At 43.2% G+C, this 126718-nt stretch overlaps 1 protein-coding gene across 1 annotated transcript; it reads right to left on the reverse strand.

Moving 5' to 3' along the window:
- Positions 1-61445: 61445 nt before the first annotated feature.
- SAMD5 (sterile alpha motif domain containing 5) lies at positions 61446-112540 on the reverse strand. The gene is made up of 2 exons (XM_047101483.1): positions 112085-112540; positions 61446-61508 (listed from the first exon to the last, which is right to left on the reverse strand). The coding sequence occupies exons 1-2, from the start codon at positions 112538-112540 to the stop codon at positions 61446-61448; spliced, it is 519 nt and encodes a 172-aa protein (XP_046957439.1).
- Between the last annotated feature and the right edge of the window lie 14178 nt (positions 112541-126718).

The raw sequence follows: 126718 nt of genomic DNA on the forward strand, positions 1-126718 counted from the left end.
ATTTCATACTCATTCAGTTTATTACACCAAACCCTTTCTCTCAGTCTCCCTTTCACACCTTCACTACGTAGACTGCACTCTGGCAAAGCTTGAAAGATGCCAAACTTCTTTTTCCTACATTTACTTCTACTTAGCGTCCATTCACTACTATCAAACTTGTATTATGTTGCAGAAGACAAGTCTAGTAAGGAAAGAAATCCATCTCCTCCAAATGCTTACAACCCAATGGGTGAGATAAAACTTCGATGCCTCCCTTCCCCGCCCGCGCCCTCTCTCTCTCTCTCAAAAAAATAAACACGGAAAAAATTTACAAAGACTTCAGTGCCTCAAGAAAATGAAAGAACGCAGATGTGGTGTTTTTTCTCTCTCTCAAAAAAAATAAACACTGAAAAAATTTACAAAGACTTCAGTGCCTCAAGAAAATGAAAGAAGGCAAATAGTCCACACAATGGAATATTATTCAGCTATAAAAAGGAGTGAAATACCGATTCCAGCTACAACGCGGGTAGACCCTTGAAAACATTATGCCAAATGAAAGGCCATCATAAAAGACCATCTATTGATCTGAAAGACCATATCCAGGATTCCCTTTGTAGTAAATGTTCAAAGGAGGCAAATCTTATATCGAGAGAAATATTAGTAGTTGCTGAGCACTGGCAGGGATGGGAGTTGGGGATCGATGGGGGGGTGACTGCTAATGGATACAGGGTTTATTTATGAGGTGATAAAAATATGCTGAAAGTGATTGTGGTGATGGTTACACAACTCTGAATATACTAAAAATTGCCGAGGTATATAGTTTAAATATGCGAGTTGTATGGTATGGATTACAACTCAATACAACTATTTTCCAAAAGGGGGAAGTAGACACAGTTTTTCATGCGTGCACACACACACACACACACACACGAGAAAAAGCATGAAAGAAAGAAAAGGAGGAGGAATTAGAAGAAAAAGCAGATCTTGCTGAGATGCTATAAAAAAAATCATTACCTGAAATGTTTAAATTATCTATAAATTGCCAGATCACGTTCAGTGCTCTGCATAGAGGCGGTGTGCGTTAGCCTCCAGAGGAAAGGATTTCCACACCAATACCCATACTTTCCTTGGAAAAACAGCAGTTGTTAGCTTATGGGGGTATACGCTTCCTCCCTAAGGCTATCGTCACCAAATGCCAGATTGTACCGTGTCCCCAGTCACTCCCGCTCCATTCAGCGATCCGCAAAGCTAATCATGTCGCTGGCTATTTTGCCCCTGCTGACGGGAATTAAGAAACTGTAGGCCTTGGGTCAGGAAACCTCGCAGAGAAGCGATAGCGGTAAGTGCCAGCTGGAATTTCCCCTCTTTTCAAACCAAGTAGCTTGTAACCCTGGTGAAAGTTTATCTCTAATAATTCCTACAGTTTTAAAGGGAGCAACAGGGCGATTTGCCTCAAAAAATGCTATATTTGGTATGTTTTGGAAGAAACTTCACAAAGCCTTAGGCATTGAAAAAGATGGCCTCTTTTGAAAGAGAACACGAATCCAGAAAAGCCTGTAGTCCTGTCATTTCATCCAACTTCCCTTTTCCTCCAAGGGGTGCATCTGACACTTAACTGCATTTGATTCTTTCTGTCCCACCACACCTAAGGCATAAAAAGTGATTAATAGGTACTTGAAGAAGGGAGGAGGAGGAAGGTTAAGATGGTGGGAAAGAAAGAACATAGAAAGCAGGGAGGAAGGAAGAACTTGTATTGACTGTAAGACATTTCAGTTAGTATTCCACAGCCTGTTAAATTTTAAGTCAGGAGGCACAAATACGGGAACTGATCTAATACCCGCCATAGCATCAATTTGGAAAGAATGTCATGTTGCGGTCTATCATTTTTAAAAGAACATTAGCCATTCGCACATATGTTCGAATGTTAGCACTCGGGACTAGGTTGGAAATGAACAAATAGCCCAAGACAGTCTGTTGTCACAGGACACTTAGCAAGCCTGTAGTCTGAATCATCCCAACCCTTTATTCATCTTTTGTAACGAATGGGTGAAAAGCCAGGACGATTTTGTCTTCAGAAAATCCAAGGGTCATAACTCATTAAAAACTCTTCCGTGGATGGGAGGGGGACCTAGGTATTTCAGAGCACATCACTGCCAATGGGTAAGTTGGAAGAGAAGTGGCAGAAAGAGATTCTTCATACACCCCAACGAGAAGAAACCATGTGGCCAGAAACCTAGAGATAACAGTCCATGTAAGGTTGAAGAAGAAAACACCACAACACAGAGCAAGAGCTTAACAACTGTTATTACTATAGTGAACACCATAGTTCACATGGCTCTGACCATCAAAAAATAGGAGATCATATGTTGCCCTCTCCTACATATCATCCTTTTACTATGCTTGACTACCATTCACTTTCAGATCAACTGAAACCCTCAAACCTTTCTCACACTCACTGCTAAATTATATCCTCTGTCTTGTACATATCTGACTGGTTTTAATAACCTAAATGCAAGGCTTTTCATCCATTCCCATTAAATTTCATCCTATTGGAACTTCCTTATCATTCTAACCCTTTGAGACCCAATTAGAGTCTGATTTTGCCTTCCATCACATTAATATTTTCCCTAGTTTCATATCCAGGATATGATCATCACCAATATCTTGCTCATTTTCTAAGTTTCTTGGGTGATGAGAAACAGAGGAGAAAGCTCTGTGACCTTCCACTGGAGAACGCACTCTAGAATGTCATCAATAGAATAATGAGCGCTGTTGAGTAGGGTCATTCAATTAACGAACGCAATCAAAGATGCTATCAAATTAGTGGGTAGTTTTCCTTCTATTCTCCAAAGAGAGTTATGAGTTCCATAGGCGGCAGGGGGTCAGGGAGCAAAGGGAGGGTGGTCTCCCTTCTCCCTAAGCCAACTCCTTCTCTTTTTCTTTTTCTTTCCTTGCTTTCTTTTCTTTCCTTTTCTTTCATTCTTTCTTTTTTTCTGCATATTGCATTTTCTCATGATCTTCTGTTTGAGAACAATCCTGTATTCAAATGAATTATTGAAAACCAGGGATTTAGACCAAATTTCTCTGTTTGCCTTGAGTACATCTGAGATCCTTTGACAAATGTCTTTTGAAATTCAGATCGTACCGACCTTCCCTCACTAACACTCCTGTAATGCTACCATTAAAGCAAATGATCTTACCAAATCTACGCTGACTCCTCATCATCCACTGTTTCTCCTTCCATTTTTCTTAATTCTCAAAATACAGTTTAAGACACTTATACTGAGCTGGAATGAGCATTAAGTTTATTATTTTTGAAAATTAGGGACACATTTGCCAAATCATAGCATTGTAGAAATGATCATTTTCCCCCACAAATTCTTAGAGATGATCAGTAACGATCTATCAATAGGATTTCCAAGTTTGCTCTGTATGTCAGAGTGTAATTCATTCCTACCACGGGGTTAGAGTCCTTTAAAGGAGCCGAAAGCTCTCTTCTCAACTCCTATTTGGGACCTCCTTCTCCCTCACCTCGAGCTTGTGAGCAGATTCAAGAAACCTCAGCAATATTCAGGAAACAACAAACAAATCTATCAGCAATATCTACTGGTCCTCAATAATATTTTCTGGCACGAAGAACTATATGTTTTCACCGATGAGAAAATATTTTTTCTAGGCTTTCCATTCAGTATTCAGCAAGTATTTTGAACAAATCCTTGGCATTCAGATACGGTGGCCACTATGATTAACCCTTCCGCACTTATCAAAGATGTAGAACAATGACCTAGAGGCAGGGAAACATCTGGACAGAAAAGAGGTGAAACAGTCGAATATAAATAGCGTCTTTAAAACTCTAATAAAATTTCACTTTTGCCAATAGCTTGCTTTCATTTGAGCCAAATTTCATCTAGGTACAAGGCTGGCAATACTTTAGGCTGCCATCCAAACACAAAGAAATTGTCCCGCAGATTTACTAGATAGCACTGCAAAATCTAGACCGGGCATCATAAAGAACACAGGAAAAAGGAAGGATAATTATGTAAAGCCAACATTTGAATGCATTGTGTGTGGCTGGCAGCCTTCTCCTGACTCACATTAATATTCACATCGGGCACTGTTTAATGATGACATTCAGAATGGGGATTTGGAGCAGGAAGAGGTATAGAGGCAATCAAAAAATAATTTATTGCAATAGGAATATTCCTCCTTTTGAAGCATCATTTTAAAAAGAGGCGCTTTTTTTCCCCCGTCCCTAATTTTGCTAAATAGATTCTCTTCCCTGTCAAAAACCCCAAGGATTCTTTACGAGCAATCTCAATTGGTACGATAAAAAAATTCCCACATAAAACGTAGATTGCTCAGGTGACGTCCTACACCTTTCAGATCATCAAACTGGGTTAAACATAAGCAAGAGCCTTCCGTCGGTCGTGAGGTGCGTTCCTAAATATTGTTATCCCGTTTACCCGGGTAACTTTTGAAAGCGGAGAGAAAAAGGAATGCTGCTTCTGCTATCTTTTGTACTCCAAACCTGTCCAATGTTGATATTCAAATTAAAGTTGCATCCAAGGATGAGAAATCTTCAGGTTATTTCCAACACTGCATTTCAAGGTAAAGTCTCCTCTCCTGAGGTAAATATTTTCTGCTAGTTCCAAGGCCACTGCCTTTGTATCATTATTAAAGGGACGGAGTTCCATATAGAACCCAAGATGCTTATTCCTTTATTAGAAACCCAGAAGAAGGACGAGGAAGATGAGCAGAATTACAACAAAACACAACAACTCACAGCTGTTAGTGCAAATCATGCACACCAAACCCTCTGTTAAGTGCTTTACTATGCGTTACTCTTTTTTTCCCCCAAAGTACTTACCTCATAAGGTATTACTATTCCCATTCTCAAACTCCGGAAACTAAAAGGGCAATTTTCCAAGGTTATGTGACTTATCTAAAATGCATAAAAGCAACACTAATTGCTAAAGCTAAATCTCTATCAGAGGAGGTAATAAGGAAGTGGGATAATTATGAATAAAAATACAGATCAGAAAACAACAAGTAACTCTAGGTTGACTAGAAAACATTTCCTCGAATAAAAACTGGAAGCAATTGAAATTTGCGAGGCTAGATGGCACCTCCATCGCTAGGAAGATATAACAAATAAAACAGCTACAGTGGCTTCAGGAAACATGAGTTTAATTTTCTTCAACACAGCAAAACCTCTTAAGGTAGATGGTTGCTGGAATTGGTTCAATCACGCTAAGGCCAGTGACACTGCAATCCTCTTGGTTATCTCCTCATGGCAACAAGAGAGCTGCCGCAACTCCAGCCATCATACCACAGTCCAAGAAGTGAAACACATGCTGTCAAATGCATAGGTCAGAAAAGCAAAAGCTTTCCCCAAACAGCTACCTTTCGCCTCATCAGAAGACTTCCAGGCCTTGTAGGTCAGAACGAAGTCTCATGGCTACTTTTAACTGTAAAACAGTTAGGAGATACAAACAGGATTGTTGTGACTAGTTTAATCATTTGTGATCACCTGGCCGAGCACCCCCTACCTGGAACTAAAGAGGAGTTCTGTGAGAAAGGCTGCGACTGGATTTGGGGTTACATTAGCTGGCCACCGTGCCTTAGGGATCTGCCACCTTTTTGAGTAAAGACCCAAATAGTAAACATTTCAGATTTTGAAGCCACCTGTAATCTTTGCCACATGTTCATCTTTATTCTTTTTTTTAACGACCCTTAAAAAATTCTTAAGTCCTGGGGCGCCTGGGTGGCGCAGTCGGTTAAGCGTCTGACTTCAGCCAGGTCACGATCTCGCGGTCCGTGAGTTCGAGCCCCGCGTCGGGCTCTGGGCTGATGGCTCGGAGCCTGGAGCCTGTTTCCGATTCTGTGTCTCCCTCTCTCTCTGCCCCTCGCCCATTCATGCTCTGTCTCTCTCTGTCCCAAAAATAAATAAACGTTGAAAAAAAAAAAATTAAAAAAAAAAATTCTTAAGTCCTGAGCTATCTAAGCTTCAGCTGTGAGCAACGCTGTGGTTTGCCAGAGGTTTGGGCAAGCCTCCAGATATGAAGGAACTCTAATCAGCTAAGACCGCCTCTGAGCCTTAACATTTCCCTAGATCTATACTTTGATTTTCTCAAAAGAATTAAGACCCGGAGCTAGGAAAACCAGATTCCTAGCCTAACAAATAAGTTGACAAATAAATGTGTGACTTAATAAGTAAGGCAAGTAGTTTCAGAACTCCCCAAATAAATTGAGTTCTTTCAGCCAGACTGGGTCCTGCAAAGCAGAGGCTAGACTTGATGGGCCACAAGCCCCTTCCAGCCCTAAGACTGAGTGATTTGAACATCAGGAAAGCATAAAAAAGGGAAACAACAGCATTTATCACAATGACTAAAAGCCCAAACGGTGGGAGCACCACATCCGTGTTAACCACAAAACCTTTGCGGATTGAGCCTATGGTCCCAAGAGACCCCGAGCCCTTGGAAGGCAAGGGATAGTCACCCACAGTCACGTGGCCCCTCCAGCCCCCACCTGAAACGCTCACCAATGGAACAACGGGTCTGGAAAGAAGTTACCCATTTCTCTTGGTCTTTGTACTTGACCTTCATTCTAACTGCTCTCCGACATCACTCCCTCCACTTCCCTGCAATGACTAGGTGCCCAGCCAGAGGAGAACTGCCCTAAACAGGCAGGTTTTAATTTAAAAATAAATAAATAAAACAATAAAAAAGGAAGTTCTTGAATTTTTTTTCATTATCTACCCTTTTTCATTAACATAAAAATAATGTTTTTAATTACTTCACATCAAGCCAATCGGATGCTCCAGGAGGATGAGCCGTGGTTCCCGTGGCCCGTGTTCCTGGAGTATTTCCACTCGTCCTGGGGGGTGGGGAGGTGTGCATGGCCCAGCCAGGACCACTGCTTAGGCCTGCCGGCCAAGTTCCACTTTTCAGGTTCCTTATGAGCCTAGCTGGAAGGGTTTCAATGTTCTCCCTTTGATTTCAGAATTACAAAAATTTGGAATGTGAAACAAATGTACCCAGGAAATAAATACAATAAAAAAAGCAAATGTATGTGCCCTCGGTTAAATCTCTAACTGAAACATCTTAACTGGCATCTACCATTTGCCAATTCTTCATTTCTCTCATGTGTTCAATCTTACTTAAATTTAATGGCCCTTTGAGATCTTGAGTTTTCGGATACACTAGGCATAATGAGGTTAGAGTTACAGTGAGCAAAAGCTTATTTTTTTCCCCCAACATCCTCTGTTTTCAGGAAGAGTTCTCGCAAGGAGCTGCGGAGGTATATTATTTTCCTCAATGCAAATGTTCTAACAGGCAAATATACCATGGAAATGGCAAAGGTAATATCAGATCATTCCATCTCCCCTATTCCTTCCCATATATGCCACAGTGGGGGAGAAAGCGGAACACCTCTTATGACGCTAGTTTAATATTCGCTACAGTTTGGTAGCATAGCAGATGTCCTCAAATACAGACGTACAATTTTTGTGTCAAAATCCTTTGGTACTAGAATGATTTCTAACACTGAAATAATTTGTCCTATGTGGCTAACGATTCGTTATTCCTACTGTGTGTGTGCGTGAGGAATCATTGGAGGAGAATAGCTACATAAGCATTAAGATTAGTAGGTAGGCAAATTCTGGGGGGGTCTGTGCAGCTCACACAGACCCCTCTTGATTGCCCCCCCCACCCCATACACGCGCACACACACACAGAGCGGTCATGCTTATAAACCATAAATCCAGGGCAGCTAATTAAACCAGGCTAGACCGTCCGCTGGAGAATACGAGATTGTGACCAAGAGACCGTATGCATTTCGGGTTGGTCTCCTGAACAAGGGCTGTTGTGGGGTCACCTTCCTGCTATGCGGACTATGAAGGGAACAAAGCCAGGTGGGCCACAGGGATGACAGACAGAAAACCATGCCTGGTGCCTTTGACAGTTCACCCTTCCTTACTTCTCAGATCTAAAATTTCACAGTCTTTCCCTGGGACTTCTTTTTTTTTTTTTTTAGCATCGGTCTCTTCACACAAGTCCGATACTTTTTTTTTTTTTAATTTTTTTTTTCAACGTTTATTTATTTTTGGGACAGAGAGAGACAGAGCATGAACGGGGGAGGGGCAGAGAGAGAGGGAGATACAGAATTGGAAACAGGCTCCAGGCTCTGAGCTGTCAGCACAGAGCCCGACGCGGGGCTCGAACTCACGGACCGCGAGATCGTGACCTGGCTGAAGTCGGACGCTTAACCGACTGCGCCACCCAGGCGCCCCTCCCTGGGACTTCTTACCTCCAGCCTCTTTCTCCTTTTTAACCCAACAAGTACAGGTAGATACTCAAGAAGCCTCACTCAGATCGTACCACTCCGCATCACATAAGCCCTCACCGACCACCCAGACTCCAGAATACAATTCATACTCAGCAGCCTGGCACACAAGACCCTCCGTGACATCTTTTCAGCCTTATTGTCCGCTGCTCCCTTCCACGCAAACACCCGCAAACACGCAAATGCACCCGGTTCCTTCTTCGATCCTTGTCTCCCCTCAAACTCCTCCTCACACACGCAACCCCAGCGTCCAAACCTAACCCGTTGGTGAGCGAGCGTACTCACGGTCTCTCCATCTGGACGCGCGTGGGAACTGACGCTACTTTCCCAGCCCACGAGGTGAACCGAGCCGCTGGCGATCTCTGGCTGGCCACGTCCTCCGGCAGGCGGCTTAGGTCAGCGACACCCTACCCCCAGCACACCGGTAAGGGGGGCCCGGCTTCTAGAACACAGCCTCCTTCACGGAACCCCTCTGGGTCCTTCCGGAAGGACCGTAGGCCTCTTAGGGCATTTAGTACTTCTGCCTTGAAGCTCAATTCGTTAGGCCTGTGTCTCATTGCCCCCACACTGTGAATTCCTTGCCGGTAGAACTCCTGCCCAGGCTTTGCCCATAATCGGTGCGCCGTAAGTGCCGTGGTTTTCATTGCGAGAGCGGAACGAAAGCAGGAAAGCGGTCCACTGCGGTGGCTCGGGTGTCCTAACAGCAGTAAGGCACAGAGAAGGGAAAGGGTAAGCGAACTAGGCAGGAGAGAGCTCCACGTTGCTGACGTAGAGGAAGGAAGGAATGAGATTCGTGGGGCTGCACGGGAAAGAGGAAGAGCAGTGCACCTGCCCTTTCCAGTAAGGGTCATACGTGGCTCCGAGGATGAAACCAACATCCCACTGATTTTGACTAAATATGTTCTACTTCATACAGAATCCGTAACAACTCAGATGGTAATAATGTATCTTCACTAAACCATTAAGGGGCAGAGAACGCAGCTGAAGCTTCCCTCAGTCGACTGGGACTCCACCCGACCTGCTCTAATCTCTCAGGCGCATCTGCAGGGGCTTGGAGACCCTGAAGGATCTGGGTGCTAGTCATTTAGGGGTACTCACCACTAGATGGCATGCGTCTTTGTCCGGAAGCCTAGCCCCACGCGTGGTGGAAGGCCTCTCTAGACCACTGGCTAGCAATGACTATGGCCCGAGCACTCTTGGGACCACCTCGCAGGTTTCCCCTGACCGCTGGCCATGTTTCTCAAGAACTTCCGAAGGGGCAATTCCTCCCACACAGAAATCACAGCTAAGCAGAAACGGTACAAGCCCGCCCCCTCCAATTCATTTATTTGGAGGCAGAAAGCAAGGATCTCTTCTTGTACTAATTGGTGACTTTTGGAGCATCAAGGAGCATCTTGACTTAACTGCTTGCTTAGGAGCAGCACGTCCACCACGTATGCAGGTCAGGAAAGCTTCTCTCCAGATCCAGGTGTGTGCTTCTTTTCTGTCAGGATATCAGAACTAAATAACCCCATGCATTTCCCTTTTTAGCGTGGCTGCTAGGAAATTCAGATGTAAACTCAGTGTTCACTTAAGTACTTCATTCCTTTGAAGTATATGGTGCTTTTTTGTTATTGTTTTCATTTTAGATTTCCTATTTCCTATTTCTTTTGAATAAGGATGGAGAGGGTGTCATTTATGAATGGTGTGGAGGCATCGCTCTCCTTTTACTGTTTTGTTTGTTTGTTTGTTTGCTAAGAGTTTCCACTTCCTAGGTAGAGACACATTCTCCTCAATAGATAAGGCAACTTAAAAACATTGGTGAACCATCGGAATGTACTAAAGGAACACAATACTATGAACAGATGAATCCCCTAAGTAGACATGTGTTGTTCAAATGACTTAGTGAGAAACGCAATGCTCCTAAGAACCAGCTTGGATGGTTTCTTTCAACGTTTATTTATTTTTGGGACAGAGAGAGACAGAGCATGAACGGGGGAGGGGCAGAGAGAGAGGGAGACACAGAATCCGAAGCAGGCTCCAGGCTCTGAGCCATCAGCCCAGAGCCCGACGCGGGGCTCGAACTCACGGACCGCGAGATCGTGACCTGGCTGAAGTCGGGCGCTTAACCGACTGCGCCACCCAGGCGCCCCATGGATGGTTTCTTTCAATATCCTTTCTGGAGGTGCCTGGGTAGCTCAGTCGGTGAAGCATCCGACTCTTGGTTTCGGGTCAGGTCGTGACCTCAGTTTTATGAGTTCGAGCACTGAGTCGGGCTACGTGCTGGTGGTGGAGAGCCTGTTTGGGATTCTCTCTCTCTCCCTCCCCCTATCTCTTTCTCTCTCTCTGCCACTCCCCAACTTGTGCTGCCTCTGTCTCTCTCAAATAAAAAAAAAACAAACAAACAAGACTTAAATAAATAAATATCCTTTCTGCATTCCTAACATGACCAGGTACTCTGAGGGGAGGCCTCCCACTGGCCAAGTGGGTAACTGGTTCCAGGATTCAGCAGAAACTAAAGCTTTCCAGCTTGACTAGATAGCCGACTCCTGCTAAGGACTGAGTATGAGCAGTGTCCTTTGTCTCCTCACATCTGGCTGATGGGGGTGGACCATCTCCCCGAGTCTCTGACCTCACCTTGCCCTGTGTGTTCGGTCCCTGATCGCTTGTTTTGCATTGCTTCTGGCATCTTCACCACTGATGTCAAAACTCTCGTAGGTGCAGCTGGTTCCCACACCGGCTGCCCAGTCTATGCCCCAGATTCCATTTAGCCCCACCGCCCCGCCGATCCTCTTGGAATCTGCCCCACGTCCCACCGTTGAGCCTGAAGTGCTATCAGGTGTCCCTCCACGGGGCTCCCCCAGCTCTCAGCCACTTCTCCATCTTTCGGCTTAAACAGAGGCCAGGTTTCTCTGTTCTCGTTCTCCCTTCAGCTAGATGTTAATGGCATCGCACTTCAGCTGGAACTTATCGGTCTGTGTGCTCCTAACATCCAGCAATGCCCAGCGTATTCAGGACGCTCCAACGTCCAGCACGTCACTTAACCTCTTTGCCTCTATCAGTTTCTTTAGCTACAAAACAGAGATTATAGGGCTATGGTGAGGATTAAATTGGGGTAACACGTAAAAAGAGGGTTCTGGCCTATTCTAAGCATTCAATAAAATGTAGCCATTGTTAGGCCCTCCATAAATGTTTGGTTGAATACCAGACGGAATAAATATGGATATAATGACAAAATCAATATTCAAAGTTGAACGGCTCGCTTGCCCAGTAAGTTTTGTCTTTTAAACACTCTCACGCTGGATTTATGTCAATAAACCCGTGTGGTGGTTAAGGGGTAAAGGGATTGCTATTGCACAAGGCACGTATCTGTCCCAGACAGAACTGGAATGCCACCAGAAGTATGTACTGTATGGAAGGCAGTGGCCAAATTCCCTTTCTCCCAGCCCTGTGCTCTTTTTTAGAATCCAAGCCAGTGTGACAAGTTTAACATGTGACACAGTGGAGAAAGTGACCCCCATAAGCTAATGTAACCCAGCATTTGTTTCCGGCATCTGCCAGGGCAATTTCAATTAGCTTCCAGAATAGACACTGCCGTGTAGCTGATGCAGCAATTTCCATTTAAAGCAACTATGGAGCAATTTCATTTCATAAAGCCATCCCTGCAGCTCAGATTCGAGAGCATGCCACATTTGCGAAGATGAAAATGACATAATTACGCTCTAAGTTGAGTTTATAAGTCACAAACCAATTGCAAAGGCCAATGAAACAGAAAAGTTGCTTTTCCCGGGCATCTCTGCAGTCGTTTGGGGCCCAGCGGAATGGCAGCCATGAAGGAACACACAACCAACCCACGAGATCCTGCTTTTCCTGAAGCTCCTGAGTGGCTCTCACTTGCTCTTCAAGGCAGACTATTCATTTTTCTTAATGTCCCTTCAAGTTTCCAGAAGCCAGTGCAAGTCTCCCGTCCAGAGCATAGCATCTTTTTGTACCAGGTGTAAGATTCACCTAGAGAAAGACTATCCACAAACCTGTCCTGTAACAGATTCACAAGCAGAGAACCTCAACCAGGCAAATGCCAATAGTTCGAGTTCAGACAAGACACTTTTACCCCCTCATTTCAACATGCTCTGTCCAACTAGAATGCATTTATTAACACCAAGGACAAGGAGAATTGTCTGACCAACTATCACTCCCTCTCTCCTTACTTCTTGTGAAATGACCAGCTAGCAAGTGAACAGAACTATTAAAGGTGAGCGTGGCCACTGTTACAGCCTAAGGCAAGGATCGCAGTGACCACAGAATCCCCAGGAAAGGAAGTAGGTGGGAAACATTTATTGAGCAACTATTATACGCCAGACCTTACACTTTCCGCTTGAAATATCATTCACTCTTCACCAGGCTGCACCTCGAGGCAGATACAGGTAGTTAGGCTTTTACAGATGACCACACTGTGCCTAAGAGAGGTCAAGGCAAAGGCATGAGGTCACACAGCCTACCAGGTTGTGGACCCTAAATTTAACTCTGCCAGTGACCAACTTTCTGGACCCCCTGTAGCATTTTCTCTTAACAACATAAGAGTCAAGATGAAAGTCACGACCTCTGGTCCAGAAGAGTTACGGTAAAGAAACTGTTTATGTCTTTGGTATATTTCATACTACAGTTAACATAATTTACTTATTAAAATAATACTTATGCATACATTTTGGCTCACCAAAAAATATGAATCATTCCAGCCAATATTTTCACATCACTCAGTCAAGGAAGGTAAGTTTATACTAACACACACTTTGTGCATATTTCAAGGAACTAAACATTTATTTTGCCAGTTTGGCATGCACAGCGAATTCTTCAGCTATTTCTGGAGGGCTCTTAGAAACAAGTTCACAGTCGTGAATAAAATAGTGGGTACTTCCCCCCCCCTCAAATAAATAAAGTCTCAATTTTTCTTAATTTTCTTAATTTTTTATATAAATAAAAATCGATACTTTTTCCAAAGTCATAGAAAATAGATGCCAAAAAGGCACGAGACAAACATTACCTGTAATCTATTTTTAAGTGAATAAATATTTAAAGGTACACGTTTATTAAATCTCATCTTAAAATCAGACCTACCATGTATTCACGTGTTGTTAATAGAGACTAATTTTACATTTCAACAAGCTTTTAAATAACAGTAATATAAATTGTAAAATCAGGGCCACGGTCTAATAAGCTTTGTTTGCCTGTATTGGTATTTTTTTTAACGTTTATTTATTTTTGAGACAGAGAGAGACAGAGCCTGAATGGGGGGGGGGGTCAGAGAGAGAGGGAGACACAGAATCCGAAACAGGCTCCAGGCTCTGAGCTGTCAGCATGGACGCGGGGCTCGAACTCACAGACTGAGAGATCATGACCTGAGCCGAAGCCGGCCGCTCAACCGACTGAGCCACCCAGGTGCCCCTCCTATATTGGTATTTTAAATTTACTGTTCTACGTGGATACTTTCTGCTGCTTGGCTTTTTTTCTTTTTAATTGCAGTATATTTTTATATGGTAAAATGCAAAAGTCACAAGCATGCACCTTGACAAGCGTTTACACACGTATACTCTTATTTACTCACTCTCCAAATTGGCACAGGACAAACTTACGACCTCCCAGAAAGTTCTCGTGTGCCCCTTCCCACACACTACTCCCCCGTAATCCCAGGCAATCACTTTCCAGCTTCGAAAACCATAGACACTTTTTGCCTGTTCGTCTTCACAGAAACGGGGTCGCAAGCATGTCTCCTGCTTCCTGTGTCTGGCGTTTGTGGCTCAGCGTCGCGTTCCTGAGATGCTTCCGCGTTGTTGCCTCGGTTTATCAGCTCGTCACATTGCACGCCGTCTCCTCGGCCACAGAGGCCACCTATTTGCTTAACCCATCCTCCCATCTTGCTGAGCTCGGTCACTGCCATCTCCGCCATCACCCGTTTCTTGCTCCTCCCGGACGAAAGTAGCATCTCCCCTTCTGTTCGTGGCTTCTTTCCAACGTGTGTCACCCGGCTCCGTGTGCTGGGGTGCCCCCACTCCACAAAGCGATTGGCAGGAGAAGGAAAGGAGTCCAGATGAATAGTCACTTAGTGGATGAGTGTCAACGGCGGCAGCCATGGACGACCGATTGAGAAAAATGTCTCATTTGGCGACAACCTGTTCTCACGATGCTCCCACCCTCCTTCCTCTTCTGCCGCTTTGTCTTCTGCCGTCTCCACCCCCGTCCCCTCCTCCTGTACCTCTTCTTTCTTGCCTCTTCCTTTAAAAAAATTTTTTTAATGTTTACTTATTTTAGAGAGAGACAGAGAGTGAGGCAGGGAGGGGCAGGAAGAGAGGGAGACACAGAATCTGAACCAGGATCCAGGCTCTGAGGTGTCAGCACACAGCCTGACGTGGGGCTTGAACTCACAAACCATGAGATCACCACCTGAGCCAAGGTCGGATGCTTAACTGAATGAGCCACCCAGGCGCCCCTTCCTTATCTCTTTCTTATTCCTTCCGGCTCCCCCTCTGCTTCTCTTAACCTCATTCTCCTTGCTTTCCTTACCTTGTATGTTCATTTTTTTCTTTTCTTATGTAACTAATCCATGGGAAAAACATGATGGAAGACCAGGCTACTGAGTTCCCATAAATTTTTTTAGCCTTCTGCCAAGACAATGGATGATGTGTCTGGTGGTCTTGAACTGGAGGATCAGGAGGACAAAACCAGTGACTCAAGGGTGTCAGTCCAATGATAGGAGTCAAGAATGATTCTTGGTGGGAAACGAGCTAAGTGCCAAACAGCTCGGCTACCCGGAAGGGGGCTCACGAGTTCGACCAGGGCTCAGACTGCTCTCCTCGTATATGCCTTAGGAGCAGGCATATTAGAGGACCAGGAGCTCGATATGGAAGGAAAGCACAGGACAGGACCCACTAACTGGCCACCCTGCCTCTGCACTTCACAGCCACGTTAGGGCATGCAGGAAGGTGGGGAGTGGATTACAGGACATAATGAACTTTCAAGAAAAGCTGAGACTTTAAATGCAAAGACTTCAGAAAAAAAGAAAAGAAAGAGGACTGAGTCTGTCACTGGCTCAGCTCTACGGCACGGATGAGAGGAAGAAAACCAGATAAAATGCTGTAACTCAGTGTATTCTGTAAATGACACAGTGGCCCAGAGAGAAACAGTGATTCATCCGATATCACAGAGCAGGCTCCTCTGCTCTCCAGAAGTTTTATTAAGGCCAAATCTAGCACTGTTCCTATCATACACACACACACACACACACACACACACACACACACACACACACACACACAGGTTCAGGAGCAGGATATGACAGGTAAAGAAACTCATAGAGAGTAATTCACGATAATAGAAGTTGGAGTAAAACATTACTGAAAGAGGAGGTTAGGAAAGTAGTTTGAGGCCGGATTACTAAGGATTTCCATGCCAAGGAATAAAGCTGAAGTTTGATCCTTGAGAAGCAGTAATGAAATTAAGGGGGTTTAGAAAGAAAATCCAACAAATTATAAGGTATAAACAGCATTTGAGGCCATAGGTTAACCTGGCAGTGACGCGTATTATGGCTTATTGGGCTGTGGTGTTTGGGTCCATCAGGTCTCAGAATGGGTCTCACGTCCCATCCGTCACCACACAGATGCCATGTGACCTCCCCGCGATAGCCAGAGCTGGGCACGTGATCAAAGATCAGTCCACCTACTGGCTGGACAGCACCAACCAACTAAACCAACACTACCCTTGCTTGGTGAGACTTTGAACTTGGGACAAACAATGACAGATAAGCAATTGGCGAGGGTAGAAGCCAAAAGGTAGATACAGGAAAACTGAATCGGAGAGAGAAGTGAACTACGTTCGTGCCCTGAGGCAGCGGAAAGACAGAAGTTCCAGCTATTTTAGAGCCCCAGTGATAGGCATCTTTTTTCCCCCTCAAGTGACATTTTCAGCTCCATGGGGCTCAAATGTGTGACTGCTCCTGGGGTTCTAGGTGACCTGTGTGAGATTCCTGCCATAGATCCTTATAATCAGACCAGGCTCAATTCCAAATCTTTGGAGGAGTCCAAACCACCCTTCCCATTTTGCACTATGGAAAACACCACTGGGGGGGGGTCACGGAAGTTGTCCCTCACCCTCCCTGGTTGTTTCTGACCAGCTTCCACTTTAACCCGCTCTCTGTCTCTTCTCTCCCTTCCCACCTAGGAGTGTGTATCTGGTCACTCCCCGTGCCCGGCTGGCCTTTTCGCAGAGAATTCTGGCTCTTACTGACCTCCACCGGTTCCTCCTGACTCAGTCTCTCCCCAGGAGGACACCCATCCCACGCCAAGAATCCTGGTCAAGCCTTGTGCAACTATGAGGGCAATGAAGGCCAAACCCTCACCAGAATGACTGACTCAATAACGCTGGTCCATCTCCTAAGACGGAGGCTGTTCATGATGCCCTAAGAGGGTGGGGGACGGTCTGATTAAAAGGACTGGTAGGTGATTTGAATTTCAAAAATCTTCTGATGTTCTTTGACATGTCCAGCAGGTGTCTTACTCGTAGGAAACTACTGGTAATGATACAAATTTCAATTCCACGCTTGAATACGATTTTGTAGGAAATATATTGCATAACAGATGGTGGCGGGGAGAGACGGCTAAGAATCATATCCCTGGAGGTCTGCCTACACACAACATCGCCCGGCACGACAATTGCTCCCGCGAGTGTAGTCACTGCACCAAAGCCAGTCATGTCTTGAATAAAGTGTCTCTTTAAAGGGGACATTTGCCTCCTCTTTCTACTCCGATGGGGTAGCTAGGAATAATAGAGGTTGTGACGGACTAAATGCTTCAGGTAAATTATCCATTTCCTTCCTCTCCCTGTGTGTTTATCAGCCAGCCCAAATATTTTTCACATATAAATGTAAATGGAAACCTGAACACGCACAATGTAAAATGTGTAACAAGAGGTATGTGCCCAGCATGGAAAGTATCTCATAAGTGAGAAAATTATGCTCACCGTTTACAGAGCACAGCATACAACATAATGTGCGATCTTTATGCTTTGTTGAGGGCTGGTCTCCCAACTGTTTAATGAAAGCAACAGAAGCCACAAGTTGTGTTGACTTGAACTGGACTGTTAGGAAAATTGAACCCAGGTGTACCCAAGAAAATAAATGTTTTATATGAGGCAACTTTTTCCTCGGACTTACTAAATATATTCTCCTTTTAGCAGCCCAGTAGATAGGTAAAGTCTTTTAAAGAGTGTATCAGTTTGCTGGGGCTTCCATAACAAAGTGGACAAACTGAGTGGCTTCACAGATTTATTGCCTCACAGTTCTTGAGGCTAGAAGGCCAAGATCAAGGTGCTGACAGAGTTGGTTCCTTATGCAGGCTGTGAGGGAGGGATCTGTTTCTGGCCTCTCTCCTCGGTGTGTAGGCGGCCACCTTCACGTTCATGTGATATTCTCCCTGTATGTGTGTCTGTCTCCAAATTTCCCCTTTTTATAGAAATACCAGTCATATTGGATTAGGGCCTACCCAAAGGACCCCATTTAATTTGATTACCTCTGTAAACGCCCACTTCCAAATAAGGTCACATTCAGAGGTACTGGGAATTAGGACGTCAGCATATGAACCCCACAATGAGCGATTTGAAAAATAATAGCTGTAAAAGGTAGCTCTTACCCATTTGATATAGAAAAATAAGCTTCCTTTAAAAAGTAATTGCCTTCTGGGGCACCTGGGTGGCTCAGTCGGTTAAGCATCTGACTTCAGTTCAGGTCACGATCTCATGGTTCGTGAGTGCGAGCTCCACATCAGACTCTGTGCTGACAGCTCAGAGCCTGGAGCCTGTTTCCGATTCTGTGTCTCCCTCTCTCTCTGTGCACCCCCCTCCCCACTCCCGCTCATTCTCTGTCTCTCAAAAATAAACGTTAAAAAAAAACTTAAAAAAATGTAATTGCTTCCTATTGTCAAAAGGAATTTCAAAATTCCATCAGAGTTAATAAAAACAATTCTAAAAACTAAAATGCAGTGGAAATATATGCTCCTTGTGCCACAAATACAGAGTATTGTGATGGGGGACCCACCTTGGGCTATCAGGTGTGCCTTATCTCACTCCTGGCTTTTTTGTCTTGGTTTAATAAGTCCAAGGGCATTATTAAATCCTCAGCATTTGCCAAACAGAGTGAGGAAATTGAATAGGAATCAAAAACAAACAGAAAAGATCCCTTTACAGCATGTCGGAATCAAAGGGAACCGGCAAAGTCAACTGACCCAACCTTCTGTACATTTCTTGAGTCCTCTCCAAAGCACCCACACCAAAGATTCATCCAGTCCACGCCGGGCAGCAAACCCATCCTAGAGGATGTCCATCCTCCTTTAAATAGTTGGGAGGTAGAAAATTCTTCCTGATATTCAGCAAAGTAGATGATAATTCTATCCATAAGACCAAATAGAATCTAATTCCTCTTTCATATGACAATACCCCCAAGTATTTGAATCCTGTGATTCACTCACACATTCAACAAATATTTGCTGTGTGTGTGCTATGTGGCCAACATAGTCTTAGACCAATTAGAGTCTCCTCGATGATAAACATTCTTGTGCCTCAAACATCTCTCATGGGAAACAATTTTATTCTCCTTTACCATTTTGACCTCTCTGTTCAAAAGAGGAATTTTTCTCCTTTTAAAGTACGTTTGCCCGGAAGCAGATACAATCTTAATGGTTAATTTTTTTTTTTTTTTTATCTTTTGGGTTCAACTCATCACTCCATCTTAGATTACTGCATGATAAACTTGCAAAACGTGGCAATCTAATTATTATAAATTCTGTTGAATTTAAGAAAACGTGAAGGGGTAAATCGCTGATGTAAATGGAATTGTAACAGTGTTTTTTTTTTTTTAGAAAGGGAAATTTTGTTATGTATATCTTTTTTTAATATATGAAATTTATTGTCAAATTGGTTTCCATACAACACCCAGTGCTCATCCCAAAAGATGCCCTCTTCAATACCCATTGTAACAGTTTTTTTAATGAGTTAATACTTTTCAAAACATCCCTTCTGTCCACCCCACTTTCCATCAATTGCTTCATTAAGGAAAAAAAATCTGATAAATATTTCTATTTCAAGTAGCTTACATGATTCTTTGGTTTCCATGATAGGATTAAAAGCACAAATATTATCGACAGATTCCTCACCATCCATTCCTACCGATATATTTTGCAAAACTGAAAATGCTGCTAAAACCAGCAATAAGAGCAGGGCGTTGACTAACACTGAAAATGACAAACTAGTGGCAGAGAAATCTTAAATGTGGAAATGCCACCAGACCATATTTTAGCAGTTAAGGCCCTGATTGTATCCCACACAAGATAGAAATCATTGACCACAGTTTAGAGCTTCAGAAGTTCTGGCAAACAAGTTCCCCATCATGTATTTGCCTGTTTGTTTGTTTAAATAGCTCTCCCAGTCTCCGCGCTCCAGTTTTCCAATAAGGTACAGCCTGGTGTTTTCCTAACATCAGCACACACGGACAAAAGTCGTTCTAGACCTACATGGGAAGCTATCCTTAAGGCAATCATGTACTAGGTGAATTAATTCGGTTAATTTGCCAACCTGGGTTCACAAATTCCATGATGCTGAAGCTTAATTAAGTCAATGTGTCAGAGGATCAAAAGAATTCTTCCAGCCGAGCTGAGTAAAGGATCCTTGGCACTTCAAGGAAAGATGAGTCAAAACTGGTTCTCTTCTTAAAAACCAGAACTGAAATCGGATCCCCATCTAATACCGCTGGCACAGTCTCGTTTGTTTCAAAACTCCCCAAACCTGCCAACTGTTTCTCCCCTGTCTTGAAAATAATTTTGTAATTACACAGCACTTAACCTTACAGGGAAACTATCTCCTGGCTCAGATTTATGAGGTAGGGGGAAAAGGGCATAATTTCCTCACAATCTCATACCAACTGCAGAACACTTTTGTTTTCTTTTTAAACTACATTCATCAAGAACTGCCAGGCCTTTCTAGTAGGAAAAATTAAGGGTAGTATTAAAAATGATCTGAGCACTAACGCAAGCCATAAGTTTGAGATGTTGATATTTAAGCATCACTTAGTGGAAAAAAAAAAAAAACACAAAAAAACAGTAAGTACATATTATGTAAAACAGCAATTTTGTCAGTCTGGCCTGACTTTGGAGGTTTCGTTAAACCACCAAAATTGCCCCGTGTTAGACACAAAACATGATTTTCTAATATTAGGTCTAGACCCTAGATTAAAAACCAGAGTTATTAAATTTAAAACTGTGCATTTTAATTCAACCACCATGGGGAACTAAAGCCTAACAAGATATATGCAGCCTCATCTCACAAGCTAATACAGAATGTCTTCTAGAAAAATTGGGAGAGAATAGTATCACCTAAAGCTAGAAAAACACAGAGACTAAATCCACACTGCCCAGCTTTCAATGCTTGCATAAACGTGGGAAAATCTAAGCCTCCACCTCTCAGCCAGGTAGGTTCCTGAATCAAATGGGCTTTTCCATTCATAAATGTGCGAAAGGTCAATTGACCTGAAATTCGGTGCAACAGCTTACTGGGAAGATCTTGGTCAGGGATTTGGGAAACCTGTATCTTGGACCTGGCTTTCGACATAATTAGTTTTGTGACACAGTGAGTCTGGGTCACACACAGACACCCACTCCTGCTGGGCCCCCAAAGAGCAGACAGCAGCAGAGGCACCCCGCCCCCGCCATGGGGGGGGGGGATGGAGGAGGGAGGAAGGAGAGGTTCATTACTCCCTCAACTCAATCTACATATCATTGTTAATTTCTGAGTAGAGCAAATTTGAAACGTTGATTCCTGTAGGGTTTTTTTCTTTTTTTTTTTTTGTAGTAAGAACATTCAACGTGAGCCCTACCCTTTTAACAAAGTTGTAAGTATACAAGGCAGTATTCTTATAGTTGCAATGTTGTGCAACAAATCTCTAGAACTTCCTTTTGCACAACTGAAATTTCATACCCCTTGATTAGCAACTGCCCCCTCCTCCCCCCACCCCCCAGCTCCAGCAATTACCTCTCTAATCTCTGCTTCCGTGAGTTTGACTATTTTAGGTGCCACACATGCGTGGAATCAAACAGTGTTTGTCCCTCTGGGTCAAAGTCCTTCGGCTTCATCCATTGTGTCACAAACCACACGATGTCCCCTTTTTTAGGGCTGAAGAATATTCCATTGTATGTATAGACCACATTTTGTTTATCCATTCATCCATCCGATGGACAGATGGACACTTACGTTGTTTCTGTAACTTGGCTATGGTGAATAACGTGGCAAATAAACATGGGAATGCAGTTATCACTTCAAGATCTTGACTTGGATTCCTGGAGTTTTAAAATCAGGATTGCCTTCACGGAACACTTGACTCTATCTAATAAGAAAGACAGGCTAAGCCCAGAAATCTAATGAACCATATCTCTTTGTTTGTCAATATAAACTTATATTAACACCTATCTACAGACCTCCATGCACACACACACAAAATGGTTGGAGAGAGCGCTAAAAATTTACACTTGCCTGGGTCGCGTATCAGTGGGCCAAAAATTATGCCGATAGGAGGCTCTGTTTTATTAATAACCTGCGATCTGTTCCTCCCTATCCCTCAATTTAATTTTTGTTGTAATCACCTAGAAATCACTTCAGTTAACATATCTGATGTAATTCCCCGGGAAGAAACATAAGATCAGTTTCTTTTTTCAAAGAATGTGAATCTTGAACTTCAGTACTCTTATCTTTCAATTTCATCTTTACCTTTGTGTGACTTTAAAATTATAGCGCCGTAACTTGTTTCACACTTAGAAAACGTATTTCCATTACATGCATTCTGGTTGATGCTTATCAGCTGCAAATAATGTAGCCGTTTTTCCACTAGTTCTGCTGAATCACATGCTTTCAGAGTCCCGCACAGCCTCAGCCACACCATTTTTTTTTTTAATTTTTTTTTCAACGTTTATTCATTTTTGGGACAGAGAGAGACAGAGCATGAACGGGGGAGGGGCAGAGAGAGGGGGAGACACAGAATCGGAAACAGGCTCCAGGCTCTGAGCCATCAGCTCAGAGCCCGACGCGGGGCTCGAACTCACAGACCGCGAGATCGTGACCTGGCTGAAGTCGGACGCTCAACCGACTGCGCCACCCAGGTGCCCCTTTAATGGCCTTTTAAAAAGTACGACGTTTCCCTTCTCTACTCATTAGTGTGCACTCCCCAGGCCTCTCTGCTTCAGGTCACCAAACGGATTTAGCACACGGGATCACAGAAGATCCTTTTCCCAGAACCACGGGCCGTTTCTTGCCTTCGCGCACTTTTGGTCAGCTTGCTCTGGAGAAGCAAACTCAGTCTCAAGCCCTCATTGCTCTGGGACAGCCCCGAGGTGAAGCGTGCTGCATCCAGAGGCAGCCAGGTGGGGTGTAGACCTTCAGCAGCCGTGCCGCTCTGGACGAGCTACCTTCTGTGAGCTCCGGTCTTCTCATCTGGAAGAACCCGAGAGCAGTTCCCCACCCTGCCAGCTCGGAGCACCTGCTTCTAAGGGGACAGCCCCTTCTGGGATGGGGGGGGGGCGAGCGGAGGAGGGCCTGTTTTAGCCTCTTTGGCTGCAAGAACAGAGACTCAACTTGAAGTAGGGTAGGCACAAGACTTGGACGCTTTCTTCAGGCTTAACGTCACTCTTTTTTTGTTTTTAAACTTCTTTCAAACCTTGATTCCAGATTAATCTTTTTTTTTTCCTGAATAAGCATTTTAATAAAGCTTTTTTCCCCCTGAATTAGCATTAATCTTTTTTTTCCTGAATAAGTATAAAACATGTGCTCTGACTGGCTGTTGTATGGAAACCAATTTGACAATAAATTTCATATATTGGGGAAAAAAAAAAAAAACATGTGCCCTGTTCCTTCAGCATTCTGCAAGAATAAGTGTTCTGTGTAGCCAAGAACCAATTTATTTAAGTTCCAAATGTACTACAAAGAATTTTTTTCGGCAGTGTAAAAAATAGGAGCGGTCGAGGGCTAATGGTAAGCGTTCTAGTCTCCTAGATGTGTTTGGCAAGCACAGTTGTTAGGATCAGGTTCATCACTGAGTGCAGAAAATCCCAAGTAAGCTAACCGGTGAGGCACATCATCCTATTGGACAAGACCAAAGGAGGTAAGATTTCAGAAGCTGAGAAAAGTCTGGTGGAGTTGGACAGGGAGCTAGAAAGCTCGGTCTTTGTCAGTTCTGCACCGACAGGGATCAGGTTCCTTTGGTCTTGTAGCTTTCCCATGAGCGGCCTCCATTCTCAAGGTCACGTCGTGGTCCAGACCTAACTTTAGCCTCCAGGCTTGCATTCTGGGCTTGAGGAAGGAGGAAGGGGTACTATAAAGATTCCTTCTCGAAATTGCATAGCGCACTTCAGATGGCATCCCTTTGGCTAGGACTTAGTCACATGGCTACATCTAGCAGCAAGAGAGTCTGGACAATGCAGTTTTTATTCCAGGCAATCGCGTGTAGCCTAAAAATGGGAGAAGGTTCTATGACTGCGGAGAAGGGAAAAATGGTTAATGGGAGGAAGTAGCAGCCTCAGCCGCCAATAGTTTTTTTTTTTTAATTTTTTTTTCAACGTTTATTTATTTTTGGGACAGAGAGAGACAGAGCATGAATGGGGAGGGGCAGAGAGAGAGGGAGACACAGAATCAGAAACAGGCTCCAGGCTCTGAGCCATCAGCCCAGAGCCTGACGCGGGGCTCGAACTCACGGACCGCGAGATCGTGACCTGGCTGAAGTCGGACGCTCAACCGACTGCGCCACCCAGGCGCCCCCAGCCACACCATTTTTATTCAGCATTCTTGGCCGAATATTTCTCTCTCCCCTTTCTCTATTTTCAGTTATCTCACAACTAATCTTATTCTGTAACTATTCTTTTCTGTGGGGTGAGAATTTATCGTGATTATGTTTATTTACCTTACTCTGGAACTATTCTTTTCTATGGGGTGAGAATTTATTGTGATTATGTTTGTTTCCACAGGAACCCCTTCAAATGTAGGTAGGAAAGGCACCCTTCCCAAACATGACCTAATCGACTATTTCCCTAAATAATTTTTAAAAATACGTTAGTATAATTTAAAAAAAGAAAACAAAAAAGCTACAGACTCCATGGTACTGACTCAGCCCTGTCATCCTTTCCAGTCCAGAAGTTAAGGGAAACAGAGAGAGAGAGAGAGAGAGAGAGAGAGAGAGTGAGCATGCAGCCCTTAGCCTGTCAAATGAGTATGAAAGAGATTTCATAAATGAGAAATTTTACCAGTTTTCAGGCTGTTATGTAGCTCTCAATCTGTGCTAAGACATTTCGAAAACGCAAGATACATGTGTGTCTTTTACAGAGTAAGACAGCACCAATGAAATGTAACAAGGTGCTGCAATTTGGGGCAAGCAAATTCGGGCAGCTGCTGCTGGGCTAAGGAGATTGGAGGTTATCTTCCAGCTTGGCTGAATCTTCAGCCTCTTCCTTTAGGATAATTGAGTGCTAATTCAAGGGAAGGAGGCGATGGACCAAGATAGTTTTCATAAAATACGAGCACTCCCTAGCACATGTTCCTTCTGGCAGCTGCTTCTCCATGAAAATTCTGAAATGTGTAATCGCATTCACGGTGGAGTTAGCTGTGTCAAATCTACGGGTCGACCAGCAACAGACTGTGATTAATCCTTTAGTACCATCTGAGACAAGGATAACGGTGAGGTCAGGCAAAAAAAATAATGCTTGAGCTTGGTTATTTAATTAAAAAAAAAAAATTTATACCTCCCTAATGAGTTTTCCGATTCATGACAAGGTTTGAGGATTATAATCGAAGGTATGTTTATGTTGATAAACTGTGGACATGTGTTCAGTTGTGAACGTTTGGAGTATGTCCTTGGACGTACTGAAGTTCTAACAGTCTGAAACAGTAGTCAACAGACACATGTCCAATGGTATTTTTTAAAAAACGATAAATTACAAGCTATGGTTAAATCCAAATCTTACACTAACCTAAGTTCTTACCTCAGTGAGAGAAGTGGTTCTGGATATAAAAAATAACCTGATCGGGGCACCTGATTGGGGCTCAGTCAGTGAAGCGTCCGACTTCAGCTCAGGTCATGGTGTCACGGTTCACGTTTTCGAGCCCCGCTTCGGGCTCTGTGCTGACATCTCAAAGCCTGGACCCTGCTTCGGATTCTGTGTCTCCCTCTCTCTCTGCCCCTCCCCCGCTCGTGCTCTGTCTCCCTCTCTCAAAAATAAATAAATAAAAATAACCTGCTTATCCGAACATCTGACTGAAATAGCACCATGCATACCAACAGAAGAATTCCAATTTATGGCATTCGGTGTATGTCTGATATTATAAATCTATAATCTGTAAACTCATATGGCAGAAACATGATGGATTTCAACCCAATGTTTATTTTTGGATACTCATTTCCTAATGACCTGCGGCCAACTTGGTGGCTACACCACACTGGTGGAGAATAAGAGCTGAATCTCAAACAAGAAATCCTGTCGGAGGAGCACGTAAGTTCAGCCTCATCGGTCCTGGGCCCCCTTGTGCCTTCCATGTGAAACCTACGGAAAACTAATCGAGCTGTCGGTCTTTCACGTTATGTTTGTCCCACAAATCAAACAACCGTCCCAGTCTAGTCCCAGGCACAGCAAGAAAAGCCCAGATCTATCTTTGAAAATTCTGGTCTCGTGGATACTTGTTCTAAGTCTTCCCGTTTCACCGTTCTTGTTGGGCGCCCTATTTGCACAGCCGGGAACAGAACTGCGATGGTAGTATTTGATTTCCTGAAGGAATTCTGATCTGGGGTAGCCTCACCTCACCTCTGCCCTCATCCACGAGAATCCGTCATTTGTTCTCACACTTTCTGCTTTCTCCAAGTCTCCTGAAGGTGTCCTATTACCATCCAACAGAACGTAGAGACCCTGTGATCAAGTCTTGACAAGCTTCCTCTCATTAGTGCCTTTTTTAATCATCAAGGGTGACAACCCCTGATAAATTATGTCAAAACACAGGATTCTAAATGAGGAGAGGGAAAGTGGGGAAAAGTAATGTACTCCAAGAATAGATATGTCTATTCATCTAATTTTGAAATTAAAGAGAAAGACAAACCTGAGGGCAGGGAGCACCTTGAGCTAGATGGGGGTGGTGGGGGGAGGAGGTGGAAGAGACAGGGAGGTGGGATTCAAAATGAACCTCCCCAAAAGGAAGGAAATGGGGGGGAAGGGGCAGTCTCTTCTCAGTTCTGTTTAGTTACTTCTTTTATCAAGAAGTAGGGTATTTGTGTGAATCCAAGACAAAGAAAAAGCCAAAAGGGAAGAAAGAAAAGTCTGACATGTCAAACTGTAGACTCTTGCTCCGTTCCCGTGTAAGAACACGCTGACTTGTAGATGAACTCGGTGAAGCTGGGTTGGAGCAAAAGCACAGAGCTCGAAAAGAGGGATCACGGAGAATCACTGCAAAACGCATTATGGTCCGCTGCTAGATGGGATGTCCGAGAGGGGCCCTTCCCCTGGGCTCTCAGAACTGGGCACCAGTTCTGACCACACTGTGAAGAGGGAGAGTCAATTTCCACTTGTCACTTTTCTCCCACTCTCTGGTAAAAGCTAATAAGCTCTTCCTCCCCCAAAGAGAAGACTTCAGGGAAACCCAGGCAGGGGGAAGCATGGGAAGGTCCCTGTGCTTCCTCTAAGGGTCTCCTTGAGCCTCAGCCAACGTCTGGATTTGGCATCTGTTGTTGCCTCACAGGTCGGGCTGGTCCAGGAAAATACATGGAAGTAAAGCCTTCGGGCAAATGACTGAAAGGAACAGCCCAGGCCCAGCTTGATGTGTGTGTGTGTGTGTAGGGGGGGGGGGGGTTAATTTCACCCAACAGTCGGGCAAAGATGTGCTCATTTTTACAAATTTCCTGTGACGAGAAACTGAAATGTGATCTGACAATGGGTCCGGTTCTCATTGCTTCCAACGCTAACTCAGGAAGGAAACAACTGAATTCAATGTTGAGGCCTCAAAGATGTTCACAAGGAAGTGTTTGGATTGGTTCTTTCCCCCCCCCAAATGATGTCACTAGTCAAAATATCAAGTGCAATCTGGAAAAAGAGAACTGAACAGTTAAAATAATGCATTTCTCATCCAATTCTGAGGAACACTAGAGCTACATTAGAGTAGAATTTATACCTTACTATAATAATTAAAATTGAAGTGACAGATTCACTTCCATTTTTATAGTTTTGGAAACCTTATTTCATTGCAAATCTTAAATTGCTTTGGCAAGCAAAACTACCTGGAACATATCACAACACGTTCAGTCTCCTTTATCTTAAAAAACAAACCCATCTTGACCTTCTTGCCTCCTCTATTGCCTTCTTCCCTTCAAAGCCACGCTTCTTTTAAGAAATCTGTATTTTTCTCCTCCCTGGCTGCTCTCAACCCATGGCAACTTGGCCTTCTTTGCCATGCCTCCCATCAAGCTCACCAGTGTTTTGGCCTTGCCCAAGCCAAGAAATACTTAGACCCATTTGTCACACTGCCTGCTTGCTCCTTGGAACTCCTCCCCTGTCTTCGATGACACCCACTGTGGCTCTCCTCCCTTTCTTGGTTCTCCTCCTACCCCACGGATCACACCCCCTCCATGTTCCGTACTGACAACTGTCCGGCTCTCCCTTTCATAGTCTCTGCTCCCCCAAAGGTCCACTCTCAGCTTTTGTCTTTTTAACTTGTACATAATCATGTTGGGGAGTTCAAATGGGTTCACAGCCTCAACTATTGCCCAGAGCTTTTTCTTCCCTCCCGTCCTCTTCTCCATTTTCTGTGCTTGGGACACACCTCCAAGACATAAGTTAACTCAGTGTTGGACACATAATGAATGCATAGTAAGTTTCAACTGATGAGTGAATGAATGAATGAATGAATGAATGTATATGGCTGATGTACAGAAGTGTTCTTATCTTTGCTAGGAGATCCAAGGGCTGGGTTCCTGAAGGAGGCTGGATTACATTCAGTCTTTTAATTTTTTTTTAATGTTTATTTATTTTTGAGAGAGAGACAGAGTGTGAGTAGGGAAGGGACAGAGAGAGAGGGAGACACAGAATCTGAAGCAGGCTCCAGGCTTCAAGCTGTCAGCACAGAGCCCGATCCGGGACTCAAACCCATGAACCACAAGATCATGACCTGAGCCAAAGTCAAACACTGAGCCACCCAGTTGCCCCACGTTCAGTCTTTTAAATGCAGTACTCTGAGCTGTGCTGTGAAGTCAGTATCATCATCATTATCCTCTTTTTAATGTTGTAGATGCTGGATGGATGAATGATTCAAATTCACGTCTTTCTGATTCTAAAATTGATGTTGTTTTCTGCTATATTGGCCCGCAAAAACAAAACAAAACAAAACAAAACACCAAAAGCAAAAAAGTGGGGAGAAAGAATTCATTCTTCTCCCTTTTCAAAAGACTACCTTGCAGCTTTGTCCCCTCAAGGACCCCGCTGTATCAATGGAGTGGTAAGGCTGTGCTGAAGGGTTTGGCATAATCCAGCCAAAGTAACATGGCTCCAGGAAGAAGGTGGTTACAGAAGAAGGACTGACCAACTAGGGCTGAGGTGCTGGATGGCCCACAGGGGAGACAGAAGGTAGTTCTATCTCGGCAGCAGTTAGATGACCAGATGACAGAGCAGTTCAGCCATGCCTGGAGGAAGAAGTCACTTCTTAACCTACTAGGCAAGGACTCCCTGGGGATTCCCAAAGATTGCCACAGAAGCACTTGTCCAAGGGACCTGGAGTCCCACGTGAATTTGAAGCAAGACGCAGGAAAAAAAAAAGAGTTTGCCACACGAAGTTTTGCCTTGGATAAGAGTGGCTCTGGAACAGTCATGAAATTTATATGACTAGAAATATTGGTATAATTTTCTTGCTTTATTGAAACAAATAAATCATATTTTAGAATGTGATGACTCTTCTCTTTTGAGCTGAAATGTTTAATTTTGTGAGTACACTTTCCAGAATGGTGGGAGGAAATGCATCTGAAAAGCTATTAAGATTTTATCAAATGTTATCAATTCACGACACAGAAGCGTGTCACATACGTGAGTGAGAAGGATAACCTGAAATAATTACAAATAGATTTTTGCTCACGGCAAACCCACAACAAGCCCTCTTAATAAATATTCCCCCTTTTACTGTAAAGTTGAATAAGTCAACGGGATTAATTCATGGTCTGAAAACATATCTCAGGAGTGCTCAAGGGACAGTATCTCAACAGACATCTGGAGAAGCCACTGATTAATTAATAGATTAATTAATCAGACAGCTGTACTCTTAGGAGAGAATTTAATTGTTTGGATTAATAACCCTACTAATTAATCCTAAAAATCAACAACCTTATAGTTGAGAGAATGCTGATTTTGTAAAGACCCATCTGTATGATAAATATCCTTCTCAGAAACTTACCAGCTAACTAGACAATGGCATCCAGGACACGGAGTCACATCAGGAATCCAGGTGATTTTTCATTTGGGTCACCCCTCGCACCCTCTCACCGCTAGCATCACAACCTAGCCCCACTAGCCCTTAAGGCACAAAGGGGAAAGTCTTCAGGTGGTATTTGTTTGAAACTTGAAGCACACGGCACTAAAAAGTAAGTAATTTCCTAGAAATAAGGCTCCGAATAAATTTAAAGAGACATCACCACCCACTGGTAGGACTGATCTATATGACACTGTTCAAAATGAAATCAAAGCAGACAGACCCTTCTCCTATGGTACCTAACAGATAAAGCAGAGATGTACTAACATTAGGAAATGGCATGTTTTGACACGTAAGTAAAAAATTATAACTGTAGAGAAATGTTAGTTTATGAAATGTAAGTGACCATAGTAAATCTAAATGATGCTTATAAATCATTCTTGTAACTTTAAGGAGTTTTGGGTAGCAGCTCATTAATAATTGGGAAAAGAGAAACACTGGAGTGTTTGAGAACTCATTATTCAAATCGAACTTTTAAATGACGTTCTTAGCAGCAAATAATAATTCCATTTCTCTGGAAAATGTATGTTTAGAAAATGGACATTAGTCTCTCATTATCATTTGCATACACACACCCGAATTTTGCCAGTGTAGCAATTATTGCCGCAATTAAATACCAGTAGTTTTTAATATGCAATCAGAATGTGCAATCAGAAATAATGCCTTTGAATCAATTTTATTAAGTTTAAACACTTGAAAATGTTTTATAAGAAAGTTGATAGTACTAAACGTACTGCGATAACGACACAGTCATGAACCAATAAAATCCAACTACGTGGTGACACGCTGATTGAGAAAGTAGAGGAACCTGTTGGGATGAGCACTGGGTGTTGTAGGGAAACCAATCTGACAATAAATTTCATATTAAAAAAAAAAAGAGAAAGCATAGGACACACTTTAACCGTAGACAGAAAAACAAATTACACAAATACGTAATCCTAGCAAGAAGGAAGAGGTCAATGAAGATCAAAGAAATACTACAATCATCTGGTCCCTTAGGCAGCTTTTAGTTACCTTTACATGGCCTTGAGTATCTTAACTGGAAATCTTGCAAACGTAGGAGGGGTTACACACAGTGTAAACAGGATGTATCCCGAGTATGTTTTCCTTCAATATCCCTAGCCAGCAAAAGCTGTACTTGTCTAAGTCTGTATCACATTCATTCTGTGTCATGATGATAAAATGATAAGAATAATCCTGAGCGATATAGAGGGCAGTTGTTACTTCCTAGGTAAGAAAACAGAGGCATGAAGAGTATGAATGAGTTGCCTACATATTAAGATTTAGTAGTGAAGTCCCCTACCACTACTAAAGATGGGCGGGAAGTGGAGGGCACCTAGGTTAGAGTTCATTTTTTTTTTTATTTTTTAATGTTTATTTATTTTTGAGAGAGAGAGAGATAGAGAGAGAGCGTGAGCAGGGGAGGGGCAGAAAGACAGAGAGACACAGAATCCGAAGCAGGCTCCACGCTCTGAGCGGTCAGCACAGAGCCCAAAACGGGGCTCAAACCCACAAGCTGTGAGATCATGACCCGAGCCGAAGTTGGACGCATAACCGACTGAGCCACCCGGGCGCCCCTAGAGCGCATTTATTGTAAGGGAGGCCAACAATTAAATGGGGGAAATAATAGTGCCTACCTCATGTAAGCATTAAGTTATTGGTTGCATATAAAGCTTTTTTGCACTGTGCTAATAACAGCAATGCTTATTATTGGCATTATCACAAAAAAGCAGATTTCATGGTGCGTGTAAGCATTCCAAATATATTTGGGGGAATATTTTAAGGGGCTGCTCGGATGGATAGAGTCTCAGCTAGATGAGCTCTCAAGATGACATTATGCAGTGGTTTTAACAGGTAGAGCAAGTTCTGAGGCAGTCAACGAAAACTATTCTACCGTATAAAATTACTAGCTTCACCAAGCTTTTCTTCTGTAGCTTTAGGCAAACAGAATAAGTTCTCTTTCCCTGTCGGGAGTGGAGAAGGGATGTGCGAATTGAATAAATATTCTGGTAAACAGAACTGTCACATTTAAGGTGCACAGTCACCAACTCCTAAGGAAAGCATACCTGGATACTTCTGTTTTCCTGAGGCTGAAGAAGGTGTTCCAAGCTCTTGAATTTCCTGAAGACCATTGGACTGAACCCCAGTTTGCCTTGCAGGGCCCAAGTTGGGAGGCACATCAGGTGATAACAACTTACGATTCACCAATTAGTAGGGGACAGTGTTTACAGTTATCTGTCCAGAGATAAGGCTGTATGTAGTTTGGATGGGCTCTGAATTCCCCCTGCTCCGTCCTCCCACCTCGTGTCTTTCTCCCTTCACTATTAGAAAGAACTGGCCATCCTAATAATGCTCCAAAATCTGTTTAATTATGTACCGTGAAGCGGAAACGGCTATTTATCAATACCCGCCTTTGTACAATACTAGATTAGAGGAAAACTTGTAAAATAAACTCAGTCTCATTATGTCTGCTGCTCAGAACTTGGCATAATTAAAGTCAATGGCATTATCCCTAAACTTCATTATAATCTCATTTCACCTTCAATCTTCTCTGCCACCAAACCTTTTACAGGAGCTGTTAATAAAAAAGAAAAGGGACTGTTGCATTTTCCTCTTTCTGCTCATACCTAACCTCTGATGGAGTCTTAACAAACAAAGAAATGAGCAAAAATGAGCAAGAGAGAGAAGAAAGAAAGATCAAAGTGCTCAGACAATGCACAAACAGACTAATTAAGGATAGGAAATGGAAGCGTTCACGGTTGCACTTTACTCTTTTGCTCCTGGTGTTTTTCGCTTCACTTTCCTGGGAACCAGTTTGCATAAAGACCATGTAGACCTCCTACAATGGACGTGTTCTTTCCGACTGCGGGCTTTCCTCCAGGAGAAGGGAACTAAGTGCAAGAGACGCTTACAGAGAAGAGAGCACAATGGAATCCAACACTATGCATGATTTTGCAGTCTTAATTCTTTTGAAATCCATGTCCAAGTCCGTCGCTGTCTGTAATAAACCTTCAGGGGCGCCTGGGTGGCTCAGTCAGTTAAGTGTCTGACTTTGGCTCAGGTCATGATCTCACGGTTCGTGGGTTCGAGCCCCACATCGAGCTCTGTGCTGACCGCTCAGAGCCTGGAGCCTGCTTTAGATTCTGTATCTCCCTCTTTCTCTGCCCCTCCCTCTCTCTCTCTCTCTCTCTCTCTCTCTAAAATAAATAAACATTAAAAAAAATTTTTTTTAAACCTTCAGCTACAGGCAGCCTGAAAAGTGTTCATTCAACCCACGACAAATGCCTGGTCCCCCACATCTATGCAAACCCAGGACATTAGCTACAATTTCAAACATATTAACTGTGAAAAATACACCACATGAATTGACCAAACATTTTATAGTGCTAACATAGGCTCCATTAAATTGGTAATTTTTTAAAAGTAGGCTCTATGCCCAATATGGGACTTGAACCCATGACCCCAAGATCAAGAGTCACATGCTCTACCAACTGAGCCAGCCAGGTGCCCCTAAATTGATCTTTTTTTTGTATACAAGGCTTTACTTGGTCCTTCAGTCTAAAGGAGGCTCCCCACCCCTTCTCCTTAGTCTTCTTGTCCTTTTGCTTCAGTATATGGATCATGCATTTATTTGAATATTTATTTGTATGTCATCTGCCTCTCTACAAGACTGTAGGGTAGAAAGCCAGGTCTGTTTTGTTTGCCACTGTCAATCTGGGTATTTTCCAGGATCATACCAAGTAGGCTCTCAACATTCAATAATATGAATGAATGAATGAATTGGAAAATGCATGAGTGCTAAATTCAGTCCTGGCCACTTATGTCTGACGTGACCTAGCAAAGCCACTCTCCTCTACCACAGGTTCTTTTCCCTGGTACACGGACACAAACATAAAACACCACAAACCCTTCCTCAACACTACAGATAGAATCCCAGGACTCTACTACACAAATAAAAAAAAAAATCAACCCTCCAGACCACATGATATTGAAGGTCTTATCTGACTTCAGGAGGCTTTGATTCTACGTCCGCTTGAAGGAGGTTCAAGACCTCAACACCAGCTAGGTGTTACAGATCCTGAATACGGCATCAAAAACTACATAGTAGTGGGGCACCAGGGTGGCTCAGTTGGTTGGGTGTCTGACTCTTGATTTCGGTTCGGGTCATGACCTCACAGTTCGTGAGTTTGAGCCCCACGTCAGGCTCTGTGCTGACAGCGTGGAGACCGCTTGGGATTCTGTCTCTCCCTCTCCCTCTGCCCCTTCCCCACTTGTCTCGTGCGTTCTCTCTCTCTCTCTCTCAAAACAAATAAACAAACATAAAAAAAGAAAAGAAATAGTGGTAACCGCTGTTACATCCATCCATGAATGCCCACTCTGTGCCCGACACCAGGCCAAGTACTTTCCACACATTCTCTCACTTGCTTTGTGAGGAACCTTTCAATATAGACATTATTATCTCTGCTTTACAAATGAACCCTGACGTGCAGCAAAGTGGAGCATCTTGCCCAGTGCTTCACAGCTAACTCAAGTTCATGATCATCAGCATCACTCTGTACCCACAGTGCTGGGTGTTATTAACACATGGATCTAGTCTTCTGGGAGCTTAGAGTCCATTTGAGAAAAGAGAACTAAAGGCAAAACTTGTGATTGCTCTGCTCTTTGTAGATCAGCAATCTTGGACCTGAATGACGGAAAGGACTTTAGGAGTCAGAGAGGAGGAAGGCAGACATCGATGGGACCCAGAGTGTTTGGAGATCAAGGGGAATGATGATGGGCATGAAAGGTTGGGTGGGAGCAGAGTCAGAAAAAGGCCTAGAAGTATGGGTGGGCAATGGATTGAGTAGAGCTTTCAGTATCTGGACTTAATTTTTTAAATCATCAGGAACCGATGTCCGGGTTCTGGATGTGCTGGCAATTTAACCTGCATGCTGCCTCCTCCAGGAGCCTTCCCTGAACACCTGGGACCGCGTCAGGTGCCTCTCCTGCATCCCCGTGCAGCATGGGCCCACTCCTTCCTATCACCGACCCTGCCCCATTATAGACGCCTCTACATTTGGATGGGAAGGAGGAAAGCATTTTCCCTTTAAGAACTAAATACAGCACCGGGAGGAGAGGACACATTTATACGAGCCAAGGTTGGGCTTTGTTTCGGAAACACCTAGACGTGTTGGACATCTTGAATGCAACAGGTGAGGCTCTCCAAGGATCTAAAGAGAAAGAAAGACTATTACTTTCCAGTCCTAATTCTGACCCGCTTTTCCCAGTGGCCCTACGGCTGACCTCCATAAGGCAGGGAGAAAGAAGTCTTTTAGGCAGAGGACCCCTCCCCAGAGGTGGCTCAGAGATTCTGAGCTTCCTGTGCCTGGAGCATTCGCTGTCTCGGGAGGAAGAGGGACCTAGAAATGTGGGCACTACATGCTTGTCACAGCTTGTCATTTTCCAAAAATGTCACAGTGATCTTTATAACCTGATTCTAAGTACAGTAAGCCAAGTTAGTAACAATCTTCTAAGTTAATAAATAAATGGGGCGCCTGGGTGGCGCAGTCGGTTAAGCGTCCGACTTTAGCCAGGTCACGATCTCGCGGTCCGTGAGTTCGAGCCCCGCGTCGGGCTCTGGGCTGATGGCTCAGAGCCCGGAGCCTGTTTCCGATTCTGTGTCTCCCTCTCTCTCTGCCCCTCCCCCGTTCATGCTCTGTCTCTCTCTGTCCCAAAAATAAATAAACGTTGAAAAAAAAAGTTAAAAAAAAAATCCCCCTTTCCAAGGAAAACTGACCAGCCCGTTCTCCAGGTACATGAAGGGAACACGTGCTAACATGCGGATCCTCATGTCGCGAGCCATAAAGCATAAGCCGTTCACAAGGAAAAGTTGAAAACTTTGCTGAACGTGTCACTTACTCAGCGAGGTCAAGAAAACTTAGTACTACCCTTCGTCCCTCGTAAACAAGAAGTGGAAAGAAAGAAAGGAAACTGAAATCCGGCAGTGACTGACCCCTCCCGCGGGGTGCGACCCCCTTCAAAGCAACAGACACTCACTGAGCGCTGACAGACGCAGGGCCCACGCCAGGCTCGTGAGGGTCACGGGACAGTCGGGCACTTCATTCACCGAAGGAGCTCATATTCCCCTGGAGTCAACACCGCCTTCGAGGAATGTTAAAGAAATAACATTTCTCCCAGTTCATATGTGGAAATGGCTGTGGGCCGTTTAAGACATAAATACAGTCTCGCTCTCCTGGAAAAAACCCACGGAATATTTAGGGCCATTAAACCATCGCGATTCTGGCTCTGACTTCAAATAAACAGGATAAATAAACCCTCCCTTCTCTGCATTTCTAATTTAGCAAAGCCTTTATACACCATCTAAGAGCAAGTGAATTTCATATTTGCATCTTATTCAAAATGTGCTGGCATTTTGCTGGATGTTTTAACTGCAGTTTGGCAGCTCTGAACCGTCTATTTAGAGATAGAAAGCAGTATCTGCTCAGAGTGTCTAATTCTGGGCCCATATACACATACATATGTATGCACATATTTAGAATATCTACGACGCATATATTAGTGCCGGGATTAGGCAGGAATAGAAACCAGAGACATGTCAGGTCGGTAGCAAATAACATTACTGGATCTCATTTACCGAGTGCCGACTGTGCGTCAGATTAGACGCTTGCATTTATACCGTGTTTAATTCTCGGAGCACTAACAGTTACTAACACTGACTGAGCACTTCCCCCGTGCCAGGCTTTTATTTATTTACTATATGGAATTGCTGAATCACTATGTCGAGCACCTGAAACGTCAACATACGGTAACAAGCATTTTGTAAAAGATACACATGATCGTCATCTCAGAACGTCCCCATCACATCCCTTCCGATTCTCCAGATGCCAGGCTTTTATTTTAAGAACTTCTTTACACGTCAGCTCCTTTAAAGCTCCGAGAGCCCTACATCGTGGCGGAGCTCGGGTTGCACGCCCAGGCGGCTGGGCCCCAAAATCCAGACTGGGAAATGCTACACTTCACTGCCTTTCTAAGAAGAGTTATTGATACCCCGTGTACAGGTGGGGACACTGAGGTAGTCAGTGGAGAGGCTGACTAGCTGGCTCAAGGTCACACGGCCAGCAAATGGCCAAAGTGGATTTGGATCCAGGATGTGTGGCTCCGGCATCCAGTCCCTTACGGGTCACGGAGTAATGGCCACGCTCAATCGGTCTCCATGGCCTATAGGAGAAACACCCAAGTTTGGTGTTTGAGAAGCAGAGGTGGAGAAAAGTGGGACATGTTCAAAGTATGTGGTGGGTATTCTTAAAGTCCTTCTAGATCAACTGACCGTGTAAGTCACCGTACACACTTTCGTAAGTGAAACGGGTGCTGTTTATAATGCCAGGACAACAGGCACAAAGCAGGAGGTATGGCCACGCAATAGAGAAAATCATGCCCATATTTCCATGAAATGGCTTAATGGATGAAATGAATAAAAAGGTGCCTGGGCGGAAAAATACACCATTTTCTCTAAGTTAAATGAACCTTACAAGTGACAAAAGTATAATTTATCTTGATAAGCAAATGATGGTTTAGTAGTCCTCCAAAATCTATTCAAAATCTTATCACAGAGCAAGAAACACATTTTTTTAAGTTGATTTATTTATTTTGAGAGAAAGAGAGAGAGAGAGAGCGCGCTAGAGAGCACAAGCAGGAGAGGGGCAGAGAGAGAAAATCCTAAGCAGGCTCTGCACTGCCATCACAGAGCCGGACGCAGGACTCAATCCCGCAGTCTGTGAGATTATGACCGAGCCGAAATCAGGAGTCGGACGCTCAACTGACTGAGCTAGGTGCCCTCCAAAACACATTTTATTCAGGGAACTGAAATGATTATGCGACACCACGCAATATGATTCATATTGTATATTTATCTAAAATACTCGAAGACGGGGGTGGCTCAGTTGGTTAAGCATCCTCTTCTTGATTTCAGCTCAGGTCATGATCTCACGGTTCGTGGGATCGAGCCCTGCATCAGGCTCTGCGCTGACAGAGTGCAGCCTGCTTAGGATTCTCTCTCTCCCTCTCTCTCTGCTTTCTGCCCCTCTCCTGCTCTCACACGCTCTCTATCTCGACATGAATAAAATAAACCTTTAAAAATAAAGTAAATACTTGAAAACAAATTAGAGACATATTTATGTTTCAGGCTCCTACCAAGACTTGTTAGTTAGCATATAGTGATTCCTCCTAAGAATAAAAATGAGGGAAATTTAAAGCAACTCTATCCTGGTGTTTATTCCTCCCCCTTCTGCCCCTAGTGCCCCACGTGATTGCATGTTTCATCTTAATTTCTTTGCTTAGTTTTATAAACCTGTATAAGGGTAAGTATCTCTCATTGTAAGAAGTCTCTACAGGAGCTTTAAATTTAAAGAGTAGAAACCGCAGACCCATGTTCATTTTGAAAAATGCAAACCTTCACACGTAAGAAGTTTCCAGTTTGTAGAACATCCTTTAAGGAAGTGGATCCTTACAGTTCGGCTCCATTTGTCATTAAAAAGTTAGAGATGAAACGGAGGAGACAGGGTAAGTTCTAGGATCTTAACGAACCCAATAAGTCATTGCTCCGGCAGATGGGGAAGGTCAGACTCGCCCAGATGGTGGAAGACCTGGAGAAATCCTACCAACTCCTGAAAAAGTAAGTTTACGGCAAATTCAGTGACTGGCAGGTGTATCCCTGTTGGTATGTGAATATACTTATTATGACATCAGTATAGCTCTCTTAACCATAAATAATTATTTATTTTGCAAGATGTCAGATTTCTTACACTGGATACGTTTTCAGAACAGCATGTCTTAAAGAGTCATTGAAAAAATGTTTTTAGGATATTTTAAGAATTTTACTGTTGTGGCAAGTGCTGGGAATACAACAGTGAAGAAGTCCCGGGCGTTACCCTTTTGAAACTTACAATCTTGCAGGGAAGACAAGGATTAAACAGGGAAACATACAAATAAACAAACACCCTAGAACTCCATAACCAAATCTAATGGGAAAATCACACTTGTTTCCTTGTCATCCACTTTACATTCAACTTTACGGGAAAGCAGCTATCTCCTTCAAAGCTTAACATAACATATAAAACCACAGATGGAATAGGTGTTCACAACAATTAGAATTAGTGTTAACATAATTTACGTACTAATAATTGTTTCCTGGTTCCCACAATTCTAGAATTTTTCTTACAGTATATCAGGGAAGGAGAAAGGCAAGGAGCAAGAAAAGTGGAAGAAGTTTCATGTATTTCTTCACTCCGGCTTTTATTTCATTAATTGGCCTTTATTTTATTTTTGCTGCTGTAGGCTCTTGTCCACACTCCCTGTATGGTTGTATTTATGTCATTCATCTCTTTCTATTATTGTAATATAAATTAGAATAACTAACACTTTAATACCCATTATTACCACAAAGTAGGGAGGAAATGATGATCAAACAAACAAACACACAAACAAGCAAAAACCCTAGGCAAAGAGGATGTCTTAAAGAAAGCCCACGGTCATGCTAATGATCTTAAATGTGGACTTCGGGCAGAAATATTTTAGTCTCTCTATTCCGCAATCCCTCCACAAACACCCACAGAGCTATTTAACATCAACATTAACACAGATATTTCTTCTCTCGTTTTGTTTCCCTTGTAAAAGGCATATTCATTTTTATTAAATACCTGAGTGAAATATCATAAAATTTGGTATTTTTGAATGTACGTACGCAGGGTTTTTCCCCCACCCTTTTAAAAGAGGTAAAATATTTCTGTTTCCAAAGCTTTCCAAATACACACATCCTGACAAATCGGTTTGTGATGATATGAGACTAGGCAGTTTGCCCATAACTGAAGACATTTTGCCAAGTCAGAGGCTGCCAAGAGAAGCAGTGACAACGCTCTGAATATGAGCGGATGATCCCTATGTAAATATAGAGGCTTTCTGCCCTTTCGAAGCAACGATTCAAGCCCATATGACTGGCAGATACCTTAATTAATCATGGCGCCATGTGATGGCCATCCTTAAGGACCGCCGCTATCTCAGCTCCGACCTAATATTCACTTCCCCCCCCATTCTTTGATGTGACCCATTTCTTTTTATCATGACCATGTCGTTCTGAACTGAGACACCAAGAAAATTTGGTTTAAATTACAACCCTTGTATGTCTACAGCCCTTCCAAGAGAATTTATGTCAACACTGAATTTTTACTTTTTCACTAGCTGTTTTTAGCCTTCATGGTGTGAACATATGTATGTATATTCTCTCTCTCAACCTGAGATGGCACTAGGATTTAAGAAAATCAAAGTTCTTTGGAGATTCACAAAGACCAAAAATAAGAATCCTTTAAATGACAAAGAAATGGAAAGTTCTTAGCTCTGTATATGGGGCTGGTTCTCCCTGCAAAGACGGGAGTAATTTGCTACTCCTCTGGAACAATTTTTTCGGGCCATTAGAGAGCGATTTCTTATGCTAGAGTAGTAATTTATTAAATGAATTCCCAGCGGCCTGAGAGACTTAATACACCCACTAAACAGAAGTACCTTGTTGCCTCCTCATTAGTAGTTGTTGCCTGTTACCTAAAGTTTCTAAGAGGCAGCAGCGAGCCCATAATAGCCCTTAAAAGCAAAATCTTATTCTCTTTGGTGAGATTAACTATTGACTCTGGGGGCATGTTTCCTGACCTAACAACCACTGGAAGAAAGTTCATGCTATAACTCCATCAGTCTTATGTCTCCTCACCTCCACTCCCTCTGATAATATTTACTGCGGCTTTTGGAGTTATCACTATAGCTTTTCATTTGAAACCGTCAATGTTTAAAAATCCTCTACTGGCCTTCACTCCTCCCCATTAATAGATCTTCCGTCTAGTTGCCATGACATTCTCCAGATTCTTATATCACTATCAATGGCTCTCAACCTTTGTCTGTACCAATACACCTCCCATAAGTAAGAGTGGCTCATTCAAGTGGCTGAGGCACCAGAGGTTGGGGGCAAAGAATACAGAGTGAACACGGACGGGTGCAATCTTTAGAAGCCCCTAAATCCCCCAAAGACTTTTCTTATAACCATACATTCATGTATCCTTGATATATTAAATACCATTGATTGGTTATATCTAATTTTACCAAAGCCACTTTTGCAAAATCAACAATGATTTTCTCTCAGGCTCCCTCTTTCTGTCACGTTTTCTAATAAGGGTTTTATAGCTGATATCAAACCTGCCGAGGAAAACACACAAGTTACATTTTACTAGGCACTCAGAGCTAATCTAATTAGCTGCGTGAAACACTAAAGCAAATTATGTGTCCTCATTCACTTGTCCTAAGAGGTATATATCACACTAACAAAATGTGTATATAATTATAATGTATATATTAACTCATCGGTGGTAAGATGCTCTGTAGAATCAGGGGGGCAAAGCCACCAAAGCTGTGTTCCCACGCTGCCTGGCATGGTCCTTGTGCCTCATTATCCAATAATAAGGAGAAAGGATGTAGGCCAGGAACGGGCCAGAGCAACAGCTGTGAGGCCAGACCAGCCCTCGGGGCTGGAAAAGTAGGTGGAGGCCATGGGCTCAGGACATTTTAAGACTAAGTGAGCACTGTCCAGAAATAGCACCACAGTCTTGGGCACCCTAGGACAAGGAACACGAGTGGCAAAAAATGAAAGAAACAGTAGATCAAATTACAGAGACTAAAGAATTCCTTTATCAATATAATATAATGTAAAGACACATGACAGCTCTTTGAGAAACAAAAGGAAATCCTTAGTTAAGAATGTCTGAAAAAAAAAAAAAGAATGTCTGAATGATGGTTACGAACCCTCCATAAACGGTGCAAAACACTTAGGGAGTTTTTTGGTGGCTTGTGCTTGAGTAATCATGGAAACCGTACATGTTCAGTGCTAGGATTCATCAGTAAAAGAAAAATAATAAAAATGCCTACAATCATACCAATCAGGGAGAAGAAATGGTAACATACTGCCATATGACTTTCAGTATTTTTCCTACATGTATAGACTACATATATATTTTTACTAAAGTGATATACTCTTTGAAGTACTTCAGAGTATTTATTTTATTTTATTTTAAATGTTTTATTTATTTTTGAGGCAGAGAGAGAGACAGCATGAGCGGAGGAGGGGCAGAGAGAGAGAAGGAAAGGGAGAATCCCAAGCAGGGTCCACACTGTCAGCTCAGAGCCCGACTCGGGGCTCAAACTCCCAAACCATTTGATCGTGATCCGAGCCGAAATCGAGAGTCAGATGCTTAACTGACTGAGCCACCCAGGCGCCTCGTACTTTAGAGTATTTTAAAGACTATTTTTTTTAAAAAATATACAGGTACATGGCGATTTTTTTTCATGCTTTTTTGGTTCCACTTTTTTACATAATTATCAGGTAACTCATTCTAGAGCAAGAGAACCTTCCATAAATTTCTCCTGCTCTTCATCGTACAGCTCAATGATGCAGAATGGCAGTAGGTTACGAACCAGTTTACAAGCAGTTTTTCATTTCAGTATAGAGCTGATGGTTCCTGCATAAAAATTACCTGTAACCTTCTGGATCTGTCTTTCAAGTAGTTATGCATATGATTTAATATGCTGGCCCAGGCATATTAGAGTCAGCTAAATCTATGGATTGTGCGTGTCAGCTCTTTCTCATAAATAATAACGTTGTACTTTCTCTCTCAAAACAATTGGCTGTCACAATGACAACTGATTGTATGAAAAACAAAGAGAGTTTCTTGTCAGGGATCCTTAAGAAGTTTTAAATAATAAAAACTAGAACATGGTAAGCTCAAAAGCACAGCAATTACATTTCCGTTGTTTAGATTATAATCCGAATTCTCACATTAATTCCAGGCCGTGGGTTTCAATTTTCGTTCACTGAGGATTGCTGATTAGACCAGAGACATCTTGTAGTGTTCCCTTCAATATCTAGCTAACTATCATATTGGATTTAGCAACTATTCCCTTCAGAGCCCTGATACGGCATCTGGAAAAACAGCTGTTCAGTTTCATATCGGGGAAATAGTCATGTAATGAAATGTTTATGTTTAAAACTAGATATGGATTTTATACATCCTGTTCCTACTTAACGAATATGTTACTTCAAGAAATCATTAAGTGTTTCAACGTTTAGTCGTATTTTCACTTTGCATAACAAGATTTGCTCAGAGGCCGATGCCACCCAGATCCCAGCACACCCTGAAGGCTTGAGGTCCGTGTGTTTTCCAGGACCTGCGAAGATACCGTTTCCGCTGCGCATCGGGACAGACAGGCAGGCTCCATGGACCCCCTTGCACACAAACAGGTGCCTCTGGACATAGGAAGCCTCACTCTCAGCATAGGGCATCTGCGCCTTCGAAATTCAAGGAGGTGTTCTCACAGATTTTTTAAAAATTAAAAACTGCGCATTTGCAACGCAAACCACAGAGAGCAAAAGCCAAAACAATTACTGTGCTTGCTTCCTGCTTTTAATTTAGTCGAGAGGCATACCTAAAGCTCCTCTCCATTCCAGAGTTTCAAAACGACTTGTCATGGGAGGTGACAGCAGACCAGGCAGCTGTCCCAAAGCCCCACACCAACTTCTCAAGCACAGCTGATCTGGATTGGGACTCTTCTTATGAGCATATTTGTATTGGCTGTATTAGCTCTATAAAGGTCACTTTAGGAAAATACAGAACTTGAGACGTAAAACCAGTTTTGGCAAAACCAGCCCCAAGGACCTGTCTCAAACCATCTGCTGAGCCCGTGAACTTACCTGTGGGCACACTAGTCCTTTCCACCTTAAACTGAAAGTTGTCCCTCCCTCTGACTCGGGTTGATGTCTCCCCTCCACCTGTTCTTGGACCCCAATCGCCCCTTCTCAGGAGCCCCATCTCTGGAGGATCTGCTCACTCTCTTTCTTGCGTCAGATCTTCAACCACTCTCCGTGGACTCCTCAGCCGGATCCAAATCTAACCTGGGGTGCCTGGCGGCTCGGTCGATTAAGCATCCGACTCTCGATTTTGGCCCAGGCCATGATCTCACAGGTCATGGGTTTGAGCCCCATCTCAGACTCCACGCCCCTCCTCTGCTTGCACTCTCTCTCTCAAAAATAAATAAAGGAGTTTTTAAGACAAAGTCTAACCTACTTTCAAAATAAAATCCACAAACCTCTCCACCCGTCTCTCACCTCCTCTAGCTCTAGCCACCCCCGCTTCCTCCCCTCCACAGCCATCATTTTCCAAGAGGTTGGCTACACTTGCTGTCTCTTATCCTCACCTCCCACCCAGCCCTGAAAGCCATGTCACTTCTTCTTCCCAGAGTCTGTGCTTTCCACGTCATGAGGCTTAACCTAATGGATACTCTTCATTCTTACCTTGACCCTTCTGCAGTGTGTGACACTGTCGAATATTCTTTTTCATAGAATTTTCTCTTCTTTTGGTTTTCGTGAATGTTCTCTCTTGGATTTTTCCTCTTACCTGGTTCCAAGCTCCCACTCCTCACTCGTCGCACAAATGTTGATGCAACGGCTACGTTCTGTCGCTCAACCTTTCCTCTTTTCCCTCTGCACACTGTCCCTGGACCATCTTATCCATCCCTGTGGCTTTAGTTAGTACATGACAATTACCCCCAACTATTTATCTCCAGAACAGATCATTCGCCAAAGGTGCGGACTTATGGCCCACTTCCAACCACCCATCTCACCATAATGACCTCAGGCTCAATGCGTCCAAAATGGAGTTCATCCCCTTTCTGGCCCTGCAAACAGATTCCATCTCTGGTGTCCCGTTCATGAATGAATGCACCATTCATAGAGGTGTCTGCAAAGTCATACATGGTCCCTCCCTCCCCTTCACCCCCACATCCGTTAATGAGGAGTCCGTGACAGGGACCCATATTATTTTTCAGGGTACGCTTTTGTCTAAACAGAGCTATTTCTTGCCTCTTGCAATTCTTATCCTCAGGCAGCCTGTTTGGAGAGAGAGGGAAAAGAAACTGGTCTTTTCCTTGACTAGAGAATGGCACGAGGTAGATGAAAAGAAAGAGCCACAGTGGAGCTTTACCCCTGAGGTGGCATCTCTTTCTTGCCTGTCCTATGACTACAAAGCCATATGCAGACCAGGCATGATCAGTATGCCATTTTCCTGCTCCTAGATCTAGGTGAGTATTAAAAAAAGAAAAAAAAAATCATAGGTTTGCTGCAAAAAAATAATTCCACGTACTTTAAAACGTAGAGAAAATGCAAGAATTTGCCCAATATATGATTGTCAAAGAAAAAGAATACAAAATTAGATATTTTTATGAACATCCAGACCTGTACTAATATATTACCACTAGCTACAACAATCTATTTAAATCAAAATTAATTTAATTAAATGTGATTTATTCATTTATTGGGGTGCCTGGGGGACTCGGTAGGTTAAGCATACAACTTCGGCTCAGGTCACGATCTCATGCTTCGTGGGTTTGAGCCCCATGTCGGGTTCTATTCTGACAGAGCCTGGAGTCTGCTTTGAATTCTGTCTCCCTCGCTCTCTGCCCTTCCCTCACTCACACTCTGTCTGTCTGTCTGTCTCTAAAAAATAAACATAAAAAATTTTTTTAATAAAATAAAATTGCATCCCTCAGTTGCATGAGCCATATCTCAAATGCTCAACAGTCACATATGTAATGGCTACTATATTGGACAGTGCGGGATAAAACATTTCCACCACTGCAGACAGTGCTACATGATGGTACTGGTCTAGACTAATATAATTAGAGAAATAAGAATGCTACATAGGGGCGCCTGGGTGGCTCAGTCGGTTAAGCGTCCGACTTCAGCTCAGGTCACGATCTCACAGTCCGTGAGTTCGAGCCCCGCGTCGGGCTCTGTGCTGCTCTCAGTCCAGAGACTGGAGCCTGCTTCCGATTCTGGGTCTCCCCCTCTCTCCGCCCCTCCCCCATTCACGCTCTGTCTCTGTCTCTCAAAAAATGAATCAACATTAAAAAAAAAATTGAAAAAATAAAGAATGCTACCTAAAGTAAAGGGGGGTAGGATATAATGAGAAGAGAAGGCCAGTGGTGGATTCGCAAACAGCCGCACCCTTGGCCTTTATGGTCTCAGGAGAGGCGCTCACCACAAGAAGGAGGTCTTGGGGGACGCCCAGGGAAGGACTGCCCACGGATGCACAGAATGACAGCGTTCAGAAAAGCTTGAATGAGACTAGTCCAGATATTACCACCCACTGGTTCGTCCTCAGACAACTTCACTGCCCTCCCCCCAAGGCCCGAGCAGTGGGTGTCACTGCTGGGGTCAGGCACTCAGAAGAATGGCTGCTGGTTCTGAGGTACCAAGACTCTGCTAACAAGTACACCTGAAGGGGCGGTTTGTGCGTGATTGGCGATTGTGTGCATTCGGCTCTTCCGTCATAACCAGAATGTCGTGTATTTGCATTTTGACGTGCCTCATTGAGTGAACAAGAAAGCAGTAGCCAGCACCAAATAGCCACACCTATATTTCATTACAAATGCAGTCTCCACGATGGCAGGATTTAGGCCTAGTTCCTCCTAGCACTCAGAACAGTGCCTGGCACACGGAAGGAGTCAGTACACATTTGTCACATGGAAAATACTTTGGGCATGCAAATACCATCAGTCATATACCTCGAGAAAAAAAAAAAAAATTAACAACACCCAGCCTATAAAATAAAGTACATCCTCTTAGTAAATCTGAGAATCGGAGACCTGCTCCCAAGCTCTGAGAGACGTATCTTCCCTCTTACTCACCTACTCCTCCTAGACTCCAGAGCCACTGGCCAACGTCCATTCTTCCACAAAACAACCATGCAATTCTATCCCTTTAGGTGTTTGCTCATGCGGCTCCCCCATCTGGAAATCCCTCCCTCCTTCAATAGTCACGATCCGGTCCACCTTTGAAGGAAGGTGACTACTCACCTACATGATACACATCTTCTCTTTACTTCTGCCGTTGAGTACTAGGAATTTATCTGGCACCGTCATCGCGTTTTCATGGAGCTTGAGTTGAGTTCTCCGCACATCATCTCCTCCTCCACAAGGTAAATCCTTTGTTCATTCCTCCTTGGGTGCCCTCGGAGCCCAGCACGGTACCTGCCGGGCACACCGCCCAACAATTTCTTCTCTAACGGGAGCATTTAGGAATTGGTTGGGCCTCCGTCCATCACACAGTCTTAATAGCGTATTGGTCAAACATGAAAATGAATTATGACGACAAACGCAACCAATTATTGGTCACTTACTGTATGCAAAGCACGGCACAAATAGTTCATATAGTCCCCACAGAGGCCAGGTAACTTGCCCAAGGCCATGTGATTTAGGTGGCAGAAAGCAACTCAAATCCCTGTCCCACCCCTTCTTTTCCACACCTGCTTGATCATCTGTAGTAAGTATGGCCTCATTGATTTGTTTTCACTTTGTTAACATTATTCTGGATGCTATTATACATAGCATGTATAGATATGAGTGATTATTACCCACAAATAACTTTCAATCTCTGCCATATGCTTTCCTATGATTATTAACTCCCAAATTTTTAGAAGCATTTTTACTACAAAATGTGAGCTACAACCTGTTAATATTTTCTCATTTGCCAACCAACATTACCATCAAGGGAAACATCGGATTAATTTTTTTTCTACAACTAGGTAATTCCTCAGAATCATTTTTGAATCATGCAAAGAATAAACTCACCCATTATTGTACAGATATATTTATTCTCATATAAATTTTTAGAACTGATATGATTTCAAAGCTTCCTCAGGATCTCCAATGGCCCAGAGCAAGTTACCCTCCTAACTTAAAGAGCATTCTTTGGGAAACAAGGTGGAAATGGACACACTACATTTGTTGCTCAGTATTATTTCCTATTTACGAAGCCACATAAATTATAAATAGAGACGGAATAGTCTACTAAAAACACAACTAAGTAGCATAGTATCAAAATAATTAAACCTAATAATTGAACCTAACTATTAATTCGAGTCAAAAGATCCAAAGGAAAGATTAAAAAAACTTGGGGCTCCTGGCTGACTCAGTCAGTAGAGCATGAGACCCTCGATCTTGGGGTTTTAAGTTCGAGCTCCATGTTGGGTGTAAAGATTACTTAAAAATAAAACACTTGGCGGGGCGCCTGGGTGGCTCGGTCGGCTAAGTGTCCGACTTCAGCTCAGGTCATGATCTCACCGTTTGTGGGTTCGAGCCTGCATCGGACTCTGAGCCTGGAGCCTGGTTCGGATTCTGTGTCTCAGTCTCTCTCCTCCCCTCCCCTGCTTGCACTTGCTCTCTCAAAAATGAATAAATAAAATAAAATAAAATTAAATTAAATTAAATTAAATAAATAAATTTTTAACGTTTATTTATTTTTGAGAGAGAAAGAGAGAGAGAGGGAGAGAAAGAAGCATAAGGGGGCGTGGGGTAGAGAGAGGGAGACAGAAGATCTGAAGCAGGCTCTGCACTGGTAGCACAGAGCTCGACGCGGGGCTCGAACTCACACACCGTGATCTCATGACCTGAGCTGAAGACAGATGCTTAACCAACTGGGCCACTCAGGCGCCACAAAAAATCTTCTAAAAAATTATAAAGCAGTGGGGTTATAAACATCTGACAGGCAATAAACTAAATGTGTGGTTCTTTCTTGGCCTTTCTTACTCTCTCAGTTGTGTATGAATTCACTCCACGAAGCAGGCTTTGTACAAGTGTTTCAACTTCTCCCGGTGGTAAGATACAGTCAGAGGCTCTGCCTCCTTCCTGACACTGCATTCAACAGACCTATTATCTTTGTAGATTGGACCTTTGTAACAGGGCACTCGATGCCAGAATACATCCCTCATTGGCTTATTTTTTTCTAATTATCAGTTGAAATTACACTAGAGTTTATGATACAAAAACACTACACACGAGATTTACATATACACATATATATTCAGTCGTTACATGCTTGTTTTGTTAACTCATTCATCAAAATTACATACAGCCTGGCTATTTTCTTTACTGAAAATGGCTACTTTGGTTTATATCAATGTTGTCTCTGGGGATTTTAAGCGTAAGTACAGATTTAATTTTTCATTCAGAAATCACTTTTGTGCCAATTCTTTCCTCACACCTCCCAAATGTAGGAAACTGCCAAGATTTTCAGAAAATGTATTTACTCATTCTTGGAATGTACTTGGAAGGAGATTAAAGTATGGAAAAATAAAAGCAGATAAATAGGATTTGTGGGCTAAAAGAGATATATTTAGTTCATTTTGTTGTCAAGTTCAAGAAAGAGAGGAAAAATAGGAAGGATGGAGGGAGGGAGGGAGGGAGGGACTGCAGTAGGGAAGTAGGGATGGAAGGAAGAAAGGAGGGAAGGAAGAGAGGGAGGGAGGGAGGGAGGAAGAAAGAAAGAAAGAAAGAAAGAAAGAAAGAAAGAAAGAAAGAAAAGAAAAGAAGGAGGGAGGGAAGGGAAGAGGGGGAAGGAAGGAAGGAAGGAAGGAAGGAAGGAAGGAAGAAAGGAAGGAAGAAAGAGTTCCATAATGTGAGGCAGCAATTCTAATGTTTCTCAAAACTATACCTTAATCAATTACATCCATCAAATTATTACAGAAACTTGTCTTAACATGTATATAAATATTACCCTATTTTGTATTCGGTGGAGGCAATGAAATAATTTTCCAACAGGAGTATTTCTCATGCAGACACTGGAATTTTATTCAGATAAGACTATTGGAAGTTATGGTTTGTTATGTATCCAACTGGATAGTTATGATTCTTTAAAATACAGAAGATATTATGTAGTCTCACCCAGAGGCCCACTAAAAAAATATCTGGCCGCTAAATTCCTTCAGTTTATTCATCATTGAGAATATTTCCAGGGAGTAGAAAGTACCGAGCATTGGTATAAAGCTGCTTACTCATTTTTCTAATTAAAAACAAGCCAAAAAAAAAAAAAAAAACCAACAACAACAACAACAAACAACCCAACAACTTTTAAACATTGTCACTTAAGACAAAACAGGGAGAATCAATCTGTGTAACCGAAATGGATTGGAGGTGGGGCGGGGGGGGCTTTAAAAATTCCAAAATGCTCATTTTCCTCTCAGAATCCATAAGGCGATTTCAAATGGCAATTTAACACTCTTTAGGGAATGGGAGAAGAAAAGGCCATTTAAATCAGTGTGATAAAAATTAGTTTCCATTTCAAGCACCTGATAATATGCAATATGCTGTATCCATAATATGACTGGTGCCCACTGGAGGTCTTCCTCTCACAAATTCTAAGGACATCTAGGATAGCAGAGGTGAAGTGAACTTCCTAAGGTATTTAGCTCTGAGCCTTAGTTCCTGACCTGTAGAATGGAACAGGAACAGTAACTACTTTATTGGGTTATTATGAGGCTTCAACGGAATTTGTATAGAACTTGATCTGCCTTGTGAGTGTACTTGTGGGTTTTTTTTTGTTTGTCGGTGTTTGGTTTTTGTTGTTTTCATAAGGTCACCTAGTAGGGAGTTTAGAGTTTCTTTCCTCCTGGTCTCAAGGCCCCGCCCTCTTTCCACTATACCGCACATATGCTGAGCACAAAGAACGGGAGCCCAAACTCCCGGAGACATTTAGAAACTCCAAACACTTTCACAGGATTCCAATATTTAAAGGCCAAATAATAAAGTTTTAGCTGTCACGTGGAATTCTAATTACAAGAGAGAGTTTCTCTTACCCTAAAGCCTGAGTGAGAACAAACCCCTACTTCCAACAGTAGGCACGTATACTGGTGCTCTATCATCAGCCATCATTATTAAAAATTGAAATACCCAACACACACACACACACACACACACACACACACACACACACACACACGGAATATTACACAGCCAGAACAAAGGAGATCTTGCCATTTGCCACAATAGGGATAGACCTAGAGGGTGTTATCCTAAAGGAAATAAGTCATACCGAGAAAGACAAATACCATATGATTTCACTCATAGGTAGCATCTAAAAAAACAAAACAAATGAATAGCAGATAAAAGGCAGACTCGGGCCTATAAATACAGAGAACAAACCGATGATTGCCAGAGGGAAGGGGGTACAGGGATGGGCAAAATGGCTGGAGGAGAGTGGGAGATACAGGCTCCCAATGATGGAACAAATAAGTCACAGGAATAAAGGCACAGCGTAAAGAATATAGTCAATGATACCATAATACCATTGTATGGTGACAGATAGTAGCTACACTCGGTGGCCAGTGCGGCACACATAAGAGAAATTGAATCACTATGTTGAACCCCCTGAGACTATAGGAACATCATGTGTCAACTATACTCAAAGATAACACCTTTTTTTAAATGAAAACACCCAAATAAATTATTATCATTCCCTGGGGCAAGGTGCTAAATTCTATAAAATAATTGTTAAATCATTGTTTAAAGACTTCCCACAAGCCAGCGATGTCCGTGTAACACAGACTTCAGTAAGCCAAGTATTACCAATATGTAATATGTGTCTGTGGGATAAATCACGTCAGAGACACGCTGGAGAACAACGCTAGCACGGGCTCAACTACAAAAAGAAACAAAAGACGTTCTTATTCTGGGTCCAAGTCATTCGAATTTTGTTTGAGACAAAATTACTGCTACGTAATTATCAACAGAGTAGGAGGGCAGAAGGTAAAATGAGATGGGCGGGCAAAATCCCCTTGTAACTTGAGAGACCAGCGTATTTCATGGACACACGTTTTCCCAAACACGTATGAAACCAGGGTGGAGAACAATATGTGGAGAACTACAGTCGATTTTGACCAGCAGCGAGTGAGGTCGTGGCCACGTATGCACGTGTGCAAATGTGGCTGCCATTCCTGGGGACGTGACTGCCAAGCCACAAGCCCACAACATTTCGGCTGACGAACCATTTCATAACCATTTGAGGAAAGAATCGGTTCCTGTCTGAAAACCTGCAGACAACTTCCGGTAAGATCAACAAAAGTGCCCGCATCCAAACTCATAGACTGATTTGGATGAGATCCAGAAGTGACAAGGCGCTCGGGGCGGCTACATCGACAGGGCTCCTGCTGGCCAGATGGTGACACCATGGGGACAACAGGAGCAGGGACTGGAGGGACCTGAGTCGAAAGTGATTCAGAAGACTGTCTAAAAAAAACCTCATAGGATTACCTCACATTTACTTAGTGATCTTTTATGTTTATGTATGTCTGAGTGATAAATCATAAACATCTGTGTGTAAATATATCTAAGCTAGTTCTTTCGAGAAGTTGAAAACAAAAATCCTAATTGAGGGGCGTCTGGGTGGCTCAGTCGGTTGAGCGTCCGACTCTTGACTTCAGCTCAGGTCATGACCTCACGATTCTTGGGATGGAGCCTGAGTCAGGCGGTGCACTGACAGCCTGCATCCTGCTTGGGATGCTCTCCCTTTCTCTCTACCCCTCCCCTGCTCACGATCTCTCTCTCTCTCTCTCTCTGTCTGCCTCTCAAAATAAATAAATAAACATTTTTTTAAAACAAAGAAGAACAAAATCCTAATTGAAAACCATGCCGTGTAAGAGTTGGGCTGGAGGACTTCCTCTTGCTCAAGGGCACACGCTGGTGGTCTTGCCCTCTTGGATCTCAGACTTGACGAAATGCAACGTATTTCCTACCTTCTTCACCTAGTCTGCTGACCTCCCAAACACCCTCTTGTAGGACAAACCCCGCTCTTGTCAATCTGCCCTCTCCTACTTCTTAATTTGTCACCCTCACGTTTCGTCTCATGTTAAATTTGGCCCCATAAAACATAAATACAGGTTAAGAGGACAGGCTTAAACTTACACTGTTGAGATTCAAATTCCAATGTTCCCAATTAATGGCTGTGTGGCCATTAATTAACAAAATCCGTCTTTACCTCAGCTCCCTCGTCTGTAGAATGGGAATAATGATGGTATCTACCTCACAGGGTGACTGTAAAGGTTAAAGGAGAAAATACATGTAAAGTGCCTTGAACTGTCCTGGGCACACGTTAAATGTCCTTTTAAGTGTTGGCAGTTCTACTTTTTTTGAGAGCGAGAGAGAAAGAGAGCGCACGCGTATTCAAGTGGGAAAGGGGCAGAGAATTCGCAGGGGGCTCCGTGCTGACAGCAGAGACCCCCAGGCAGGGCTCAAACTCGAGAACCACGAGCATGTGACCTAAGCCGAAGCTGGATGCTTAACCCACTGAGGTGTCCCCGCCATGGTATTGTTTAATGTGGTTGTTTTGTCACCAATTCTGGAATGCGAGCTCTTTTTCTGACTTATCTTGAAAACAATTCAAGCTCAGGAGTCGGAAACCCCTCCCCTCTGGCCCAGGCCTCCCCTTCCCACCTGCCAAAGACACTGCCTCGTTGACTGTGGAGAGGACTCCTACTTCTCCAACACCAGACCCTCTGTGGGTTCTCTTCCTCGTTAGCATGTTCACCTTCCACAGGACCTCTTTGAGGGGGTGTTACCAACCTCACTTTTCTGGTGGTGCAACGGACTGGCAAGGACTCAGTAACCTAAGGTTACTGAGCCACGTGCCAGGGGTTGTGATTTGCAGCCCGGGTCTCGTGAGTCCAGAACATTCATGCTCTTCCCTGCCTGCCACCTGATGCATGCACATCCACGGGACCAAAGAAAGACAAGGCATGTGACCACCGTACACCTGCCGGTTTCTGCTCACATGGTAAGCAGTCATGACAATACTCAGCAGCTCTGTGGGATTCAAACCCAGATCCGAACATCCTGGACCGACACTTCTTAATTTCTTCACCTTTTTTTTTTTGGCCTTCGTATGGGTTAGAAAGGAGAAGTAACCTTTAAGAAATAACTATTTCCAGGGACAGAATCATGCGTTCACATATTTACATTAAATATAGCTAGAAGGGGAGCGTGTCCAAAATGCAATCTAAGAGAGAAGTTAATGTTTATGTAGGGAAGGTATCAGGATATGTTCGCATTTTGTCTAGCAGCATACCATACGCTCGCATGGATGCCATGAATACATTAAACATAGTTTGATTATTTTTAATTGCAGGAATTGATTGCTATTTTATTAGCTTTAATTGCAGGAATAGATGATACCCCTCTCACAATTCAGATTAAAACAAAAATAAGGCCAAAAGAAAATTGTAATTCAAATAAGCGTGTCATTTTAGTATTTTCATGTGCCTTCACAAATTGCCATATTTAATACCTGCTGGCACAAGAAAACCTAAATGAGTATGTAAAATTTTATTTTTAGTGTTTTATCTTATATTAGAGAGAGAGAGACAGAACACGAGCAGGGGAGGGGCAGAGAGAGATGGAGACAGAATCTGAAGCAAGCTCCTGGCTCCGAGCTGTCAGCACAAAGCCCGATGCGGGGCTCGAACCCACAAGCAGTGAGATCATGACCTGAGCCGAAGTCGGACACTCAACCGACTGAGCCACCCAGGTGCCCTTGTAAAATTTTATTTTATAAATTATTTGCATTTATAGTTTTATCCAAAAGACAACAGGAAAGTCAGAGGCTCTGAAAACAACAAAATCCCACCCCAAGGTGAACTTCTGATAAAGAGAAGCTGGGTTTCCAGGGTTTTGAGGTGAAAGGCAAGCTCTCCTCTAAACACAAAGGCCACAGGTTTCCTCCCTGTTCTCAGAAACCAGGAAACGCCCTGCTAGAACCAACTGGCACAACTTCAGGGTTCGGTCTCCTTAGGCTTTAGTCCTTCACTCATATGTCAATGTCACTGAGTACCTGCAGTGTCCCCCAAAATACAGAGGAACTACGGAAGTATGGGGAACACTAGTGGGGACAAATCAAATGAGCGCAGAGCCTCGTGCAAGCCACGGTAAAAACCAGACCGTGTCACTCCATGACTTTTCTGCTGAAGAACATGAAGTTGTACAGATACTGTCGCCTAAGCCCTCCGTGGCTGTGTCTACGTGATGCTGGGCCCTGGACACATTTACAGACCAGAGAGCAGCGAAGGTATAAAAAGCACGGGACTAGACAGCTACTCACCAGGAAAACCAAAGCTGTATTGAGGGCTTCCGATGTATAGGTCAGGATTTAGAAAAAATGAAACGTATATTCTTCACCCGAAATGGCTATTTTTGTAAATGTGGTTACGTTGACTAATTTCCAAAATGAAGTGGACGTTAAATTGATCGAGCTCAACGGATGTAAAAGAATGCATGCTGAAGATCTACAGTTCACCATCGGTGCTCATTATTCAACCAAGAAACAGATGAGATTCCACAGACATCCTGTTACTGGTACATGGAGAGATTTGAAAGTGGAGGAAGTTGGCCAAAAAAGTGTCCATAATTACACGAATACACTCTGTCCCGGGGTAACTCTAGGAGGGGAAAAAAGGTAAATTTTTCATTTAAAATTGTTCAAGAGTACTCTTTTAAATTAAAAAATCCTCAGTGGAGCAGCATATGGCCTGGAATGAGACTAGAAGGTATTCATTTTCCAGTTTCAGATGAAAGACGTTAAAAACTGCCTTATGTGAAGCGATTTTATTAATGATATAAACCATCCCATGTTTTTTTACCAAACACTCCTTACTTGGGATTTCTATTTCATGCATGCAACTCCCCATTAAAAAAAATACATTCTAGTGCTGGCTGCCAATATCATGGACTTTTCTAAATATGCTTGATAGACCAAGGAAGACTCGAAGCCTAAGATTTTAGAGCTGAAAGATGAGGCTTTCATAATGTGATGCTGGCCCCTGCAGAGCCCTGGGGCTGCTTGGACTTTTAGCATATGAGTAAAAGTGTTCTGAGGCTATGTCTCAAAAACTACGGAGCTAAGTTGAAATTAAGGCCAGTCTAGAGAGATGGGTCTCTTTTGAAGATGCCACGGATCCCTTTAGGTAGACTTTCCAGACTCTGAGACAAAAAGCCAGGATTTAGAGGGTCTGGGAGAACAAACGTCAGGCCACAAACTCCGGGCTCGCCAGTGTCTGAACCAGATAATGTTATCCTAGGATGCTTTTCACTTCTAACATTCTAATTGTTACATATTTCTTCCTAATAGTTACCCTGCATCTTGCTTGCTTTAAATTTATATTCTGCTCACCTTGAATTCAGTGGGAATAAAAACAGTCCTTCATCATCACCAAACATACCACACGTGGTGCCATTTATACAGAACCCACAATGCTACTACTGATATATATATATATATATATATATATATATATATGCGTGTGTGTGTGTGTGTGTGTGTGTGTGTGTGTGTGTGTGTAATTGATGTTTTGGGCCTGCTTATCATGTGCTAATTATCGTGCTAAGGTCTATATTTATTTATTCCATTTGCTCAAGATCCTGAAGCCAGAAGGCAGTGAGGCCAGGATCTGAGTCTGGTAGACTCTAGATCTAATGATCCCTGAGATGCCACTTGTCTGTGGATGCATCACAACCTGTGGGTGATGGATATTCAAGGCTGTGGGAGCCTGCCACCTAATAGATCCCGCCACCCACCTCCTACTCTGGTGAAGCACAATTACTGGCACAAAATCGCATGCTATCACCCTCGGGAGTACTTTTTTAGTTGGAAGTGGGGAGGAGGGGGAGGAGAAAGGCACGACATACGCGTCTATAACAATCACACAAATGCATCCGAGCACACATCGTAACGATTTATTTGCATTTTGCATGGTGTGTGGGGAGCCTGGCTTTCTCCTGTCTTTCAAGTTGGAACTCTGATTTCCCATGCTACCCATAATGCTACATTACTGTAAACATTTATATATCGTCAATTTAAACAACACACATACTCTACGCCATTCACCGAAATGTAAACGATTACAAAAGAGGCCAAGGCGGAACCGCTGTGAAAGCCATAACATTTATTGAAGAGCGGACATATGTTTGCAAATCACAGCGCTGCACGGGCACACAATCCACGGTTCATGATGCTGTTCCAATTAAGCTTTTAATAGAGCCTTCTCATATAATCCGTTTTAAAGACAATTAATGAAAGGGGAAAAAAGGTGTCAGTTGCAATTACATTTGCAAAAACCAAACTGCAGCTTTTATTTAGAATGAATCTGTGCTCAGCTATGTAGATGTACACATGTGGATTATTTGGACCTATGCACGCATTTCTGGATGGGCAGAACTTCTCAATGGATAATGGCTGTAGTAACCCAAAAAGTATCTCAGACTATTGTCAGTCTCAGAGACCAGGGCAACAACTGCAATAGAATTTCTACCATTTGCCCCAATTAACACACCACTTTGCCCTGAAGATGTTCAAGTCAGCATTTTATTGTTGGAATAATAAAGAGAAATTCATCTGACAAAGGGCATGATACAGAATACATCTATAGAAGACACTTCTCATCTTAATGTTGACAAGTGGATGTCCTTCCTTTTGTATCAGTGAAAGAAATTTTGGTCAAATTGTCCAAAAAAAAAAAACCCCAAAAAACCAAAAAAAACCACCAGCTCCTAATGTGGAATTTAACCTCCCATTTTCGTCTAAAAGTTATCTTTTAACAACAACGACAATAAAAAATAAAACTTCATTTCCAGGAATTCAAAAAATTGAAAGAAAAACATCAAAGTTGATAATTAAAAATAAAAATTTATATTATTCATTTTTCTGACTACTACCGTTTTGTTTTTTATGTGTACCTTTCATGGAAATATCTGTCACAGTGATCACGGAATAGAAATTTGATTTTATATCCTAGAGGTTAACAATATGATGTTAACGACAATTTTCTAATCAAAGAATCTGATAGTGTAAAACATCTGATGTAGGAATATCTAACCGATGACCACTGAGATTGCAAAGAATCTAGAAACTTCAGAAAGAGAAAACCTAGCTGATTTGATTGGCTCTGTGCTGTACTACTTACTTTGTTTAATACAGCATCTGTCATTAAAGATGCTTTGGTCAAAGCACAAGTTGTCAACTGACTTCTAAGCATTGCCTATTACTTGGCCCCTGGTCTGAACAGAGAACTGGCAATTTAAGGTCAGGCTCTTGCTCATTTCCTGTATATGTCTCTGGATATAATATCCTATTGTTTATTCCCTATTTTACTTTGAAATTCAGAAACCTTCTACCTGCCTGACCCTGATGTTTTGATACCTAATTTAATATTACATGTAAGAATTTATATAAACCAAATATTTTGTCTAAAAATGTAATTTTCTTTAACCTCTCTTTTTGTTATTCTTCAATGCCCAGGCAAGGAACCTGTTTACAGCAGTCAGACTCTTTCCAGAGAATAATCCAGATAGGCTCAGCTCAGTTTTCTGGCGGGTGCTTCCTAGTCACTGGTACATCTGGTTTCTCCTCACATAGAAAAGTTTGTTGATCTGCCATCATCTGCCAGGTACCTTGCTGGATTTATCCCAGAAGAATCTACGGGGAAATGCCCATTTGCACTCCTAATTTGTAAATCACAGTCACAAAATCATATATACTACTCACTAACCTATACACCAAATTTATAAATCTAAAGCTGTAAAAAAAGAAGAAAGTTGAAGAAATACCTTCCTATGTGTCTATGGGACTATTTCCTCAGCCTTGAAAAGTGCTGGCCTTACACATTTGCTGTTTTTAAAAAAATCACATTCTTTTCATTCAATCAATAAACATTTACTGAATTCCTACTGTGAGTGGCCACTGTAACCTTTCTATCCTTTCTAAAAGAAAGCAAAGGGGCCTTGTTCAGTGGGTCTAAGGCAGCAATAAGGACATGTCAATTTATGCTGGAGTTTTCTAGTCAGTTTTAAGGTAGTTTCTTTCATATAAGAGGAAATCACAGAGTAAAAAATGGAAGAGAGGAAGGCACTCAGTACCTATTTGTCAAGCACTGGGCCAGGAACTCTGTGGATGTTTGGTGCAGAATGCTAATAAGCCTCTTAGGAATTATGGAAGGTATTTATTTTTCCTATTTTATGGACAAGGATAAAAAGCTGTTGATTAGTTCAATAATCGTTCAAGACCATTCCCCATGCTACACTATAGTTTATGTTCTAAATTGATTCACCACCTGAAAAGGCCATCGGCATGATTCCAAAATTTGAACTAAGAGCCAAGGAGCTCCAAAGTAAAAACTCAAGGCTTACTGTTTTTGTTGTTGATTTCACAACACAAGATGCTGTAAACTTCTCTGGACTAAGAAACTGCTTGAGTACAGCTGTTCTAATTTGCTTAAATTCCTGTAGTGGGAGGGAGCCCTTCACATTATGCATTACCTAAGTCAAGAAAAGGCTGATTCCTCACTCCACAAAATTTTGTTGTAAGATGAACTGAACAGGAATTTTGCTATAATCCTCCAAATTCATAATATCCTCAATATTATGAAAGAAAAGTCTCTAACTAATATCTTTTGATGTTCTAGGAAATACAAATCAAGGTACTCCTCAAGTTCGGTTAACATATCTGTCCCTTACTTACCTTATCTTAAAATATTAAAGATATCATAAATGTTAGATAAAAGAGAAAATGCTACGAAATAATTATTCATCCTAAGAGTAATTATCTCCAGGTATAATTCATGGTAAGACTCCTTCCTTTCTCTTATATTTTAACGCTTACCTGATCTTCATTTAATGCAAAAGAATTAATGAGCTGCCTTTAATATTTCCCTACTTAAAGTTTTCTTCCTCTGGCTTTAGGTGAGAAGTCTTACAAGTCCATTGGCTAGTTAACCATTCTAGATTGTGACTCTTAATTTAGGTAGAGAATCATTATTTTCAGATTCCAACAGCAGACACAAAGAGATTTAAATGTAGCAAGATAACTGAAGTTAGACATAACACAAATAGAAAATAAAACTTTAAATGACCAGAGTCCCCCTCCCCCCACCTTTTTTTTTTTTTTCCGGTTGCCATAGATTGTATCATAATGCCCATGGTGAGCAGAGTTTTCAGAAATTGGGTCCTTTCTAGCAACAGGTCAAAGAATGCATGTAGATGTACATCTGTGAAATCTACCACCGATGCTGCACCTGGAAATGAGGTCGTGAAGAGGAAGCCATTTGTTATCACAATAAATTATATCTGTAATCTATACAGACCTCCCACTCCTTAAAAAAACAAAACAAAACAAAACAAAATCTAGCTTGGAAATTTTAAAGACTCTGTTTCCCTTAGAAAAAATGACGAAAAGGTTGACTGGAGTATGATCCTTACTTATCTGCAAGCAACATAGAGTTTAAAGGACAATTTACACATGCTTTTGAGCTTAATCTCCTTGCGTTGCATTTGAGACTGATTTTACAGTGTCTAAATTAATCTCTAGAAGTAGATAAACTATGTAAACCTTAGATTTTTAAAGCAGTACTGTGATAAAAATGCCCTTGGAGACCTTAACTGCTCACCTAGGGACCAGTATGCACCAGGAAGAAAATGAATGTTAATTGCTTTTCCTTTGAGAGTCTCCTACTCTTAAGAATCACAATGCTATGTAAACTTACATATCGTGTCTATTTCCAAGTAGTGTGGGAAAGATTCTGTAATGCAGGACTGCTCAGGGGCTCTCAGAAGCTGCCTGCCCTGGGAGCCTGCTGTGTATATCTGTGTCTTCTTTGATAACTTCCTTTCAATTATTTTTGATCCCATCAACATGGCTGTGTTTTCTAAGCAGGAAATAAAACTACTGACATCCAAAGGCAAGAAGAGTAAGAATCAGGAATATTCCAGATTTGTCTTCATTTCCTTCCCCTACTTCCTTCTACTCTCCTTTCTGGCTGTGGTTATGCGGCCAGTGGTTAGGTCTACCTCCCTGCCCCCCACAGGCCTGACATCAGCAACTTGGGGAGTGAGGTGGGATTGGACACAACACTGGCCTTGGCAGCCCCCAGGGAGTGAGGAAACTAGCTATCAAGTTACAGAGCTGGCTCTAGCCGGGCTTCTGGGAGGGCAAGACACTGTTACTGGTCTAAACTTTAGCCAGGTTAAATTTAAAACTAGAAGTTAGAAAAATTGGTCTTCCCTGGGTGATGTTCCTTAATTCATCAGCTTTATGATTCTACCTATATATGAAATGACTATAAAAAGCACCTTAAAATAAGACTTCCATCACCAAACTATTCTATATTGAATTCTATAAAAAAAAAAATCTCAACCCACGAAAACATGGTCCTATATGAAGCGAGAAGAAGATGTATGTTAAAATATAAAACGAAAGCTCCTAATTCTCAAGTTAAAGGCTAATGTGGAAACGACGTAATGGCGAGCTAATGCCAGAAACCTGCTCTGTGTCTTATATTACACTTACAATCAGTTATCACCCAAATGCCTCAGCCAACCTCATTTATTTCCCCCCAAGAATTCGGAGAATGGACAGGAGAGTTCCCAAAGTATGCACAAGACCTTATCTCAAAACTGAACTCAGTTCTTCTTTATGTGATGTTTCACTGCCTCATTTCTAGCTGTTGTAAGTTAGTTACCCAGTATACTAAGTTGATTATTCCAGAATTTTTCCAAGCAAAAAGTTAAGCTGATGAGTATTTCCAGGGTCATCATCCATGTCCCTTTTTTGAAAGAAGGTTCTAAATATGCCCTTTTCCAGTCTTCAGGCACCTCATCAGTCCTCCACGAGTTCTCAAAAATGATATCTAGCGGTTCTGTGATGACTTCGGCCAATTCATTAAGTACTCTAGGATGCCGGCCATGGGGACCTGTGGATTTGAACATATCGGGGTTATTTAGGTTCTCCTTTACCCATTCTTCCCCTAGTGCATCATGGATTTCTGCTCCTAGTTTTCTTTTAAGTAAACTCCACACCCAGTGTGGGACTCGAACTCACGACCCTGAGCTCAAGAGTCACATGCTGTACTGACTGCTGCTCCTATGTTTAAGTCACAATTGTCCTTTTTGGTTATCAAATGGACTTTTAAAACATTAGTTTTTTTTTTTTTAATGTTTACTTTTTGAGAGAGAGAGAGAGAGAGAGAGAGAAAGTAAGTGGGGGAGGGGCAGACAGAGGGAGACACAGAATCTGAAGCTGACTCCAGGCTCTGAGCTGTCAGCACAAAGCCCGACGCAGGGCTCGAACTCACGAACCATGAGATCATGACCTGAGCTGAAGTTGGACGCTTAACTTACTGAGCCCCCCAGGTGCCCCTGAAAAAACAGCTTTAAGTCTCTGGGTTTTTTTTAACCTATCAATTTTCTCCTTGAAGCTACTAAATGAAAAATGTAATTTTTTTCAGACCCAAGTCTTATTTGTCTTGTTTAAAAACATTGTTCTTTTTTTTCCCCCCTTTTATGTTTCTTGTAAGAACAGGCAAGTAAAGCAAAAAAAAATAAATGAAAGTATATCTTGCAACAGTTTGTCTCCTGACGTCACCTCGCTCCCTACTACGCGGGAGCGTCCTTAGTAGCAGAAGTAACAGCAACACTTGGAGACATGCTAAAGGCCACCAATCTCGGGCTCAGAGGGCACATATCTATTCAACTTGTACCTGCAACTGCTAACTCAAAATGCACCTTCTGAAATAGAAAAAAGATTCACAGTCATCCTTAGAATCGTCTGTAGGCACACACAGTCACTTTTTCACGTAGGCATTTCAAAAGCGTAGTCATACACGAGCTGGAAAGAGATGGAGAACGATTTCTTAGGAAGCAGCCCCCTCTCGTAGAAATTGCCTGCTGTCGTGCGGTCATCTGTGCCGACGTTCTGGGATTGCTGTTACGCTAATTATCACCGAGCTGTGATAGGCGTTGACAGTTTTAACCCCTTCTTTGTCACAGAGAGTCCTCAGAAACCGAAAGCCAGCGACAGATTATGGCTTCCTGCCCATATGTCGCCGCATGCCCCAAATCCCCTGATGGATCTAGAATACATTCAGGGGAGGAAGAAAGAGAGTGCAGAGGGGAAGAATGAGGACACGTGAGTCTTCCAACGCGATGTCTGATGTGACAGGCAGACCGTGCCGCTTGGATTCGACTGTTAACTTGTTTCGTTTTGTTTTCTAATTGGAACAGCTTTTGAAAAAGGTTGAATCAGTTGTGCGGTCTTTTGTTTTGCCTTTCTAGTCTCCACCTCTCCAGCCTCACCCCTCGTTTTAGCTCTTAAAACAGCTGTGTTAAGTGCCAAAAAAAAAAAAAAAATGTATTCTAGACATCACTAAAAGACTCTTTTAAAGAATAATTCTGCACATTTCTCTAGGGTACAACAATTTGTTTTAGCATGTGCCATTTTCACCCCTGCTCAAATAGCCACCTGCTGATGGCAATATGTTAACTAATATGTCATTATTAATTAATGTGGGTAATATTATCCACCAACTGCATCTAAATGGAGAGAAAGTATTACTATCCGTGCTCAGAAAGTTTCTTTCTCCGGGGAATCAAGCTCTTTCCAGGCCCTTTTTTTTTCTATATTACTAAGTAATAATATCATACTACTAATTTACATATTCAAACAGTCACTCCAATAAATTCACATCTAAGCTAACGCCTCTATCAAGATCACTTCCTGCTAGGAACTGTGGAAAAATCATGTTCAATCTATCTTGACAAACTATTTTTGCAGGGCGGTGGGGTGGGCGGGGGGGGGGGGGAACAAGGGGAAGTTCCATAGAGGAGGGAAGTCACCCTAATATAAAGACGGCAAGACTGTTTGGTGTAACGTTGTCATAGGTGAATGAATGGAAAGGCATTCCACCAAAAACTGTCTTGCCTATGCAGTGCAAGAGACTGCATTTCAAACAGAAAAGGCAGAAGAAAGAGCTTCAGGTTACAGCGTTAGGCATCAGGCATTTCTCAGATGACAAGAAGACCCCAGCTAGGATCGGGGCAGAGTCACAAAGGGAGGGATAAGGCAACACCCATGGTGAGGACATTCTTCCTACAACGAAAGAGTCTCTGATGTCTGCCCAAGCTAGACAGAGTTCCGTCTGAAGTCAGAAAGATGGCCTCACCTACCTTGAAAGGTCATTTTTATTCTAGGAACCTACGAAAGTAAGGAAAATGCCTTTGGACAGGTTATCACCAGCAAATGCAGACACCTTCCGTATTATTAAACCCCTTAAAGACGTGGGGCGTGAAATCATTCACAAACCCAGCACCGAGCTGACAGCCTCTGAAACCTCGTGTGTGCCTTTGCTTCAACAAAAACAAATCACATTCATTAAACAAGCCCAGCCTTGCAATTTGCTTTGTTTTATTTATTTATTTATTTACTTACTTACTTGCTTGCTTGTTTATTTATTGTTCTTTGGGGGAGAAAGCAGGAGGCAGACAAACAGGATTTCCGCAGTTGGGTCAATGGAGAGTTTCAAGATGTGAGCAGTCGCAGAGAGCTGTAATGAGCCCAGCACATGTTGGTTCATGATTGCAAGGAAACGTCACTAATTTCTCTGTTACAAACGCGGCTTCACGCTCTGGCAGCTGACATGCACCGTGACGTCCCTGATCCGGCTCCTGATAGAGCCCACTCTTCGTGTGGAATAGGAGCGAACAGATTTTGAAAATTCTGCCCGGCTTGCAGGGGATACCTGCTGGAAAGGAGTCTTCTGGGCACCGCCAGTCCAGCCTTATTTCGCACGGCTGCTCTCCCCGCCACACGTTTTTCATATTTCCTTTCCCCCCTCACTTATCTGGCAGATGCCTACCAAGAAAGAAGCTCTTTCTTCACTCCAAGAGAAATAATAATCTGTTTATATGTATTTATAGGCTTCTTTGGATATTAGGTTGACAAAAAAAATCATGCATGGCATTGCTTCAAATCTGGTCCTTTCTCAAAAACCATGAAAAGCCAAGCCTTGGAACAATAAATAGCAGGCTGTATTTTTGGTGCTATCAATGCTCCTGAAGTGTTGCTATTTTTAAAGGTGGAGTTTATGAAAAATGAATGCAGTAGTTTGTAATGTGCCAAATTATATCTCTCTATTTCTAGGGAAACACTGCTAGAAAAGAAAAGAAGAGAAAACAAGAGAAAACAAGAGAAGAGAAGAGAAGAGAAGAGAAGAGAAGAGAAGAGAAGAGAAGAGAAGAGAAAAGAAAAGAAAAGAAAAGAAAAGAAAAGAAAAGAAAAGAAAAGAAAAGAAAAGAAAAAAAAGGGTTCTTCCCCAGCTGGCCTAATTCTCCCCTAACCTGCCTTTGAAATCACTCTCAATAATAGTTATGGCCACACAAACCTAATTCTTGGGCTGAACGGTGACTTTTCAGTTTTATATGTTCTAGGCTATTATGGGGAGTGGGAGGGGCGGAGGGAAAGTCTTTCACTTCACAGATATTTGGCAATTCTCCTAATCGACGTTAGAGTTCCAATCCGAGAAACAGGGAGGGGCGGTGAAAGTTATTTAATGAATAAAGAAACTATTGTGCTGTAGTTAAAAATTAGATTTATGAGACTACATTTTTTTCTCGGTTGATTATTCTGATTTTTAAGTGATTTCAAGTCTGTTACTCTTTTTAGCTTGTGATTTACCCCCCTAATTAAAGGCAATCAGAGTTACACGGAGGGTGCCCGATTTAGAAGTTATTTCTCTGTTGTGTTATTATTCTAGAGGCTATAACTCCACTGCAGATATAGAGCCAACAGGCAGAAAATATCCACATTTGGGTGCTGGGATAAAGACATAAAACTGGAGAGTGAATATTAATAGCCCATGCAGTTTCCTTACAATGGGGGTGGGGAAAACACTCTCAGGAAAAAGTTAAGATTGATGGTACAAATGCCACGTTCTCTCCTTCTGGACGACACAAGGGGCACAGAGCTGAATGTGGTCTGGTGGTCCGGTGACAAGATAAAAGCTTTTTTTTACCTCATGCCTTTCTCAAGCTAAGTTTACCAACATTCAGTCACATCACAATGCCTATCATTATGGAATGAAGGATGGTTGGAATTTGCTTAGAGAGACGGGGCTTAAATACAGCTTGGTTTTTTTTTTTGTTTGTTTGTTTGTTTTTTATGTTTATTTAGTTTTGAGAGAGAGAGAGAGGGAATATGAGCGGGGAGGGGCAGAGAGAGAGGGAGACACAGAATCCAAAGCAGACTCCGGGCTCCAGGCTGTCAGCAGAGATCCCAATGCGGGGCTCGAACTCACGAACCATGAGATCAAGACCTGAACCGAAGTCAGACGCTTAACCGACGGAGCCACCCAGGAGCCCCTTCAGCTTCGTTTCAACTGTAAACTTCTCCAAGGGCAGAAACCACATTTCATTCTCTTTATGTCTCCAGTGGCAACATACATATAACGTCACACACACGACTATCGCTGACCGATGGGATCCCCCACGGTGTAACGTTTACGTATCATTCCTCAGTGAGCTAAGTTCCTACTGGAAAATATTAGTCCGGCAGTCAACTGAGAGTATCTATTTCCAACAGAGAAAACATTTTCAGTATATGTCCACTCCACCAGTATGCATCGTGATGGTCACCTTTCCGTTCCTCGAAAGGCCTGGGTCCCCTCGGCTGCTGCACTAGGAAAGGCCAAGGCTGCCTCCCAGACCCCAGGAAGCTGGAGGATGCATACTTAACGTCACATAATTAGCTGGCATACATGTCCTTTCGCTGCTAGATTTCCCAGGGGATTCTACAGATTAAAAAAAAAAAAATAACTGACTTCGGAGTGACCTACGTGTATTTTCTTTTTTTGACTTTAAACACAAACACCCAATGGGGCTCCTGGGTGGCTCAGTTGGTTGGGCGTCCGACTTCGGCTCAGGTCATGATCTCACAATCCGTGGGTTCGAGCCCCGCATTGGGCTCTGTGCTGACAGCTCGGGGCCTGGAGCCTCCTTCGGATTCTGTGTCTCCCTCTCTCTCTCTGCCCCTCCCCTGCTCATACTCTGTCTCTGTCTCAAAAATAAATAAAAACATTAAAAAATTTAAAAAAAAATAAAAAATAAACACAAACACCCAAATGCTCTGCAAACTGTTCTGCGCCACGGTCCCACCTGTCTTCACCTGTGGTGCTTCCTCGCTAACTACTCCTTCGCCATCTATTCCCGGGGAAAAATTCAAGTTGGATGTAAGAAACCGCGCTGCCTCTCACTACCTCCTCTTGACTCCCACGGGTTCTAAACTTCACGCAGGACTTATCCGCCGGTTTTTCGGCAAATGGAAAACATACTGGAGAGGCTGGAAATGTTCTTACCCGCTCATTATTCAGAAAACTCTCAGCAACAAACGCAGAGGTTAAAGGACAAGTGTCTTTGTTTACATTATCCTCGGGGCATCTACCGATTTGACCATTTTTCCAACAGAACAGCTACGTAAATTCCCGATTTCTTAAAAGCACTTTGTTACACTCCTCACCGAATATTCTGGATGTGCTAAACGCCCACACATTGAGAACCCGTAGAGTTGTGGTCTGAAAGCTCCAGGAGACCAGGTTCCAAGGTCCCAACCTCCTCACTGCCTGGGGTCAGAGCCACATCTTACCTGTACCAGGAAGATGTTATCAGGATTAGCTACTGGGAATTCCGTACTGTTCTTTCAATAATTTTATAATAATTAATAGCTGTCACAACATGAAGCTGGGGCTAGGTCAGCGCACTTTGAAGAAGTTGGATAGTCGAGCTGAGGAAAATGGTAGCTGGAGGGGACAGTGGTTTTAAGAACCAAGATGGAGCTTGGACATATTTACAGACTGAATGGAAGGATTCCATGGAGGGAGACCAAACGCAAGAAAACAAAGGGATAATTATGGATCGTAATTATTACTTGGGACAGGAGTAGATATCCAGGGGAGGGATTCGTTTTAGAGGGGAGAGGGGTAATTCCTCATCAGAAATAGAGGAAAAGAACAAATGGGCAAGAATAAGAATATTCTTAATTCTTATTGGAATAAGATACGGATATTGTGCCCACGAAGGACAGAAATGGATGGAGCTCACATGCATCGGGGTGCTAGCTCGGTGAGGACCAAGCCAAGGCTATCTGCAGGGGAGAAGGGAGGTGTGAGGGGCAAGGGCGGGGTTTTAAGGAGAGGGGAGGAATCTGAAACAGCCACTGAGGGAACAGTGGCAGGAGCTCAGCATGACAGCGGCAGTAGGGTGGACTGAGCTGGACTGGACTAATGGGATTATAGAAAAATGGGCTTCAAGGTCTCCAAATACCACCCAAAGTCGTGATCAAGGCACAGGCCTAGAAATGAGTGATACAAATCCTGAACAAAAATAATGATACATGCTGGAGTGCTAAATACCAGTGTTCTGTCCCCCAGGGCAGCTCTTAAAACATACCTGGTGGGTCCCATTGATGACCGTCTTAGTCCATTCGGGCTGATACAACAGAATACCAGAGACTGGGTGGTTTATAAACAACAAAGGCTGGGAAGGCCAACCTCAAGGGGCCTACAGATTCGGTGGTGAAGGCTCTCTTCTTGGTTCACAGACCATCTTCTCGCTGAAGGGGTGAGGGAGCTTTCTGGGGGACCTTTTATAAAGGCGCCGACCCCGTCACCGATGCCTCATCCTCACGACCCAATCACCTCCCAAAGGCCCCACCTCCAAATACCATTCTAGGCATTAGGTTTCAACCTACGAATCTTGGAGAACACAGACTCAGTCTGCAGGAATGTTTGTCTCTAACCAGACTCAAGGCTGCCCACTGAAGGGTTCTCCTCTCTCTCTCTCTCTCTCTCTCTCTCTCTCATCTGCCTAGTCACTGTAAAAATCATCCATTATTATGTACTAATGGTCTCTGAAGACACCATTAGCACTAATCTGCTAACTCTTACTATGATTATCATCAATATGATTGCCCTTAATGGTATGTTTACAGTGAATACTGTAATTATTATTACCTGCCTATCCTAGCAACAGTAAACAACTGCTAATATTTATTAAGTGACCTTCCTCTGTGCCAGGCACTGTGCTGAGAACATCGTGTATTTACGCGAAGTCTCCATCACTCGTCACCAGAAGCCAATGTGATGCCTATCACAGACCCAGTTTTATAGATGAAGAATCTGAGGCTTTGAACTGTAGGTAACCTGGCTGGGTTAAAGCGCCAATCAGTGGCAGAGGGGGTCTGTCTGACAGCAGAGCCTCCTCTTATAAAAGGACGTCTGCACCCTATCATTTTTTTGAATTTTTTAACATTTTTATTCATTTTTTGTGAGACAGAGGGAGACAGGGTGTGAGCAGGGGAGAGGCAGAGACAGAGGGTGACATAGAATCCAAAGCAGGCTCCAGGCTCTGAGCTGTCAGCAGAGAGCCCGATGCAGGGCTCGAAGCCATGAACCATAGAATCATGACCTGAGCCAAAGTCGGATGCTCAACTGACTGAGCCACCCAGGTGCCCAAAGAGGTCTGCACCCCAACGTTTGTGATTGGGAATGTATAATAAATGGTGTTCCCCAAAGTGCCTATCACTTAGAATGTGAACTTAGAGATACGGCCTTTGCAGAAGGTTCAGGATCTCAAGATAAAATCATCCTGGATTTAGGGCCCACCCTAATCCTAAATCCAGTCACTGGTGTGCTTGTAAGAGGAGAACAGTACACAGAGAGACATACACAGAGGAGAAGCCCACGTGAAGACAGAGGCAGAGAACAGAGAGAGAGGCAGCCATAAGCCAAGTGATGCCAGGAGTCTCCTGACGCCGGAAGGAGGGAGGAAGGATTCTCTCCTGGAGGCTTTGCGGGGAGCACGCCCTCTCCCCCAAGACCTGATGTTGGACTTCTGGATTCCAGAACCATGAAAGAATAAATTTCCGTCGGTTTAAGCCACTCAGCTCTTGGCACTTTGTCATAGAAGGCCTCGGAAACTAATACAGAGCCGTCTCACAGAAAGATATAATTTCTCAAATGCTCTTAGGAATATTTTTAATCACTTCATTGTTTTAGGCAGTACATGCAAATGTGATTTTAGGCAAAAGGTATTTTTATTCAGAATATTAAATGCTGAGCATAATGCTTACTTAGATATTATATGCAATGTCATTCATAATATATAAGGGAAATTTTTGCTTCTTCACATTAAATAAATGATGCAAACTATTTAAATTAATTATATAAGAAAAATACGACTTATGAAAAATACATTAAAGACGATACACTGTGTTTATACATGAACTCCGTGTATATTAAAAAGCCGACTGAGATTTAACCACTTGCTACAGCATCAAAAATAGAAAATAACCAGAATTTGAAATGACTGCTTTTCTTTTGCTTAATGTCCACTGGTTTATTATTTGTTTGAATATTTATGATTTGCTTTAAATTGCAGGACAAGAGAAGGGTTCAGTGGCTATTTGCAAGCATTTTTCTACAGATAACAAACCATGTATGTGGATACTTTGATTTCCAATGAGTTAAAATTGCACATGATTGCCCATATTTTTTCTGTTTTAATATCAGTTATTGATGAATGAAATTTAATGTGCAAGGTAAGCATATGTGAGCTCTATGAGGTTTTCATTTTAAAGAGGACAATATTTAAATAATTTTCAATATTTTCATTACAAAATACATTTAAAGGTCTATAATGAAACAGTCACTATTCCCAACCTGGAAAACTTTTTTTTGATTTCTCTGACAGCTCAGAACGCTCCAGCTGGAAAACACTGCAATTCTCTATTAGCAGTCACCAAACATTTGGTTCCAGGATCCATTTGTATTTTAAAAAAAAAAAAAAAACAAAAAAAAAAACAACACATTGAGGATTCCAAAGAGCTTTTGTTTATGTGGGTTATAACTATTGATACTTACACTATTTGAAATCACAACTGAGCAATGTTTGAAATATTTAATTCATTTAAAAATAAAAATAGTAAATGCATTACATGTTAACATAAGTAAGATTTTTACGAAAAAATACATTTTCCCCCCAAATTAAGAAGCATGGCGTTACTTTTCATTTTTGGATATTTATTTAATGGCTGGTTCGACAGACTACTGGATTCTCACCTCATCCACATTTGATCTGTGACAATATGTTATTTTAGGTGAAGTATCTAAACAAAATCTAGCCTCACACAGATATGTCATTAGAAAAAGACTAAAAAAAAACAAATAAAAAGGAAAATTATTTTCATGGTTTTATTTTTTATTTTCAAAAAATTTAATGTTTATTTACTCTTTTTTTTTTTTTTTTTTTTTTTTATTTATTTTGGGGACAGAGAGAGACAGAGCATGAACGGGGGAGGGGCAGAGAGAGAGGGAGACACAGAATCGGAAACAGGCTCCAGGCTCCGAGCCATCCGCCCAGAGCCTGACGCGGGGCTTGAACTCACGGACCGCGAGATCGTGACCTGGCTGAAGTTGGACGCTCAACCAACTGCGCCACCCAGGCGCCCCTAATGTTTATTTACTCTTGAGAGAGAGAGACAGAGTGAGAGCAGGGCAGAGGCAGAGAGAGAGGGAGACACAATCTGAAGCAGGCTCCAGGCTCTGAGCCATCAGCACAGAGCCTGAAGCAGGGCTCGAACCCACAGGCTGTGAGATCATGACCTGAGCTGACGTAGGACGCTTAACCGACTGAGCCACCCAGACACCCCTGGTCTGTTTTCTACTAATGGACCTCTTTCCATATATGACTTGGTAACATCATGCATTGGTCATTTGGAAACTGGTGGATTCATGGGTTATGCAGCTCTTCCGAACAATACACATCATTATTCGATATCAAAAAAGTAATGTATTTGTTAATGTCACTGCCCATTTCATCAAAAAAGCCTTCGACATGGGAAAATTGTCAATCTCACTGTGACAGATGTAAGTTTTCCAAAATGTACTTTTATCTGAATATTCAGATTTTAGCATTAACCATAAATATCCGTCACTCACGTTCAAAAAGTTATCTGCTAAAAAAAAAAACAAAAAACAAAAAACAAAAAAAAAACCCAAAAAGTTATCTGCTAAACACCCAAGTCTAAATAACCACAGTTTGTTTCTCAGTCACTCTTTCAACTGAAAGTGATGTTCCACGAATAAAGCAGCCAATTCAGCGGGTAACTCAAACAAGAAGAGACTTGGTTTGCAGAGTCAAGGTTCACACACACTTCCATTTGCAAAGGAAGTCTTTATGGGTATGTAGGAGAAAGAAAATAAATTTCTCCCTACCCTCTAGGTTCTTGGCTGAACTCACCCCTCCACCCCATAATAAAAGAGAGACTAAAAAGAGAAAAACAAATTTAATATCGTACAGAAGCCAATTTGACAATACGTTATCTTAAAAAATAAATAAAGATAATATTGTGTGCATGAAGGCCCCAAAGATATGAGACCCAAAGAAGTGACAAAAACAGGCAGGTCTTACACCTTTTTGGCAAAGAAACAATAAATGCGTAAAGAATTGACAAGGCAAAGAAGTTGAGGCTTAGGGTAGTAACTTAGTAAAGAAATATCAAGGTTTGTTTACAAAGCCTCTTGGCCTTGAACTCCCTAGCTCTGATGGTAAGGATGACTCCTTTCCTCCTGGAGCAGGGGCCACCATTCACATGGAGATTTATTTTCTGCTCTCAGAGAGACAAAGGACAGTCAGAGCATCCTTCCTGCATCAGCTGTTTCTCATGGAACTTGAATTCAAAGTAATCAATATGCCAAAGTGGCATTATTTGGGGGAACCCGGCCCCTAACCCCCATGAAACGGTTTTCTCTTGGTCAGATTGAGTGTTTTTTTGAAATGTACGCAGAGATTGTGATTTAATAAACATACGAATCTCCACTACTCATCAAAGACATTTTAAGGCAGATGACTTTCTGGGGCATGTAAAGGTGAGGAATACAATAAACCCTAATACAGCTGGTGTCACTGCCTTGATCGGCACCAACATGCCTGCGTTTTCGTTTTTACTCCCGGTTGCTTTTGTGCAACTGGTGCAAATGTCCACGGGGCAAAAATTCACGGGGTGAATAATGTCACAGTGTTGCTATAAAGTAACTATTACCTTGCAGAACCTAGAAGGGTCTCAGAGACCCCCTGAGGTCTGTGGCTCACACTTTGAGAACCACCGCTCTATACCACTTCTAGACGCAAGGGTCAAGTTGATATCGCAAAATCAGCACCAATCTCTGACCAACTCCTCAGTCTGGAATAGAATTCTGCCCTTTGAAATAAAAGCTCCTCGCTAATAATTGCTCTGCGTTTACCCTCCTGGCTCCCTATTTGCCTCAGCCCCAAGAAACTAGAAAGTCTGGAGCCTTCCTGCCATGAAAGCGAGTTGACTTTCTTCTGTCTGGTGACAGAGATTGCAGCGATAGCTGGTCTGAGGGGGTCGGGGGCGTCTCTAAGGCACTGTGCCTGCCAGCTTTCACAACAGGAGCTTTTGAAGTCACTTGGGCAATTCTGAACACAGCCAGCCTGCCGCATCAAAATAACCGTGGTCTCTTGGCATCCCATCCCGGCTTCCCGAACACTGAAGCGTGGCCTCCACGGGGCCTTGACCTCACCTGCCAAATTGGAATGGGCAGGGAAGCAAGGCAACTGTCATAATCCTCTTTAGCAATTCCTTGCAAAGCATATTTGCATGTTTAGTGGCAGCCAGAATGAAGGACTGTCCAGGGCATCTGTGCGGTTTGCTATCTCTCTACCTCTTCTCTGGTGTTGGCAGGGAAAAAGAGGGACAATTTCAAGTGTCTCACAAAGGCCACACTCTCTGATGCCGTCACTCAGAGTCTCAGAGGCCATTGGCTCATTGTCTTAAAGGAAGAGTATTTATAAAGGCATCCGAAGAATCCTCAAGATGCTGGCCTTGGCCAAATGAACTCCAAAGACATGTGAATGGGTCACCGGAAGCCGCAAAATATGTAACTAGGACTGAGTTGCATCACACACCGGACGCCTTTACCACACATACTTGCTGCTAGGAAGTGATAGTTCCAGAAGGTTTGGGAACAGAGCCCAGATCAAAGGACTCCACAGTTATAGTACAAGGTAGCTTAATGTCATTGTTTCCAGAGTAAGCCCAGTTGACTGTGTGTGTGTGTGTGTGTGTGTGTGTGCACGTGTGTGTGTGTGTGGTGTTGAGGGTTAGGGATAGGGAATGGAGAACACACAGGGGTACACTACCTGAAATCAAACCAGCCTACCCTCCAGGTAGTCCTCAAGAGCCATCTATCCCTTTCTGCCAGGAAAGAAGTGAAATCCTCTGTGGGTTGGGGGGGGGGGGGGGTGGGGAAGCATCAGAAAGCAGTGCAGGACCAGGGATCCAGGCTCAGAATCTGAAATGAAACCCTAGGTTTACTGCTTCCTGATGGGCGGCCATGGGCAATCACTTAATCTAACCATTCTGTGCCTCAGTTTCTCATCTATAAAATGGGAACAACAGTAGTACCTACATCTCAGAGTGTTATTAGGAGCATTAAACAAGCTGGCTAATATTTCTAGACTATTTAGAACAGTATCGGGCACAATGTAAGCCCATATAAGTGTCTGGGTGTTTTTTTCCTAACACTTACCCCATAAAAGGCATGGAACTCTATTTCTTCGTTCAGTCACTGAGTGATATAAACCCCCCCCCCCACCAAAGGAGGCACAGATACTTAGGCACATCTTCAGGAAAAAAACAGAATGGATGTGCGGCAGCGTTAAGTTAGTCATCCACAAATGTTATTAGAATAAATCATGAGTAATGTGTATGCTTTAAGCACTATCTAGCCATTAACTTTTAAATATTTCATTTAGCTTTGTGAAGCATGCCCTATAGAACATAACTACCATAGGAGTATAGTTCTCAGCTTGTTCAAGCACAAAGACCTCTTTAATTATTTTAAAAACATAGTACAACATAGTACCCCCGGCCCCCCCACACACAGGGCATGTTAATAAAAAAGTAATTTTACTGTTATATATACTTTTTTTACTTTCCTCCTGTCCGTTGATTGAGAAAAAAAAAATACCGCTTTAAAAGTGACCAAGAACCCCTTCAAATAAATGTATGCAAAGCAGGTTATTTACGTGGATATCCAACTGAGAATGTTTGATACCCAAACAGGTTCTACGACTCTTATTCCCCAAGGGTCCTGTCTTCTTTGGATTAGGAGCAACTTTGCCAGAGGGACAGAATCCTCAGAAGCTAAAATCACATTCTTGGGAACATTCAAATGTATTAAAATGAAGATGGGTTAACCAAATGAAAGTCAAACCCCAGAATCCCAACCTCAGTGTCACCCTTGTGGCCCCTACATTCTTGCATTGGTTAGCATTTGCCAGGCAAGACTTTTTAGAGCAGTATTTCAAGAAGCCAAAGGCCAACATTTTTTATGTCTTAACTCAGAATAGCCTGCTTTACTCTTCACACAATCTTCCACAGTTGGGCCTTACAATTTTTTATTGTTTACTCCTTCAGGAATCCAAACCACTATAACAAAGATGTTAAACAGAGAAACAGATAATCCCACGTAGTTTCTGCAGGAACCATGCCTGTTTCCAGAGATAATAGAATGGATCCAAATTTCATGGAACTAATACAGATCCATGGAAACCTCCCCAAGCAAAAAACACAGAAGCTCAATGGATTGGATATTTTCCAGAAAATTCAAAACCAGGATAACAAGGGATTTTATGACTCCCCCACCCCTTCCGTTGATAGGAATTTCTCTCCTATGTGACCCGGAACACGATTCCAAGAACTGACTTTTGTCCACCCGGTAAAATAGTATTTAAAATAGATATATCCATCAGCTGAAATCATGTTTAAGAATGACTTCTTGTCTGTTTCTCATTCCCTTTGAAACCAAATGTAAAATAACCTTTCGCATTGCTGTATTTTACTACCACTTTAAAGGAGTTGTTTTTATTTTAGGATATAATGTGCAAAATCATGCTACTTAACACTATATTATATTCACAGATCATGAAAGTTAAATACAGACACCTTGCTGATTTCCTAATATAGATTCAGCTAAGATTAGTTATGCATCCACCACCTTAACATTCAGATTGGGGGGAGGAAAAGCCTTAGTTAAAAATCACACTTGCATTGTAAGTGCTTAGATTTTCATGGTTCATTTAAGAGCTTCACAATCAAGAATTTAATTATGTCAAAAAAAAAAAAAAAAAAGAATGGTATCTTCTTAACAGGCAGGATTGCATCCCCCTCAACTTCTCCCCAACCCCCCCCAAATGGATCATTATCTTTAACCTCTGTGGACTTGTTTTCTGACCTATGAAATAAGGTATTTTGTTAGGTGATCTTAAGATACCCTCTGGTTCTATCATGCTGCGATTTTAAGATTTCTAAGGAACAGACTAATGAGGAGGCGAAGAGGAAAAAGAGCCAAGATGCTATGGGAACCTGGCCAATTCAATTCCTAAACAAGGTGATGTTTCCCATGATGCCAGACAAATGTCCCACACCTCACTGTCGGGGGACTGGCAACCGGGCTGATGGGTAACAAGACACCATAGAAAAACGGAGACCCCAAAACCTCAATTTTGCTTTAATATTTGAACATTTGCCTCACAATATGCTATTCAACAAATCACTGACTCTCAAAAATCATGGCCCTGGGTGTTAAGGCACCAGGACGGAAGGAGAACTAATAATAAGAGACTAGTGGGGCGGGGGGGCGGGGGGGGGGAAGGTCTTGTTTTTGGATCAGCAAATCTAACAATAACTTCCAGGCTGAGTAACAAAGTGTTTATGCTTTGCAAGTTTGTATCAATGCACAGTATAATCCTTTACTTAAATTACTTAAATAATTCACCCTGGTGGTAGCCAGTGTTCTGACTGGTTCGACTAAATGAAGGTCTGACTGGTGAGGGGTCTTGCTCCCCCACCAAACAACTCCCTCCGAGTTTCTTGCCCATTTGTCAAGGGTTTGCCTCGTGGGTGTTCATTTCCCTGCACTTCCTGTTCATACATGTGAGTTCTTAGCTCCCACAGGAATGCATGACAAAGCTAGAGGAGCCCCTGGACATGAAGCAAGAAGCACGGGCTTATGCCAACGAGCTGTCAGCCTGCACCCATGTGCTGCTAGCTAAGGCCTGTGTACAAGCGCTTGTTTAGCAGTGCCTGGAATACGAACCAAGGCCAAGATGGTTTGAACTGGCATACACAAGCATCCAGGCATGTGCAGCGGTCAGGGTGGGCCAGTTACGCTGCAGGAACAAATGCCCCCACCGTGTCAATGGCTTACAACAACAAGGGTTTGTTTTTCAGTCACGCTATAAGTCCAATGTGGGGCTGCTATGGTTCTCTGCCATTTTCGTCACTCCAGGACCAAAGGGGACAAAACGGTCTCCATCAGGAGCATTGCCAGTCAATAGGACTTGAGAGAAAAGGTTACATTTATGAACCATGCGTAGTTTTTGTCAAGCTTTTGCCTACAAGAAATTCACCTTCTACTCACCTTGCGTTGACCAAAACAGGCCATACACCTAGTCTCGGTTCAGGGCTGGAATGTATGATACTCTGGCGGGGGGAGGGGGGCGGTGCGGGGGATGGGGGCGGGCAACGCAGGAAGGATGATGTGGAGCAGAGTAATTAATACAATCTAGCACACTATGCCTTCACTTTCATGGAAGAAAAGCCAAGGGTAGGAGGAACAAATCACTTCAGGGAATCCTGTGGAAATTCTTTAATAGCACCAACTTTTCCGTGGGCACATGGCCAGCCAGTATTTAGAAATATGAAGTCCCAGGGCACTTGGGTGGCTCAGTCGGTTAAGCATCTGACTCTTGATTTTAGCTCGGGTCACGATCTCATGGTTCACGAGATTGAGCCCCGCGTCCGGCTCTGTGCTGATACAGCGTGGAGCTTGCTTGGGAGTCTCTCTCTCTCCCCTTCCCTTCCCCTCCCGTTCTCTCTCTCTCTCTTAAAAATAAGTGAAAGAACATTTAAATTTTTTTTTAACGTTTATTTATTTTTGAGACAGAGAGAGACAGAGCATGAACGGGGGAGGGGCAGAGAGAGAGGGAGATACAGAATCGCAAACAGGCTCCAGGCTCCGAGCCGTCAGCCCAGAGCCCGACTCGGGGCTCGAACTCACGGACCGCGAGATCGTGACCTGAGCTGAAGTCGGAGGCTTAACCGACTGAGACACCCAGGCGCCCCTAGAACATTTAAAAAAAGAATAGAAGCTTTAAAAATAAAAGCAAAAAAACCCAAGAAGTATTGAGTCCCATTCAAAGAAAGCAGATCTTTTACCAATGAGAGAGGAAAAAAAAAAAAAAAAACAGTGGTGGGTGATTCCCCAGGGGGAAGCGTTAGAAATCGTCTACTACTTATGCCATAAATTTCTTCATTTTATAGATGTTGAGATGGGTCAGTTCTCAGAAATCACAAATGAAGTGACTCGTGCACAAGTTCGTGACAGAGCTGGGACCAGGCGTCAATCAATTCTCCGTATTCCCATTCCAGGGCAAAGTTGAAGGAAACATTGCCGTTATAACTTTATATTCAAGTTGCCTGAAAGGTATCTATATTTTACAGAAAATATATTCTTTTCAGATTTAACAACCTCGCGTAACAATAAAACAATTTTAAATAGCTAGGTTAGCCCTACACTGACAAGATAAAGTCCAACCTAATTTATTAGTAAGTATTCCTGTGAGTAAGCATTTTACGGTCAAGGCACTTATCTACCAGCCTCGTGACCAGAGACATCAAGTGCTTTGTATAAACAGTTAAGAAGCATCAGAATTCTCTCGGACGAAAGGACCAAGAGGGAAAAGGCCAGACGGGCCTCCCTCTAGAGGAAAGCAAACGTAACCTCCAGGCCCTTCCTTCACTTCATGTGCTTCACAGACCAATGGGGAAAGGGTGGCAAACCATTTCATTCGGTTATTGATTCAATCAATATTCACTGAGCACCTACCACGTGCACAGGGCAGTTCGAGCCACAGGGCTTACAGTGAAAATCTGAGGCAGCCGAGGTCCCCGCCATCGTGGGGTGCACGCTTTATTTAGGGAAGGGGTACAGAATGCAGAAGAGAAACAATTAGACGTGCAGATAACCAAGATCATTTCAAATTACAACCTGTCTGTAAATCTAGCAAAAACAGTGACATGGAAGTGAGAGGTGGGGTGCCAAGCCGTACGTGATGTTCTCCCTGAACAGGCAATCGGTAAGAAAAGTACAAAACCGCTTCGGTAAAATCACAACATGGTTTTCAGCAGCAGTTAGCAGCATTATCCCATAAGGGCTATTGTTCCTCTATTAAAGATCTTGGGATGAGTTTTACCTTCTGTGCTCTCTACCTCCCGTTCCCCACTAAATCTCTCCCTTAATTGGCCATTACGATAGTTCTTCTGGCTGTATGTATTAAATGCAGTTTTGTGATTATGGTTCTTAATTTAAAAATCAAGCAAGGAAGCTTTTTATATGCCCCTTACCTAAATTCAGTTGCTTTTTAAGTATTTTCTGTATATCACAAAGCCTTTGAAAGAAAATTCATCCTTTCTCCTCACAAACCCTAGCCACCCTACCGGCCTCTAATTCTTGTTGTAGAAAGATCTCTTACCTTTCAAAACCACAGTCTGGGGCAAAAATGAAAACTTCCTTTCTAAACTATCTTGGGCAACACCCATGCCTTTGTCCAACGCCCTCCCTTCCAAGTATGGGTGGACCTGTGAATGCGTGAGAGGTTCCTCTGATTAGGTTACATTATCAGACAAAAGGCAGGCTCTTGCAGTGTCTTCCAGTGCCTAATCTAACCCTCGTGTTTTAAAAGTATGGCGTTTTTCTGACTAGAAGACAGGAAGTCAGAGAGATTGACCCAACCCGCCACCACTGGCTTGAAGATGTCGAGAAGATACTTGAGAAGAAACGCAATTAGCATCTCAATGCAGAGTGGCCCGGTCCAACAGCAAAAACCTGGGGACCCTGGACGTACAGCTGCAAGGAACTGGATTCTCTCAATAACTTAATTAAGCTGAGATACAGATTCTCCCCCAAATCCTCCAGATAAGAGCTCAGGCTGGCTGCTCCCTCGACTGGCCTTGTAAGACCCTGACCCGGTCCAGCTTGCCCAGAATGTTGACCTACGGAACTCTGAGCTACTAAACGAGGGTTATCTTTAGCCATTAAGCTTGTGATAATTTGTCATGCAGCAATAGAAAACGAATAGATGTAACCAGATTTGTCAACGGAAGTCTTCTGTTAAAGGCTGAATGACTCTTCCCCGCCTTCAAAATGTGCACCATTAATTCTAATGAAAGGAAGGGAATTCTCTGGGGGGAAAGGGGAGGATGGTCAGTGATGGAAAACCAGGACCCAAGGTGGGACAGACCAATGGGAAACACGGTATCATTTACCTGCCCAGTTGCAATGTTACATACACTTGGGCTGGACCACCAACTCCTCTCAAGGAAGGAAAGGGATAGATGGACTGTGATAAACTGAAATGCTCCAAGCCACAAGTGATGGGGATTTGGAGACAACCAACTGATTTTCTTTCCTATTCTTACTACATGGGGTGGGAGTGAGAAGGATGTTGTCGTGTCATGTTGATCATGCCATCCTTGTCACGCCTTTATGGCATTTCTCCAATTCTAAATTCACATGCTTGCATGCAAAGAGTTCAAAAGCATTTACAGAATGCAGCAGAGACACTGCTTATTCACCTGACACCCCCGTCTCCCCCCTTTTTCTTGGCACAAAGGAAGGCTACAGTTCTCAGGCTCCTCTACAAATAGGTGGGAGACATCTGATGGCATTCTGGCCGACGGGATGGAAGCAGAAATAACCGAAGTCATTCCCAGGCCATACTTTTTAAAAAATATCATGAGTCAATATCTAGTTCTCTTGTCCCTGAAGAGGCCATGTGTTGAGATGATAGGTCGCTGGATGGAGGGAGCCTGGGTCTCTGAGTCACCAGATGGAAGAAAGTCTCCACCAACACACTGGACTTTGCAGGAGCCAGAAACAAGTATTTGTTACATTAAGGTTTTGAGAGTTGGGGGGAAGGGGTATTTTCTTATTACAGCATAGCTTCCTAATGCAGGAGTCCCTCCATCTGTGATACGAATGTGGGCTCCTTCTCTCTTACCACCTTATTCCACCGAGCTCCCCCTTCTTCTTGTGATGATGTGAGATGACAAATTGCCTATGTGACGAGGTGAAGCGAGGTAAGCGACGTAGGCACTGTGACCTAGCACGAGGTTGCTACTGACCTTGTGAAGCTACGTCAGAAAGAGGATCACCTGCTTCCAGACCCTGATTAACCGTGGGTGACGCAAACCGCAGACGGCAAAACCACAGATAAGGGGAAGACTACTGTCTTAACCCACCCTGAATAAATCACACACGTTTTCTCATTGGATTTGATTTAACAGGTTTAGACAGAGTCTCTTCGTCTTCGACTTTTTCTTGATTTGGTACAACAACCAAGCATTTACACAAGAACATTAGCACAGGCATTTGAATATCAAATTTAATTACTGTAACAAGAAATTCATATTCTGACACATCTGATATTTACGCTGGGTGATTTCTGTCTTACATAAAACCACAATGAGGAGCATATAAATCCTGATCTTTTGTATACATGTGTAAATATACTATATGTATACACACACGTAAATTTACACATATACAATAGTTATTAATAACAGGAATGACGGAATAACAGTGGAAACCATGACAAACTCCTTGCGATGCCAAATGAAAGTGTGCTCAGCCAGGGGCACCTGGGTGGCTCAGTCGGTTAAGCGACGACTTTGGCTCAGGTCATGATCTCACAGTTTGTGAGTTTGAGCCCTGTGTCAGGATCTGTGCTGACAGCTCACAGCCTGGAGCCTGCTTCGGATTCTGTGTCTCCCTCTCTCTCTCTGCCCCTCCCCAACACACACACTCTCTCTCTCTCAAAAGTAAATAAACATTAAAAAAAAATTTAAAAAGAAAGTGTGCTCATCCTTAACTACCCCTCAGTCTCCCACAACCCCACCCCCAAATCAAGAGAAGGGCCTACCTCTCTGATCCTTTCCAGACCAATCTAAGCAATGTCAACCTAGAACAAGAATAAGTTTAAAACAAAAAAACTAGCATTTGTTTAACAGGGAGAAGGACCGGCAATGAGAAGTCAAAATCACTTTCCCAAACACTCGGAAAAGGTGTTAACCGTTTGTAAACCAGGAAGCAGAAGTGAAGGCACCCGTCTCTTCCAACCCCATCACCCATTACCCCACTTACTTGAAATGAATTTCAAAGGGCCTAGGAAGTGACAAAGGGCTAATACATATTCTTTAATGTACAAGATTATAATTAACCTAACGTCTGTTTCAAATTTACTATTATCTATTAAAGAATAAATAATTTTACAGCCCTCTAATATAGGTCTTAAGCTTTAAATCACTGACCATAACTAATAAGCAACTTAATAGCAAGAATGCCCTAAATAGAACCACAGACTGCAATTTCACTGAGCATAAATCATCGTCATTTTTAATGCAAAGGCAACAGCAAATCTCGGTAATTACTGGGTGCATTTTGAATCACTTTTATTATTACTGCACTGGCCCCATTAAAAATCCAAAACACTGAACTGCATGGAATATAAAACTGGAATTATGATACCCTACAAACTCTAATTGAAATCCATAAATTTCCTACTAGTATTCAGAATTATTTTGTTGCCAAAGAATTTCAGCTATTCAGAATTAATTTTGAAAGCGTTTGCTTTGTCTGGAGCCGTAAGTAAGAAGATTTTATACCGCCAAATTTGGAGAGTCAGATCTAAAGCAAAACTATGTGGATGGTTTCTTATTCATTCAGGACTTCACCTTTCTCAAGCAAACCAGAATTTGCAAAAAAAAAAAAAAAAAGAACAGAAAAAGAAAATAGAATATACCATCCACAAAAAGAGTATTAATTGGTGCATCCCTTCCAGAATCACTGCCGTGCCTAAAGAAGCCCTCACCCACTGTACAACAGGGGTGAGCCTCCACAGCACCAGCATTAATCTCCTTACTAAAAATGAGAGGCGCCTGAGTGGCTCAGCCAGTTACGCATGCGACTCGGTTTCAGCTCAGGTCACGATCGTATAGTTCGGGAGTTCGAGCCCCGTGCCAGGCTCCACGCTGCCCGTGCAGAGCCTGCTTGGGACTCTGTCTCCCTCTCTCTGTGTCCCTCCCCTGGTCACTCTCTCTCTCTCTCTCTCTCAAAAATAAACAAATAAACATTAAAAAAACAAACAGCAAAAAACCTCCTTACTAAAAATGATAGAGACATGTCACTAAATTCATGAAAGGGTAATAATGGCAACATTATTTGTGTGCGTAATAAGAAGTGATCACAGGATGGACCATGAGCTGTTGCGGGGGGGGGGGGAGGGGGCAGCGGTGAAAATACTATGCACATAACTTCCTGTGTAAATTTAATGGCTAATGATTTAATAACGGCCTCATACGTATTCCATAAATACTGGCCTTCGTATGAATGTATGTATGTAAACAGAATGTTTACTATTTTACATCATGTGGCTGAGCACGTAGTGCGATCATCCTATTAAAATCAAATTCTGGGGGCGCCTGGGTGGCGCAGTCGGTTAAGCGTCCGACGTCAGCCAGGTCACGATCTCGCGGTCCGTGAGTTCGAGCCCCGCGTCGGGCTCTGGGCTGATGGCTCGGAGCCTGGAGCCTGTTTCCGATTCTGTGTCTCCCTCTCTCTCTGCCCCTCCCCCGTTCATGCTCTGTCTCTCTCTGTCCCAAAAATAAAAAAAAAATAAAAAAAAAAAAAAACGTTAAAATCAAATTCTGTATCCGTTGACTCTTACTAATTTGCCTGATGTCCACAAAGGAGGGTACCGCCCTGGAAAACCAACAATTTTCTTATAATCAGGTTGTGCCACCATAGGGAGCCTTTTCATAAATTATACGTCTCCTAATTTTCTATTCACAGTACGCTGGCATCTTAAGGGCCGTAATCTCCCTGAAGGATCTGTATTTTAAACATCCCTTTTCTACCTTTAAAAAGAGAGGACTTCGTTCCTTTGAACACTCCAATCCCACTCGGCATCACCCTGCTATCTTACGCTCTCCAGGACTGCCTTGGCTGCTCCTTCCTCCCCACATCTGCATCCGACTCAAGTCCCATCCTTTCTGTTGGAAATACCCAGAGCACCCCATCCGAAAGAATTCATCCTCCTCGTTCTAAAGATTATTTGTAAGGGAGCTCAAACTCACGACCCCGAGATCGAGTCACAAGCTCTACCAACTGAGCCAGCCAGGTGCGCCCATTCTCCTTATTCTAAATTCTGTCTTCGTTTGACAACCATCCTGATTTCCTAACTTTGCTGCCTTAAGCTCTCTTTGAATTTTTTTTTTTTAACGTTTATTTATTTTTGGGACAGAGAGAGACAGAGCATGAATGGGGGAGGGGCAGAGAGAGAGGGAGACACAGAATCGGAAACAGGCTCCAGGCTCTGAGCCATCAGCCCAGAGCCCGACGCGGGGCTCGAACTCACGGACCGCGAGATCGTGACCTGGCTGAAGTCGGACGCTTAACCGACTGCGCCACCCAGGCGCCCCGAGCTCTCTTTGAACTTACGCATTTAATAGTCCACAAATTTGTTTTTCTCATCAACTCGAAGTTCATCAACAGAGACCCTATCTTAGTGCTGAAGCATCCAAAAAAACTGTTCATGATTCTATTTTTTTTTTTTAATGTTTATTTTTGAGAGAGAGAGAGAGAGAGAGAGAGAGAGAGAGAGAACAGGCAAGGAGCAGAGAGAAAGGGAGACACAGAATCCAAAGCAGGCTGCAGGCTCCGAGCCGTCAGCACAGAGGCCAATGCCGGGGCCTGAACTCACAAACAAGAGTAAGCTACACCTTTCGGTGGAGAGAAAGGATTTTGCGGACAGAGGGAATGTAACCTCAAATCTGCTCTCGTCCTTCTGTGATCTTGGGACGCTGGTTCATTGGTTTAAAAACCCGGGATTAGAGAGTACGGTGAGAATGGCAGCGATCAGTGATTCTGGCCCCCGCTGAGGCGGGGAGGCTGGGTCCTGTTCCTCGTCCTGCCCAGTCATTCAAACTCCTTCTAGCTCTGTTTTCAAGTTTGAGACTCCTTGAGAGATTCTGCCTCAAAAAAAGTTTCGACAGGAAACAAAAGACAGAAACCTCCAGTCTTTTCGCCTCTGACATGCATGTCTCTGCAGACACCCCCATTTTATAGAGCAGAAAACTCAGGCTGGAAAGGTAAAAGGGCTTCTCTCCCTCAGGACCGAAAATGAAAGCAGCCAGTGGCCGAGCAGGGGTCTGCCTGCCACGTTCCACCTGTGGTTCTGCTCCTCCATTCTGGGTGCAGAAGGCCATCTCCACAGTGTGGGCGTAGGCGAGCTGCCCTCCTCGCCCTCTGTCGCGGTCTAAGCCACAACAGAAGCTGCACTGAGGCTTGTGACGAGCAATTCTATGTGTCAACCTGCCTCGACTATGGTGCCCAAGTCTTTGGTCAAACACAATCTAGAGGTGGCGTGCCTGGGTGGCTCAGTCGGTTAAGCATCCGACTTCGGCTCAGGTTCGTGAGTTCGAGCCCCACGTCAGGCTCTGTGCTGACAGCTCATTCTGGAGCCTGTTTTGGATTCCGGGTCTCCCTCTTTCTCTCTGCCCTTACCCCACTCACTCTTTCTCTCTCTCTCTCAAACATAAACAAACAAAAAACCAATCTCGAGGATGCTGTGAAGATATTTTTTAGACATTTAAATTAGTACATTGTGAATAAAACAGATTATCCTGCATAATATGGGTGGGCCTTATCCAATCAGTTGAAGAGCTAAAGAGCAAAGAAGGAAGAAGGAAGGAATTGTCCCTCTGGGCACCAGTCCCAGTCAAACCGACAATATCACCTCTTCCCTGGGTCTCCAGCCTGCTGGCCTGCTCTGCAGATTTCAGACTTGCCAGCCCCACAGCTGTGGGAGCCAATTTCTTAAAATCACTCCATCCCTCTTCCTTCCTTCCTTCCTTCCTCCCTCCCTCCCTCCCTCCCTCCCTCCCTCCCTCCCTCTTTCTTTCTTTCTTTCTTTCTTTCTTTCTTTCTTTCTTTCTTTCTTTCTTTCTTTTTCTCCACGTATCCCACCCCCACCTGGTTGCTTCGGTTTCTGTAATACAGGGCTCTTCCTTCTGCTGGATTCACAGTGACTCCCTCACGGGCTGTTGCCACCACTGATGTTCTTGAGAATCCTGCTATCTTCCCATCTCAATCTGAGAGCTTGCCTGATCTCTTAAATGCTTTGTTTGCTTGAGCACAGGCAGGAAGCCTCAGGGCTTCCTACTGGGGCTTTTCCCAGGACTTTTACCTAACTGCATATGCCCTCAATTTTCTAAGCTTCACCTCCATACGACCCAGCTCCAGTGGACTGATCTGGGCTCCTACATTGGAGTCTGACCTATGAATGTCACAACCTTCTGGAAGCACTGCTAGACTCCTCCTCTGCCCAAGGCCTGACCATTCCAGGGTGGGGAGGGCAGACTCTTACTGTAGGTGCATTGAGCATGGAGAATAAAATAAGACCGCGCCTTCAAATCTCAGTTCAGGAGTTAATAATTAACTGAAGTTAACTTTTACTATCCCAAGTCTTAGATGTAACTATAATAAGGCCTCCTCGGTGGGGCACTGCTAAATATTTGGAAACTGGCTTTCTGGAAGACCGGGGGCGGGGGGGGGGGATATATGCACATATACATGTTCATACATTTATTATTTTACTGATATAAAGGATGTATATTGCACAATAAAGTTTATAATACCCCTTATTGTGAATTCTATATCTCCACCTGATTCCCACAGAATACTTTTGATGGTTTGGGCTGAACTCATAATTTTTTCTTAATGGTTTTTTTGGGTTTTTTTTGTTTTTTCTTTTTTGAGAGAGAGACCCCGCACGTATGAGCGTGAATGGGGCAGAAGCAGAGAGAGAGAGGGAGACACAGAATCCGAAGCAGGCTCCAGGCTCTAAGCCGTCGACACAGAGCCCGACGTGGGACTTGAATGCTTGAGCTGAGCCATGAGATCAGACCTAAGCCAAAGTCAGATGCTTAACCAACTGAGCCACCCAGGCGCCCCTGGGCTGAACTCTTACATTAGGAGCCAACATATATGATAATAATGAGTATATCTGTGACGTGAATGTTGGTTGATATGTTTGCTCACGCTAACGAGCAAGATGAAAATGAAGGCAAGTGCCCTGTTAGTACACATTCCATTCAGTGTGACACTCACTGGGAGCCTGCCAGGCACCAGGCATGGTATCCTCTGGCCTTGGGGCTAAACGGATGAGTGAGACATGGGCCCGCCTTCGCATCTTAAGAACTAACGAGACTTAAAACAGCAATTATCTTGCCAGTAATCTAAAATTACAATCACCTACTGCAATTTCAGGCAAAATATTTTATTTAAAAAAAATTTTTTTTAACGTTTATTTATTTTTGAGACAGAGAGAGACAGAGCATGAACGGGGGAGGGTCAGAGACAGGGAGACACAGAATCTGAAACAGGCTCCAGGCTCTGAGCTGTCAGCACAGAGCCTGACGCGGGCTCGAACTCACAGAACGCAAGATCACGACCTGAGCGGAAGTCGGCCGCTTAACCGACAGAGCCACCCAGGCGCCCCCAGGCAAAATATTTTAAGTGCTTGGCCAAATTCACATCTACAATTTACGTAAGCGTAACCGATTATTATGACGTTGGTGTAGCTTTCACATGTGGACTCAACTTTATTCACATAAACAAGATTAAAGTATTTTTCTAAGACAATGGAGCAAAATGAATTGAGCATTTTAGACTCTGAAGAATCTCTTTGATCTCTAAAATTGAAAAGAGAGAGAGAGAGAGAGAGAGAAGGAGGGAAAGAAACAAAGCAAGTAAACTATTATTTTTAAATCCCTGAAAGTTTAAATGTCTGGGATAATTGAACTATATATTCTGGTTTTCTTGTATAGACTTCTCAAGCCAAAAAGGATCTACAGTAGGAAAAGAAAAAGGCCTATGTTTTATAAACAGAGCACTATTTAACGTGCTGTAGTCAAGACAGTTTACAATTTTAAATAAAACTAATTCCAAATGAAAGTAGGCCAAGTTCGGAGGTTAACTTGGATTAACTTGGATCTGTGCACCATGACTTTGTAGTTCTCAGAATAACAGATTAAGACATCAAACAGCAGAAATTGCAAAGAAGGCCGATTAGGCCAAACGCCCAGGGCTCAGAACCCAGAACGCGACGCTGCTCCCAGAGTTTGGGAACCACTGACCTGGCCTGAGTCTCCCTACGACCTCACCTCCACCCAAACACTTTGCACGCCTACTCTCTCCCTCCCACTCGGTCATCCTCTGCACTTACAGCAAGTCCTTTGTCTGCACGGTTTGCATCTCACTGGTTGTTCTGCTTTATTAAGTTAATTACACAATCCTCAATAACCACCAGAAAGATTTAAAAACAAAACCACAAGCCAGTGGTGGCTGAGGAGGCAGGGGCCGGAGCTATATGGCACGTAAGATGTCAGCTAAGGAAGGAGTCGGTTGGCCCCAGAGGGCACCGTGGGTGGCTTCGCTTTGTACTTCTCTGCAGAAAGGAACTGGGCCTTGACATGCCCTATGACTTACAGAAAGCTGTCTGCACCTGCCTCCCGCACACTGCGTGTAGGCTCTGCTCCCAGGGAAAGGCCAGCAAGTCAACTGTGCGTGTGCGTGTGCGTGCGAGCGTGCGTGTGCATGTGCACACAGCAGGGGAGGAAGTCGCTGTGTTGCCAAAAAACATGCCTCCGCTAATATCAGTGTGGTTCCTATCCACATCACCGCTACGTAGAATTAAAACTCTATGGTTCTTACCAAAGAGAACTCTCAAACACAAACAACAAATATTCTCCTTCCTGCAGCAAAACTTACGTTTGACAGTTCTTTTTGCAGTTTTTTTTTTAACAGAACCTCAATATCAGAAAAATATCTTCCCCGTATATGTAAAGACCAATCCACTTTAAAGAAAAAGAGAAAAACCACAAGAAGAAAAAATACTGAAATATCCCAACTGTATATATATATTTTTTTAATTTTTTCTTTTTTTAACGTTTTATTTATTTTTTGAGACAGAGAGAGACAGAGCATGAACAGGGAAGGGGCAGAGAGAGAGGGAGACACAGAATCGGAAGCAGGCTCCAGGCTCTGAGCCGTCAGCCCAGAGCCCGACGCGGGGCTCGAACTCACGGACCGAGAGATCATGACCTGAGCCGAAGTCGGACGCTTAACCGACTGAGCCACCCAGGCGCCCCCCAACTGTATATATGTTTTAATGTCCTCTCAACCCATCTCTAATAAAATTTTCTTACTAACTTGATTCTTTTATTTTTTTTTAAGTTTATTTTTTTATTTTGAGAGAGAGAGAGAGAGAGAGAGAGAGAGAGAGTGCATACATGCACAAGCATGCGTGGGGGAGGGGCAGAGACAGAGAGAGGGAAAGAAAATCCTGCTCGGGTTCTGTGCTGTCAGCATAGAGCCTGACGGGGGGGGGGGGGGGGGGGGGGGGAGGGTTCGATCTCATGAACTGCGAGATCATGACCTGAACAGAAATCAATAGTCAGACACCTAACCTTGACTGAGCCACACAGGTGCCCCTAACTTGATTATTTTAAACACCCAGTTTAAAGCTATATTGGAGATACGGTCTCTAAATAGATACTTAGGGTAAAACGAGGTCATAGGAGTGGGTCTTAATACACTACGTCCAGAATCCTCATAAGAAGAAATGAGGAGATTAGAACACAGACTAAGGGGCCACCATGTGAGCACGCGGCGAGAAAATGCTCGTCCATAACTGAGGAGGGAAATGTCAAGAAACCAAGTCTGCTGACACGTTGATCTCAGATTTCCTGCCTCCAGAACTGTGAGAAAATAAATTTCTATTGCTTAAGCCACCAGGCTATGGTATTTTGTTATGGCAGCCCTAGCAAATTAATACGGTCAGCAATTAAACCCACCTCCAACCATGCAGGGAGCCCCTGTTCCTGAGTTACATGCTTTTGACCAATACAAGCAGGAAATTCAACTGCCATTGGAGCCACCTGTACCAAAGATTTTTAAGCCAAAGCCAGAAGATGGAGGGCAGGGTGAGACACGATAAATGGGGTGTCTGTGAAAAAGAGATTGAGAACTCCTGAGGAGAGAATGGGGAAGAAATCAAGGAATGTTTAAGTCAAAAGGAGACTTGTAAAATAAATAGGTTTAAGTAACTCTTCAGGTCAAATATATCCGACGGGTTCCAGTCAGTGGAATAAATCCTAATCCCTGGCATGACAGAAGAGTGTCTCAACAACTCAGCCCAACCCTATGCTTCACGTGGCACCATATAACCGGCCCCCAACCTGCCAGCACTGACGATGGACCACTCACCAATCCATATCCTATACTTTCTCTACTCTGAGACTTTGCTTACGCCATCTCCTGTGTTCATTCAACAAACACTTGCAACAGGTGCTGGATATACCAAAGCTTATAAAGATAGGTAAGATCCTTGTAGAACAATCTTGTTCCCTCCACTTCCGGTTCCTAGTCTACCTCTTGGCTCTGCCTTGTGAAATCCTACCTATCCTTCCCACCCCGGCTGTTCTCCAAAGTTCCTCCAAACCCCCACCCACTAGGAACAGTTCTCACTTTGGTGCTCCTAGAGAATTCTATTTATATTTCACTCTGGCATTCACATTATATTGAAATGTTATATATACGTGCTTAATTATATATTTATCATGTATGGATTTGTGAATATATATGTGTGTGTGTGTGTGCACGTGTGTGTGCATGTGACTAGAACAGATACTGACACTGACACAGATCTCCCTCCAGATTATAAATTCCACGAGGACATAATTATACTTGAGTTATCTCTGAATTCCCCACATGACACCTACCCTCTGTGCTCAATAAATATTTGCTGAAGGTAATTAATAATAGTAATGAAGAATAGTCAGTAATATGCTAAGGCACAGAACTAAACAAAAATATGAAACTCACCAAATCCAAGCTGAAACATTTCTAGGTTTCCAATGCTTTCTCTGCAAAACACTGGTCCTCATTCCCTCTACAACTGTTCGTGCTTTTCAGATGAATTGCGACAAGTCTGTATCATCACGCTTGAACTCTGCCCCAGGAATTCATTTCTAGCAGGTCATTTGAAGAGTGCGGTGTCGAGGTGACATGAATGAAAATGTCAAAAAGTGGCCAGGTGCGGTCTCTGTGGTATATCCAAGGATAACAGCCAGAAGGTTGGACCTGTATCTGCTTGCTTATATTGGTTTAGAGACTGATGTCTTATCGTCATCATGAAACCATCTAGCTTTCCAGAAGGCACCCTGGCTTTCTCGGTTGTGTTTTTCTACCTGTAGATAAGCATATCAACAGACAGATTCCACCAAGCAGCAGAATTTGTGTAGCACATTCAGGGACATTGACGGTTCCCAGTGCTTCCCTTGAACCTAGGCTGGCAGACGTTTCTCTCTTCCTCAGACTGTGACACAGACAGGCATTGGCTGATTCTGCCTCCTAAGAACCAACCCCCATGGTTCACACCTCAATTAAAATCTTAACGGCTGTCTTTAGGAGGTTGATGGCCGTGTTTTAAGTTTGACCTTTCCACTGTGACTAACGACAATGCCAAATCACAAGTGAGAAAAAGTTGGAATCCTATTCCTTGGAACCCCTAGCTACCTGTACTTTGTGTATCAGTTGATTGAAAGATCAAATACTATTTACACAGATTTAGAGGTCCTTTTTTGTTTTGTTTTAGTGTTCCAGGGACTTTAAAAAATGTACTCCCACTCCCAAATAGGCCAAACTGATGGCCAATTTGCCTCCAACGCATACTCCTTAGGGTTCAGCCATATCATCACCTCCCCCATAAAATCTTTCTCCCCTCCAGATTAGATACCTATTCCACAGACTCCCATAACAGGCTCCCACGCCTACTCATGCTACTTACCACAGTCAATGCACTGTAATCCCCTACTGATTGGTCTGTTTTCACAGTAAGTTCCTGGAGGGCACAGACCAAGCCTTACTCTTCGAGATAATTCTACCACTCAACCCAATGTCTGACATACAGAAAGTACTCAACAAAACAAAACAAAACTCTGAAGGAACATAAAAATGACTCCATACAATGGTAAAACAGTAACATTCATCTAAGTTCTTAGATCAGGCCGTCAACAACAGGTGGAGCTCCGACCACTTTCACATATAGAAGCTAAAGCTGCCTCTGGGAACGCACGCTGGTGCAGCTACTCTGGAAAACAGTATGCAGGTTCCTCAAAAAAACTCAAAATAGAACTACCCTGTGGCCCAGCAATTGCACTACTAGGCATTTATCCACGGGATACAGGTGTGCTGTTTCGAAGGGACTCATGCACCCCCACGTTTATAGCAGCACCATCGACAATAGCCAAAGTATGGAAAGAGCCCAAATGTCCATCGATGGATGAATGGAAAAAGAAGATGTGGTATGCACACACACACACACACACACACACACACACACACACACTGGAGTATTACTCGGAAATCAAAAAGAATGAAATCTTGCCATCTGCAACCACGTGGATGGAACCGGAGGGTATTAGGCTAAGTGAAATTAGTCAGAGAAAGACAAAAATCATATGGCTTCACTCATATGAAGACTTTAAGAGACAAAACAGATGAACATAAGGGAAGGCAGACAAAAATAATATAAAAACAGGGAGGGGGACAAAACAGAAGAGACTCATAAATATGGAGAACAAACGGAGGGTTGCTGGAGGGGTTGTGGGAGGGGGGGATGGGCTAAATGGGTAAGGGGCATTAAGGAATCTACTCCTGAAATCATTGTTGCACTAGATGCTAACTAATTTGGATGTAAATTTTAAAAAATAAAAAATAAAAAATAAAATAAAAATAAAATAAAATTTAAAAATTGAAATAAATAAATAAATAAATAAATAAATAAATAAATAAATAGAAGCTAAAGCAGCCTCAACATCCTCACGGAGAGCATTATTTGAGGACTTACTATGTTCTGGGAATTTTTCTAAGCCCTTTATGTGTACTATTTAATGAATGCTCACACACACAAAAGAAAATCAACCAAGATCTGTAGGACTGGTATCTCATTTCATAGACAAAGAAAATTAGGTATTAAGAAGGTACTTAACTCAAGGCCACTCAGAGAGCACATCGTTATCAGACATTGCCCACATTTTTAAAATCCCATTTTAAATCATTTTCTGAGAACCTACTACATGGCCTTCTGGAATTTCACAGCATTTTTTTGGATGGGTTTGTTGATATAATTTGAACACAACAATTTGCCGTTTTTATCTATTCAGCTCAAAGAGTTGGCAAATGTATAGTCACATAACCATAACCATAATCAAGATTGTGTAGGCAGTCTGTAGTCAGTCCCCTCTCTAGCCTAATCCATAGCAATCACTGATTGTCTGTGACGGTCACCATAGTTTTGTCTTTTCTAGAATATCATATAAGTGGAGACAGACTCAATGTATTCTTTTGTGTCTGGCTTCTTTCCTTTTGCATAACACTTTTGAGGTTTATCCACATTAGGTTAAGTATCAGTGATTGGTTCCTTTTTTGTTCAATAGTATTTCATAGTATGGATATTTGACTATCTTTTTCCATTCACAAGTAAAGAGGTTTGAGTAGCTTCCAGTTTGGGGCTGTTTTAAGTAAAGCTGCTACATATCTACACAGCAAGTCTTTGTTATATATTTGGTTTTAACAGGCTTTTTAATTCTAATATCCATTCTAATGATGTCTTATTGTGGTTTTAATTTACTTTTCTCTAATGACTAATGATGTTGAGTGTCATATGCACAACTAAAATCCACAGATCTTCTTTGATGAAGGTCCAAATGTCCATTTTCCTGGTGAATTGGCTTTCTTCTTATTAGTAAATTGTAAGAGTTCTTTATAGATTTTAGTTTGCAGTTCTTTACCAGTTTTGTGCTTTGCAAATTCTTTCTCCCAGTCATTGTCTTGACCTTTTCTTTCCTTAACAATACATTTTAAATGTATCCCTTGACAGTGTAATTTTTAATAAACTTTATTTTTCAAAAACAGTTTTGGATTTGGCTGAAAAGACAGTACAGAGGATTCCCTGATAATCCTTCCCTCAATTTCCCTAATTATTGACATCTTACATTAGTATGATAGATTTTTAATAATTCAGAGCCATTGTTTAAGTTTTTACCTGGCAGTTTCAACACCCGAGCCATTTCTGGGTCTAGTTCTATTGACTGCTTTTTCTTTGGGTAGGTCAATTTTTTTTTTCCTTTTTCATTTGCAGGTCTTGTATTTTTTTTTTTTTTATTAAATGCATAACATTGTATGTAAATGAACAGCCAAGACTGAAGGAAACTGAGTTTACTTCTAGAATGGGCATATCTCTTCTGCTGTGAAGCTATTTCCGGAAGCGGGTAAGTCAAAATAAAAGTAGTTGAGGTAGCTTTGTATTTGGTGGTTGCTATAGTACTCTTCAGTTCAGCAAAGGCTGTGAATTCCTCTAGTAGTGCGTTCCAGCCACCTTGCATTTCAGGTGAAGCCTGGAGTGACAGAGGATTTTTCTTAGCGTTCCTCCTCCACACTTACATCACAGAGGGGGCCTTTCTGTGCCCACGTCCTTCCCCAGCTTTAGACTTGCTATTCCACGGAAGTCTCATAGTGGAGTCAAAGGAGTTTTCTTTAATCTCCTGCTGCAGCCTCTGTCTTTGATAGACCTTGTGTACCTAAGCTTTAGCTGTATGGCTTTCTCAGCATTCCTACTTCTTTCAAGCATGAATAACAGTCAAACTCAACCTGGTACTGTTGGTGGCTGTTGGGTCTACCCAGTTATGGTAGACCATTGTGTAGTATCAGTTCTGGCACAAGGGATTTCCCACCCCTCCCCTGGCACAGATGACATTTATCTAGTGTCAGTGCAGTGTCTAGCTCTCGAAGAGGGCAAGAGCATGTTTTCTATTCCTATCCCAACAACTGTCCATCTTTGCCCAGATCCAGGTGTTTGGGCAGGTTTCTGGCCCTCCCTTTATGACAGCCTCTATGTCCTCTGATAGAAGTCCTGGGACACTAGTGGATTCTGTGCCTACCTCGCAAAGGTAGCTGATCATTCTCCACCAGCCTGTTCCACCGAGGGGCTCTCTCTGGCTTCCTGCTCCAGTTCTAATGTTTCTAAGGTTTCTCATGAGCATCTAATGGAGGCCTGTGGGCAAAGAGCCGACAAGTGGATACAGATCTTCTGTGCGTCTAAGGTCCCTGAATATTTGAAATTATCACGCCAGCCCATACTTGGCCTTTAAAAATTCACAAAAATTTTAGTTGTTTTCCTCATATTTTCTTTAATGGTTGCCAACCCTCCCTCACTTGGGCTCTGCCAAAGACAGAAGGCTCTGTCCCTTCTCTCCTTTAGATCATGTGGTTGTCTTTAGACCTCAGGTCTCCGATGGAGTGAAAAAGGGCATAATGTTGTAGGTTATTCATCCTTTTCTCAAAGTTAAAGAGCAATGTCTTCTTATGGCTTTCTACACCCTATGTGAAAGGAAATTTATAGAGTTCCATATCATGTAAAACGATAATCCTACAGGAAGTTTTGGTTCCATAGAAAATTATAGTATAACCACTTTCTTGTTATTTTGAAACTCCCCTTTCCTCTCTTCCTACGCAATGAAGTCACTAATCAGGATGTGACTCTTTTGTTCACACTCAGATGATCTGAAAATATCCTAGACATACTTCCATTAAACACACATGATGTTCATAGATGTAGCATGGGTCTCAGTCTTATTGGAACTGTACAATATGGCAACTAATTCTTCAGAGCAGGTTCACTCCCCCTTTCCCAACTAAGGTCTAGGAGAGAGCCTGTTTCCTCAGATTTATATTTGCTAGTCACTGAATTTCTAATATTTATTCTTAATTTTGATAGTAAAATAAGACCATTTAAAGGGGATACTTATTACAAAGGGGTAAGTAGATCTTTCAAGCAAACAAATCAAAACTTGAATGCTAAAAAAGTATCTTTAAAAGCGCTTTTCGCTGGGGGGCGCCTGGGTGGCTCAGTGGGTTAAGCGTCCAACTTTGGCTCAGGTCATGATCTCACAGTTCGTGGGTTCGAGCCCCATGTCAGGCTCTGCGCTAACAGCCCAGAGCCTAGAGCCTGTTTCGGATTCTGTGTCTCCATCTCTCTATCCCTCCCCACTCACACTCTCTCAAAAATAAACATTAAAAAAATTTTTTTAAAGAGTAATTTTTGTTGGAAGACTATTATTATTATTATTACAACAGCAGAACCACATACATGATCAAGATATTAATGAACCATTTCCCCTTGGAAGTGTCCATTTCTAAGAAAACTAGCCTTATCGCTTTGTAATCACATTTTTATTTTCTTTTTTTATTTGATTGGGATGTGGTACTAAAAATAGGACTACATACTACCTAACTCATTTACCAAAATGACTTTCAACTGTTACCAAATCTTACCTCAAACACCGAAAATGCCATCACAGATATTTAAAAGCTGCTGGAGGCTACAAAAACAACTCCAATTAACTTCTAGAAGGATTCTAAGAAAGAATCATTTGCTTAAATGTCTGGTTCCCAGGGGTGTCTGGGTGGCTCATTCGGTTAAGCATCTAACTCTTGATTTCAGCTCAGGTCATGATCTCAACGGTTCGTGAGTTTGAGCCCCATGTCGGGCTCTGCACTGACAGTGTGGAGCCTTCTTGAGGTTCTCTCTCTCTCCCTCTCTCTGCCCCTCTTCCACTCACGCTCCTTCTCCCTCTCTCCCTCTCTCTAAAAATAAATTAAAAACATTTTTTAAAAAGTCTTTAAATATTTAAAAATAAAATAAAGTACAATAAAATAAACGCCCAGTTCCCATATTATTCTCCCCTCTATCTAAAAGAAGGAATGCCTCTGATCTTAAGAAGATACCATAAACTAAATTGCAAGGTATGGATCTAGCAAAGACATTATCATGGTGAAAGTTCCTAAAGGGCTAAACCAAAGAGAACCAATATTTGTTTGCACTTTGGGACACAGTTGGGATTCAAACATAGTTAATGTTTGCTAATCACTTTGTCAGACGATAGAATATGGGACAAGACATTAGATCCTCAAGTTGAACAGGAGCTTTTTTTTTTTTTTTCACCAAATTGGTGTGATTTAATTTACGTATGACTTACTTTCTTGTCTCCTTCTGTTGATGAGTATTTGTAATATGTGTTCAAAGAATGAAGGAATTCTCTTTGACTTAAATACAAATTATGGACTCATTCTACCATTAACGTCCTTGAAATCTACACTAATTAGCATGCTATTATATTTTTAAAAAATTTTTTTTTAATTTTTTTTAAGTTCATTTATTTTTGAGACAGAGACAGACAGAGCATGAACGGGGGAGGGTCAGAGAGAGAGGGAGACACAGAATTGGAAGCAGGCTCCAGGCTCTGAGCCATCAGCCCAGAGCCCGACGCGGGGCTTGAACTCACGGGCCGTGAGATCATGACCTGAGCTGAAGTCGGACGCTTAACCCGACTGAGCCACCCAGGCGCCCTATATTTTTTTAAGTAAACGTGAAAATCTCAAGACATTCCCAGTCCCTACCTCACACCTGCTTTTCACCAACTGAAAGGCAGCTGCCAAATCCCAAAAGCAGAGTTTGAGGCAGAACTTGACAGCAAAGATGATCATGGGCTCTGGGGTGAGTACACCTGGTTTCCAAAGAAGATCTGCTAACTGGGTGACTTTGGACAAGTTATGTAAACCCTTTGAGCCTCATTTCCTTCATCTATAAAACAGAGATGACAAAAACATTACCACAGAGGCTTGTTATGAGGATTGAATGAAACAATATGGGAAAGCACTCAACAAATAATATATATTGACCGTTATCAGATATTATTATTATTCTGCATACGTCAAAACTGTTTCCTTATGTTCTATCTGAAAAAGTTACCAAGAGCAAGAAGCTTATCCTAATTTGTGCGAGTCTGACTGAAACAGTAACTCTAGGTAGGATGGAAAATGATATTTTAGCTTTCTAAACTCCACGGGGAGAAAAAGGGAGGAGGTTCAAGTAAGAAGAGAAGTCCCCTCCAGATGTGAGGAGTAAAGTCAAAATATCCGTAACTAATGGCCATATGGTTGGATTAAGAATAAATCGAATTTTCACAATTAATGAAATCAAAGCACAGGGGAAAGGTTTTTAGAATATGGGTTGAGTTCATTACCCTAGGGGCTCTTGCTTTTTCAATTTGCCTGCTTTCAGAAGAACAACATCACTCTCTCTCTTTCCCCACAAATCGCATTTAATATAATTGAGCACGTGCATCCCCAAATAGCCATATTGGGGGTGACACAGAATGTCATACTTCCTGTCAGAGAGAGAGATTGATGTGGCTCAACAGTTGAAGCATATTACTGTCCCACTGCTTTAATAAGCGATCAGAAAACGATCAGAGGATTCAGTTCACCACCATTTTCAAGGTAAGTATATCCATATAAGGGGTCATGTTAACAGAGATAAATACACTGGCCCAAATTGCTGTGCCAAGACGTGGCAGGAACAACTCTGATTTAAAAAATGACACCGCAATAAAACTCAAAGTTAACACCAACCTAACTCCAACTCCCCACCACCTCTCGGTAATGAAGTACATCTCAAAGGAGTAAAATTACTTTGCATACCCTCTGGCACAACTCTAATCTCTAATGGATGCAATGTGCCTATCTTGAATTTTCTCCTACTGTATAAACCTAATGAAGCCAGAGACACGGTGGATCTGGGTGATCCCAGATAGCAACTAATGTACCACCTTTTCTTCAGATGACTTATGAATGACCATGACTAGAGCACCAACGTTGGATGCAATTAACAACTTATCAAATTACCAGGTTTTTTTCTTTCACATTTAGGTAGAGCTCCTTTTCACCTTAACGGGATCTACCGTAGGAAGCAAGTCTTCTGGTTGGGTGGCGGTTCCTTATGTAAAATATTTTCTCTTCATAAAGATTATCTAGAGCTTTATTACTTTCTGGCCATGAAAATATTGCCCCTGCTTAATGCAGCACCACTTTTGTCAATCAAGAATTTCCCAGAGGAGCATTTCATAACACAGCAGTGTTCCATTCTGTGTTGATATATGGTTACTTGAAAGTGGTTATATCTTTATTGCCTGATTGATGGCTAGCTTGGGAAGAGCTGGGTGCATCCTACTCTGCAAACCCAGCTGATTTCTGCAAACCCCGCCGAATTCAACACCTGATAGAGGTATTTTCTCCAGAAACATAACATTCGTGGACTCCGTTGTTAATTCTTGCCTCAAAGACCTTTTAAGGAAGTCATTCTATTTGACCAGTCAAGAAATGTTGAGATATAAATCAAGGACTCGGTACAATATTTCTTACTGCGTCTTCCAATTGTATCTTTGTTACACATTGGGCTGTTGTTTCTATGCAAAACCAAAGACCCAAATTAAAATGAATGCCACATCAATTTCCTTTATAAGGGTTTTCAATTTAACACGGCATCTGGCAAGCAGCCCCTTGTATTTTCCACCAAAAGGCCTGGGGGGGGGGGGCGGGGGCAGGAAGAGAGCAGGTGCCCTGTGAGGGTTGGGGGTGCAGTAGGTGGACAAGAGGGAGAATTCTCGGAAAACAGTAAAACCAACAGGGATTCAAGTTCAACCCGACTCCCTACCCTCCTCAGAGTTTCTGCTCTGTGGTTCAAACACAAAATGTCTGCACAAACCAGAAAAATAAGTAGTTACCCACAACTATGCAGCTGTTGCCTTCTGAGCCACAGGCTGCGGGCCTAGCCCCATGTCTCACAGCTGTGACTTCCGCAAAGCCATTGGCACAAAGTCAACTGTAATAATGTCATGACAATAACTGTCGAAGGGGTTACAAACTGAAGGTAAATGTCAAGCATTATTCATGAGAGAAAAGATATGCAATGTAAAAAAAAAATGTCATCACAAACTGGGAGTAAGAACATAATTCCTCCTCCCAAACTCAGGTTGCTTCAGAAGACATTGCTTCATTATTGACTTCACCTCAATGATGTAAGGATGGTTTAATATTGAAAAAATCTATTAACGTAATACTACATCACAACATTAAGCCCAGTAAGAAAAGCACTGTCGATTATTTTTAAATTGCTGAAAATATATTTAATAGAATCAAATATCCACTGCCAATAAAAATTCCCACAAATTAGAAAAATGAAAATAATTTTTAACATTATGAGGAGAATCTTACAATGAGAACCAGTGGCAGAATAATTGCAAAATGTCTGCAGCATTTCCATTAAAATTTGGAACAAGACAAGAACACAGGAATGAAAGCTAGAATTCCTATAAGGTGCACGATAAAATTGTCATGTATGTATGATTACATATAACATCAGAGCTTTACCTTATATTTATACGTTATATCATGCACCAAAATAAACTTCAGATGGATGAGAGAGTGAAATGTAGAAATTAAATGAACAAACAAAAGGAATAATGGGAGATGTAAGTAAATATGAACTTATTTTGGACTTGAGAAGGGGTTTATAAGGGTAAAAGTGATCACAAAGATAGAGATTAACTATATATATTCTCTACTTAAAAAAAAAAAAAAAAAAAAAAAGGAAAACCTAAAAAGCAAATGATCAATTCAGCAAAATATTCTCAATGGTTATAGCAGGCAAAAATATTATACATGTTGCTGTGATTTAAAGAGCTTTTTGAAATTATGAAAAGAATACTTAGTTTCAATAGAATGGTAAGGATGTGAACTAACTATTTAAGGTGTTCATACAGAGAATAGCTTCATAATCATAAGGTTAAGAAGTAGATAATATTATACCTATTTTATAGATGAGACAACTCAGATTTAGAAAGATTAAATGACTTATCGAAGTAACCTATTTTATAGATGAGACAACTCAGATTTAGAAAGATTAAATGACTTATCGAAGTAAATGGTAAAAAAAAAAATAATTCAAATTCAATTATATCTGAGTTTGTACCTTCTATATTCCACCAGTCTGAAAAAAAATACTAAAATTATTGGCAAATTAGAATACATAAGAGTTTTAATTTTGGGGGCATACGGAAAAAAAAAAACATAAAATTCTAAGGTAAACCACCATTCTGGGAAATAGCTCTATAAACCACTATGCAATAATGATCGTTTTCCTTTATATATAAAAAGTTCTTGCAAAGCAACTGGGAGTAGTCTGAGACCACAGGGGAAGAAAAAAACAGGCAAGCACCATGAACAGGCAGTACATAATTATAAATATTAAAAGCCATAAATACGAAATTATGTAAACTGGTAATCTAAGAAATCTAATTCAAAGAACAACGAAATACTCTTTCTCAAACATGCCATCTTCAAATGACAAAAAGTTGTAACAATCAATAATAATATGGGTAAGGTTTCAACCCAATAAGAAATGATTATAAATTATGGTATTAAACTCAGAGAGACTACTTAGTATAAAAATCATTTTTCAAATGATATCTGAGATACAGGAACAGCCTGACCCTTATCCATTAACAGTGTAACACGAAATCTGTGCACATGTACAAAACAAATATTCTTATATATAAATGACTTTTAAAGAGATACACTGTATCATTAGAAATTGCAATGTAGACTGTTTTAAATTTCCTCCTGATCTGCTTCAGTGTTCTCCAAATTTTCTCGGTTCAGGATGATTAATTTTCAACCAGAAATGCTTTCAAAATGTTACGATAAACATAATGACTTATCCACTATCAATAAGCACACCTTAAATCTGTAAAGTCCTCCTAGAACTTAAAAAACAACTTCATAAATATTATCCCATTTCATTCACACTATAACCCTGTGAGAGGTGCCAGCACCACTCTACAGAAGAAACAGCTTCTCTTAAACTAAAATGATCACATTGTTTAATGTCTCCCAGGCAGGGCAGAGGAAAGGGTTCACCTCAGTTGTAGGCAATAAAAAGGTACCTAAAAACAAAATAAACCTTTTAATTATAAACATGCCCTACAGACAATTCTAAACAATGTTAGTGGTCTAACACTTCTCCCTGAAAAAGTCTTTGGTCTAAATTACTTACTGTAGCTGCTGCAATTACTTACTGTTCAGTTTTAATGGTATGTGTATTCACTTCCAATTAGCATCTTTTTATGACCTGTCCTTTAAATGAGCACCGTGTTCTACATGACAGTTAACTCCGAGAACTCCCAGTGATACAGCTGGCACCAACCCACAGACTTGGTTCACAAGAGTCCTTTTCTAGAATAAGTACAAGTCTGTGGGTTGGTGACACGTGTCTCTTATGCTACTATTATATATTCCTAAATTAAACAGGATATTTGAAATAAACAGTGATAGGAACCATGATTTATAAAAACAAAATAAAAAATAACAAAAACAACTTAAATTGTTTCAGTTCTATTTGTCTTATGTGACCACTTAGAGTTTTTGTGTTGAAAAGTCAAAACAGGGGCACCTGGGTGGCTCAGTCGGTTGGGCGATCGACTTTGGCTTAAGTCATGATCTCACGGCTGGTGAGTTCGAGCCCCACGTGGGGCTCCGTGCTGACAGCTCAGAGCCTGGAGCCTGTTTCGGATTCCGTGTCTCCCTCTCTCTCTCTGCCCCTCCCCCACTCATGCTCTGTCTCCGCCTCAGAAATAAACCAACATTAAAAAAAATTGTTTTTTAAAAAGAAAATTCAAAAACAGTGAGACAGCACAAATTGCAAAGCATAATACTTCAGTCTGGTTAAGTGCAAGTTTTATTTCATAGATAAAATGTTTGTTAAGTTTGAATACTTTTTTTTTTTTTTAAGTTTATTTAAACTCAGAAACGTGAGATCAATACCTGAGTCAAAATCAAGAGTTGGATGCTATACCGACTGAGCCACCTGGGCACCCCAAGTTTGAATATCTTAAAATTAAAATGTATTCCTTATTTTAATTGTTAATTGCTTTAAAACTAAAGAAGAAATCAAGAAAATCATTACTATATACTATCCCATGACTATTACTTAAGATAATTTTGTCAAACAGAAGTGGGGTGTTAAAAAATTATACACCCTGGGGGTTAAATACAGTAGACATACCTCTAGTCTTATTATAAAAGTTATGACAGATTCTAGGGAAAACACCTTAAAATTTGGAACAGCTGTTCCTTCTGATTTGGGTAAACAAAAAATACATACCAATTATTTTCCTTATGTTTTGAACGTGTTCCAAATAAAGTAGGTCTTATTCTGTTTGTATTTATAACCTTATGGAAACCTAAGAGTAAGGTTTTTAGAGCTCATCAGACCATTTATTTCGATTAGAAGCAGTAATGAAATCTCTTTAAACTATTAGATGTCACTTAATCTCTATGTAAGACAGATTGTATCCTTAATGTCTCTTGGCACGATCCACAGTTATTTACCCTTAATAGTTTTTATATTGACTGAAAACGAGAATTCCCTTCCGATCCCTCCCAGGCCTCTCAAGTCCGAATCAGCAGTTGATCTGAAATACCATTTTTTCATAAAACTTAGAATATAGCTGTTAAAAACCTATCACCTCAAGCTTGGGTGGCAGCGAGAATAAGCCAAGGACTCCACGCCATTTCTAGCTCTGCACAGGCTGTGACGTTGAGAGGCCATGACCATCTTGGTTCCTGGTGAACTTTCCCTCGCTATGGGCACTGTTTCTCCAAATATCTCAGGGCACCCTTGTATGTTTCGAGGACCAGCCCTGGTCAAGCCCGTGGCATCTGACCCACCTTCCTTTAAGAACATTCACTTCAGAACATACTTCCAGTGAGCTGAGATCAGAGCAATGACATAATCTAAAAATAAGTGCATTTATATCAAAACCTGTTGTCTCTTTCTTATCTGTCACCGTAAACCTCATACAACTACCTAAGAGCACACCAGGTTCGCAAAGGCATTCTTAACACTGGCGTGCCTGCCCTTAGCATCTTCTCTGCACTCAACAGTGAGAGGGAAAAATGAGAACTCTGACTTCCATAACCCTGGTGAAAGCAGCCAGAGAGCAGAGCTTTCTAAGAGCAGCAGGATGGGCAAAGGAAAAGCCACACACACCCGCAGGAGACTACCCACACCCCGATTAGCCCATCGAGTGCTGCGGCTTACTAATATCTATGTAGTTACCAAACTCCTCCCCTTTAGGGCCACAAGCACTGGGCACTAATTGTCTCCTCGCGGAGCCCATGACTAGTGCCTTACTCTTCGCAGATACGCAGGGAATGGACATTGGTATTTTACACAGCTTTGTTGAAGAGTTTCCATCCTTAGGACGTGGGTACACCATAAAAGCATATTTTTAAGGATGCAAAAGTAGGAAAAGGATTATATCATAAAATGTAAAACTACTTTACAAGTCATACCAAGAAAAAAAAAATGCTCCATCTGTTCTCAGATGCCGTCTTCCATTTCCTATTTGTATCGAATGTCATTACTCATAATTGTCAGATTTGATTCCAAATCACTCTAGGTATTTACCCCAAACCAGATCCACCTTAGAAGAACGAAGGCTTGTCACCAGTGAAGATGTTCTAGAGTGTTCTGCAGACGCCAGACCTTCAGAAATGTTTTGAGTAATGGAAACGCTGTGATGGATCAAGCGACTGTTTTAAAGATTATGATCTAATTTTGAATGTCTAAATTCTGAAATGTTTACATTTTTACTTTTTTAATGTGTATTTACTGTGGGGGGAGGGGTGCTCCAAGAGAGGCAGAGAGAATCCCAGGCAGGCTCCGCACTGTCAGCACAGAGCTCGACGTGGGGCTCAACCTTACGAAGTATGCGATCGTGACCCGAGCCGAAATCAAGAGTGGGACGCTTAACCAACTGAGCCACCCAGGCACCCCTGAAATGTTGATATTTTTAAAAATCATTTTCATTATTGTATCTTCAGGCAAGAAATGAACGGACATAGGTTGTAGTAATAATCTGCCACTCATTAATTACCAAACACCCCGATAATCAGGAAGGGGACCTGAGCCAATGGGATTTTCTGTACAAAGCTGACAGAAGGCCACTATGATGGAGGCTGCAGCACCTGAGCAAGATGAGGTAGGTACGTGTGGCGGAACAGGGACTGCAATGGGGGGCACTTAACCTGAACAAAGGTTCCTCATCTGGCAAACGCAATTTTCTCAATGCCCAGAAAATCCACCAGGCAAGGCCAGCAGCAGACCTTCAGTGACCTACCCCCCAGGGGCCATAGCAACTCTCCAGCGCCTCTGTCGTCATTTAGTTCACGGGGTTCTCGATCACACGTCCCTCCCGCCGATGATGCCGTGCCGCCTGGACCTAGCGGACAAGGAGTCGCAACTCCCCTAGACTTCGTGGTACGAAATTTACACGTCAGAAGGTGAGAAATCTGACACGCACTGAGGGGCCTTCCCGTGAAGTGTTCAGGGGCCCTGGAGTGCGGGGCATCTTGAGACATCCTCTCATAAGGGAGAAGAAGTTATGCCATCGGGCCCCTCCTAAAACCAGAAGGGAGGCACGGCGCCTAAATGGGCCCGTTGGGGCTTCAGAGGCAACCTCTCCTTCACTGGGAAATGCCGCCCCAGCCCTTTCACCAAGCTGCTCGTTCTGAGTTCGGCCCAGAGCAAGAGAAGGTTCTGCATGGGCGGCACTGCCACCTGGGCCACGCGCTCCAGCAGACCCAACGGCACCCGACGTGACAGGTGGCACATACAGGGATGCCCTCCGGAGACTTGGGTGGCCCCTGTAGGTAAACCACAGTGCAGACCCTTAGGATTTTGGAGCAAGACCCCACGGACACGTTAAACTGGGACCTGCAGCCCCCAGAACCATGAGAGAATAAATGTCTGTTGTTCTATGGACCCCGTCTGTGGTACTTTACGACGGCAGCCCCAGGAAACGGATACAAATTATAGCCTCCTAAGTTCTTAGCGCATCTCACCTCCGTAAGAACCTTGTGACCTAGTCACTGGTGTTGTCCACTTTTCGCAGGGGGGCCGAGACGACCCCGCACGGAGCACAGGTGGGGCCTGGACTGGACAGTCTGGTTCTGAGCCGGTGGTCTCACCCACCACAGCCTTGTGAGCGGCGAGGACCGGGTGCAGAGAGCTACTCACCACACAGCACCCAAGACAAGCCTCACTTGTCCCTTGCTTATATCAGACCTGCCACCTACCAACCTGGACTGGTCTGCCTCTCTCTCTGGTCTCTCTCTGCGCTCCGTGGACAGGGGCCAGTTTCAAATTTCACCTGAGGAACTCTGGAGGGGATGTTTGCTAAGTAGGTGGACGGACAGATGGACGGCTAGACGGCTGGCTGGCCGGCTAGGAGTCCATGTACGTGGAAACTCTCCGGAAAGTAAACTATAAAGAGCATGAGGAAAGTCGTCTCACTCCCAGCCCCTAGAAAGATTCTAGATGGATCTTCATTCGCCAAGGCTGCAGATACTTGAGGACATCGACTTGAGTTGGGAAAACTGAACTTTGCCAGCTTCCGATCTGTCCCTGATAATTTCACGAAGGTGGAAGAATTCTTCGGGAGGAATATTTATGGTCAGTTCAGCTCTGCCAGGACCCAGGGCCGAACTCTAAAGTTATTTTCACCAACTTCTGTCTTTCCTTTCTGACTATTTCTTCCGTATCCTCTCCCTGGCACAGACACAGAAGCCCTCATGCCGCCTGTCCTTCATCCCAGGCCATCTCTCCCAAACATCCATTAACAGGCCTGTTACCACAGGCATCTTGTTACATAATTAAATTCACGCTGAGGTATGAAAGAAACCTAACACTCTGACAGCATTATTAAATAAGGTTATAGTAACTCACAGGTTTTTCTTAAAGTTTATTTATTTATTTTGAGAGAGAGAGAGAGAGAGAGAGAGAGAGCACACAACCGGGGGAGGGGCAGAGAGAGACTCCCAAGCAAGACTCCACACTGTCAGCGCACAGCCCAATGTGGGGCTTGAACCCACAAACTGAGAGATCACGACCTGAGCCGAAACTAAGAGTCAGACGCTTAACCACCCAGGTGCCCCTAACTCACAGCTTTAACAGGAAAGGAGATGTTTTTCAAATGAAAAAGTCAAGAAGCCTACCCCGTCTGCTATCTATCCTGCGGCCTGCTTTCTGCTTTTCCAAGTCTGCTAGGAAACAGGATGCCTTTATAGCCCCATAGCATTCCCCTCTACCACACCACAGTCCAGAAAACCGCCAAACTCCACAGGACTCGATAAAACTTATGCACAGCCTGCAACTTGCACCACACACACATGCACGACGAGGGTGCCTTCTATACACGTGTGGTTACGCCCATCCTATAAATACTGTGTCATGTTCAGGCATAGCCGTAGCACCAGATCATAACACCCAATACTTGTATATGACCACAGCCTTCTCCCCTTAACCTCTAATCCCTCCACTTCCCCCTCACCTGGCATCAGGCGGTCAGAGAAATGAGGACTTCTCAATGTCACCCCCACAATGTTCCCAGTCTCCTTGCCCATCCTTCCTGTGCTCCCTCCCACTACGGAGGAGGAACTCCTCTCCTACTAGAAGCAAATCCACCTTTTCCTTCCAACGCTTTGGGCACCATTCCCTCCCACCTCCTCCAAGACTTTGACCTCCTGGGTGTCTCCCTTTCTCTGGCTCCCTACCACCAACACTTCGACACGTTTGAGTTCTTCTCACCCTTAAAAATAATTAAACAAACAAACAAAAACGCGACCCCGCAAAACCCTTCCCATGACGGAGTCTACCTTCTTCCCTAGCAGTAGCCTTGGTTCTGTCTTCTCTGCCAAACTTCACCATGTCGGTGGTACATCTGTTCAATGGAATATGGTTCAGCGCTAAAGAGAAATGAGCTGTCAGGCCATGAGGAGACATGGAGGGGCCTTAAACACACATTACTAAGTGAAAGAAGCTAATCTGAAAGAACTACATACTGCGTGCTTTCAACCATGGAATGTTCTAGAAAAGACAACACTATGGAAAGAGTAAAAAGATCAGGGGTTGCCAGGGTTTTAGGGAGGAGGGAGAGTTGGAACTCAAGAGGATTTTTAGGGTAGTGAAGACACTGGAGACACTCTGTATGTTTATACCTGAAGGCAGCCTCTTCCTTCCCAAACTTTCTCTTCTGTCAGGTCCTCTACCTCGTCAGGGAACAGCATCAGAATCCGAATCCTGAAATCCGCAGGTCCTCCCAACCTCTCCCCTCTCATCCCTGTCAGCCAAACGGTCACCGTGTTCCGTCCATTCCACCTCACAATTCCCTCCACTGCTCCTCCCCCACTGTCACTACCCAGTCCAGGCCACCAGCAAATCTCTCCTGACCCTACAACAACCTAAACTGTTTACCCTCCCTCTGGGCAGGATCCATCGAGAGCTCCCCTCTTAAGATACTCTGAACCCCTAAAGATGAGTTCAAGGCCATCCAGGACCAGCCACTGTCTGTCCCTTGTATCTTGCCGTTTCCTCCAAGCATTCTGGGCTCCGTCCAGACTGAATTCCCTTAAGTTCCTGTTGCCAGGTTGCATACCTCAACCTCCTCCCTTTCTGGCCTTTGCACATACTGTTCTCCCTCTCTAGAACACTCTTCCCTTAGGATCCTTGCTCATAGCAAACCTTCAAGCCAAACCCTTCCCAACCTTCAGCTCTCTGACCCAATGTCAGTTCTGGAAAGCCTGCCCAGACCCACCTCCCTGCAAATGAAGTTGGACGCACCTGTCCATGGCATCATGTGCTACCCACCAAAGCAATCGTTACTGTTCATTCCATTTGATGTCTTCCCTGCTAGACCAAGCTCCTCGAGGGCAGGCTTCTGCATCCTGCCAAGCACAGGGACCGGGAGCCTAGAAGCTTGGCACAGGGCTCGGAGCTTGGTGAGTATGGAGATGATATGTGTAAAGCTTGACCTAATATTTACCCTGTGAAAACATAACCCCATTCCACTGAGGCAGGAATCACAGCAGTCACAGAAGCTAAGTACAGGACAGAAAAGGGACCCATCCAATGCTTTTTTATTTCAAGCAGCGTTCGTTCTTTGCAAGCTCCTGGTTTTCCAAAGCTGCAGACTTGCTTTGAGAACCAAAGGGGAACTTACTTTGAACTTACATTTTAATTACTTTCTTTGGAAAACCAAAGGGAAACTTACTTTGAACTTGTATTTTAATTACAGCCTTTGGAAAACAAAGAGGAACTTAACTTTTTTACTTACATTTTAACTCACCGAAGAGGGGAAAGTGGCGACAGTTGGTAAGATGCACAGCACCCCCAACATTAACCCCAACATTAACTGTTTCCTGAGGCAAATCCTACAATCCTAACGTCCTCTCAAGTGATTCTTGGGAAAACTCCTCAATTTACTTTCCTCTCTAAAGATTTGCTATCCCTGCCTTGATCATTCATGGTATGACCCACTTTCAAGCCACCTAATATTCTTACCAAAATGCAAAAAAATAATCACAGGGATCAACGATGCAAATGACTATAAAGGAAATGTAAGGCCTGCTTGAATAAGCAGAATCCCAAATGCACATAATGAACCACCTACACGCTCTGACCATGACCGAGCCAAGGAACTTGGAGCTATTATAATGTGGATCACATTCTGAAGGAAAAGTCCTAGCACTATCTGCCCACACACAAGCTGTGCCAGAAAACAATTCTTAAATCATGTAAAACCCAAAACTTTAGAGGCAATGCACACATAAGTGACACATTCAGAACGAGCAACATGATTTGGCACTATGGCTCACTTGTATGTTCAATGCAACGTTAATTACACCTTAGTTCCTATTATGTGTTTTTCTTATAACAGATGTATAAAACTACACCAACAGAACTTTTTTTTATAATTCAATTTGTCATCTCTATGTTTTTGGTCCCCAGTCGGAGCATCCGTGGAGGTCCAAAAACACTTCTGCCCCCATTTGATTCCTCCATCAGTTTAAGAACCAGAATTAAGGGGCGCCTGGGTGGCGCAGTCGGTTAAGCGTCCGACTTCAGCCAGGTCACGATCTTGCGGTCCGTGAGTTCGAGCCCCGCGTCGGGCTCTGGGCTGATGGCTCAGAGCCTGGAGCCTGTTTCCGATTCTGTGTCTCCCTCTCTCTCTGCCCCTCCCCCGTTCATGCTCTGTCTCTCTCTGTCCCAAAAATAAATAAACGTTGAAAAAAAAAATTAAAAAAAAAAAAAGAACCAGAATTAAGTGTATATGGAAAGTGAATAGGGTGTTATCTTTTTTATCAAGGATTGTTATCGGATTGATATGGAAGTTGACTGAAATCATCATTTACACGGAAAGTAAACAGTATTGCAACACGAGGTGAAATCTTCTTCTCTAAATCGCACTTGCTCAAATGAACTACCATATGGACACCATGATCTAGGCAGGAGGATTCAGTCCAAAGTCTGCACCCAGACATTTCACATCCATAGAATTATCGACCGCTTCTAAATGGAACAAGAATCCTTCTCAGCTTCTAAGTTTGATATCTATGCCTGTATGTTTAAGTCTCAGGACCAAACGTGATACTTCCTGCACATCACTCCCTCCAGCGCAGGCTCTCCTCTGCCCTCTTGCCTGTACTCAGCTCTGTTCCCGAAGAATAAGCTAGTGGCACAGTGATACATCTTATTCTCTGTATCCCATTCTGGCCAGGCCTTGACCTATGTCCTCACCATGTGCCCACCTGCTCACATATTCTCAGCCCACACCCACTTCACTTCCTGGGATGTAAATCACAAGAGTCTGACACCTTGAACTCCTTTGATCTGCTGTCTCCGGGAACGAGCCTTTAGACTGATGGTCCTGTCCCTCTATCCACACCAGACAGGACTAACTCTACCTGCCTGGGAAAAGCGTGCTTTCCTCTCTACTCCCGGTTTGGGGCCTACATCGGTTATATCGGTAACACAGGGTGGGTGACTGGGATACAGGTTTAATTTGAGGCAAACTGTCCTCCGGACCTGCCCTCTCTATATTTTTATAAGACGAATGTCTACTCTCAAGCAAGTTATCCAAATTGCCTTTCTTGCAAGATAACATGTGGATAATATCAAACGCTTTATTCCCGTCTACTCTATCCACTTTTTACCAAGTTTTCGCTTGCCCTTCCTGAAAGCTGGACATTATGACCTGTACTTAAGAACATAACGCAACGCAAGTGACCAAGATGAGCACAGAACATGCAGATAATCCGCGTTCCCCTGTTAGGGTGCTGTGTTTACAGCCATTCCCCTCACCCCCCAGCTGCAGCTCCTTTACCACCATTCCCCCCCCCCCCCCCCCGAGCTTCTCTATAGGATTTCCAGCTGAAGTCCTCCCTTTCCTGGGTAAATCCAAGCAAGTTTGAGGATCACCTGTGCTGTCTACTTCTCCCTTTCAAGGCAAAGACCCTCAACTTGGAAGGCTTCAGGAACCTAAACGGAACAGACTCGGCTGGAGGGAGAGCTCCTGTGTGAAAATAAGACTTCCTGTTCATTATTCAAGGCCCAAACCTGTATTTGAGCCTTCCTCACAGGGCAATTTCCATAACCTCCCAGTTCCTTCCCCCCCCAGAATTCCTCACTGGCCACTGAAAATCTCACTTCCTTGGACTGTGCTCTCCCCTCCCAACCGCGAGTCCGCTCAACACTTACTAGAACTCAGAGTGGCTCCTCCTTTGTGGCATCTGGATTAACAGTAAACCAAATCGGTGACCCAGCACAGACCCCGGCAGCACACCCTCCGCGGCCCCATTATCTTCAGTGTCTTTAGCACAGATTACCTCCCTGTACTCCAGGTGAGGGAACTCATCCCAAGTGGCCACACATTTGTTTTACCCGCACCCCCCCCCCACCCCCGGTCCGTGTCAGTGGTTCACTTTACAAACGTGCAGCACTGCTGGGATTTGACTTTATGGAATTGGGAATCACAGGGCTTGACTTCCCACCCTTTAAAGAGTTCGTCAATTTCCCTCTGGAAATTTCTCTAAAAGATAAGGAAAAGGATGAGAAAAAAAGATCGACACCAAGGTAGGTATTAGCCACCGTTCCGGTACCTGCCGGACTTAAACACTACCACAGAGGGTGTCTGGAATTGCCCTTCGCTCCTGGAGAAGCGCCGCTCATTCCGGTTCCTGGCAGGTGAGCCCCAGACACTAAGCGGAGACTTGGTCCTCGTTTAGAACTGACACCTGGGTGCGGGATCTTGCCTTACCGACCGCTGGTGACACCGGGAAGGAAGGACCCAAGAGCGAATACGGAAAGAACAGACGAGAGCATCCCAACTACCCAAAGCATTCTTGGCCTCCCCGTCGTCACCTGGCATGCGCTGCCGCCGCTGGGCCGTGTCCCCTCCCGCCGCGCGCGCCGCGCGGTCCGGGCGGCGCCTCCTTACCTTGCGGGAGTACGGGGGCTTGCTCAGGTGGATGCCGTCGCGGACGAGCTTATCCCTGATCATGATCTTCAGCTTCAGCTTGGGGTAGCTCACCAGCTCCCTGCTGCGGGGGGCGGTCGTCTGGCTGCGGGGGTCCCCGCGGGTGCCCGAGGCCGGGCCGCCACACGGCTCCCCCCGGCGGCCGGTGGGGACGGTCACCGCGGGCGGCACGGGCGGCGGCTGCGGCTCCAGCGTGAAGTAGAGGCCGGCGGCGGCGGCATCCTGCTCCCGCAGCCGGCGCACGGCCTCCAGGATGCGGCGGCGGTGCGCGGGCGCCAGCACCCCGATGGCGTCCAGGTCCGGGTCCCCTATCTGTTTGCACACCTCCAGGTCATCGTAGCCGTTATCCACGAAGGACTCCGCGTACTGCGGGAGCTGCAGCGCTTTCAGCCACTCGTAAACTATGTTGGTGCACATGGTGGGACTGGAACCCCGCCGGCAAGCACCGTCCCAGCGCCCGAGCGGCACGGGCGGCACCAGTTCTTGGAACTTTTAATCCTCTCCTCCAAGGGGAAAGAGAAACCGCCGCGAAGTTCTCCGTGTAAAGGAAAGGAGAGGGCCGGAGCCAGAAAGCCAGCAGAAGAATCCCGAAGAGGGAGAAGCGTAAAAGCGGCAAAGTGAATTCCCCAAGCAGCCCGGAGCTCGCAGGCACTGGCGGCTGTGCGAGCCGCTCCGCTCCGCGCCGCCCCTGGATGCGCCGCCGCCGCGGGGAGGGGCGCGCGGCGGGCGCGGGAGGGGGCGGAGGCGGGCGGGGCCGGCACAGCCCTCGGACTCGCGCCGGGTCAGCGGCGCGCGGTGCCGCCCCGGAGTTTGCTCCGCCGGGACCGGCCGGGAGCCGCGCGCCGCATCTCGCCTTCCGGCGGCCGGTGGCGGCGTCTGAACGCGCGCCCCACGCTGGGGAGGCGGCTCCTCCGCGCAGCCCCGCGGCCGCCCTGGAGCGCCTCGTCTTCGCGAGTGCGGGTCACCGCCGTCCTCCCGGCGCGCAGCGGGCGGCTTCTAGGCTGCCCGGCTCCCGCGGCTGCCTGGGATCGTTCTGTGCATTTCTTTTTAATCCGATTTCTCTAGCTCGTGGAAATCTCACTTGGTCGCGAGCCGCCCCGACTTCGGCCGGCGCGCCCGCGGGCAGCCCAAGGGCACGTCCCGCTGCCTGACCCGGCCGGGCGAGGCCGTGAGGCCAAGTTGCCCTCCTCCTTGCCCAATCCGAGTTAGCTCCCCTTCCTCGGAGCCGGCGCGCAGGCCGGAGCCAGGCGGTCTGGCTTCTTCCGTGGACGCCCGCCCAGAGCCCCGAGCCGCGGCGCTTTAGCCCGGCGGGTGGGCGCGACGAGGGGACCGCCCGAGTCCAGCCGGCGCTGCGTGCCGCCCCTCCTCGCTGCGGCGGGGCGCGCGGGGCGGCGGAAAAAGCTGGCGCTCCTGCCTGGCTCTCCCCTCCGAAGCCCCCGAGTCTGCGAAAGTTTGGGATGGGTCGGACCTTTCCCCTGGGCCGGCGCGTTCCACCTGGCCCCCCCCCCCCACCCTACTTTCTGCCAGGTTCTTTCATCCTCGTCTCCAGTGTGCTTTCAGTCCGGTCCGCCCACCGTGCAGTCCGCCCGAATCTCCCGGGTGGCTCTGTCCCCAGGGACGCTTCCGGCGACCTGTCCTGGAGCCCAAGGAGCAGAGCTCACACCTCCCGCCCGGGATCGCGAGGACACGGATACACCGCCACCCAGCCGGCTTTAGAGGAGACGCTGGGACACCTTGGCGCGCCGCACTTTCTCTCCAGGGAAGAGAATCAGCCGAGTTTCCCCCTTTTTCCCAAATGCCTGGGCAAACGCCTGGGGGTGGGGACCCGAGCGGCAGGTGGAACAGAGCGAGTGCCTCGACTACATTTCCTGAATTATCTGACCTCTTCTTGGGGCTAAGAGAATTTTGGTCGAGGTACTCGATGGGGCAGGTCTCCTCTCTTTTCGCAGAAGGGCGATTCAACTTCGCGCCTGAGATATTTGAGGACCGAAACTGGGCGCTGTTCCCGGAGGAGTCCCGGTGGGGAGTGCCATCCGCTAACCTGGACCTTGGAGACAGACTACTGATGATTTCAGAGTCGTTTCCAGAATTGCGCATTTGGCTTTGGGGGGTGGGGGAGGGGAGAGTCCTCTTTCCCTAAATCAGAAAAGCTTAACCCCTTAAGGGACACAGAGCCCTTAAAGAAGCAAACGGCAGCTTTGACCCTTTTGCCCGGAAAAGCACCCCACCTAGGCGCACCCAAAATGTTCCCTACAGTTTGGGGGGGGGGGGGTCCCGGGGCTAGGGTGTCCGGGTTTCTGAGCTCAGGCACTAGCGAGCGGATCCCACGTTATGAAGAGCCGCCAGGAAGAACCTGCCAGGAAGGGACCTGTTGCAGGGTGGGAGGAGAACGAGCTCGAAGAGCTGTCGGGCTACCTGTAGCCCCTCGCTCCTGCTGTGATCAAGGCCACTCCTTCCGGAGCCCGAGCTGGGGCGGGGCGTTTCTCCCGGACGCTGGGATCCAGTCCTCGCGGCCCCGCGCTGCTGTCGCCTCTCCCGCGCCAAAGCAGACTCACAGTGCCCCCTTGCGGTCGCGCAGGCGAATTTTAAGGCGTTGTCCAAACACGCTTTATTCAGTGTAAGAGAGTGAGCCGAATCAATCTTTGTATTAGTTCCCTGCCCCACCTTTTAAATGAGGAATTTTTACATCACGTTTACCTTTGTACCCCAACGCTCTTTCCTAAGGACCTTTGATCTTTAGGAGGAAAACATTCCAGCAGTTTGAATTTTGCTGCTAAAGACATAAGTTATAGAAGATACTTACTTGGAACTCACTATATGTCAGGAATCTATACATGTATCTCCACGTATCTGACTAAGTAGTATTACATTCAGCATCTTACAGAAGAAGAAATTGAGGAAGCAGAACACTAAGTTGACCCCTCCCCAAGATGTCGCCGTTCAGGACGGAGCAAGAGCTAGAACCCTGGAGGAATAAATTCAGGCTTGCCTGCCAGCTGCTATCCATTCCAGTCTCCAATGTATGCTGGAGGAAAACTTGGGCTGGTTGTAAGATAGGAGTCCACACCACCCCCCTTTCTTTTGGACTAGAAAACTTAAACCTCTGGGGTTCTATCCTTAGGGCTTTCTTTCCCAAGTCGTGCGAAAAGTCCAGCAGCTTCTTACTAGTTCTTTGCTTACTTGTATACAGCCTTTTCCCCTCCGGGAGCTTAAAGACATTCACCTTATCTCATTAATCCTCTGTGAAGGCAGCAAGTATTTTTATTTCCATTTTATAATTAGCGAAACTGGTTTGGGGGAAGATAAATGACTGGCCCAAGGTCATATAGTAAATCAGGAGGGAGACAAGAATAAACCTGCCTTGTCAAACTGTCACCCCGACAGGCAGCAGTGATTCTCCTTTATTTATGTGCAAAGTCACCATCCAATTAGGAAATAAAGTATCCTGGTGCTCCCTTTGGAAGGGAAGCCTTTTATAAATTAATCAGTTGTTAATCAGTCATAAATAAAACTTACTGTTACCTCTAGAGAAAACCTGCTGTCTGGAGACTTCTGAACTACAGGGGCGCTTTTTCTAGATATCCTTCTCCTTCTCTGGTCTCCTCCACTGGCTCACCTCTTTTATGTGTGAACCCTCAAGGCTTCTATCTTTCTACTGCTTGCCTTAGCATACAAGCCTAAAGAGATTTAGTTCTAGAGGCCACTACGTGTAATTTCAAATGCAGAGGGTTTATAGCCTAAATGTGTCTCTACCCATGGCTACCGTCCAAAGCAAAACTGGAAAGAATGACTGGTTAATATTAAGATTTAGAACTAGGGTTTGGGAGGCAGGAGGCCATTCGAGATTGTCTGAAACATCCGCGTTTGCATGGAGGAAGTCAAGGCTCAGGAAGGACAGTGGACTTACCTGAGATCACACAGCTAGCTCAGGATAGAACCAGAGTAGCAACCATCTCGATTTCCTCGAATGCTCATCACAATTGCTACATGACCTCATTTTTCTGTAAGTGCCTGGCTCCTGTCGCAATCATTCATATACTCATCAAATGTGTATTAAGTAGACATCCCAGTGCCAGTCACTGAACTAAAAAGAGAAGAGTTTTCTTCATTAAATGGAACTGGAGAGCTCTCAGAATTTTTAACATGTATAGAATAAATGGAAAGTTTCTTTTAATATATATTAGTTCATTGATTAGGAAGATTACGAAAGTTCTATTTTCTAAAAGCTTGAATTGATAATCCAAATTCTATGAACCGTAACATTAGCCGAAATCTGAAATTAAACTGTAGTTCACATCCACACAAAAATGTACTTAAAAAAAAAAACAAAAAAAACACAAGTGGCTATTATGTTCCTAGGCATAGCCTTAGAACAGCAAATTAATTTACTCAACATACATTGTCAAGTGCCTATAATTTTACAAGTACTTCTGAGTGGTATTGCTTTATTAGAGTTTTTTTTTTTTACATGAAAAATTTCAGAACACTTATCATGCTGTTTATTATTTAATATGTTTGGGGCCAGATTTTTTTTTTTCAGAAAGAACTTCTTACCTAATGAAAATCAATGGAAAAATAGGTTGTGAAAAAAGTTTCTTTATAGGCACCATTTTAGAATTGTTTTGCACTAGTGATAACTCTGGCAAAATGCCTATTGATACTCTCAGTGTAATAAATTAATGATAATCATATTCAGGTTTTAAATTCTAAATATCAGGAAACAGCTTTTCCACTTTGCTCAGACTCTGTAACTTGATTTAAGGATATAGAGTGAAAAATCATTTATTATGAAATTTTCTTGGTGCCACATAGGTTTCATAGCATTTTATCCCAAAGATAAATGTTCTCACACAGGGTGCGTAAAAATTAAATTCCATTAACATCTGTTAAACGTCAGTCCCCAGGGTGTCTAGCCTTGTAAAAGTCAAGTATATATAATATTAATCTTAAAATGCAGAATATGTTTTGCCTCTCCTTAACCATGAGCTAAAAAGCATCTAGAAGGAACATATGCCACAGGGAGAAATGAGAACAATACACTTGAGTGATGTAACGGGCAATCTGTTCTCTGGTGGCCGGGGGTGAGGCAACTACATTAGGGGAAGCCTGGGTGGAGGCGTCTGGTAAGGTGTCTGATCTGTATACATTATACTCGTGTGACAACACATATATGCAAGAAGGAGAGACAAGGAACAGTAGGGAATCACAGCAGGATACCATTAGATTATTCATTTCTATTATAACACGCCTTTCTTTCTTTAAGGAGGGAACAAAAGGTGAAAAGAAAAATGTGCAAGGAGTCAAAGACCTGGAGGTCACTAACAGAAAGATAGCCCAGCGAGAAGAGGATAGTGATAGACAATAAAATGAGATCCATTTTTTTACATTCGTATCCTCGCATCTCTGGTACTCCCCAAACCTTCTATTATTTTTAAATGCACCCACAAAGAGGGCGAAAATATTAGTCCGTCCAGTGTTTTCTAAGGTAAAATGATAGGTGGAGTATTTCGTTAAATAACCATAAGCAGCTCTTGGAACTTCCTTTTTTTTTTTTTTTTCCAGTCTAAGTCAGCAAAAATGAACCTAAAAGTTAGGTTGTATAATCTCCTACGAATGAAATGATACTGAGAAAAGCTATTTCAGGACTCCTGGATGGCTCAGTCAGTTAAGCGACGGACTCTTGACTTCAGCTCAGGTCACGAACTCACGGTTCGAGAGTCTGAACCCGAAGTCGGGCTCTGCACTGACAGTTCGGAGCCTAGAGCCTGCTTTGGAGTCTCTGTCTCCCTTTCTCTCTGCCCACTCCCCTCCTCCACAAACCCAGGCGCGCACGTGCGCATGCTCTCTCTCTTCCTTTCTCTCAAAAAACAAATAAATAAATAAACTTTTTTTTTTCAAAGCTATTTCAGAAAAGTGAAAGTTATTTATGTAACCACACATTGCAATCACTCAATTGATAACCAGGTGTCCAAATCAAATAAATATTAGCTGTTCCCATCTAACAGTGACTTCCATTTTGGAGTTAGGACAAAGAATTTGATGGAGGCTACTTCTTGAGATCTACCTGGCTCCAGATGACTGGGAGGTTGTAGGTTGTCTTTTTTGAAGCAAAGTCATTTCATAGGTTTGTTTTAAAATCTATTCCTTCTTATTTGACTTAAATTTGCTATTGGGGGGTGCCTAGCTGGCTCAGTTGGTAGACCATGCAACTCTTGATCATGGGGTTGTGAGTTCAAGCCCCACATTGGGTGTAGAGATTACTTAAAAATAAAGTTTTTTAGCGACACCTGGATGGCTCAGTGGGTTGCGTACCTGACTCGATTTTGGCTCAGGTCCTGATCCCAGGGTGGTGGGATCGAGCCCCATGTTAGGCTTTATACTGAGTGGAGCCTGCTTAATATTCTCTCTCTCTCTCTCTCTCTCTCTCTCTCTCTTTGTCTCTCTCAAATTAAAAAAATAAAATAAAATCTTCTAAGAAAATTTTTGCTATTGGAATATGTAGGCTAAAACTCTTGAATCCTTGACTTGTAAGAAACTGGCACATAATTAGAACTTCTGTGGAAGCCTGAGGTCTTTCCAGCTTTGGAGACAGGTAGTGTGCATTGCAGTTTCAAAACGCTAAACTTTGGGGTCACTTTTGATATATATATGACATCTTAGACCTTATTTATGGATGTGGCAACATAAAACCTGAGTGCAACATCAGATCCTTAGGCCAGCAGAGCCCTGTTCCTAAAAGGATGGTTGACAAATACGGGAATAGCGGATGTTTTGGCTACACCTTTAAAACTTTTCAGTTTAACAGTTTCATCAAAACCAAATTTCAGACTCTCTTTTAGGGTTGTTCAGCTGTCTTGTCTGAGTGAGCCCAGACCCCCTTGGACCACAGTCATGGTCTTGAAAACATGCTCTCAGCCAGGGTGTTCTGACCTCAGAGAACTTGCTAGTGGCCAAGAAAGGGGGTCTTCAGGGAATCTGCCCAGAAAAACATAAACGATTCATTCTTTATATTGTACACCAGGATAAATTCCAAATGGACCAGAAGCCTAAAGATAAAGATAAAATGATATACTTATTAAAAGAAAATAGAAGTATATGGGGAAGACTTTCTTAATTTTGCTTCAATTTCCAGAAAGAATGGGAAAAAAAATTGCTAACATTTGATTACATAAATATAAAAAAATGCATGCATGGCAAACAAATAAAATAAAAACTAAAAAAAAAAAAAATCAACTGTCACTAGCAAAGTAAAAAGATAAAGGACACCCTGTGGGAAAATATTCAGATTTGTATGACAATCAAGGACTGATATAGTTAATACCAAAAAAAAAAAAAAAAAAAAAGCAAAGAAAGAAAAATAAAGCATCTAAAAATAGAGAAGGAAACAGGCGGAAGACCTATGGGGCAATGGGCCAGATAGTTACAAGCAATAATAGAAATGGATATTCATTTGAGCGATTCTCCACCTTCCCCAAATAAAAGAAAAACACATTCAAACTCTACTGAGAAGCCATGGCTTACCTAACAGATTAGCAAAAACCCAAAAGTTTAGCAACAAACTCTGTTGCCGAGGCCGTAGAGAAATGAACATTCTCACAGATTGAGGGTAAATAAATGCAAGATGACAAAACCTACACATTGGTCAGACTCAGAGAAGTAAAATTCACATTATCTAATTTAATTAAAAGAGAACTGTTAACCAGGTATTGAATCTAAAAGACCAAAAGTAAACCCTGCAGTCTCACAATATAGTAATTCCAGGAAGAAGCTTTTTTCTCTAGAAGTTGAGGAAACCAAGGAAACAGGTTGGGATTCGAATACGGACACTTGGAGAAGGATCCCTGCTGAGCTGGAACCCAGAATCCTGAGAAAGTCGCACTGCCTGACTGGTTAAGAGAAAGGCCACCTGACTGGTTAGGAGAAAAGACCCGGTGAGCTAGGATCGGACCTCTGAAGAAAGGGTACCATCTCACTGGGCACGAACCCCAAGAGTTCAAAGGAGGCCCCACAGAGCAGAGGTTTCTAGGGTAGGTTACTGACTGCCTGGGGCAGAAACCTAACAGTGGGTTCTAGGAGTATAGAAAATCAGAAACCATATCCTCCCCTTACTGGAGGCAACAAAGCATAAGGCAGTAAATCCCTTGTCCGTTTTCCTGATTTGCATTCTGCCTCCAGCACACTTTTACCAAAACTCAACAGGGAGCCCGCCGGTACAGCAGAAATGTGGTGTGCTGAGTTCAGGTGTCAGCGGCTTTAAGTGGAGGATAAAATGGTGGATCTGAGAGATGAGAAAAAATCACCCGCACCACACCGATGGAGGAGGATTTGGCAACATTCCCCCAAACATCATGTTCATTTACCCTTCAATTTGGCAATCCCACTTCTACAAATCTTTCCCAAAAATACTAGCAAAGTTTCTAAAAATTAAGTATGCGTAAAACTGTTTATCCCAGTATTAGCTAACTATTAGAACCAAATGCCCATCAATAAGGGACTGATGGAATAGGCTACGGAATAAGTCAGCACAATGAAGTAGGCGGCAACTGTTAAAGGAATCAGGACTATCTCCATACACTAGACATATTACTATTTGAAATACCAGGACATATTACCATTTGAAACAAAAACAAAAGAAAACAAAACAAAAACTCAAGATGGGGGAAAGTACTTATAACATGCTACTCTCTATTCAATGAAGAGGAAGTAAGGATATATGCCCTATAATTTCAGAAATGGTTACCCAAAAAGAGATATATGGAAAGGATGGAAGGGACGGGGATGGGACTTTAAATAACTTCGCTTTGTAGATTTGACTGTGAAGCCATGAAAGGTAATTATAAAATTAAATTTTAAAAGGTAACCTCCCCAAACTAGAAATAAAACAAAAGAAATATAATTGTTTGGTAGTGGCATAACTACATAGAGAGGAGCTTTCCAAGAATCTTTGAAAAGTAGTAGGCTGACCCTATGACCCAGCAACTGATACAAAATGATACAAAAATGCTCACTCTCTGTCTCTCTGTCAAAAATAAATAAACATTAAAAATTAAAATATATATATTTATAAAAATGTAAAACAATGCTTCCTTTCTTGTGAACTTTCTATTTTAGAAAATATAGTTATTTCCTATGAAATTATGGTATTTGTGTTAACATGTAGGGGTTTATTATTGTTACTTTAAACAAATAAATGTTTTAAAGTGTCCTTAGTTTTGGGGTGCCTGGGTGGCTCAGTCGGTTAAGTGTCCGACTTCAGCTCAGGTCACCATCTCACGGTTCATGGGTTCAAGCCCTGTGTAGGGCTCTGTGCTGACAGCTCAGAGCTGGAGCCTGTTTCCGATTCTGTGTCTCCCTCTCTCTCTCTCTCTGCCCCTTCCCCACTCACACTCTGTCTCTCTCAAAAATAAACATTAAAAAAAAAGAAAGAAGAAAATCACTTAAAGTTTTCTTAGTTTTAATTTCTAATGTGATAAATATCAGTAGATAAAGTCCACATAAACAGAAGTTCTGTGGATCCTCAATAATTTTTAAGAGTATTATGTACTCCTAAGACAAAAGGTTTGATAAATGCTGATCTAAATAATGTAAATGGCTGACAACATCACCAAAAGAGTGACATTCAGACATTGTTATTACTCGTTATTACTTCCTATTGGAAATAGACACTACCTATAAAGTAGTCTTGCCAAAAGTGATACCGAGCCTGATTCTGTTCCGAGCTCTACATCTACCAATTTCTTGAAATTGTGGAAGATGCAGTCAGCAAGATTCAGACCGAGGGAGACTCTGGAGAAAAAAACCAACTGGTTTCCTTAAACAAAAATGGCGGGGTAAGGTTGGGTGGGGAGAGAAAGAGAGAGAGAGAGAGAGAGAGAGAGGGAGAGGAGGCTTTGACAAGAGAAATAACAAGCAGATCAACCAGTTTTAAAATACGGACTTTTTTTTTTTTTCTGGAACCTGATTCAAACAGCACTGTTGAATATTGCTATAAGAAAATGAGAAAGATGTGAACGCTGACTAAAAATTTGTTGATATTAGGAAACTACTGATAATTTTTAGGTGTGATAATAGTACCATAGCTATGTGTGCTTCCCTTTTTTTTTAATGGAGACGTTCTATAGAGATGAAAATTTTGGAGACAAAATGACATAAAGCCCGGGATTTGGTTCACAATAACCTGGAGAGGCAAGAGGTGATAATACATGAAACGAGATTAGCCATGAGTTCATTGTTGATGCTGGGAGATACTAAATCTGGCTCATTATATTATTTTCTTTACTTTTTTACCTGTTTTCAAATGTCCAGGGTAACAAGTTAAACAAATACATAGGGTATGCAAATTCCACATTGTCCTGTGGGCCGACCTACAACCCTGCCGACAAACACAAGATGGTCTATTGTAATTAAAACACACTGCTTACCACCTCTCAGAGGGGGAGATTGACAATGACAGAGATCAGAGATACTATGTGGAGGTCAGAGTTGCAGGGGGTCAGAACCAGAAGAGTTGAAAGGAGCTTTACATACAATCTATGTTTGGTGCACCAGTAGGGTGGAACTAGAATTTAAAAATTGGAAAAATACTTTATGACATTATTTCTTTTGTCATTTAATATTTCTTAAGTGCCTGTCATGTATCAAGCACTGTTCTTTTTTTTTTTAATGTTTATTTATGTTTGAGAGAGAGAAAGAGAGCATGCGAGCAGTGGAGTGGCACAGAGAGAGGGGGACACAGGATCTGAAGCAGGCTCTAGGTTCTGAGCTGTCAGCACAGAGCCGGATGCGGGGCTCAAACCCACAAACTGTGAGATCATGACCTGAGCCTGAAGTCGAAGCTTAATGGACTGAGCCCCCCAGGCGCCCTTCTTTTTTTTGTTTTAATTTTGATTTATTCTTGAGAGACAGAGAGAGAGCATGAGCGGGGTAAGGGAGAGAGAGGGAGGCACAGAATCTGAAGCAGGCTCCAGGATCCGAGCTGTCAGCACAGAGCTCCATGCGGGACTCGAACTCACGGACCGCGAGATCATGACCTGAGCCTCAAGTCGGAGGCTTAACCGACGGAGCCGCCCAGGTGCTCCTTTTTGTTTTTGTTTTTGTTTGGGGTTTTTTTTGTTTTAATTTTTAATATCAAGTGCTGTTCTAAGCGTGGAGACACAGCAGTGCCAGAGAGAGACAGTCTCCGTTCTCATGAGGCTTGCATCAATAACTGTATTTCGGGTGAAGATAAAAAATATGAAGAAAAATATAGAAAGGAAGAAAGAATATCCTGGAACACCTGGAGGAAGAAATGTGCAGGGTAGAGGGAACCGCAAATGCAAAGGCACTGGGGCAGCGTCAAGCATCGTGCGTTTGGGGAGAAGGTCTGTGTACTAGAGCAGAGTGAAAGTGGGGGAGAGTGGTAGCAGTCGGAGTAGAGAGGGAGGCAGGACCAAATCACCACAAGGGCATTGGAGCTTGTTTCTTCTTCTTCTTCTTCTTCTTCTTCTTCTTCTTCTTCTTCTTTTAATATTTTTATTTTTGAGAGAAAGGGTGCACATGCACGGGGGAGGGTCAGACAGAGGGGGACAGAGGATCCAAAGCGGGCTCCGTGCTGACAGCAGCGAGCCCAACGTGGGGCTCGAACTCAAGAACTGCGAGATAATGACCTGAGCCGAAGCCAGATGCCGGGCGCCCCCGGAGCTTGTTTCCAGTGTGATGGAGAGCCGCGGGAGGGTTCTGAGCAGGGGACCTTGAGCTGATTTATACTTGAACAGGGCTACTCTGCTCCATGGAGTAGAAACCACAGGGACCAAGCTCAGAGGAGGTGAGACCTCACAAGAAGCTACTTCAGTGGGCCCAGCAAGGCCTTGGACTAGACCACTACCATGGCAAACATGATGAGACGTGTTCAGAATGTGTGATATACTAGTGGTACTTGTTGGGTGTGGACTGTTGAGAAGGGAGGAACCTAGGGGGATAAATTGTTGGCAGGAGCGAATGGGGGTACGAGTTGCCACATCCCGAAATAGAGCAGACAGAAGAGGAGTGAGTTGGGGAGTGGGGGCGGAGAGGAAGCAAAGGTCTTCATTGGACACAGGGAGTTTCAGGCGCCTGATGCCTCTAAGTGGAGCCATCGAGGGGAGCTTGTAGTGAGGGGAGCGCCGTCGGGAAGAAATGCAAAGGGCCGTTTCAGAGGCGGTTGCTATTTAAAGTCATAAGATGAAATAAGACTGGCTGAAGGAAAGCAAAGGATGAAACTTCAGGGCACCGCAACGTGGAGAATCTGGATGGGACTCTGACGAGCCACAGGAGAGGAGCAGAAGAAGCAGCCAGTGAGGTGGGGATCTGGGAGATGTGAACCAGGCCACTGCAAGAGGGGAATGAACAATGACTGTGGTCACTGCTGCAGAGAGATTCAGAGATGCGGGAACCAAAACTGACTTCCAGTGGGGCAATAGGGAGACCAGTGTCTGGCCTCGTGGGGAACAGCCTCGGTCAGAGTGGGCTCAGGAGAGACGGAGGGAAGAAAGTGGGCGTGGCAAAAAAACCCCACTTGGTTCAGGGGCGTAGCTAGAAGGGATCTGACAAATGGGGCTGCGCCTAGGGAAGGAGAGTGGTGAAGGAAGGTCTTGTAGAGGGATGGGAGAAATTGCCGTACGTGGGGCTCTAGAGAAAATGATCCAGGAAGCGGGGAAGCAGGTGATGCAGGAACAGAGGCCTTGGGTGGCCGGGAGGGGAAGGACTCCAGGGCATGAGTGGAGGGTCTGGCCTTGGGCAGGAGCCCAGCTGGTTCGCTTTATTTGTTATAGGTGGGAAAGCAGTGTCTGTGGGGACAGATGCAGGGAGGTGAGTAGATTTGGTAATGAGAGAATGTGGAAGTTCTATTCTGATTGATGACGGAAGGCAAGGTCACCTGATGAGAGAGAGGAGGAAGGGAAGGGAGATAAGAGATGGGATAGACTCAGTCCTGCTAGAGCATGGGAGCGTGAGTTGACTGGAAAAATAGAGCAGGGACGCCAGCCATCCTGGGGTCATATTGGAGGCTGATGGTCATAAATTTAATGCGACCAGTCAGTGGGACTGTGTGTCCTCCTTCAGCTGTGACAGGAGGCTCAGGTGTAGGTGCAGAGCTGACGGAGGGTTTGCTTTGACCAAATTTGGACTTAAAGAAATCACACGGAGTACAATACAAGACTGGCTTTACATACAAGGAATGAGAAGTTGGAATAATCAAACAAACTTAGAGGTTTAACAGTCAGTCTTTCTGTTACCTGGGAGAAAGCAGAAGAATTGATCTAGTTAATCAAACGATACAATCAAAAACTTTGTTATATGGGATTATACATTTTTAATGGATTCGTATAAATAAAATGCCTACTCAAAACCATACTGGCAACCTTTCTGATTCAGAAGGCAGTGTGGTTGCTTGGGGTTATAATTATGAGCATCAATTACTGTACTTTAAAAGAAGTACTAGTCTTGATGTTAGAGAGACAACAAAATGATGATTATACTTGATAGAATTCCAGACAACCCACCTTAACATTCTGATTGAAATTCCTTAATATAACCTACCACCCTGAAAATGCTACAGGAAAGGAAATCACAGGACTCAGAAATCTTTTTCCAGGGCCTGAGATTACTGGTGTAGACGGGTAAAGACGATTTACAAGTCACTGTGAGCACACAGAGACATAAATTTCAGGCACAAAGGAAATAAAAGAAATGAGCACAACAGCTATAGGAAAGGAAGAGTTTCTTCTTTAACTTTTATTGCATTAATTTAATTCTATACCTAGAAGCAGTGAAAATGACTTAAGGCAATTTTTTTTCTTTCCAGAAAATTCTGAAAGATTACACTTTTGATCGGGAGAAGGAGAATAACTTACAAAAAATACCATGAAAGATTTATAAAATATAAAAGCTATCAAGCAGACTTTTTCCAAAGACATCAAAATTTAGGATCTTGGAAAAATCTATATTCTCCTGCAAGTTCTATGAGATTAATGGAGAAAATGTTTAAAATTTTTTTTGACAAAAATCCTAGTGTGTCCATTAAAAAATGGAAAGTCTATGAGGAAAATACTAAATGATAAATAAGAATGCAACAATAAATTATGTAAACTTACAGGAAGTTAGGTCTATATATCTTCTTGTTCCTATGGAATTTCAGGTAAAAGCAGATTTCTTTGAAGCCAGTAGTGTCAATGTTACTGTGTGTTAGAAAGACCGGGTTGTGCCTTTCTTTAAAACATGAAGAGGGGCACCTGGGTGGCTCAGTTGGTTAAACTTCTGACTTTAGCTCAGATCATTATCTCACGGTCCTCTGTGGGTTCAAGCCCCATGTCGGGCTCTGTGCTGACAGCTTGGAGCCTGGAGTCTGCTTCGGATTCTGTGTCTCCCTTCTCTCTCTCTCTCTCTCTCTCTCTCTCTCTCTCTCTCTCTCTCTTTCTCTCTCTGCCCTTCCTCTGCTCATGCTCTGTCTCTCAAAAAATAAGTAAACATTAAAAATAAATTAAAAAAAAAACATGCAGGGCTCCTACACTTTCAAAGGAGCTCTTAATTGCTATCATGAAACAAGGGAAATGGTTAATGGTTTTTTTTTTTTTTTAAAAG

This window comes from Lynx rufus, unplaced genomic scaffold (assembly GCF_022079265.1).
Source record: "Lynx rufus isolate CCGP_SWC_20201006 ecotype Redwood Valley unplaced genomic scaffold, mLynRuf1.p SCAF_6, whole genome shotgun sequence".
In the NCBI taxonomy this organism is placed as follows: domain Eukaryota; kingdom Metazoa; phylum Chordata; class Mammalia; order Carnivora; family Felidae; genus Lynx; species Lynx rufus.

Bases quoted from the DNA above. Each gene is read 5' to 3' on its own strand.
- SAMD5 (XM_047101483.1), bottom strand. From the start codon at position 112,540: ATGTGCACCAACATAGTTTACGAGTGGCTGAAAGCGCTGCAGCTCCCG. The intron at 61,509-112,084 runs GTAAGGAGGCGC...TCAAATCCACAG, and splicing joins AGCCCCCGTACTCCCGCAAG to GTCCCCATGGCCGGCATCCT.